General features: G+C 41.9%; 1 protein-coding gene across 3 annotated transcripts; it reads right to left on the bottom strand.

The window, feature by feature from the left end:
- Window positions 1-55,111: 55,111 nt before the first annotated feature.
- ADRA1A (adrenoceptor alpha 1A) lies at window positions 55,112-108,089 on the bottom strand. Of its 3 annotated transcripts, XM_058194689.1 has the most exons (5): window positions 107,931-108,089; window positions 107,751-107,837; window positions 102,451-104,150; window positions 90,463-90,529; window positions 59,732-59,885 (listed from the first exon to the last, which is right to left on the bottom strand). In XM_058194689.1, exons 3-5 carry the CDS (start codon window positions 103,337-103,339, stop codon window positions 59,870-59,872), a joined length of 972 nt encoding a protein of 323 aa, XP_058050672.1. In that variant the 5' UTR covers window positions 103,340-104,150; window positions 107,751-107,837; window positions 107,931-108,089; the 3' UTR covers window positions 59,732-59,869. The 3 variants fall into 3 exon arrangements, with proteins under 3 accessions (XP_058050670.1, XP_058050671.1, XP_058050672.1); XM_058194687.1 differs by lacking the exon at window positions 90,463-90,529 and having other exon boundaries at window positions 55,112-59,885; window positions 107,931-108,088; XM_058194688.1 differs by lacking the exon at window positions 90,463-90,529 and having other exon boundaries at window positions 55,112-59,885; window positions 107,751-107,842; window positions 107,931-108,086.
- Between the last annotated feature and the right edge of the window lie 36,090 nt (window positions 108,090-144,179).

Raw genomic sequence — 144,179 nt, 5'->3', positions numbered from 1 at the left:
TCCTTTCCTCTGTTGAATGAGATCTGCATCCCATTTTTGAGCCCTAGTTTAAGAATGACTGTTTAAAACTGGAATTCAAGCATTGTTTGTTGTTTACATAATTCAGTATGTCTGCTTATTCCTCTCCCTTTGTGTCAAGGATAACAATATGTGGCTCTTCAGATTTGTTTTTGGCCCAGTAATTCTGGCCATTCCACCCATCCATCAATCCTTCTATCTGTCCGTCCTCTATCCACCCATCTCTCCATTAGTTGGAGTCATGCACCAACTCAGGCAGCCAATGTTGGGAATTATAAAAAAAAAGCAGCAAAATATTATTTGCTTAAAATCAACCTTTATTTACAACATTTAGGGAATAGGATTCACATCTTAACACAGAAGATTCTTAAAGTGAATATAAAGATAAAACCAGACACTTTTCTTTTGGGTTTATTGGAAAAAGATTTGGATATTTTTTTTTGATGTTACATATGTTGATGGCAGCAAGATTATTTTATGCACAAAAATGGAAGGGCACTTTGATTCCCACAATGGACTAGTGGCAACAAAAGTTGATGGAGTTAGCAGAGATGGCTAAACTGACTGCTTTGATTAAAGAAAAAACCACAATTTTATTTTTACTTGGAAACTTGCTTCTGGACTTTGTGCTTGAGGTGGAAAAGTGAAATTTTGATTTTGGGTTTTACCAATTAGATAGATTTGTTGTTACCGAAGTGTCTAGTTTATACTACCATGTAAAAGTAAAAAGTTGATGTTTGATGCTATGCTGTCATTTGATGATGTTATGATCTTAAGGAGAAACTTCCTAACAGTAAGGACAATTAACCAGTGGAACAGCTTGCCATTAGAAATCATGAGCGTTCCATCACTGGGTGGTTTTAAGAAGAGACTGGACAGTGACTTGTCTGAGACTCTATTCTATTCTATTCTATTCTATTCTATTCTATTCTATTCTATTCTATTCTATTCTATTCTATTCTATTCTATTCTATTCTATTCTGGTTCGTTCATTCCGCTCCATTCCACCAAAGGGAGTCGGAAGTCAATGTCTTTTCTTTCTTTTCCCTCCTTTCCCTCCACTTTTCCTTTCCCTTCTTCTTCCCTTATTTTCCTATTATTTCCTTTTGTGTTTTTGATTCTTACATTATAAACTAATAAAATAAAATAAACATTTTAGGGGGGGAAAAACTTTTTGGAAGTATGTGGATAGAAACTGACCAGGCCAAATGCCAAGAGCACGTGTGTGTATTGCAGCAGTTCTGCTAGTTACTAATGGAAGACAACTTGAAAGAATTGGCTGCAACCTACACCTTGTGACTTCACTAGCTGAAAGAGTGCATTTTTCATTTGCGTTGGGTAGTACTTTACTTTGGAAACATTCTTCGCTTGCTTCCGTCACTATTTCTGGACTATAAGAAGTGCTTCACACAAGGTCAGATCACTGTCCATTCAAACTGATATTTGATAGCTAATATCTGCAGAAGTTCAAGAAAGGAGATCTCCCAGCTGTATCTAAGATGTCAGTGTTGTGGTGCGTCAGCAGCCTATGGAGCTGGCAACGGAGTCAGACAGTCATGAGGCAGAGGTAAGGCCAGGGCCACCGGGAATGAGGTGCGGACTCCAGAGCCTCCAGAGACTGATAGTAGTGAGGCAGAGGAACAGGAGGAGCCTGTTCTTAATGCACGCATGAGAAGAGCTGCCAGAAGGCAAGAGCAGCTCAAGCAAAAAGGACAACTTGGGAGTAGGGCCAAGAGATGATTGGCCCCTCCCATAAGGCTTAAAACAGACCGGCACCGGCGTTTGAGCTTTGCCGGAAAACAATGTTGATAGCTGCGTCTTCTGCTTGGTCTTCTGCTTCATCTATGTCTTGCCTTTATTTTTGTGACTTGTGAACATTTGCCAAGAAAGGCCTTTGGCAGTTTGCCTAATTGGACCAAGGTTTGCGAGAGAACTGAGGAATTTGTGTTGGGAGGCATTTGTTTTAATTTTAGTTGAACGACGCTGGGAATGATGTAATTCTCAGCTGTTCGAATAAAGTTTGTTCGTTTTTTTCATGGACTGAGTTTCTTACTACCTACTTGGGCCTGGGTCACAACAGTCAGGGATTGAACTAGGCACGTGGTCTACTTTTCCTAAACATGAAGAAACTGAAATTTTCTTCAGAAACTGAAGAAAATCTCTACTCGGTGACTTTTCTCAGGAACCTTCTGCCCCAAGATGTTTCAGAAGGAGAATAGTTGAACCTTCAAATTCTAAATCGAAGGTTGCAGCCAACTTTCACATTCCATCTGAAAACTAAGTGAACAAAGAACAAGGGCTTAACTATCGAGAAAGGATTGTGGATTGCAGTTATTTTTGCCTCCCTCTCCAATTTTATTTCTTCATTTACCGTCTTGCTTAACACGAGATGCCCTTGTTTTGTGACTTAGCTTTTATTAGTTATGATAGATTTTTAAATTGTTCAACAGAGAAGGTATTTATCAGAGGCCTTGTAATTCTCAAGATATTGGAAACTGAAGTCTATTTGTTTGTCATGTATAGTTCAATGCAACCATATTTTTAAACACTGATCTCCTACTCAAAGGGTACTTTAGAAGAGCCCTGAAGCTCCTGACTTTATCCTGAGCAATAGGTTTGTTTTGTTTTCCCTAGAAATACTTGTGTATGAGAAGTGTGCTGTTCCCATATATTGTAGGCTCTCTAAATAACCTCCCTGAGCTGAAAGGAATGTTAGTTATCCTAAGTATTTAGCTTCAGAAGAAGTAAATCTTAAACAGATGAGATGAAGGAGCAAGTATTAAGCTGCAGCATACAGTACTTACAAGTTATGAAGGACTTTGCACAAGGACAAAACAGTGTTTTTCTGAGAGAGTCAGTTTGTTGTAGAGGTGAAAGCATCGTGTTAGAAACTGGAAGGTCATATGAGTTCCAATCCTGCCTTGGATCTCAAGTCGGTAGAAGTCTTTGGGCCATTCCTTTCTTTTAGCCCTGGGAAGAAAGCAATAGCAGAGTACTTTGGAAAAGTGTTGCTAGGATAGGGTAGGGTAGGGTAGGGTAGGGTAGGGTAGGAACTGACTGACTGACTGACTTTATACTGGTCAGTGACCAGATAAAACTGAACACGAAGAATAGAATAGGAATAGGAATAGGAATAGGAATAGGAATAGGAATAGGAATAGGAATAGGAATAGAATAGAATAGAATAGAATAGAATAGAATAGAATAGAATTTTTTAATTGGCCAAATGTGATTGGACACATTGGAAATTTGTCTTGGTGCATACACTCTCAGTGTACATAAAAGAAAAGATATACAGTATTTAGCAATAATTTGGTCCACCGGGCTATGGATAGTTTAAAACCACACCATTATCCAGAAGCTTTGTTTCTTAAAAGTGCCTCCAAAACATCTCCCAAAACACCTGAGGGGCAGGATAAGAAGTAATGGGTGGAAACCCATTGGAGGGAGATCCAACCTAGAATTAAGGAGAAAAGTCTTGTCAGTGGGAATAATTAATCAGCGGATTAATAGTTTGCTTCCTCGAATTCTGGGTGCTCTTATCACTGGAGATTTTAAAAAATAAACTGGAGAGCCATCTGTCTGGAATGATACACGGTCTCTTGATTGAGCAGGTGATTGGACTAGAACCTTGATGGAGAACCAATGGCAGGTGTGCCAGAGGTGGCACGCAGCGCCCTCTCTGAGGGCACGCAAAGCGTCACCCCAGTTCAACTCTGCTGTGCATGCGTGTGCACCTCCCACTGGCCAGCTGGTCTTTAGGTCTCCGCCACGCATGGGTGGGGGCCGGGGTGCATGCGAGGGGGTGCATGCATGAGGGGGAGAGCAGGGCACATGCAGGGGGCCACACGTGGTGGGTGAGTGGGGGGCATGCACAGGGGCCACACGTGCATTGCATTTTGGGGGTTCGGGCAAGCGCACACTTTGGGCACTTGGTCCGGAAAAGGTTAGCCATCACTAGACTAGAAGATCTCCAAGGTCTGTTCCACCTCTGTTATTCCATAATTTCTTTTATAATATAATAATATAATATAACAACAGAAGGAAGGGACCTTGGAGGCCTTCTAGTCCAACCCCCTGCCCAGGCAGGAAACCCTACACCATCTCAGACAGATGGTTATCCAACATTTTCTTAAAATTTTCCAGTGTTGGAGCATTCACAACTTCTGCAGGCAAGTTGTTCCACTTATTAATTGTTCTAACTGTCAGGAAATTTCTCCTTAGTTCTAAGTTGCTTCTCTCCTTGATCAGTTTCCACCCATTGCTTCTTGTTCTACCCTCAGGTGCTTTGGAGAACAGCCCAACTCCCTCTTCTTTGTGGCAGCCCCTGAGATATTGGAACACTGCTATCATGTCTCCCCTAGTCCTTCTTTTTATTAAACTAGACATACCCAGTTCCTGCAACCGTTCTTCATATGTTTTAGCCTCCAGTCCCCTAATCATCTTTGTTGCTCTTCTCTGCACTCTTTCTAGAGTCTCAACATCTTTTTTACATCGTGGCGACCAAAACTGGATGCAATATTCCAAGTGTGGCCTTACCAAGGCATTATAAAGTGGTATTAACACTTCATGTGATCTTGATTCTATCTTTCTGTTTATGCAGCCCAGAACTGTGTTGGCTTTTTTAGCAGCTGCACACTGCTGGCTCATATCTAAATGGTTATCCACTAGGACTCCAAGATCCCTCTCACAGGTACTACTATTGAGCAAGGTACCACATATACGGTACCTATGCATTTTGTTTGTTTTTTTGCCTGTGCATTTTGTTGTTTTTGTTTTTTTACTTTTTCTTTTCTTGCCATGGAGATTTTTCACAGCTCCTCTGGTTTTCAGAGGAAACTCTTTAACGGTCTCTTCACTCCAGTTAGCAGCTGAACTTGTTTATTCTTATAAAGGTTTGAAATCAATTCCCTGGTGAGTTTTTTTTGGAAGAGATTTTGAACTTACTGCTGTATGTCTAAAGTGTAGTGTTGTGTGCACAGGTCACTCTTGGGAAGATATGACCCAGCATCCAAAGATAGAAACATCGTAAAGATGCACCAGGCGCATCTCTGTTTTTCATCTCGCTTGTTTAATTGCTGAATTCCTCTGTTACTCTGAGGTTGTGTTCTTTTGCTTAAAAAAAAAAGCTTGATTCGATAGTGGATGTAAAAAGCCTTTGTCTTTTCTCTTATATGATTAATTACCTCAGCTGTACAGTATATACTTATAGGACTGCTTCAACCAGTTTGATTCAACCAGCCCTGAGAAGCAGCATTGAGGAGTCACCGTCTCCACATGAAATGAAGGAAGGCACCGAATAAGAGACCTTCCACGGCTGCCCCATCTCTGTGGAATGGCACACTTCTTAATGAACACGGAACATCCAGTCTGGATGAAAAGATACTGTATATCTTTTCAGAAGGCTTTGAAGACCGTCCTATTCCTACAAGCTTTAAGCAAATAAGGGTATGACTCTGAGGTGACATAGAATCGGATTTATTTTTAACTAGATTTGATCTACATGTTTTAATGGATTCTTGGTGATTTTTTTGGGGGGGGGCTTTTAAAATTAGTTTATAATATAAATTGCAAAAATGCAAAAGAAAATAGTAAGAAAATAAGGGAGGGAGAAGAGAAAGGTGTAGGGCAAAGAGAAAAAAGAAAATACGTTGTCTTCCGACTCCCTTTGGTGCAGTAGAATAAGATAATAGCATGAACTTCTTACTTTTACATAGGAGTATAAACTAGGGATAAAAGAGGGACACGGTGGCTCAGGGGCTAAGACGTTGAGCTTGTCGATCGAAAGATTGATAGCTCAGCGGTTCGAATCCCTAGTGCTGCCGTGTAATGGGGTGAGCTCCCGTTACTTGTCCCAGCTTCTGCCAACCTAGCAGTTTCGAAACCACCTAAAAGTGCAAGTAGAAAAAATAGGAACCACCTTTGGTGGGAAGGTAACAGTGTTCCGTGCGTCTTTGGCATTTAGTCATGCCAGCCACATGACCATGGAGATGTCTTCATACAGCGCTAGCTCTTCAGCTTTGAAACGGAGATGAGCACTGCCCCCTAGAGTTGGGAACGACTAGCACATATGTGCGAGGGGAACCTTTACCTTTATAAACTAGCCATTTCTACAACAACAAACCTATCTAATTGGTAAAACCCAAAATCAAAGTTTCATTTTTTTCCACCTCAAGCACAAAGTTCAGAAGTAATTTCCCAGCAGAAACAACAGTAATTGTGGGTTTTTTGGGTTAATTTTGAATAAAGTGTTTTATTCAAAGCAGTCAGTTTAGCCATCTCTTCTAACTCCATCAACTTTTGCAGCCATTCATCCATTGTGGGAATCAAAGTGTCCTTCCATTTTTGTGCATAAAGTAATCTTGCTGTCCAAGTCTTTTTTCCATTAAACTTGATGATTGTTTTAATGTACATGGTTTTATTATTTATTATAAATTGTTTGCGTTTTGAAAGTGGATGGGATATAGACTGCTGTATAAACAGATAATGTAAATAAAACAAGAGATAAACAAAATGGATGTCTTTTCATTCAGTTTATAGCTTAGTGTATCTAACTTCATTAAGAAGAGGCCTCTAACTGTTGAGAGCATTTAGTTAAGTTCACTTAGCAGTGTCCATTTAAAAGTGTGCATTTAAAAACAGGATTCTTTCAACTAAAGGAGAAGAAGATGGAAGATAATATTAGTCCCTGTCCCAGTTTTGAAGTGAAGTCTGTTGTCTAACATAAGGGAATGGAAACTCCTATTTTGAGACAAACTGATTGGCTGCCCGCCTAGTTTATGAGTTTAGTTTAGAAATAAGGATAACTCCAGATGCTGCAGGGGTTCATCTTGTTACCCCCCCACCCAGTCTGCCAATCATCCATATAATGCTTAGTCTTCTTTATGAATGTTCGTGCTCTAAAAATACTGTTTGTTACTTTAGAACAGATTCTTGGAGGGCATTTCTTTCTTTGCAGAAAGCTAAACAGATCAGACTAACTGAATGTGATAACCCTGAATTTTTTTACATGGTGTTTTCTTTGTATTCTACCCGATTGCTAGACCAATTCTCGATTACAGCTCGCCTGTCTGGAACCCACACCTCATTTCAGACATTAATACAATTGAGCGTGTCCAGAAATATTTTACAAGAAGAGTTCTCCACTCCTCTGAGCACAACAAAATACCTTATGCCACCAGACTTGAAATCCTGGGTTTAGAAAATTTATAACTCCGCCGTCTTCGGCATGACCTGAGTATAACTCATAAAATCATCTGCTACAATGTCCTTCTTACTGAAGACTACTTCAGCTTCAACCACAATAATACATGAGCACAAAATAGTTAAAGTGAACCGCTCCAATCTTGATTGTAGAAAATATGACTTCAGTAACAGAGTTGTTAATACCTGGAATGTACTACCTCACTCTATGGTCTCTTCCCAAAATCCCCAAAGCTTTAACCAAAAACTATCTACTGTTGACCTCACCCCATTCCTAAGAGGTCTGTAAGGGGTGTGTATAAGAGCACCAGCGTGCCAACCGTTCCTGTCCTAATGTTCCCTTTGACTGTATCCAATTCGTATGGTTATTTCATGCTTATACTTACATATATTGTGTTTGACAAATAAATAAATAAAATAAATAAATTAAAGAAAGGACATCATTTGTACGAAGAAAAAAATAAAGTCCAAGCGAGGTCAGATCAAAGGCTGTGTTTCCATCAAAATCCAGATAATTTGCCATCCCAAAGGTGCTTTTACAATAGCAACTGGATTTTCTTTGTTTTTGCTTGAAGAGGTTTTGCTTCTCATTCAAGAAGCTTCTTCAGTTCTGTTCAATTCAGTTCTTCCAAGAACTGAAGAAGCTTCTCGGATGGGAAGCGAAACCTCTTCAAGCAAAAACAAAGCCCAGTTGCCTTTTGAAGAAGCACCTTTGAGACAACCATGACCGGAATGACTGAGAATCTCCATAGGCATTTGGATAATTTGCTGTTTGTAAGGAATGCCGTTCGTAATGAATGCGCCATAGATTTGGTGGTACTGCTAGGGAAGAAGGAAAAAAAAAGAGAAAACTTTCCATTTTAAAATCTTACTATCTCAAATAGTATGAATGGAAAATTGTACAGAGGAAGCAGTTAAATCAGATCTGGTTGCCATCCAGGGCACAATTTTTGATAGTCTTCTTAATCTAAGTAACATTTTAAATGATGATATTTGTATTGTGTTGACTCTGACCTTGCCATTTGCTAAAGGACAACCTTGATTTAAATTCAGGTCAGTTGGTCATTAGCCCTACAGAAAAATATTCATAACTCTAAGCATGAAAATAATTATCCATTGATCCCCATTGTCTGGAAGATCACTGGAAACGATCTTCCATTATTTAAGATATGAAAGACTTCTTGGAAGAGAGCATTGGTTTAGACATGGGACAATTTTAAAAAAATGCCATTTGTGACATGGGATTAGCAGTTAGGGGCATCCAAGTTTCAGCCAATTTTAAAAGAAAAAGAAAAGCCAATTCTTGGATATGAGAGCATCAATATCTTCTATGAAATCTTACATATTCTGTAACATGCTCTAAGGATCTGCCTCTCCTCCTTTCCCAAGAAAGTATAGGCTCTTGAAATGTGGCATTTCAAAAGGAACCTTTTGTTGAGAAGAAGTGATAGCAGGACAAGAGAAAGCAGACTCTAAATTCCCTCCCAAACTGCACAGTTAGAAATAGGGCTCTAGAATCCATCCCTCCAGTTCAAATATGGATTTTAGCCAATCCACAGGTGTGAAGATGCTTATTGTAACATCTGTCCTGAGAGCCAGATAAGGATCCGTTCCCGTGGTCTTCCTCTGCTTTCAACCAACTGACACAATCCACATGGCCTTCCCTCCTTGTTTCATTCCCAAAAGGTGAGAATATTGCAAGGTGCTTAGGTGCCAGGAAAAAGGTTATAAAATACAGCTTATCCCCATGCTCCTCCTCCCTCCATATGAATGGCAGATCAGGTATCTGACATGTGTATTGTGCTTTCTATTTTTGAGTAGGTATTGTTTACAAGTGAATCATGGCTGAGCTTGAAGGGACTTCTAGACTCACCCCCTGCTCAAGGCAGGAAACCATATACCAGTGATGGCTAACCGTTTTGGCACCAAGTGCCAAAAGTGCGCTTGCGTGCACACACATAATGCACATGTCACCCTCCCACTGCCCCACCCACCGCACATGGGTGCACAACTCCCTGCTTGCGCCCTGCCCCCGCTTGCACATATGACCACATGCACCCCCACGCCTGTGCCCTGCCCCCATGCATGCACCTCATCCCTGTCCCTGTGCCCCCCGCATGCGCATGCATCTCCCATGTGTGCCCACCCCCAGAGCATGCACGGCAGAGGCATGAAATCCAGCTGGCTGACAGGAGGTTCACGCGCATGCACGGCGGAGTTGAGCTGGGCAACAGTTCATGTGCCCAGAGAGAGGGCTCTGTGTGCTACCTGTGGCAAATGTGCCATAGGTTCGCCGTCACGGCCTTATATCGTCCTGGTCAAATGGCTGTCCAATCTCTTTTTAAAAATCTCCATTGATGGAGCACCACAACTCTGGGAAGCAATTTATTCCATTGACTAATTTCTCTTACTATCAGAAAATCTCTCCTTACATTTATACTCTCTCTCCTTAACAATCTTCCCATTACTTCTGCTATCCTGCCCTTTGGAAGTTAAACTGAGTTGAAGGTAGTGAGGACTTAATGGGAGACCAAATGGATGGTGACCAGACCTGGGATGGGCGGGTGGACACTATCCTGCAGTGGTAGAACTTTTCCCTAGTTGCCATTGAAACTATACAGAGGTGTGATTTAATCACTTGGGCAAGAGGAAGACTTTATTGTTTCAGATTTAATTAAGGCTAGCAAAAGGCTAGCAACCTCCAAACATTAGCAAAAGCAGCAAAAAACGAAAGGAATCATAGCAGGATAGCAGATTAGGTAGCTGGATACTGAAAAAAATAAACAGGGTTAGCCAATTGTTGATTTTTATTTACCAGCAATCAATTTATTGATTGTCTCTATAATGCAAATATAACTCTAGATGGCACACAAAATAATTAAAACAAAAATAAAATCAATCTATCTATCTATCCATCCATCTATCTATCTATCTATCATCTATCTATCTATCTATCTATCTATCTATCTATCTATCTATCTATCTATCTATCTATCCATCCATCCATCCATCCATCCATCCATCCATCATCCATCATCCATCATCTCTCCATCCATTCACCCACCTACCTACCTACCTACCTAATGTAGCTACAATATCTGTCTATCCGTCCATCCATCATCCATCCATCCATCCATCCATCCATCCATCCATCCATCCATCCATCCATCTATCTATCATCCATCCATCCATCCATCCATCCATCCATCCATCCATCCATCCATCCATCCATCCATCCATCCATCTATCTATCTATCTATCTATCTATCTATCTATCTATCTATCTATCATCTCTTTCTCTCTCTCCACCTCTCTCTCCCTCTCCCCCCCTCCTCTCTCTCCTCTGCTTACATACCACCTTGCCATACCCTATGTCATGGAACAAATAATAGCAGATATTTAATTATTTTTGACCCCATTCTTTGGTCACAAATAAAATACATAAAAAGTTCCAAAGCTGCTTACAGATTAATTAAAAAACAAGGCTTAAGATCTAAAAACCACCCCCACCCCAGCCCAGGGAAAAGGGATTAGGGACAGGTGGGGGGGAAAAAAAGATAAAAGATGTTGGAATCAGCTTACAGCTTGCTTAACCAGAGAAGGAAACCAGGCAGTGCTAAAGTGTGAATATTCTGAATGTGGATAAAAGGGAGAGATGAATGGAGAGGGAGTTTGTTTCTGACTCAACTGCATCTTGCATTTGTCTTTCAGAAGAGTTCTCAACTAGTTCTCCTGGTTCTCAACTGTCTTTCAACCCTATTTTATAGATCAACAGTAAAAAGAGCTGAACTGGCAAGGCAACTACTGAGGGATGGCAAACTTGTGCTGCATTTGCAACAACATGAAGCCAGGTTTTAGCATAGAAGCATTCATTCAGATAACAGCAATATTGATTTTTATCCAGGCAGGGATTGATCTTTTTAAACATTTCCACTCTGACTTAGAGGAAATGAGGAGCTTAAATAGGGTGAGATTTTTCTGCTAGAAACCCACTAACAATGTCCTGCTGGAGCAGGGTTGGACTAGATGACCTCTAGGTCCCTTCCAGCCCTGGATTATCCTCTGAAGCTGCATCTAGTGCCAAGTTTGTAGTCCTTCCTCTCCTTTTTCCCCCTCCCTCCCTCCCTCCCTCCCTCTTTCCTTCCTTCCTTCCTTCCTTCCTTCCTTCCTTCCTTCCTTCCTTCCTTCCTTCCTTCCTTCTCTCTCTCTCAAATGAACCCCCCCATTTTTTTTGCATACACCCCCCATTTTTTGCCTAGCAGGCTACAGCTTTTTTACCTTTTAAAAATGCTTTTAAAAGTAAAAAAAAAAAAAAAGGCTCTGACGATTGCGTGGCTCAGCTGGACGTGGGGGGTGGGATGTGGCAGGGATTTTTGCTACCGGTTCTCCAAACCACCTGCCACCATTGCTACCGGATCGGCTAATCCGGTCCAAACCGGGAGCATTTCACTCCTGGTTTAAGCTCTCCTGCTTCAGCAGGGATTGGACTAGAAGCCCTCTGTTCTGTCCCCTCCCGGCTCGGTGGGTGCAGACACAACAACCTCCAAACTCCCTAACAATTCTATTCTGACATCAATACAATTCAATTCTGACATTAATCCAATTGAACGCGTCCAGAAATATTTTACAAGAAGAGTTCTCGGCTCCTCTGAAAACAACAAAATACCTTATGCCACCAGACTTGAAATCTTGGGTTTAGAAAACTTAGAACTCCGCCGCCTTCGACAGGACCTGTGTTTAACTCATAGAATCATCTATTGCAATATCCTTCCTGTTAAAGACTACTTCAGCTTCAATCGCAATAATACAAGAGCAAACAATAGATTCAAACTTAATGTTAACCGCTTCAATCTTGATTGCAGAAAATATGACTTTTGTAACAGAGTTGATAACGCTTGGAACACACTACCTGACTCTGTGGTCTCTTCTCAAACTCCCAAAAGCTTTAACCAAAAACTGTCTACTATTGACCTCACCCAGTGGTGGGATTCAAATGATATAACAACTGGTTCTCTGCTCGAATTATTTCTTCCAACAACCAGTTCACCACACTGCTCAGAAAGGTAACAACCGGTTCTCCCGAAGTGGTGCGAACTGGCTGAATCCCACCACTGATTTCACCCCATTCATAAGTGGACTATAAGGGGCATGCATAAGAGCACAAAAGTGCCTACCGTTCCTGTCCTATTGTTTCCTTTCATTATATATACGCTTATTTGTTGTATAGTTGTTTCATGCTTATGTTTATATATACTGTTGTGACAAAATAAAATAATAAAAAAATCTGTTGTTCTTTAATTCTGTATCTTTAAGTAATCTTGCCTGAGACCCTTTGGGATGTGGAAAATTTCAAGCAATTCCTTTGCCACTGAAATGAAAGCAGAGTTAAAATAATGCAGAGGAAATGCCTGCGGTGAACTAGAAGAACAAGAAGCTTGGTCGATTTTGTATTTCTCTTGGGCTAAATGTTGAATAACAAGGGTTTAGCGAAATACAAAACGGTTCATATGCAAACTACACCTTGCATATTACAGCAAATTTCCATGTTTTTTAGAATGTGATGCTTATGAAATTTCTGGAACCCAATTAATGCTCCCTAGGGCATCCGTAACAAGATTTAGAACTAAATATTCCACAAATAATGTCTGAATAGAATAGAATAGAATTTATTGGCCAAGTGTGATTGGACACACAAGGAATTTGTTTTGGTGCATAGGCTCTCTGTGTACATAAAAGAAAAAAAAATACCTTCATCAAAGGTACAACATTTACAACACAAATGATGGTCATAGGTTGCAATTTAACTCTTAATGATAGCAACAAAAAGTTACAGTCATACAGTCATAAGTGGAAAGAGATTGGTGATGAAAACGATGAGAAGATTAATAGTAGTGTAGATTTAGTAAATAGTTTGACAGTGTTGGGGGAATTATTTATTTAGCAGAGTGATGGCCTTCGGGAAAAAACTGTTCTTGTGTCCAGTTGTTCTGGAGTGCAGTGCTCTATAGCATCATTTTGAGGGTAGGAGTTGAAACAGTTTATGTGCAGGATATGAGGGGTCTGTAAATTGCATAATGTAAATTTCATGCATTGCAATGCATGAAAGAACAGACACTGAAGCCTTTTACTTCTTTTTAGCTGCATGAGAATTTTGAGTTGTCAGTCAGGTAAATATGCTGTAGCACAGCAGTCCCCATCCTTTCCACTTTGGCAGCCCATCCTGGTACGCAGGGGGTGGGATTGTGAGTGGTATGCGCACGTGTGCGTGCACAGCTCCATTGGTGCAAGTGGTGGCCCTTCCAGCCAGGTGAACGGAGCTTTGTGCTTGAGCGGAAGGTGCTTGTGCTCACATGGGGAGCTCCATTTGTGCAAATGGAGCTTTGTGTGCAAGCACAAGGGCCCTCTGCTGAGATGCCTTCCACTCGCACGAGTGGTGCTGGTATGCACGGGCTTGCCCACTGCTTGTGCAAGTGAAGTTTCATGTGCATACACATGCACTTGCTGGTCACTCAGTTTGAAACAGGTCTGGGCCCAGTACTGGGCTGTGGCCCAGGGGTTGGGGATCCCTGCTGTAGCATAAGGTAAAGGTAAAGGTTCCCCTCGCACATATGTGCTAGTCGTTCCTAGCACGAAGCTGAAGCCTGAAGATGACGAATGAGACTTCGTCGAAACGTCGCCAAGACACTTTCAATTTTACTCGGGAGAAAACCTGAATAACCAAAGACCTACATACAAACACCCGCGAAAACCTCAGAAAACAAACATATATATATGTTTCAGACAGATCCACAAAAAGACGTTCTCTCACTGCTTTATGATTTGAATGAAATAGTATCCACCTAATCCAATTTGGCAATAGCTTTGGTTGCACTGTTACGTCATTTCAAAAGGGGCCCACCTCTCCCAGTCCTTGCATTTGAAGTTTAAATAAGTAAATCAATGAATTAAATGGAAGATGCAAAAAATGCCAACACTGAGAAGGGCAAAAGAAATTATGAAGAAGTGCCTTCCGTTCAACAGGCAGGCAAACCTATCATGATGTCAAATGGCTGCCAGGTTCTAGGCTTCTGTGCTATTAGAACAAGAGTTAATTGCCTTTATTATAGGTTTCGGTAAGAAACCCCAAGAAAGTGGCTACATATATATATACAGAGGTACACACCCACACCCACACCGAGTGTCACACTTAGAAAACACACAGAGATGAGAGAAAGAGAGAGAGAGAGAGAGAGAATGAGAAAATTAACTTAAAGGGAAGACATCCCCAAATTTCAGTTAACCTTCCACCTACCCAGTAGAAAGAATAGGAAGGAAAAAACTTATAAACACCGGTATACATCTTGCATAATGCCCACATTTTTCACCTTGTCCACCTAGGGTTGTCCTCTCCAACTGAAATCAGTCCTGGGCATTTTAAATCAGTGCGTGCAAGTGACAGAGATGCAAAGAAGTGTGAGTTTGTACCACATCATATACCAAAAAATGGGCAGATTTTGGACATTTTCCCCCCCTTCTCAAAATAACTTCATTTTTGTAAGGTCTTTAATTAATTAGAACAAAAAGAAAGAAAAAGAAAGGGAAAGCAACATAAACCCACACTGTATATGCAGTGGTGGGATTCAAATTTTTTTACTACCGGTTCTGTGAGTGTGGCTTAGTGGGCGTGGCATGGCTTGGTGGGCATGGCTTGGTGGGCATGGCTTGGTGGGCGTGGCAGGGAAAGGATACTGTAAAATCTCCATTCCCTCCCAATCAGCTGGGATTCGGTAGACAGAGAATAGATGGGGGCGGGGCCACTCAGAGGTGGTATTTACCTGTTCTCCAATTCTCAAAATTTCCACTACCAGTTCTCCAGAACCGGTCAGAATCTGCTGAATACCACCTCTGTGTATGTTGTGTCTCGCTCGCTTTCCCCGCAGCCGGGTCCCTCTTATCTCCTGCCGAACGCTGAGGAATGTCCTTGCATGCCTCCAGGCCCCAGCCCTGGCACCATGCCCAGACAGGCTGAGCAAGATGAAGGGTCTGATGTGCCTCCAGCCCCCAGCCCTGGCTCCATGCCCAGGCAAACGGAGCAACTAGACCCCTCCCCCTCCTACACAGCATGTGAGCCTGAGGAATGTGAATTACCAACAGCTGGAGCCTGGAGAGATCCTCGCTTTAGGAGAATTGATAGGCGACGTCAGCAAAAGGAAGGGAGGGGCAGGCCTGGATAAGTGCTGAGTCATGGAGCCACACCCCATGGCCTATATAAAGGATCTGCTTTCTGGCATTCTCTGAGTCAGGCAAAGTCTACCTTGGATTGCTGAAGTCACTTCCTGGTCTCCTGCCTGCCTTTGCTAGGACTTTGGCAGAGCTGCAGAGGCACGCCTGATACGGATTTCCCCGACCCGGCCATCAGCGGAGGAGTGGGACATGACAGTGTATATGTAAATATATATATTCATATGAATTTATTTATGGAACGTATTTAATTATAATCATACATACACCACATCGGTAAGCAACCTGTTCATAAATTGCAAGTGACATCAGGTATTCAATCCCTGAATAATTTGAGACAAAAATGTATATTTCTGATTTTGAAAGCCTCGTCTCTTAGCAATAAGAATGGCACAGAGGATCTGTTTTTGTTATCTTGCCATCCATTTCCGAGTAGCTTGCTTAAAAGGATATGAACACTCTTAAGTATCAAACCTTGTCTCAAATATGCAAATTAAAACTGTTTGTAAAACAAAAGATCCTAGTTACAAAAATAATTTCAATCTGTATATACTAAGCATCCTCTCTCTGTGTGTCACATACACACTAAATTCTTACTTTATAAAACCCCTTGGTAAGCCCACACCTGGAATACTGCAACCAATTTTGGTCACCATACTACAAAAAAGATGTTGAGACTTTGGCAGAAGTTCAGAGAAGAGCAACTAAGAGGATCAAAGGCCTGGAGACCAAACACCATATGAAGAACGGCTGAGGGATTTGGGTTTGGCTAGTCTAAAGAAAAGAAGAATTAGGGGTGACATGATAGCAATATTCCAGTATTTGAGGGGCTGCCACAAAGAAGAGGGGGTCAAATTATTCTCCAAAGCACCAGAGGGCAGGACAAGAAACAATGGTTGGAAATGAATCAAAGAGAGAAGCAACCTGGAATTAAGGAGAAACTTCCTAACGGCAATTAATCAGTGGAACAGCTTGCCTCCAGAAATCGTTGGAGGTTTTTAAGAAAAGACTGGACAGTCACTTATCTGAATTGGTACAGGTCCTTCTGCTTGAGAAGGGGGCTGGACTAGAAGCCCTCCAAGATCCCTTCGAGCTCTATTCTATTATAAGGAAATTCATACAAACTATGCAGATACGTTTTCCTTCTCCCTCTCCTTCCTTTACTAAATAGCATCTCCATGATTTTATTCTTTTTACACTTAATTGACCCAACTATTTGTCCCATGCGTTACAGCTAGTTCCTGCCTTACAATAGTTCATTTAGTGACCGTTAGAAGTTCCAACAGCACTGAAAAAAGTAATGTGACCGTTTTTCACATTTAACGGTTGTTGTAGCATCCCTTTGGTCACATGGTCAAAACTCAACTGACTCATATTTATGACGGTTGCAATGTCCCGGGGTCATGTGATCCTCTTTTGCGACTTTCTAACAAGCAAAAAAGGGACGCGGTGGCTCAAGGGGCTAGGACGTTGAGCTTGTTGATTGAAAGACTAATCTTATCGCATTCTTTGACAAAATGACAAAATTAGTAGACCAGAGGAATGCTGTTGATATAATTTACTTGGACTTCAGTAAAGCATTTGATAAAGTAGACCATAACCTACTACTAGATAAAGTAGAAAAATGTGGGTTAGACAGCACCACCACCAGATGGATTCGTAACTGGCTGACCAACCACACTCAACGTGTAGTCCTCAACGGAACTACATCCACATGGAGGGAAGTATGCAGTGGAGTACCCCAAGGCTCTGTTTTAGGCCCAGTACTCTTCAACATCTTCATCAATGACTTGGACGAGGGGATAGATGGGGAACTCATCAAATTTGCAGATGACACCAAGCTGGCAGGAATAGCCAACACTCCAGAAGATAGGCTCAAGTTACAGAAAGATCTTGACAGACTTGAACATTGGGCGCTATCTAACAAAATGAAATTCAACAGTGAAAAAAGTAAGGTTCTACATTTAGGCCAAAAAAAACAAAATGCACAGGTATCATATATGTAGTACCTTGCTCAATAGTAGTACCTGTGAGAGGGATCTTGGAGTCCTAGTGGATAACCATCTAGATATGAGCCAGCAGTGTGCAGCAGCTGTTAAAAAAGCCTACATAGTTCTGGGCTGCATAAACAGAGGGATAGAATCAAGATCACGTGAAGTGTTAGTACCACTTTATAATGCCTTGGTAAGGCCACACTTGGAATATTGCATCCAGTTTTGGTCGCCACGATGTAAAAAAGATGTTGAGACTCTAGAAAGAGTGCAGAGAAGAGCAACAAAGATGATTAGGGGATTGGAGGATAAAACATATGAAGAACGGTTGCAGGAACTGGGTATGTCTAGTTTAACAAAAGAAGGACTAGGGGAGACATGATAGCAGTGTTCCAATATCTCAGGGGCTGCCACAAAGAAGAGGGAGTTGGGCTGTTCTCCAAAGCACCTGAGGGTAGAACAAGAAGCAATGGGTGGAAACTGATCAAGGAAAGAAGCAACTTAGAACTAAGGAGAAATTTCCTGACAGTTAGAACAATTAATAAGTGGAACGACTTGCCTTCAGAAGTTGTGAATGCTCCAACACTGGAAATTTTTAAGAAAATGTTGGATAACCATCTGACTGAGATGGTGTAGGGTTTCCTGCCTGGGCAGGGGGTTGGACTAGAAGGCCTCCAAGGTCCCTTCCAACTCTGATGTTATGTTATGTTATGTTATGTTATGTTATGTTATGTTATGTTATGTTATGTTATGTTATGTTATGTTATGTTATGTTATGTTATGTTATGTTATGTTATGTTATGTTATGTTATGAAAGGTCGGCAGCTCAGCGGTTAGAATCCCGAGTGCTGCTGTGTAACGGGGAGAGCTCCCGTTACTTTTCCCAGCTTCTGCCAACCTAGCAGTTTCGAAAGCACGTAAAAATGCAAGTAGAAAAAATAGGGACCACCTGTTGTGTCTTGCCCGCCCTCAGAGCAGCCGGGGCCTTCTTATCTGCTCCCGAACACGGAGGAATGTATGTCTCCCAGCCCCAGTCCTGGCTCCATGCCCAGACAAACTGCAGAAGAAGGAGCATCTCCCTGCCCCAGCCCTGACTCCATGCCCAGGCAAACGGAGCAGCTAGACCCCTCCCCCTCCTCCACAGCAGGTGAGCCTGAGGAGGGTTTACTCCCAACAACAGCTGATTGGAGTGACCCTCGCATCAGAAGATTGGAAAGGCGGAGGCAACAGAAGGAAGGGAGGGGCAGGCCTTAATGAGTGCTGAGTCATGGAGCCACACCTCATGGCCTATATAAAGGATCTGCTTTCTGGCATTCTCTGAGTCAGGCAAAAGTCGAACTTATCTTGCTGAAGTCACTTACTGGTCTCCTGCCTGCTCTGAGGACTTTGCTAGGACTTTGGGCAGAGCTGCAGAGGCAAGCCTGATTCGGATTTCCCTGACCCGGCCGTCAGCGGAGGAGTGGGACACGACACCACCTTTGGTGGGAAGGTAACAGCGTTCCGTGCGCCTTCAGCGTAGAGTCATGCTAGCCACATGACCACGGAGACGTCTTCGGACAGCGCTGGCTCTTTGGCTTTGAAACGAAGATGAGCACCGCTCCCTAGAGTCGGCAACGACTAGCACCTATGTGCGAGGGGAACCTTTACCTTTAACAAGCAAAAGTCAATGGGGGAGCCAGATTCACTTAACAACCGTGTTACTAATTTAACAACTGCAGCGATTCAGTTAAAAACTGTGGCAAGAAAGATTGTAAAACGGGGCAAAACTCACTTAACCAATTAACTACTTAGCAACATAAATTTTGGTCTCAGGTGTAAGTCGTAAGTCGAGGGCTTCTGGTATAGAACAAGTGGAATGGCAATTGCCTGTTGAACCTATTGTCAAAAGTATCCTCACCTCCTAGAATAAAACGGCAGAAGATTCAAGAGGTATTTGATGATGGTGGCTGCATCTGTTGACAACTTTCTTAATAATGTCATATATTTCACATAGCTTTGATTCCTATTTCTGTTTTTATTCTACCTTGCAATTACTGGTTGGAAAGTTGTTTTTGTGCCGCTGGCCAAAAAAAAAAGGAACTATCAGCATGGAGACCCTAAACAAAAAAATACTGCAAAATGAAAAAGCTCTGTAAACTAACTCAACCATGGAAAGGAATCTATATTCTTTCAAGTCACGTTTTTGAATTTCTCCATCAATACTATAGACAATATCTTGTGTTTCTTCTCTTGAATTCATTTTGTATGTGCGTTTTTCTCCTTTAGTATCTTGTGTCATGTTGAGATTATGCAGTGTGGTTTTGGAATTAGAGATTATTGCTTTTATTATAAGGGCCGGGATAGCTCAGGCAATAGAGAAGCCTGTTATTAGAACACAAAGCCTGCAATTACTGCAGGTTCGAGCCCGGCCCAAGGTTGACTCAGCCTTCCACCCTTTATAAGGTAGGTAAAATGAGGACCCAGATTGTTGGGGGGGCAATAAATTGACTTTGTAAAAAATATACAAATAGAATGAGACTATTGCCTTATACATTGTAAGCCGCCCTGAGTCTTCGGAGAAGGGCGGGGTATAAATGTAAACAAAACAAAAAAATTGCTGAGTGTTGATCAGGAATAAATAACCTTAAAATAGTTCAGTGAAATCACACCAGTATGATAATTAAGTAGGACTGCTAAATGAATACATATTCAAGACACATGAATTTTTCCATAACATCACACTTCACACAGAATTAAAAACTAATATGGCTTGGAAAGGGAGACTGACTTGGCTCATCTATGCAAATGTATTTGAATTTATAGCTGAATAACTCTTTCCTCACATAAATTTGTAACTAGATTATTGCTCCATTGTATTTAGAGTTATATTACTAAAATAAACTTGATGGGAAGGTGTCAGTGAATTCTCTTTCCCTAAAATCGAAGATTTTCATTTTTAATGTGTTTAAATACAGAAAAAAAAGTATACTTATAAAATTTTAAGGTTTTAGCTGAATTCCTTATCTATTTTAGATAGATATATTTATTGTTTCCTGATTGCTTATTTGTACCCTATGACTATCATTAAGTATTGTACTTTGATTCTTGATGAACATATTTTTTCTTTTATGTATGCTGAGAGCGTATACACCAAGACAAATACCTTGTGTGTCCAATCACGCTTGGCCAATAAAAAAATCTATTCTATTCTGTTATCTATTTTAAGACTCCCTTGTTGGTTTTGTTGATAATTCAATTGCCTTGTTCTGCTCCATAATCAGCTTCATAGGGGGAAATTTATAGTTAAAAAGGCTATTAAAATAAGTAAAATACTGTAAATGCTGTTTGATCCTTCATACTTTCAAAGACATTAAATCTGTACAAAATGAAAAAAAGATCATAGGCAAGAAGAGGGAATGGTAGCAGAGATTTGAAATGGTTGACGACAGAGTTGAAGACAGAGCAAGCAAACCTCATATCCTATTAAATTCCACAAATGGCACAATATGTATGCATAATGACTTTGGAGATTTTCAGTCATCCAGGTCATGGTTGTCCCAAAAGTGCTTTTTTCAAGAGGCACCTGGATTTTTTCTTTGAAGATATTTCGCTTCTCATCCAAGAAGCTTCTTCAGCTCTGACTGGATGGTGGGGAATGGAGCTGAATTAGCTTCTTGGATGAGACGCGAAATGTCTTCAAAGAAAAAAACAAGAAAGTCCAGTTTCTTCTTGAAAAAAGCAACTTTGGGACATATATACAGAATACACATATTTATACCGCATTAAAATTAAATCTGCACTGGTCAAAAAGGAGTCTAAACTTAGTTCCACCTCTTTTCTTACAAAGAGAGCATGTTACTCCTGATTTCAAGCACACTTTGAACAGCAGGCATTAAGTGAAATGGGCACTTCAAATGTGGCATTTCAATATATTGAAATATTATCCCAAAAACATTGCCAAGAAAACTTCAGGGACATGTCACAGATAGTTATCAGGAATAATATGCAATGAAATGCTGCTACATTGGATCCAAAGGGCTGTTTGAATGAACTCCCCACTTGCACAGAACTGGACCTTACATGGGACTTCTCTGAAGAAGTTCTTTGTATTCCTATAGGAAAACAACAGATAGAGCTTGGGGAAGGAACCGTTAACAGATTAACAGAGTTGGAAGAGAGGTCATCTAGTCCAACTCCCACCCAAGTAGGAGATGCTACACCATTTCTGACAGATGGCAGTCATCTCTTCTTGAAAGCTTCCAGTGATAAAGCTCCCACAACTTCTGAACGCAACTTCTGTTCCATTGGTTGACTGTTCTCACGATCAGAAAATTTCTCCTTATTTCAAGGTTGAATCTCTCCTTGATCAGTTTCCATCCATTATTCCTTGTCTGGCCTTCAGGTGCTTTGGAGAATAGATTGACCACCCCCCCCACTCTTTGTGGCAGCCTCTCAAATATTGGAAGACTGCTATCATGTCTCTCCTGGTCCTTCTCTTCACTAGACTAGCCATGCCCAGTTCCTGCAACCGTTCTTGGTTTGTTTTAGCCTCCATTCCCCTAATCAACTTGGTTGTTCTTTTCTGCACTCTTTTTAGAGCCTCAACATCTTTTTAATAGTATGGTGACCAAACTGGACGCAGTAATCAGCCTGGAGGCCTTATGTGGTCTAACAGGTGGTCTAACTCCAACCCCTTTTGAATTCTGTTGATTCTTATCAAGCGCCAATTTACTGCTATTCTTAGTTTACTATATTCTTCCGTATAGGCATGAGCTTAAGTGGAACTTAACACGTGGTCCCAATTCTTCACACCTGACAAGTCCCAAAGCTATCTTCACTTTGTATAAAGAAACCTGCATGTGGATGGAAGCCGCCTAATCATGAGAAATCCTTCAAGATCTTAAGAAGTATTATTGCAGTTCTCAGTTCAAGGATACCTGACTTTTGAATCTTAATTCCATTGAATCATTCCTTTGAATCACTTCAAAGAGAAATGGATCCCCATTGGCAGCTTGCCTTTTAATAGGAATTTATCTTATGCTTCAGAGTAAACAACTGAGGCAATTTATTTAGCAGACTAGCTTCATTAATGCTTCCCAAGGCACTTTCAACGATAGCAAGAAGCAGAATGACAAATGCTTGGCACTTATGATAAAGCAGAGATCAATTTAGCTACCCATCTTAGAAACTAAGATCAGCTGGAAATATTAATGTTTTGGGCTGAATCGAAGGTATTCAATCTGTGGCTTGTCTATTGAACTTGGCCAACTGATTTTGCACTTTAGTCCAGAAACTAATCTATAAGAAGGATTGGCCTTCAGCAAACTGAAGCAGATCAAATGAGCTCTTATATAATGTGAAAATGTGATGAGTTGTTGGGTTCTTGCAAGTCCTTTTCTGGATGCACCACCCTCTGCGGTTCTTCTCTCTCTCTCTCTCTCTCTCTCTCTCTTTTGTGTGTGTGTGTGCGCGTGCCTTTAGGTGGGATATAAAACATTTCAGCAATGTGTCTGCTCATATGGAGATAGCTCTGAGGAATTCCTAATCCCTCCATTGTTACTCGCTTTATTGGGAAACCCAGAAGATATATATATATATATATTTATCTCATTTTAAAGAATTACCCTAGCAGAGAGCAAGGTGCTTATCTGTCACTTTCCAGGTTGCTACCATTCGTTTTATGCATCCTACCTAAGCTCAAAGTTTAGACTGCATGTTTGTTTATTTAGTGTATGGCATACAATGCTAGGGAAAAACTACAAATGCTAGACACAATGCAGTCCTGACAGCCTAAATTGCTAGTTCATTCTGTTCAGCACTTGGGTGTCTATCCTTGGTGCCCCGAGGGGTTGAACTAGCTTCCATCAACGGGCTAGCAGCGCTTGGGTTGCTGGCTCTTCTAGGTTCTTCCGCTGGTCTAACTTTAGCTCACCCTTAGCTCCTGTTGCCTTGCGTGTCCTGCCAGGCCCAGCATCAGATTCTGCTCTCCGCACACATGAACGCAGCTAGGTTTTTCCCCACTGAAATGGTACCTATTTATCTACTTGCAATATCGAACTGCTGAGTGGGCAGGACATGGGAAGCGAGCGGGTGGGAGCTCTCCCCATCTCAGAGAGCCGGGTTCAAACCGCCAGAGTGCAGACCATTTCTAGCTGGCTGTTCCAGTGTCATTAAGCAGATACACCACTGAGTTCCAGACTGTGTGTTACATCTTTTTTTTTTAAAAAAACTTTTATTAAAAAGGCTGTAATAAAGGGTTTGATTTTATTTTTGGACACATATATAAAGCAAACATATTTATGCTTTCTCTTTACAATATTACTATGCAATCAATGGGGACTTTGCCTTTTCTATATAGTTGGCTGGTGCAAGGAGAACCTTCCCCCTTTTGCCTTTGTCAACTAATTTTTAACAGGGTTTCATGATTCTTGCCTCCTTAAACATTTTTTTATAATGCTTTAAATTTTTAATTCTAAAATGTTAATTGCTTTTAATTTTTGTACACTGTTTTTAATTTTGATGCTTTATTGTACGTTGTCCACAGTTTCCCTCTGAGGGAGATGGGCGGTTCAGAAATGTGCTGAATAAAATAAAATAATAAAACCAAATAAAATAAGGTTGGGAACAATACTTTCCCCATCCTTTCTGACAGATATATTTACAAGGCTAATCATTCAAAAGTTAAATTAGTAAAATGCAGGTAACACAATCCTTTTAGCTTTTCTCCTTCCCTTCTGTTGCAGTGACATGAGAGAAATGTCCATGGAGGTTCTCAGTCATCCAGGTCATGGTTGTTCCAAAGGTGCTTTTTCAAGAGGCAACTGAACTTGCTTTGTTTTTTCCTTGAAGATGTTTCCCTTCTCATCCAAGAAACTTCTTCAGTTCAGTTTTTGGCTTCTTGGATGAGAAGCGCAAAGTCTTCATGCAAGAATACAGCTTCATTCTCATTCATTCATTCTTCATTCATTCGTTCATTCATTCTTCATTCTCGAATACAGCTTGTCTGTCTGGAACCCACACTGCATATCGGACATTAATACAATTGAGCACATCCAGAAATATTTCACAAGAAGAGTCCTCCACTCCTCTGCTCTCAACAAAATACCTTATGCCACCAGACTTGAAATTCTGGGTTTAGAAAATTTAGAACTACGCTGCCTTTGATATGACCTAAGCATAGTTCATAAAATCATCTGCTACAATGTCCTACCTGTCGATGACTACTTCAGCTTCAACCACAACAATACACGAGCACACAATAGATACAAAGTTAAAGTGAACCGATTGCAGAAAATATGACTTCAGTAACAGAGTTGTTAATGCCTGGAATGCACTACCAGACTCTGTGGTCTCATCTCAAAACCCCCAAAACTTTAACTTAAGACTGTCTACTGTTGACCTCACCCCATTCCTAAGAGATCTGTAAGGGGCGTGCATAAGAGCACCAGCGTGCCTACTGTCCCTGTCCTAATGTTCCTTTTAATTGTACTCACTTTATGTATTCAATTCATGCTTATAAATATTATCTAATATGTATTCAGCAAAATAAATAAATAAATAAAAATAAGAAAACAAAGTCCAGTTGCCTTTTGAAAAAGCACCATGGAGTGACAGGAGGGAATCTACTTTATACAGATGCAACTTTGTCATGGGTTTGGTGAATCTTCGACCTCAGTTTGCCTACTACATCTGATATAATTCAATTGATTAATTTGCTCAGCAGCACTGTTCTAAGTGGATAACACCCAGCTGTACTTCTCCACCCCAGGCCACCCCAATGAAGCTGTTGAAGTGCTGTCCCGGTGTGTGGAAGCCGTACGGGTCTGGATGGGGAGAAACAGGCTCAAGCTTAATCCCTCCAAGACGGAGTGGCTGCAGCTGACTGTTGGAGGCGAGTTATTGGCCCCAAAGGATAGGGTGCGCAACTTAGGTGTCCTCCTGGATGAACGGCTGTCGTTTGAAGATCATTTGACGGCCGTCTCCAGGGGGGCCTTCCACCAGGTTCGCCTGGTTCGGCAGTTGCGCCCCTTCCTTGATCGGGATGCCTTGTGCACGGTCACTCATGCGCTCGTTACCTCTCGCTTGGATTATTGTAATGCTCTCTACATGGGGCTCCCCTTGAAGTGCACTCGGAGGCTTCAGTTAGTCCAGAATGCAGCTGCGCGGGTGATAGAAGGAGCTCCGCGTAGCTCCCATATAACACCGCTCCTGCGCAGACTGCACTGGCTACCTGTGGCCTTTCGAGTGCACTTTAAGGTGTTGGTTACTACCTTTAAAGCGCTCCATGGCTTAGGGCCTGGGTACTTACGGGACCGCCTGCTGTTACCACATGCCTCCCACCGACCCGTACGCTCTCACAGAGAGGGACTTCTCAGGGTGCCGTCCGCCAAGCAATGTCGGCTGGCAGCCCCAGGAAGGTCCTTCTGTGGGGCTCCCACCCTCTGGAACGAACTTCCCCTGGGTTTACGCCAAATACCTGACCTTCGGACATTCCGTCGCGAACTGAAGACACATCTTTTATTCGCTGGGCTGGCTTAAATTGATTTTAACAAATTTTAAATTCTTAGAAATTAATTTTAAATGGGGTTTTTTAGCTTATTATATATTTTACTTCTCAGGCCAATTTTAAAATAAGTTTTTTAACTGCATTTTAAATTTGTATATTGTACCGTCTGTTTTATTCTTGCCTGTACACCGCCCTGAGTCCTTCGGGAGAAGGGCGGTATAGAAATCAAATAAATAAATAAATAAATAAATAAATAAATAAATAAATAAATAAATAAATAAATAAATAAGAAATGCTGTGCTAGGAACAAGCTTTTACCAGCAAGGATCATATACTTGTATATAAACTGACGAAGCTGGAAGCAGTAAAAAACATGTATGGGTCACAGGAGTGTGTACCTCTCTAGGGAGAACACATTGCAAACCAAGTATTTTAAGGGGAGAACCATAACTTTATCTCAGCTGCCCCTGTGTCAATGGATGCAACCAGCCAATTGCAGCCCAGTTCCCACTGCGTATAAAAATATCTCTAATCCCCCTGATTTGGCAAGAGATTTAAATGTTGCAAAATCTCATTCCAACGATTTATTTGTGTCTCTCATTCTACATATTATTCAGTTAGTTTTGGTGGTGAAGGTCAGCTCTGTGTACATAATGCAATGACAAGGAAATGTGATGTGGAAGCATTCAGTTTTCTTCTCGAGAAAGGACAACCACCACAACTGTTTTAAATAAAGGTGGCTAAATTCCCACAGGGTCAGATGTTGACTCCAGGGAAACATGATCAGGAAGGTCCAGAAATAAAACCAAGGAAAGTGGACTTTGTAGATGTTATTACAGGTCTCTATACCCAAAGACTTCTCCAGATAGGTGGAAGGACAAAAATGCCCACATTGTTCAGTTTAGATATCTGAATTTTGAGTTTCAGGGAGGGACAGAAATAAAGAGGTTCCCCCCCATCTTTTAAAGGACTCATTTTATCTCTTTACTGCCATCTAGATCTCAAAATCTCCTGATTTCGTTTTAACCGCGTTCCCCAAGCTCTTAATTTTTTTTATATTTTACCTTTTGTTGAAATTTTAGAATAGAATAGAATAACAAAGTTGGAAGGGACCTTGGAGGTCTTCTAGTCCAACCCCCTGCTCAGGCAGGAAACCCTATATCATTTCAGAGAAATGGTTAACCAATATCTTCTTAAAAACTTCCAGTGTTGGAGCATTCACAACTTCTGCAGGCAAGTTATTCCACTGAGTAATTATTCTGTCAGGAAATTTCTCCTTAGTTCTAAGTTGCTTCTCTCCTTGATTAGTTTCCATCCATTGCTTCTTGGCCTGCCCTCAGGTGCTTTGGAGAATAGCTTGACTCCCTCTTCTTTGGGGCAGCCCCTGAGATATTGGAACACTGTTATCATGTCACCCCAGTCCTTATTTTCATCAGACTAGACATATCCAGTTCCAGCAACCATTCTTTATATGTTTTAGCCTCCAATCCCCTAATCACCTGCGTTGCTCTTCTGCACTCTTTCTATAGTCTCAACAGCTTTTTTACATCGTGACAATCAAAACTGGATGCAGTATTCCAAGTGTGGCCTTCCAAGGCATTATAAAGTGGTATTAACACTTCACGTGATCTTGATTCTATCCTTCTATTTATGCAGCCCAGAACTGTGTTGGCTTTTTTGGCAGCTGCTGCACACTGCTGGCTCATATCTAAATGGTTATCTACTAGGACTCCAAGATCCCTCTCACAGGTACTACTATTGAGCAAGGTACCATATATACGGTATCTGTGCATTTTGTTTTTCTTGCCTAAATGTAGAACCTTACTTATTTCACCACTGAATTTCATTTTGTTAGATAGTGCCCAATGTTCAAGTCTGTCAAGATCCTTCTGTATCTTAAGCCTATCTTCCGGAATCTTGGCTATTCCTGCTAGCTTGGTGTCGTCTGCAAATTTGATGAGTTCCCCTATCATCCATCCATCCATCCATCCATCCATCCATCCATCCATCCATCCATCCATCCATCCACCCACCCACCCACCCACCCACCTACCCATCATCTATCTATCTATCTATCTATCTATCTATCTATCTATCTATCTATCTATCTATCTATCTATCTATCATCATGATATAGATATATTAAATTTTAAAGGACTCATTTTATCTCTTTACCACCACCTACTCTTAAAGTCTCTGGTTTTGTTTTAAGCTCTTATTTATTTATTTATTTATTTATTTATTCAAATTTTTATACCGCCCTATCTCCCGAAGGACTCAGGGCGGTTTATAGCCCAATAAAATACGAATATAATACAAGATAAAAACACTAATTAAAAAACTTATTTGAAAAGGCCAAAATTTAAAAATACAATTAAGACAATAAAACCCCCTAAAATTAAATTTAAAACTTAAAATCCTAGTCCAGTCCTGCACAAATAAATAGATGTGTTTTAAGCTCGCGGCGGAAGGTTCGAAGGTCAGGAAGTTGACGAAGTCCTGGGGGAAGTTCATTCCAGAGGGTGGGAGCCCCCACAGAGAAGGCCCTTCCCCTGGGTGTCGTCAGTCGGCACTGCCTGGCAGACGGCACTGCCTGGCAGACGGCACCCTAAGGAATCCCTCCCTGTGAGAGCGCACAGATCGGTGGGAGGCAATCGGTGGCAGCAGACGGTCCTGTAGGTAACCCAGCCCTAAGCCATTTCCCTACCCTGTCCATTTTTTGTATTTAGCGTTTGTTGTATACATCTTAAAAAATAATTGTACTAAAAGGAGATATGTTAGCAAAAAGTTTAGAAACTGCTGCTCTATTCCCTTTCCTTGGCACCTGATAGTTATGGGTGTCCAGAAGGCATGGGTAGAAAAAAAATCAAATTGGTGATCACAATGATATGAATGAAACTTTTTGGTTTTTATGTGTTGCATCTCAATCATACTGTTGGGGCTCCCATCTTGATTCACACACCCCCATATTCTGCAAATACTACTGACCCTCCCAATGGGACAGGAAAGGGTAATAGAGTGTTTGAGTCATAAAATCGTTGTGGGATTCTATGAACTGACTTGAATTTCAGAGAATGACAGTAAGAAGGTTCTGTATTCTACTATTACAGGGTTTGTGAGTTTAATGTTGCTTATGTAACTTTTATTTTCCCCAATGCTAAAGACGCTTGGCAGAAAAAAAGTTTTATATTTTAGAAGCAAAAAAATGTATTACTTTAAGACAGGGATTCATAAATTTCTGTCATGTATGATATATTAATTGCTAAACAAATAAGGCGCATGTTATCTTAGCTCTGAAAGGGAGCATTCGGTTTTCTTCTTAACCATAGATTTATGAGTCCTTGAGGTAAAAATATATCAGTCATGTTTGACTGTGTGAATCACATTACACCAGCCACATATCATTGGTTACATTTTTGTTTTACTAAAATGGAATAGAATTAATTTTTGATTCAGAGAATGATTGAAGAAAAAGTATGGTTTATTTTAGACCATAAGAGATTAGATTCAAGGGGAATGTATATATTTTGAAATCCACAAACAGCTGGGCTAATGGCTGAAGATCTTTACAACAGAGATGGGGTTTCTTTAAATATGGAACACGTAACTCTTCCTAATTGCTTTATTTTATTTTCAATTAATAGCTTGGCACTCTGTATCTGAAACTGCTTTCAGCTAAAGACTTGAGCGACAGATTCATGCAGCTAGATAGTACAATTAACTTGTAGAGTTAAAGATTCATAGCTTCTAATATGGGCTTTTGTTTTTGTTTCTTTGACAGCCCACAATTACTTAGATTGTGTTAGTTGGAATAGCTCTCATTTGGGTTGCTGTTGAGATTTTAAACTGTCTCCTGATAACTCACCCACCACATGCCAAATCTTTTTTTTTCTTCCTCCCCAGAATAAGTAACATAGATCATATAATCAACAGCAAGGAAGCTTCATTAAGAGCAAATAAAGTTAATCTAAAGATTGAACAACTTTTCCTGTGAATTCACTCTTCCTTTCTTGTAGTTAATGTCCTCTTTCTAAAACCGTAGGTAGATTCTTTCTAAATATCTGGAGATTTTCAGGCGATTGTGAACAATTAAAATATCTGTCTTTTTCTGCAGTTGTACTAAACATTCTTAACAAAAATTACGTTCCATTATACAAAAAGAAAGGAGACAGTCATTCTGACTCAAAATAGACAACTTTATACCATTTTATTTACAGTTAGATTTCTTTGAAATTCCGAAGATTTATTCACACAGGATTAAGCATATCAGATGTCAAAGTGCCTTAGAGATAAAAATAAAGTGCATAATACAAAGGCACAGCCAGCAACAACATCCAAGAAACCACCAAAACAATTATGGACACATTAAATCATTTCTGTTGTAGTTTATTAGTCAGGTCATTGGTGTTCCATATGCAAAATCTTTTGTTTTAAGTGTGTACCAATCTGATTTAGTTCAAGACATTTCAGATTCAGCAAATTATTAAGATAGCAACGAAACTGGAGTAATACTAGCATTTTGTACACTCAGGCATTATTTCTTTTGATGCAACTGATTGAAACGGGAATTGCACAAATAGATTTTTGTGTTGATTTGTTACAAAGATGGAACTAGGATTCCCATACCACCAAGTTAACAAAACAACAAAATACCTTATACCACCAGGCTTGAAATCCTGGGATTAGAAAATTTACAACTCCGTCGACTTTGACATGACCTGTGTTTAACACACAAAATCATCTATTGCAATATCCTTCCTGTAAATGACTACTTCACCTTCAATCGCAATATTACAAGAGCAAAAAATAAATTCAAGCTTAATGTCAGCCGCTTCAAACTTGATTGCAGAAAATATGACTTCTGCAACAGAGTTGTTAATGCTTGGAACTCATTACCTGACTCCATAGTGTTATGTATTCTTGTATGTACCTTTAAATATTTGGGCGGGAAATCAGCACGTTGCTGATTGGACGAAGCCGCCAGTAGAACTGTATAAAAGGAGAGGTTTTTTCCCCCAGCCTGTTGCTGGGTTCACCCTATATTAAAGAGCTGTTGTCACTACCCTGGTCTCCAGCCTCGTTACTTCCAGAACTTAACACATAGTCTCTACTCAAAATCCCAAAATCTTCAACCAAAAACTGTCTACTATTGACCTCACTCCATTCCTAAGAGGACTATAAGGGGCGTGCATAAGAGCACAAAAGTGCCTACCGTTCCTGTCCTATTGTTCCCTTTATTATATCAAATTAATATAGCTAATGCATATTCTTTATTTATATATATATATATATTTTCTTCATGATATGTTTTTTTTACTTATGACAATGTTTATGTATACTGTTATGACAAAATTAAATAAAAAAAAGTTATTTCTTATTGTAACAAAAAGGCTTTTTCTACCTTCTTACCACAATATTTCCTACGTAATTTTTTCTTTATTCCCTTCAGATGTTTAAACCTACCTTGGATGATAATTGAAATTGGAAGACCACTAAAAAGATCCAATCTAGAACTAAGATATTTCCTGACAATGAGAACAATTAATCAGTGGAACAGCTTGTCACTGGAAGTGGTGGGTGCTCCAACATTGGAGGTTTTCAAGATGAGAATGGATATTGGTACAGAGGCTACAAAGGCAGCGGTGAAATCCTCCACGGTTTGCCACCGGTTCGATGCCTGTGCATGTGTGGTGCGCACAGTGTGTGCCAAATTCGCACTGCACATGGAAAAAGGTGGCTTTAGAAAGTAAGTAGAATAGCAAGAAGGGGGAAACAGCTGTGCCGCGAAATTTAGATTCGCTAGGAAGCAGGATTTCCTGCTTTCTACCGAATATAAATCGCGCAGCACATCTGATAGTCAGAAATACTGGTTCGGACGAACTGGTAGCATTTTTTTACTACCGGTTTGTCTGAACCAGTATCTTTTATTACTACTGGTTTGCCTGAATCAGTGCAAACCGGTAGCATTTCACCCCTGTACAGAGGCTCCTGCTTGAGCAGAGGATTGGACTAGAAGACCTCGAAGGTCCCTTTGAGCTGTATCATTCTTGAAATTAAAAACAAGAATGTACAAATCAATGTTTCTTCGGCTTTGCTGAGCAGCGTGCTAAGTAAAGACCCTTGTCTAGTTCAATGCTTTTTCTTTGCAAGTTTCTTGGCCTTTATGCATATTTGGCAACACATAGAGACTTATATTCGCCCTTGAACCAGTTTTTCCCCCTATTTCCATGGGAACCTCACTGCTTCCCATGGAGATGTCTCATATTCAGTTTTGTATTCCAACTCATATTCGAGTAATATAGTGCTTATTCTGAATAAATACTTTTCTTCTAAACTATGGGCTCTCCGTTTATACTCTGCAAAGTTTGCACGCTGATTTCCAGAGCAAGGAAATCACATGTTTTGGCAAGACATAGAAAGAATGGATGCCTGCTTGTGTTCATTTTTAACAAAACGCAGCAGCATATCCAGGGCCATAGGTTTATTGACTTGGGATGAAAACCAGAGACATGCTCAGCAGTTGGTGATTGCTTGGAATCAACTGAGTTAGTCCCAAAAAAGCAAAAACTTGCTGGTTGGATTTGTGAACATAACACAGACGGCTCCTTGGCAAAGACTAATAGCCGTATCTAAATCTACCACTGGATCAATAACAGAACATTTTGACATTCAGCTCAAGATGCCACTGTTATGGAAAACTCTGAGCCAAATGAGCAAATTCCTTTGCATTTGCAGCCAGAAAACCTGGGTTTCACTTGCTGCAGCATTTGACAGATAACAACATGGATATTCTTGTTAGATGTATTTAAGAACGGGGTGGGGGTGGGGGGAGGAAAAAGACAAACCATTACCAAAGGATGCATCTTCTTCTCCAGATCAAGTATTAGTTGGAAGCAAGTATTTCCCTCTGCCATTTTGACACATGGTGAAACCTTTTCTTTTGTCTGTTGGTATAATAGTTCCACGCTAGATTTTTCTATATTGCATTGATAGGAAGTTGACTTTCTTCTTGAGGAGGGAGGGAAGGAGGGGGGAGAGGGAGATAGAGAAAGAGGGAGAGAAGGGGAGAGGGAGCGAGGGAGGGAGAGATGCAGAGGTGAAATGCTCCCGGTTCGGACCGGATCGCGCGAACCAGTAGCAATGGAGGTGGGTAGTTGGGAGAACCGGTAGCAAAAATCCCTGCCCCCCACCACGCCTCGCTGTTCCTCTTCTCTGTCCATGAAGTTCTCGGTGCTGATATAGCTGCAAATGGCCTTAAATGACTGCCGCAGCGCTTCAAAGGGCCGCACTACAGCTGATCAGCGCTGTAGGTGGCTTGTAGACCGGTGCCTCTATTTTTAAAGAAGGTAGACCGGTGCGCTCCAAAGTTTTGTATACTTTATTATTTTTATTATTTATTGTTATTGGCCATGCCCATTCAGTCACCTGACCACCAAGCCACGCCCACCAATTAAGCCACGCCCATAGAACCGGTAGGGAAAATTTTTTAGATTTCACCCCTGGAGAGATGGGATGGAAAAAGGAGGGAGAGAGAGAGGGGGAAAGGGAGCGAGGGAGGGAGAGATGCAGAGGTGAAATGCTCCCGGTTCGGACCGGATCGCGCGAACCAGTAGCAATGGAGGTGGGTAGTTGGGAGAACCGGTAGCAAAAATCCCTGCCCCCCACCACGCCTCGCTGTTCCTCTTCTCTGTCCATGAAGTTCTCGGTGCTGATATAGCTGCAAATGGCCTTAAATGACTGCCGCAGCGCTTCAAAGGGCCGCACTACAGCTGATCAGCGCTGTAGGTGGCTTGTAGACCGGTGCCTCTATTTTTAAAGAAGGTAGACCGGTGCGCTCCAAAGTTTTGTATACTTTATTATTTTTATTATTTATTGTTATTGGCCATGCCCATTCAGTCACCTGACCACCAAGCCATGCCCACCAATTAAGCCACGCCCATAGAACTGGTAGGGAAAATTTTTTAGATTTCACCCCTGGAGAGATGGGATGGAAAAAGGAGGGAGAGAGAGAGGAGGAAAGGGAGAGAGAGGGAGGGAGAGAGGGGAGGAGAGGGAAGGAGAGAAAAGGGTGAGGGAGAAGGGGAGAAGGGAGAGGGCGAGGAGGAGAGATGCAGAGGTGAAATGCTCCCGGTTCGGACCGGATCGCGCGAACCAGTAGCAATGGAGGTGGGTAGTTGGGAGAACCGGTAGCAAAAATCCCTGCCCCCCACCACGCCTCGCTGTTCCTCTTCTCTGTCCATGAAGTTCTCGGTGCTGATATAGCTGCAAATGGCCTTAAATGACTGCCGCAGCGCTTCAAAGGGCCGCACTACAGCTGATCAGCGCTGTAGGTGGCTTGTAGACCGGTGCCTCTATTTTTAAAGAAGGTAGACCGGTGCGCTCCAAAGTTTTGTATACTTTGTTTATTATTTTTATTATTTATTGTTATTGGCCATGCCCATTCAGTCACCTGACCACCAAGCCACGCCCACCAATTAAGCCACGCCCATAGAACCGGTAGGGAAAATTTTTTAGATTTCACCCCTGGAGAGATGGGATGGAAAAGGAGGAGAGGGGAGGAGAGGGAAGGAGAGGAAAGGGTGAGGGAGAAGGGAGGGAGAGAGGGGAGGAGAGGGAAGGAGAGAAAAGGGTGAGGGAGAAGGGGAGAAGGGGAAGGGGGAGAGAGGGGAAAAGAGGGAGAGAGGGCGGAAGGGAGACTGAGAGTGAGGGATGGAGAGATGCTTTTAAAAACCCAGAAAATACTCAGAACTATAAAAAACCACTGAGTTCTGAGTACCCTCATCAGCATGTAAAATAATTGTGTCTTGTTTTCACTTCCGTTTACATCCAGCCAGTGGTGGGATTCAGCCAGTTCGCACCACTTCCGTTGTTAACTTTCTGAGCAGTTTGGTGAACTGGTTGTTGGAAGAAATCATTAGAGCAGAGAACCGGTTGTTAAATGATTTGAATCCCACCACTGCATCCAGTGGAGTTTAATGGAACAACAATGCAACTCGAGATAAGTCAGCATCCTATAAGAATCTGGGAAAAGAAAAAAGAAAAAAAAAAGGGCCACAGTGTGGCTCAGGCTGTAAGAAGCCTGTTATTAAAACACAGCTGCCTGCAATTACTGCAGGTTCTAGTCCCACCAGGCCCAAGGTTGACTCAGCCTTCCATCCTTTATAAGGTAGGTAAAATGAGGACCCAGATTGTTGGGGGGGGGCAATAAGTTGACTTTGTAAATATACAAATAGCTATCTAGCTCTGCGCATGCGCAAGATGGCGCGGCGCGGAAGTTTCGGCTCCGGCGTTGAGAGGCCCCTCCGTTGCTGGCGATGCCTCGGCCGCCCGTTTAGCTGCTTGCTGCCCCCGGTCCGGTAGATCATATCTCTGGCAGCCATGGGAGAGGTCTTTGGGCTTTTTCGTGCACATGGCTGCTGAGAACGAGGCCGGATAGGCAAGCGGTGGACCTGGGCGGCCATGTTTTAGGCTCGGAGGTGGGGCGATGAGTCGGCGTTTTTCTTCGGCCGTTTCTCGGCCGATTCTTTTAGCCGGCTGGTCTCTAGTCTCTGGCTTGTTTCCTGGCCCGTCTTCTGGTTATGGATTCCGGACTTTTCGGGTTTCTGCCTCTGCAACTTGGGCCTATGGTCCCCTGGACGATCTGGATGATAGCGGAGGTACTACATCTACCCTTATTATTGCCATCTGCCTCGTTGCCTTGGCTTTTTGGCTCTTGGGCTTTCTCCCTGCTGCCGGACTGTGGACTTGGCAGCCTTCACATCCTCCAGCCTCTCGGAGAGGTTCAGCCTTTTGTATGGGCTTCGCCTCTTGGAGGGAGAGGTTTGGAGAGACCTGGCCTCCGGAATGGTTAGGATTTATTCCTGGCCATGTTTGGAGGTGGTTGTTGGAGGACTGCGGGGAGATGATGGAGGCATCCCGGATTTGTTCCCCTGTAACCAGTCTTTGACTGTGATAACATCACCCATGCCTCTCCTCGGCCTTTTGGGACTTCTATGGCCGTTTTTGGTCCTATTAGGACTTTTTGGGGGAGATAAGGGATTTGTTTGGGGACAGAGGAAGACGGAGGAAGATGTTGCCAGCGACCGGAGTGCCATCTCCCCTCACCCCCTGTTCCAGGATGTCTGGACTATGCACCGGACAGATTACCATCTAGACTGTCATTCGGTGCCAATTGGTGCTTCTATTCTTTGTCCGTCCTCATTCTGGACTAGTACCATCTGTTATCATATTGCCATTCAGAGAGGGAGCCTCTATACTGCCGATTTCTATCCTCAGCTGCTACGCATTATACTTCTTGTGAACTCTTGCGTCTGCGAGGTGCCCCCGCCTCGCAGGAATGGCCCTCTTCACTATCAAGGGCTGGCCTCCATGACGGGTCTTGGGACCCACAGAGGTGGCATGCGAAAAAGAAGAGCTTGTGGGGTTTTTTAGAGAGGGAATTTTTAAGGGGTGGGAGGATAAGGGCGGGTAATGGGGGTAACCCGTCGGGTGGGGGGCCAGTTCCTACACATGCTCGCGGCGGTTCTTCTTTATTAGGTTCGGAGGTTATGGGGGAGGAGTGTGTTCCTATTCGTGAGGGTGGCTCTATTGATACGGTAAGTGGGAGAGGCAGGTATGGTGGAAGCGAGGGGTCATATCGATTTCCGGGAGCGCGTGCTCGATGTTTGAAAGCGATCACGCGCTCCGACCCCTTGGACTTCTCCTGTTCCCCGGATGGTCAGGATCCTCAGAGCTTGGGCCTTCGGTTGATGTTGTGCAATGCTCGGTCCGTGGTGAATAAAGCCCCCCTCATTTGTGATCTTATACAGGGGGGCTCCGTGGACCTTATGGGCATTACGGAGACCTGGTTGGGCACAGAAGGGGGGTGCCCCTTGGGGAAATGTGCCCACCAGGTTTCCGAGCATTCCATCAACCGAGGGATCAAGGTAGGGGTGGGGGGTGGCGGTTGTTATAAAAGAAAGTCTGGAGCCGAGGGAGACCACTGTTCCTCAGATTGCCAGTTGTGAATCCCTCCTTGTGAAGTGGGGCCATAGGGGTCAGTTGGGCTTGTTAGTCATGTACCTGGCTCCTTGCTGCGTGACGACAGCCCTGCCCGAGTTGTTGGAGGCGGTTGCCGGGGTGGCGTTTGAGACCCCTAGACTTATGGTCATGGGGGACTTTAACCTGCCTTCGTCCGGCACATCATCAGCATCGGTTCGGGAGTTCATGGTCTCCATGACGGCCATGGACCTGACTCAAGTAGTGGATGGCCCCACCCACATTGGGGGAGGCACACTGGATTTGATTTTTATCTCTGGTCAGTGGATGAGTGATCTGGTTTTAGGAGATGTAGTCATTGAGCCGTTGTCATGGTCAGATCACTCTCTCCTTCATCTAGATTTTCAGACCGCATCCAACACTGCAGGGAGACGGGACCAATACGGTGGTTCCGTCCCAGGTGCCTGATGGACCCGGAGAGGTTCCTGATGGAGCTTGGGCCATTCCCTGAGGATCTTGCCCATGGCACGGCTGAAGAACTAGTTGCGGCTTGGGAACGAGCCGCGGCCGGGGCTTTAGACCGTGTCGTGCCTTTGCGGCCTCTGACCTGGCGTAGGTCTCAACCAGCTCCTTGGTTCTCTGAGGAGCTGAGGGAGATGAAACGCAGGAGAAGACGCCTAGAGAGTGTTTGGAGATCCAGCCGTGCGGAGGCTGATCGGACACTAGTTAGATCCTATAGTAGGACCTACCTAGTGGCACTGAGGGAAGCGAGACGTTGCTACGCCTCCTCCCTCATTGAGTCGGCAGATAACCGCCCAGCCGCCCTGTTTCGGGTGACTCGTTCCCTCCTTCACCAGGGGGAGTGGGACGACCCATTGCAGGGACGTGCTGAGGAGTTTAACGGTTATCTATACGATAAAATCGTTCAGCTTCGGGACGGTCTGGATCAAAATTGCGGCGATTCAGATGGGGCGTCTGAGGGTGGTCTTGTTGACATTGTTTGGGATGAATTTGACCCTGTGGCTCCCGAGGACATGGACAGGTTGTTGGGTAGATTGAATGCCACCACGTGTTTACTAGACGCGTGCCCCTCCTGGTTGGTACTGGCCACTCAGGAGGTGACATGAGGCTGGCTCCAGGCGATTACGAGCGCTTCTTTGTTGGAGGGAGTCTTTCCAGCCACCTTGAAAGAGGTGGTGGTGAGGCCCCTCCTCAAGAAGCCTTCCCTAGACCCGGCTGTTTTAGGTAATTATCGTCCGGTCTCCAACCTTCGCTTCGCAGTGAAGGTTGTAGAGAGTATGGTGGCACATCAGTTTCCCCTACACCTGGATGAAACTGTCTATCTAGACCTGTTCCAGTCTGGTTTCCGGCCCGGTTACAGCACGGAGACGGCTTTGGTCGCGTTGGTGGATGATCTCTGGAGGGCCAGGGATAGGGGTTGTTCCTCTGCCCTGGTCCTATTAGACCTCTCAGCGGCTTTTGATACCATCGACCATGGTATCCTGCTGCGCCGGTTGGAGGGATTGGGAGTGGGAGGCACCGTTTATCGGTGGTTCTCCTCCTATCTCTCCGATCGGTCGCAGACGGTGTTGACAGGGGGGCAGAGGTCGACCCCAAGGCGCCTCACTTGTGGGGTGCCGCAGGGGTCGATTCTCTCGCCCCTTCTGTTCAACATCTATATGAAGCCGTTGGGTGAGATCATCAGTGGCTTCGGTGTGAGGTACCAGCTGTACGCTGATGACACCCAGCTGTACTTTTCCACACCGGGCCACCCCAACGAAGCTATCGAAGTGCTGTCCCGGTGTCTGGAAGCCGTACGGGTCTGGATGGGGAGAAACAGGCTCAAGCTTAATCCTTCCAAGACAGAGTGGCTGTGGATGCCGGCATCCCGGTACAGTCAGCTGAGTCCGTGGCTGACTGTTGGGGGCGAGTCATTGGCCCCGATGGAGAGGGTGCGCAACTTGGGCGTCCTCCTGGATGAACGGCTGTCTTTTGAAGATCATTTGACGGCCGTCTCCAGGAGAGCTTTTTACCAGGTTCGCCTGGTGCGCCAGTTGCGCCTCTTTCTAGACCGGGATGCCCTATGCACGGTCACTCACGCCCTCGTGACGTCTCGTCTGGATTACTGCAATGCTCTCTACATGGGGCTCCCTTGAGGGGCATCCGAGGCTTCAGTTAGTTCAGAATGCGGCTGCGGGTGATAGAGGAGCCTCGTGGCTCCCATGTGACACCTCTCCTGCGCAGACTGCACTGGCTGCCTGTGGCCTTCCGGGTGCACTTCAAGGTCTTGGTAACCACCTTTAAAGCGCTCCATGGCATAGGGCCGGGTTATTTACGGGACCGCCTGCTGCACCGAATACCTCCCACCGACCGTGCGCTCTCACAGAGGGACTCCTCAGGGTGCCATCAGCTAGGCAGTGCCGTCTGGCGACACCCAGGGGAAGGGCCTTCTCTGTGGGGGCTCCCACCCTCTGGAACGAACTCCCCCCAGGACTTCGTCAACTTCCGGACCTCCGAACCTTCCGTCGCGAGCTTAAAACACATCTATTCATCTGTGCAGGACTGGATTAGATTTTAAATTTTATATTGGTTTTAATGGGTTTTATTATTTATATTGTTTTTAAAAATTGGGCCATGTAGAATAAGCTTTTTAACTGTTATTTTACTTTGTATTTATATGTACCTTTTTATTTGCCTGTGAACCGCCCTGAGTCCCTAGGGAGATAGGGCGGTATACAAATACGATAAATAAATAAATAAATAAATAAATAAATAAATAAATAAATAAATAAATAAATAAATAAATAAATAAATAGAATGAGACTATTGCCTTACACACTGTAAGCCGCCCTGAGTCTTCGGAGAAGGGCGGGATATAAATGTAAATAAAAAAAAATGGTTTTAAATTCCAATACAGAGGGCGGAGAAAGAAAGAACGAAGGGAATATTCCCTGTGGACATCTCCCTGTCTATGTCAAATTGGAAGTGGCATTAGTCGTCTTGTTTAGTCATTGATTTTACTGCAAAGTGCCAGGCAAAAAAAAGGGGAGATCATGTGGCAGACTAGTTGCGCTTATATCTTTGTGCACTTGGGACATTTTATTGCACTGTTTTTTCTCTGGCAACAGCTCTTTCTTCTCTTCCAACACAAAGCATTTGCAATGCAGCCTTGCAGGTGATTCCAAATGTAATTAAATCCCAGTGAATTAATTATATTTGGAAATCTCTGCCTATAGTCATCCCAATGCATGCAAAAATATTCAGCCAATGTCTAGGACTTTGCCTTTGTGTTCTTTTGCTAATAAATTACTTAAAACGTTTGTGCTGATGGGGACATTCCATTTATTTAATGTGTCTGGGCTAGAAGGGAGAAGGCTGTGTCTATGTTTGATGCACACCTAGCTGTAAAGACACTATAAATCCACCCACCCATCTATCAAATCCATTCATTCATCCATGCAATGGTAGGTGGTTTTGATTGCTTCAACAAGATTAGATGCATCTCATTGACGCAAGGAGATGACATGACTTGGCTCAACAAGGTACTTTCCATTATTCAAAGCCTTGACCACTTCCTGCAGAAGCCTCTCCCAGTACTGGATGATGCAAGCAAAACATGCAAATGAAGCAATGGAGACACGTAGTTCTCATTCCCCATTACTATCTAAACGCATTTTAATCACACATTTTGAGAAAAAATGCATTCAGAACAGAGGTGGGTTTCAGCAGGTTCTGACCAGTTCTGGAGAACCTGTAGCAGAAATTTTGAGTAGTTCGGAGAACCGGTAGTAAAAATTCTGAGTGGCCCCACTCCTATCTATTCTCTGCCTCCCAAGTCCCAGCTGATCAGGACAAAATGGGGAATTTGCAGTAATCTTCCCCTGGATTGGGGAGGGAATGGAGATTTTGCACTATCCTTCCCCTGCCATGCCCACCAAGCAACACCCACAGATCCGGTAGTAAAATTTTTTGAAACCCACCACTGATTCAGAAATATATATTGTTGGGAATAATAATAGGTTTAATAATATATATTGAAATGGGCTTTCATGAAAATATATTTTTAACCACTCTGCAAAAATAGCATGGAATGACTTTGGAACAAAGATAAAATTTAGCACGAGCCACCAATAGATTAATTTGTCTTTTTAGTTTTAGATCATCCTTTTTTTTTTTTTTAAAAAGGCAGTTAGAAATTAGTAATTTCCCTGTTGGTGCTTCATCTACCTTGGAATTTTAGTATTTATTGATAATAGAATAGAATAAAATAGAATTTTTTATTGGCCAAGTGTGATTGGACACACAAGGAATTTGCCTTGGTGCATATGCTCTCAGTGTACATAAAAGAAAAGATACCTTCATCAAGGTACAACACTTACAACACTTAATGATAGTAATAGGCTACAATTAAGCAACCAGGAAACAATCAATATCAGTATAAATTGTAAGGATACAAGCAACAGAGTTAAAATCATACAGTCATAAGTGCAAGGAGATGGGTGATGGGAATGATTAGAAGATTAATAGTAGTTTAGATTTAGTAAATAGTTTGACAGTGTTGAGGGAATTATTTGTTTAGCAGAGTGATGGTGTTCGGGAAAAAACTGTCCTTGTGTCTCGTTGTTCTGGTGTGCCGTGCTCTATAGCGTTGTTTTGAGGGTAGAAGTTGAAACAATTTATGTCCAGGATGTGAGGGGTCTGCAAATATTTTCACAGCCCTCTTTTTGACTCATGCAGTATACAGGTCCTCAATGGAAGGCAGGTTGGTAGCCATTGTTTTTTCTGCGGTTCTAATTATCCTCTGAAGTCCGTGTCTTTCTTGTTGGGTTGCAGAACCGAACCAGACAGTTATAGAGGTGCAGATGACAGACTCAATAATTCCTCTGTAGAACTTAAAAAAACTTTCAATTAATATAGCTGAACCCCTAAGTATAATCTTTAATAAAGCCTTCAAAACTAGTTCCCTTCCAAAACTCTGGTCTCTAGCCACAGTCATCCCTATCTTCAAAAAAGGAGATCCAAGCCTTGTTGAAAATTACAGACCTATCTCTCTATGTTGTGTCTCATGCAAAGTAATGGAATCCATCATAAACCAATCCATTACACTCCACCTCAAAACAAACAACCTTCTCTCTAATAAACAATTTGGTTTCAGAAAAAAATTGTCTTGTAACCTACAACTTCTCCACTGCAAAAACATATGGACTACCAACCTTGATCAAGGAAAAGCAATAGATGCAATCTACATAGACTTCTCCAAAGCTTTTGATTCAGTAGTACATGATAAACTACTCCTCAAACTAAAATCCTACGGCATTTTGGGACCTCTTCATAGCTGGATAAATGCCTTCCTGTCAAACAGACAACAAGTGGTCAAAATTGGCAACGCTATATCAAATCCTGTTCCTGTCAAAAGTGGCATTCCCCAAGGTAGTGTTCTTGGACCAACACTCTTCATACTATACATAAATGATCTCTGTGACCTCATCTCAAGTTACTGTGTACTCTTTGCTGACGATGTCAAACTATTTAATACCACTAATAATACTTCTACCCTTCAAGAAGACCTCGACTTAATTTCCAATTGGTCTAAAACTTGGCAACTCAAAATCTCAACCAGCAAATGATCAGTCTTACATATTGGAAAAAAGAATCCTATCAAGAAGTACAAACTTGATGGTCATTACCTTACTGACGACCCCCATCCTGTCAAAGATCTTGGAGTTCTCATATCAAATGACCTTAATGCCAAAGTCCACTGTAACTACATAGCAAAAAAGGCCCTAAGAGTTGTAAACCTAATTTTACGCAGCTTCTTTTCCAAAAACTCTACACTACTAACTAGAGCATACAAAACTTTTGTCAGACCTATTCTTGAATACAGCTCATCCACCTGGAACCAATACCACATCTCTGACATAAATACAATAGAACGAGTCCAGAAATATTTTACTAGAAGAGTTCTTCGAAAACAACAAAATACCTTATACCAACAGGCTTGAAATCCTGGGATTAGAAAACTTACAACTCCGTCGACTTCGACATGACCTGTGTTTAACACACAAAATCATCTATTGCAATATCCTTCCTATAAAAGACTACTTCAGCTTCAATCGCAATATTACAAGAGCAAAAAATAGATTCAAGCTAAATGTCAACCGCTTCAAACTTGATTGCAGAAAATATGACTTCTGTAACAGAGTTGTAAATGCTTGGAACTCATTACCTGACTCCATAGTCTCTACACAAAATCCCAAAATCTTCAACCAAAAACTGTCTACTATTGACCTCACCCCATTCCTAAAAGGACTATAAGGGGCGTGCATAAGAGTTTTCTCCCGAGAAAACCTCAGAAAACACACACACACACACACACACACACACACAAACATATATATATATATTCTTCAAGATATGTCGTTTTATTTATGACAATGTTTGTGTATACTGTTGTGACAAAAAGAAATAATAATTTAAAAAAAAACCTGGATCAGCAGCTCCTTGGGCAGTTTGAGCTTACTGAGTTGGCGCAGAAAGAACATTCTTTGTTGTCCTTTTTTGATGATGTTTTTGATGTTAGCTGTCCATTTGAGATCTTGTGATATGGTAGAACCTAGAAATTTGAAGGTTTCTACTGTTGATACTGTGTTGTCTAGTATTGTGAGAGGTGGGAGTAAGGGAGGGTTTCTCCTAAAGTCTACCACCATTTCTACAGTTTTGAGTATGTTTAGTTCCAGATTGTTCTGGTCGCACCATGAGGCTAGTCATTCAACCTCCCGTTTGTATGCAGATTCATCATTGTTTCAAATGAGACCGACCACTGTTATATCATTTGCGAACTTCAATAGTTTAACAGATGGATCATTAGAGATGCAGTCATTGGTATACAGAGAAAAGAGAAGTGGGGAGAGCACACAGCCTTGGGGGGGGGGCTGTGCTAATTGTGCAGGTACTGTACCTGATGTGACATGATCTGATGTGATAATGCAAGGAAATATCTCTGGACCTATATTACCTTTGAGGTAGGCTGCTTCAGGTATGGTATAATACTGTTGTTTGACAGTTTAAGCACCTTGGAATGAGCCTGCTCTTAAACCATTATTTTTAATTTCCTTCCTCCCTGGCTTGAGAGAAAAAATCAATTTGCCCTTTCAATCATTACAGGAAATTGCACTTCAGCCATGGTTGGTTGGAAATAACACAGAAATTCCCATTTCTGGTCTTGGCCTGTGTGTATCAGCTATCTTTAGAGGATTTGATCTAATCCTAGCTTCCCCAAAGAAAAAAAGAGGTATTTGTATGCCATGGGAAGAGAAGAGGGAAACAGCAAGGTAGGTCAGACTGAACCTAGGGATCCATCTCACCACAAGGCTTAGTACAGGGGTCTGCTTTGCTGGCTGAGGGACTCTGGGAGTTGAAGTCCACAAGTCTTAAAAGAGCCAAGTTTGCAGACCCCTGGCTTAGTACATTTAGTGGACCAATGGAAAAATACAGGTGATAGTGGATAAAAACGGCACGTGGCTTATATGACTGAAGTTCCTTGTTTAAGGCAGAATGAAGAACTGCTTTTCAGCCCAAGGACCATATGGGCTTTGGAGTGCATGCCAGAAACCAGAGTACAGAAGTTGCAAGAGAGTAAATTAGGACAGGATAGGATAAGGGTGAATCTATTGTTGATTTACTCTTCAACTGAAATTAAATTGATTAGAGTGGAGAAGATTGTTGTTGTTGTTAGTTGCAAAGTCGTGTCCGACCCATCGCGACCCTATGGACAATGTTCCTCCAGGCCTTCCTGTCCTCTACCACCCTCTGGAGTCCATTTAAACTCATGCCTACTGCTTCAGTGACTCCATCCAGCCACCTTGTTCTCTGTCATCCCCTTCTTCTTTTGCCCTCAATCGTTCCCAGCATTAGGCTCTTCTCCAGTGAGTTCTTCCTTCTCATTAGGTGGCCAAAATATTTGAGTTTCATCTTCAGGTTCTGGCCTTCTAAAGAGCAGTCAGGGTTGATCTCCTCTAGGACTGACTGGTTTGATTGCCTTGCAGTCCAAGGGACTTGCAGGAGTCTTCTCCAGCACCATAGTTCAAATGCCTCAGTTCTTTGGTGCTCAGCCTTCCTTATGGTCCAACTTTCACAGCCATACATTGCTGTGGGACATCATAGCCTTGACTATGTGCACTTTTGTAGGCAGGGTGATGTCGCTGCTTTTTAGTATGCTGTCTAGATTTGCCATAGCTTTCCTTCCCAGGAGCAAGCGTCTTTTAATTTCTTGGCTGTGGAGAAGATTACTGTTCCCCTATTTCATAATTGATGAATTTGATCATATTGCAAGTTATAATGATCTGTAAGGACTCCAGGAAATGTTCAAGGCTTCCAGAAGACTCTCTTGAAACCATATCCCTGAAAAGAAAAACTGCAAAAAATTATAAGCAGTGCTCTGAAATTAGAGATGACCTTCCTTAAGGATAGATTGTTAAGTTGAATTTATAGAGTGTTTATCCTAAAGATACTCAATTCACAAAACTTGGTGTTTGGAGAGTTCCAAAGGGCAGGATTATTCTTCTGTTTATTCGCTTAAAGTGCTGATTGGGTCACAAAAGTTTATCAGAAATCACAAATGGAAGCCATGTTGTCCTTCTCTAAGAATGTCTTGTTGGTTCTTATGAAAACATTTGGGCAGGAAATGGAGATGAACTTTATTCCCTTTGGCTCTAATGCAGAAGTTACAGATATGGATTCTTAACATAGCTTATTAGAGGAATGGTATGTCGTCCCATATTTCCTTAAAAAACATGTTCAAGTATAAAGGCATCCATTTCGGAGGAAGAAAAGAACTTTGGGGTACAGTGAGAGCAATGCATTGGAAACAAATTCTCGGAATGTGGCATTCTTGCACTTATTTATGTGGCCTGTTTCATTGTACAATCTTTCTGACTTCCTGTGCTTTCATTAATTCCAAAAGAAAACTTCACTGGAGAATTCCTCTAGAACAGGGGTGTCAAACTCAAGGCCTGAGGGCCAGATCTGGCCCATGGTGTGCTTAGATCTGGCCTGTGGGTCCACCCTGGAAACAGCACAGGACCAGCCCATGGTGCCTCTGCCAGTGAAAAAGGAACTCATAGGGGCTGCATGAGCTCACTAGGGCTGCGGTCCTTCCAAGCTCCGTTTTCACTGGCAGAGGATTGCAGGAGGCCATCACAGCTGAAAACAGAGCTTGAGAGCCTGTTTTTGCTGGCAGAGTGCTCAGGCCACCACAGGTGCACCTGGCATGAGTGACATCGAGCTGGCCACACCCTCTCTGTCCAACCCCCTCCACCCCCTCAAGGTCAAACACAAGCCTGGTGTGGTCCTCAATCAACATCTTCATCAATGACTTGGACGAGAGGATAGATGGGGAACTCATCAAATTTGCAGATGACACCAAGCTGGCAGGAATAACCAACACTCCAGAAGATAGACTCAAGTTACAGAAAGATCTTGACAGACTTGAACATTGGGCACTATCTAACAAAATGAAATTCAACAGTGAAAAAAGTAAGGTGCTACATTTAGGCCAAAAAAAAAACACCAAAATGCACAGGTACCGTATATGTGGTAGCTTGCTCAATAGTAGTAACTGTGAGAGGGATCTTGGAGTCCTAGTGGACAACCATTTAGATATGAGCCAGCAGTGTGCAGCAGCTGCCAAAAAAGCCAACACAGTTCTAGGCTGCATAAACAGAGGGATAGAATCAAGATCACGTGAAGTGTTAATACCACTTTATAATGCCTTGGTAAGGCCACATCGAATATTGCATTCAGTTTTAGTTGTCACAATATAAAAAAGATGTTGAGACTCTAGAAAGAGTGCAGAGAAGAGCAACAAAGATGATTAGGGGACTGGAGGCTAAAACATATGAAGAACCGTTGCAGGAACTCGGTATGTCTAGTTTAATGAAAAGAAGGACTAGGGGAGACATGATAGCAGTGTTCCAATATCTCAGAGGTTGCCACAAAGAAGAGGGAGTCAAACTATTCTCCAAAGCACCTGAGGGTAGAACAAGAAGCAATGGGTGGAAACTGATCAAGGAAAGAAGCAACTTAGAACTAAGGAGAAATTTCCTGACAGTCAGAACAATTAATGAGTGGAACAACTTACCTGCAGAAGTTGTGAATGCTCCAACACTGGAATTTTTAAGAAGATGTTGGATAACCATTTGTCTGAAGTGGTGTAGGGTTTCCTGCCTGGGCAGGGGGTTGGACTAGAAGACCTCCAAGGTCCCTTCCAACTCTGTTGTTATTATTATTATTAAATTGAGTTTGACACCTAGGAAGTTTTTCCAGGCTGGAAAAGTATGGATAGGCAAGAGGTAGAGAAAGATTTAGAGCAAGAAACCACTATTCCATTTCCAACAATGAAGTCAATTCAAAAGCTCCAGACATCAAAAGTTAAAATTAGTTCTCAGGCATCCTGAAAAAAAAATATCTGAGAAATTGGAGGCAGATTTTAGCCCATTAATTGACATGCTTCTTGGAAGAAATGAACCATAATATCATGAAAGTGATCACAATCATCTTTCTAAGGCTTTACAAAGCCTTATTAAGACCACTCTCGGAATACGGCATCCAGGTCTGATCACCACAATATAAAAAAAATGTTGAGTCTCTGGAAAGAGTGCAGAGAAGAGCAATAAAAATGATTAGGAGCCTATAATATATGACGATTGGTTGCAGGAATTGGGTATGACTAGTCTAGTGAAAAGAAGGAATAGGAAATGACATGATAGCAGTGTTCCAACATTTATGGGGCTCTTTCCAAAGATGGGGTCAAAGGCAAGATGAGAAACAATGGAAGGAAACTAACCAAGGAGAGAAGCAACCTAGAATAATAATAATAATAATAATAATAATAATAATAATAATAATAATAATAATAATAATAATAATAATAATAATAATAATAATAATATAATTTTTATACCGCCCTTCTCCGGAAGGACTCAGGGCGGTGAACAGGCAGATAAAATAATACAATACATTTCAATAAAAACACTATTTAACAAACTTATTCCAAAAGCCTAAATTTAAAATACAATACAAAATATAAAATAAACCCCAATAAAATCCATGTTTAAAAACCCTATTAAGCCAGTCCTGCTCGGAAGAATAGATATGTTTTAAGCTCGCGGCGAAAGGTCCGGAGGTCAGGAAGTTGTCGAAGTCCTAGGGGAAGCTCATTCCAGAGGGTAGGTGCCCCCACAGAGAAGGCTCTCCCCCTGGGGGTCGCCAGCCTACACTGTTTGGCTGACGGCACCCTGAGGATGAAGAAGAATGAAGAAGAAATTTCCTAACGGTGAGAGCAATCAACCAATGGAATAACTTGCCTTCAGAAGTTGTGGGTGTCCATCACTGGAGGCTTTCAAAAAGAGACTGGACAATCATTTATCTGAAATAAGGCCCCTCTATCTCTAAGACCCCTTTCAACTCTATTATTCCATGTTCAATCGATTTGTAAAGTTTCTCTTCCTTACTGAATTATCTAGGAAGGTAGGTCTCTTTTCTCCCATTTTAGCCTTTTAATCATCATTATCATCTGCTTGATGGTTCCTGTTTATCATGAGAATAAAGCTTTCTTTGCCTTGAACTTAACTCCTGAAGACTATATGAATGCATCTGTGTAGATATCTTGGCGGTATTGTGCAAGGGATTTTGGCATTGCTTCTTTCTGGGATCTCTTCTCGTTGTAAATAATTACCCCTTCCCCATTTTACTTCTGGTAAATTGAAAACTTACAGAGCTGTTTCTTATTCTTCAATCAGATAGTAACTTTAAAGAACAGGACGGGAGAAGGCTCTTTAATTTTAAAGACAACCCAGCAATTTGGACTTCTTTTTTCTTACCCTCACAAAATCCCCGAAATAGCTCTGTGTAAACATTGATCCAGATGTCTATCAATTTGATTAGCATACTTTGTTCACTGCACAAAGCCAAGGAACACAGCCATTTACAGGCTGTTCCTCCCTACTGAGAGACTGAAACAAGGAGCATGTTTTGCAGGTATGAATGCAAATGGTTAATTGCCAAAGCTTGCCATTAGATGCCTCCTGCTGGACTAGCTTGAGGACAGATCCTCCTGGAGAAAATCTATGTTGAAGATCTATGGCTATGATCTGCCTTATGGCTAAGAGTTCACATTAACTTGCAGGCATATATTCATCAACCAAAATAGCTTGAGAAGCAGATGTCTATATGTGGTTTGCTTAACTGGTTGTGGGGATTGTTGCCTCCCAAAGGAATGTTTTCAACTTTTTCCTTATTCCAGGGGTCTGCAAACTTGCAAAGCAAAGCTGGCTGAGGAACTCTGGGAGTTGAAGTCCACAAGTCTTAAAAGAGCCAAGTTTGCAGACCCCTGCCTTATTCTGCTTGATAGCAGCTTTAAAATTCTGAGAGCAGAAGACACCATTTACCTAAACCTGGAAACCTGAGGATCTCTGCATGCAAAGCATTCTTTTATATTGATTTACCATCATATACCTATCTCTTTGCAGAGAGCTAACTTAACAGCTTGCCTATAGCCAAGTTTTTCTGGGAACATGGTGGAATAGTTATTGCTGTCCAAAGTGAATCTAAAAATCAATCAACTGCTGAGGTCATTAGGCATCAATTTTATCACTGTCTCTTCTGAATTCCCAGCATTTATCCTATATTTATTGCAGAAATTCAACTTAAGCGTGGTTTTTTAAATTTCAGTCCAAAATTTGGGTAGTGTAGGATTAAAAAAAGGTGGCAGCGGGGGTGGGGGGAAAACTTTGCTGGCTGGGGAATTTTGGTAGTCGAAGTCCACCAAGGCTTCAAGTTGCCATGGTTGGAGACCCCTGATCTAATGGTTAAGATTCTGGGGTGGCGACTGGAATGTTGACAGTTCAATACCTAAGGATCGCAGTTCAATACCTAAGGATCACAGAATGGGTTGAGCTCCCCCTATTTTCCCAGCTCCTGCCAACCTAGCAGTTCATAAGCATGTAAATGCAAGTAGATAAATAGGTATCACTTCAGTGAGACGGTAACAGCATTCCATGTACTTTGCCCTATGCCATGCTGGTCACATGACCAAGGAAGCATCTTCCGATAATACTGGCTCCCTCAACTAGAAAACGGAGATGACACTACCTCCAAGAGTTGGACATGACTGGACAGGGGAAACCTTTACCTTTAGACTAAAAAAAACTAATTTGATTTCATTTAAAGTAGCAACTTATATTCAGCTTCACAGTGCTTTACAGCCCTCTCTAAGCGGTTTACAGAATCAACACTTAATAGATAGAATCTGGGTCCTCATTTTACCCACCTCAGAAGGATGGAAGGCTGGTCTTCAAGTTGCCGGCTTCCGGGTGGCGCCATCTTTCTCGCTGGGTGCCAATTTATGGCACTCCGCATTGAATACCGTAAAAGCCAGATTTAACAACTGATCCCGGCTTCATTTCTCTCTCTGGTTGAAAGAGAGAGACAGAGCAAGGGGGAGGAATTGGGTAGATTCCCCTAGGGGCTTTGTTTTTGTAATACAAAGTCCTGAACGGTGAATCCCCTTATTTACCCCTCCCCCACCTCCAGTATTCTCTGCGCTCCTGAAAAAGCAGGAAAAGAGGAAGATGTCCACTTCTGCTAGCAATTGATTTTTTTTGTGGATACGAAAAGCAGGCGGAACAAATGTGAGGAGCAATTATTGGTTTGCAAGTATTTTTGATTTTCTGACTTCCTCCCCCCCTTCAGTTTCGTTTTAGAGAAACTGAAAGCAGAGCGATACATCAAAGGGAGCTTTGCTGTTGAATCGAAACTGAATGGAGATTTTATCTTATTGTGTTTGACTGTGGACTGTTGGATTATATTACGCTGTTTAAGTACGTTACAAGGGATTCTCAGCAGGAATTTTGTTATGGAGGTTCTTTCAGAAGAATGGGTTCGGACGTTATACAGGACTACACAGAAAGAATGTATTTAATTATTCAAAATACAAATTGATAAAAAATGGGGACGTTTTGGATGAGAGTTTGGAGCAAATTAACCAGTGCAATTATTCGGAAAATGGAATGGAGGATATACAAATAAAAGTGGATAAATATGAAGATTTGATCGTGAAGAAACAAGGTGATCTAAAGAAGTTTTCTTTAAATAGTTTGGATGAGCTGCCTGAATTTGTGCTACAGGAGATTGTCCCTCAAATGGAAAAGACTCACAAGCTTAATGTTTCCCAAGAGTTCTCTATTGGACTGATGGAATATCGGCAGTAATTTTTGGATTTCTGGACATAAGGAATTACTAGGAAATATTGTGATTGACTTTTAAAAGGAGCAACGAAGGAAAGACAGAGATTAATGCACCAAAAAATGGCAAGAGACAATAGTATTATTTTTGAAACAAGGTTTTTAAAATATTAATAGACAAAAATATTTGTGTCCCGAAGAATTATATGGTTATATGGTTATAGAAGCTATAAGGAGATATTCTCTGAATTGGATTGGATTTTTACGTTTTAGCTGGTTTTAAATATTTTAGGATTAATTTGTTCTACTGATTTATATATTTTATTATTGTTTATTGTTAATTTTTTGAAGGATTTGGTTATGTAAGGAGGAAGTCAGAGCTAGAGAGGGAGAATTGGTATAATAGTTTTGGGGAAAAAAATTTTTTTTTAGCATATGTTTGTTTTATTTTTAACTATACCTTGTGTTTGTTCCGGGAAGCCAGGGGGGGAGGGGGAGGGGGTTTGTGAAGGGAAAGGGGTTGGGGGGAAAGGGGGAAAAAATTTTTTGTAAAACTTTTTGAATAAAAAAAAAAAAAAAAAAAAAGAAGGATGGAAGGCTGAGTCAACCTTGAGCCGGTGAGAATCGAACTGTCAAACTGCAGGCAGCTGGCAGTTAGCAGAAGTAGCCTGTAGTACTGCATTCACTGCGCCACCATGGCTTTTGAATGAAAACCTAATTGTAAATGAAAACCTAATTACAATTGAGGTAGATTAATTAAATTCCTATGATTAATTAAAGTCCTATGAGTGGTGGCATCAGGAGCAGATCCGGTAAAATCTGGATAAGAGACTATCAAGGAATCTTGGAACTGTAGGCTAGATTGAGAGGGAAAAAATACACTGGTAGAAGGCAACAGTAAAACTTTTCCATGGTACTGTTAAGAAACCTATACAAACACATCCTTATAGTCACCAGGAGTTAAACTTGAAGGTGTCTGTATTGTAATATGATGATGTCTGATCTATTTTATAATTTTTCTCAACTCATGTTACAGTTGAGCTGCAGGTGGAGAGTCTCGGGGGTGGCCTTAAGTGAAGATATCGGTATCCAATGTAGGGTTTTTACCTAGTGCTTGTCTGCTGAACAGAGTAGGCTGATTGCTACAAGTTCTTGGATTTATCTGCAATTTCTTGGCTGTGACAAGAGAGCTGCAATCTCTACTCCTGGGGCTGCCTCTCCCAGAAAGACATATCAAACTGCCACATACTGAACCTCCAAGTTATATATTATCTTTTCATCCAGAACTACTCTCTCCTACTTAGATTTATTTATTTTTAATCCAGAGCCTCCGTGTTTCAGCTTGAGATTTATTTATTTATTTGGCCTATTATGCTACAATGATATTATATAATTTATTTAGAAACTGACGTTTTAATCACCTAGAAACAGTTTTTGCAAACAACATTAGGAACTTGTTTTTCTCATCCACAATCTTGGCAACTTTTAAAGATTTTCTGCACTAAACTGTGTGGATAAGATAACTTTGCAGTTGTATCATTCAGGTGGATTGCATAAACGCATATTAACTTTCATAGGTTGTTCAAACAGGTGAATATGCTGAGATCCAGTGTAGGGCATTGGCTTTGTGTCATGTTTTCTTTTCTTCTCAATACTCACCTGATCAGTGGAAAAAGGAGTTGTTTTTGGTGAGATAGGCAGCTATGCAAATCTGATTACTGAATAAATACAGTCAGAATTTTTATTGTTAAACAAGGCAGCTGCACCCAATTTTGTGGCCTTTTTTTTGCTGTGGTTGTTAAGTGAATCACTGCAGTTGTTAAATGAATCAGACAGTTGTTAAGCAAATCAGGCATCCCCCATTGACTTGTGACCATGTGAACAGTGACTATGTGACCACAAGATGTTGCAGTCATTATAAACACATGCCAATTGCCAAGCACCAGGATTTTGATCATGTGACCATGTGCTGCAACAGTTCTTAATAGATAGAATAGAATTTTTTTTTTTATTGGCCAAGTGTGATTGGACACACAAGGAATTTGTCTTGGTGCATATGCTCTCAGTGTACATAAAATAAAAGATACGTTCATCAAGGTACAACATTTACAACACAATTGATGGTCAATATATCAATATAAATCATAAGGATTGCCAGCAACAAGTTATAATCATACAGTCATAAATGGAAAGAGATTGGTGATGGGAACTATGAGAAGATTAATAGTAGTGCAGATTCAGTAAATAGTTTGACAGTGTTGATGGAATTATTTGTTTAGCAGAGTGATGGCCTTCGGGAAAAAACTGTTCTTGTGTCTAGTTGTTCTGGTGTGCAGTGCTCTATAGCGTCGTTTTGAGGGTAGTAGTTGAAACAGTTTATGTCCAGGATGCGAGGGGTCTGTAAATATTTTCACGGCCCTCTTCTTGATTCGTGCAGTATACAGGTCCTCAATGGAAGGCAGGTTGGTAGCAATTATTTTTTCTGCAGTTCTAATTATCCTCTGAAGTCTGTGTCTTTCTTGTTGGGTTGCAGAACCAAACCAGACAGTTATAGAGGTGCAAATGACAGACTCAATAATTCCTCTGTAGAACTGGATCAGCAGCTCCTTGGGCAGTTTGAGCTTACTGAGTTGGCGCAGAAAGAACATTCTTTGTTGTCCTTTTTTAATGATGTTTTTGATGTTAACTGTCCATTTTAGATCTTGCGATATGATAGAACCTAGAAATTTGAAGGTTTCTACTGTTGATACTGTGTTGCCTAGTATTGTGAGAGGTGGAAGTATGGAAGGGTTTCTCCTAAAGTCTACCACCATTTCTACGGTTTTGAGTGTGTTCAGTTCCAGATTGGTTTTTTTTTTCAGTGCTGTTGTAACTTTGAACAATCATTAAACAAATGGTTGTAAAATTCTTGCATGCACAAGCAACTGCTTTGATCTGAAAATGCATTGTTAAAATTCCCAGCTCCACTTTGTCCTGGGCCTACCTTGAAAAGAAATTAATTCATACTTTATTTTTGATTTTTTTAGAAATAATCCCTCTCAGAAGAAACAAATTCTAGTGGCAAATGGCAATTTTGATCTTCCACCCCACCCTCATCCCAGTGACGTTACTCTTGCAGGTTTGTTTAATTTAATTTCAATATTTAATTGTATGAACCTTAGACCGTTGGAAATGGATACTCCATATGTGTAGCTGGCTTTGAACCTCTCTGCCTTTCAGTCCCTAATGAAAAAACAGTTTGTGTAAGGTCAAACAAGATCAGCATGATAGTGTTTCTGAACACTAAAAATATTGTAGAGATGCTAAATAAAGCCAGAGGGCTGCAAGAGATTCCATGGTATAAAAATAAATAAGCTGATTTATACATGGGAAAGGCACAGGAAACAGACTCTTACTGGGTCGGCCACTGGATTATGCTGGCAGGCAGTATAGGATTTTCAGGATTTCTGATAGAAAAGTTTCCAGACCAATCTGGAGATATCAAAGGTGGAATTTTAACCCCCTTTTCATGCAAAGTTTCAGGCATGCATTAAGCTAGTACCTGCCTCTCTGTTTTGCTACAGTTATGCTGCCAAAAAAAAAAAAGGTCTTCCTAAGTGAACTATTTTCTTCTTTTTGAGGATTCCCAAAGTTTTGAGATTTTTTTGGGTAGGTGATTTCCTTTGATTTGGTAATGTATTCTTCCAGATGTGGTGGAGCTACAGCTAACAGTAGTCTTCAACAGTAGTCACAAAGAATTGTCATCCAATAACTTTTGGAGATACGGGTTTTTCACCCCTGATTTAATCTGATATGAACCAAGGGAATCACATATGTTAGGGCTACAATATCTACGTTGCAAAAATCTGGATGACCACTAGACCAGGGGTCTCCAACCTTGTCAACTATAAGACTTGTGGACTTCAACTCCCAGAATCCCTCAGCCAGCAAAGCTGGCTGAGGAATTCTGGGAGTTGAAGTCCATAAGTCTTACAGTTGACAAAGTTGGAGACCCCTGCACTAGACAGCTATACAGAGATATTGAAAAATCAAATTAGACCATCATTATCTAGACTTTTTTCAACATAGATGTGGTAGCAAGATATAGCTTCTCATTGTTCTCTGGTTATTTGATCTTCAGATCCCACTGAACCCTATCAGAACAACTAATGGTAAAGAATTATTACAAGGTATCTATTAAGTAAAGTAATGTACATTCCATCTTCAGATGATGGTGCATGAAATAAGTATATACTGCACCAAATCCATGGCCCACTTAGCATAGCATTAGCTCCACCAGTCCGTGTTTTCTTTCCAATCTTATATATGAGGTTTAAAGCAAGGAATTTCTCCACGGAAAAATGTACTCTATCATTACATCATGACTCCTCCAAAATAAATAGTTCTTAGACACGCACCGAAGTTTCTCACAATTTTTTTTTTACTGTGCCCACAACATAGTAGTTTCCATCATGAAAATGCCAACCAGAAAAACAATAATACAATTGTTTAGCCTGTATTGCAGCCTTTTGAGTAGAGAGCCATTTCTATTTCCAATGCACTGTTACATACACAGTCACAGGACATTTTAAAAACAAGAATGGTAGACTCTGTTTCCCAATTTAGATTCTGGACGGAAATCAGCATTTTAGATTATCTGTTAAGATGCTGGGCTTGTCGGCTGGACAGCTGGCAGCCTAGGTTTGAGACCTGAGTGCCACATGATGGGGTGAGTTCCTATCGTCCACCTCAACTCCTGCCAACCAAGCTGTTCCAAAGAATGCAAATGCAAGTACATAAATAGGTACCACTTTGGTGGGAAGGTAACAATGCTCCATGACATCACACTGGCCACATCACCACAGAAATGTCTTTGGGCAGCGCAGGCTCAATGTCCTTGAAATGGAAATGAGCATCAGTCCCTATAAACGGCAGTGATTAGCGGAGTAAAAGCTGCAGTGACTTCTTTTTTACTAAATGTTTGCAAACAGAGGTCAGGTAAATAGGCTACAGCCATACCTACAGTCAACATTTTGCTTTTCTGTCTTATAAAGTCTAGAAGCATTTCCACTCCACCTGCTAACAAATTATCACTGCAGGCAAGCAAGAAAGATGTGTAAGAAGAGTCTATACTAAATCTTTCCAGCATGAAAATAGTAGCACCAGGTAATTCTGTAATGACCTGAGTGGGAAAATAAAATAAAACAAAATGGAAAAATCTAGGATTTTAAGCAGTTTTTAATCCACATTCTAAGTATTTTCTGCTTGGTTTGCAGGACATCAGTATAAAACAGAAGAACCGTGCAGGAAAATTAAATGAAAAAAATAAATAAATTTAAAAAAGGAATGTAACATTCCATGGATAAACTTCCCATGTGAACGTTACCACTCAGTCAATTCCAGTTTGGTCCTGGGAAATTTCTACAATAGCTACTTCCTGAGAGACACTTAAGACATGAACTTCCTTTCTATTTGATACTTCTGTATGAAAAAGATGTCTCCTTTTTAAAAATCGTACCATTTCAACTCCTCTAGAGAGTTGGTGTATAACCTAGAGCAGAACTGGAGCATGAGGCTGTAGCAGAAAGGACAGCAGGCTAATTCCTATTACTGTTGTGACTATTTTGGGTAATTCAGTCCAATGTAATCTTTGACACTGTAGAAACAGAAAACTGCTGAGAAATGAGAACATTCTTTGACTTCCTTGGATCTTGAATTAACATTAATCGATAATAAATTGATGTCACCAAAATAATAATAATAATCATTTAGCAATCCCAAATAATAGGGCAAACAGGCTCAGTCTCGCATGTACACAGATAACACACATGGAATAATTCATCTATGCTTTATTTTTCCTTGAATAATCCTGGCAGTGTGAATGGCTTCATTAAAAATAGTTTGGCTGGATTCAGATGAATTTAGATTGCATTTCCCAATCCCGTGTCACTTGTTATACTGTCCTAAAGTTCTAAGAATCCAGAAATAGCCTAATCAAGGAGAGAAGCAACCTAGAAACTTTCTAACAATAGGAACAATTAAGTAGTGGAATTGCTTGCCTTTAGAAGTTGTGGATGCTCCATCACTGGAAGTTTTTAACAAGAGACTGGACAGCCACTTGTCTGGAATGGTAGGGGGTCTCCTGCTTGAGTCGGGGGTTGGACTAGAAGACCTCCAAAGTCCTTTCCAACTCTGTTATTCCGATCTATATATTATTGTTTTAGACTGCTGATAAGAATTGCCATGTTATTTTTGGTTTGTTCCCATTAAAACTTGTGGCTCCCAAGTTAATAATGGTTAAAATAAATCCCCTCTTTTTATGAATTTATGTGAATAGGCTAAAGTGATCAGATTTCAGCGATGCCAAAGCGGGACACCATTGACGGGGGGGAGGGAGGAGGGTGGGCTGCGCATGCGCGCTGAGTCTCGCCACCTGGCTGAAGGAGGAGGAGTGGCTGCTGCTCTTCCAGGCAGGCTCGACTCTCCTCTCGGCTCTTCCAGGCAGGCTCGGCTCTCCTCGGCTCTCCTCTGGGCTCTTCCAGGCAGCGGGCGATCTCGCACCCCCTTCTCCGCCACTCCCCCTTCTCCGCCTCCTCCTCCTCCTCTTGCGTTGCCGCCTCCCATTTTCAGAATGGGAGTGAAAAAAAAATCGGGACTTTTTTGAAATGCTGCGGGACGCGGGACAAATTATTAAAAAGTGGGACTGTCCCACCAAAAGCGGGACGTCTGGTCACTATAGAGTAGGCTCATAATTTCTCTAAACTATGGCTAGGTTTAAGCAACACCTTAAGCTGAAGCCAAGACACCACTGCATGGCTTAATGTAGTTTCTGAATGTAGTTTGTTACTAAATTTGCCTCGATCCAATCCACTCTGTTTTAGTTTCTAATGGTCCCATTACCTGTTCACTCATTACTTGATTTTCCAGGAGACAGCGTGTGAAATATAAATAGTTCAGCCTGCCAAGACTTCCACATAAATTGAGTATTTCTCATTAATCTGAGTGTTGAGGAATATTCTATAAAACTCTTTATGAATGAGGATAATTTTCCAATGCTGAAACTAATAGCAGACCATGAGGTTTTATTGTACTGGGGTCCATTCATAAATTGAAAACATTCAGAATTTTGCATTGCCATCATTTCCTGGTTGGTTTAGAACTATAAACCAAATTCAAATAATCTGGATTAACGAGAAAGTACTGCATTCATTTTTTAATAGTATACGCATGAGATAAATATCTCATAGAAAATGAGTAACTGACAGATGAATGACTTCATCCAATTTGTAGAGGATTGATTTATGCTTTGGTAATCTCAAGGAAAGCAATTTAATTTATGGTAGCTAAAGTCAATTGAAAGAAAGCTCTGTGCCCTAGCTATACTACAAATATTAACAAATTTAATAGCAATCCTCTTTTCCCAAAGTTACTCTATTGAGTCTAAGGTAGAAAAAGACAATTTTGAACACTCAAAATGCATTATAGTTCTCAGCATTCATGATGGGAAGGCATAAATTAAATTGAAACTCAGCAGAATAGCTAAGCCTGTTGGGGAAAGACGGCTACATTCAAACTTTAAAAAGTAAAAATTGGAGTCATGGCTTAGATATAAGCTCCCATTGCATCAATTGAGCTTTTACGGTACTCACAATTTCACAGGACCACAATCATTCCATTAATAAAAAAGTGAGGGTCAAATTAAGAACCTTCATGTCACATCCCCCACCCCCTCAAATTTCTCTATTAGCTTACACTGCAGCCTTGTCAAATTTATCTTCACAATGCAGAGTTATTCCACAATAATAATAAAAAAAGAGCTGACAACTAAAGAAAAGCACTTGCAATGAAAGCTGGAACATATATTAATGTTTCTCTATTGTAGGATATATTACAAGAATGTTTTTATGCCACTGATCATTACAAAAAGAAAGATTAGATAACTTGAATTGAAATAACAGGATACAACAAAACCTTCAAAAGAATAAGAAATCAAATCTGAATAATTTGAAGGTGTCCAGCCCCACAGGGACCCCCACCCCGGCTCTACTTCCCATAGAATCCAATGGGACAGCATGGATGGAAGTCTTCCCATGGTTTCCATCTTTACAGAGGTTGACCTGATCTGAACTTTATTTGCCTTCCTGTTGTGACTCATTGAAAATGCAGACTTTTTTGTGATCAACCCACCCGCGCAGAAAACCATGAAAACCGCACTGTAAAACTGCAGAACTCCCATCAAAATGATGGAAGGTCTTTACACATCTTCTCCATTGTCACTGATGGAGACAGTATGTATTTTAATGGTGGGTATTTGCTGGTCCTTTGGGTTTTCTCCTGAAGTGTTCGCACAGCAGCACTCTCTCAGGAAACCTTTGCTCTTCACTTTGGCCGTAGAACAGCTGGACCTCTCTTTTAGAGCATTGCTCTTGGTTGACATGCTCTGCATGGCTGAAAAAAGTTTCCATTCACACACGCCATCCGATTTGGAAATCTTATAGAAGTGTTCTCCAGAGCCAACTGGTATTCGGACAATATCTTTGGGAGTTTCAGGAACATGGTTGCTTGGGTGATTGAGGGTGAAGCTCAGGGAATATTTGTTGGACGAATACCTCCTGCGGAGACACTGGGCTTTTAGGATATTTTGGAATGCTTTTTTAAACTCTTGACTTGAACAAGGGTAAATGATGGGGTTGATGCAGCTGTTTAGATACCCAAGCCAAAAGGCAATTTTAAAAATGGTGTCGGAGGGCTTGCTGTCAGGAAAGAAAGAACCTGAAATGGAAACAAAAGCAAACACAAATTTTAATGAATTTATTAAACTTCAGAGGATTAATGGGTAGGAAATCAAAGAAAGTGACTACTTTTTTTTAAACAAAGTTTTTAATTATGAATCATCGTAATTGAGGTAATCTCTGGGCAAGAAAATGTATATGGAGTCCTTGGTGCTCTCTGCGCTTGGTTGTTTGGTTGCAAACAGTTCATTACCTGACTATGTAACATCATCAGTGTACGCTGTGTCTTATCTAGTTGTGTAGTATACAGTGATGATGTTATTTAGTTGGTTAATAAAAGATCTGCCAGAAAATAACCAAGCTCAGATACCACCAAGGACTTCTCTTGTATTGGAATTGAAAAACTATTTCAGAACATAATGTAAAAAAAAAGTTTAGCTAAATGTTTTAAGTCCCCGTTTATTTTGCCAGGAGAGGTTGAAATACTGAAATCCATAGACTTCTGAAAGGGTTAATTCGGTCTGAGTTTTATTCTGTTTTATTCTTTTTATTTGTTTAGCTGCAGTACCAATTTTTCATCGAGTGGCCCTTGCATAGATGCAAAACGTACATAACCTTATTTAATGAGATTACCTCGGATCAAAGAAGTAGGTGTAGATAACCATTATGCCTTTGTTGCACATAATTAATTCAAGTGAAGTAGAAACCATCCTCATTGCAAACTTAGGCTGCAGAGCTGGAATCATACTCATTGTACACTACAAGTACCGATATTACAAAGCAAACATCATTCTACTTCAGATAGTCGAAACATTCTATAGAAGTCTTAGGTAACAAAACTAAAAAGAGTTACTTGCTAATAAGCACTTGGATATATGGGAATAATTTATGAGCAAACCTACATGATATTGTGTGGTAGAGACAACCCTTATTTCAGAGGATTATTTCCCTTTAAAATCCACCCAGCGTGCTGCCCTCCCTGTGCAATGAATCAACACATCTATCAGCAGAACAACCAAGAGACTTGGAAGGAAAACATGAATAGGAGTTCAAAAGAAGCTGAATTGGCTGGAGGTAATTTTAGATCAAGTACATGGTACAGGACCTGCTTATCTTCTTCCTACCCATTACAGGCAGGTTGTGCTTCTGAGCTCCTGCCCAACTGCATGAATCACCTGCAACATCTGATCTGTGAAATGGGGATGACAGTGATGGAAGTTCAGGCTTTGTGGGTGATCCATTGGGTTGCTGATGGAAGGGAGAACATGAAGCAGTGTGGCACTATCAATCAACCTGGCTAAGGTTGCTTACGTTAAGACACTGGTGTGAAGAGAAACATGGCCACTAATCCCCATATCTTAACTTGTCCTGCGATAAATATTTGGTACCAACCAGAATTTTGTTACTGAAGCTATTCAGATGAAACAAATAGCCTCGTAGACTGGAAGAAAAGATGTTAAAATGGCCTTCTGGATCATTCAGACGAGATGCGTTCTACGTCATGGACTTAGAATAACATTTATCAAACATTATTATATTATATATTATATTAAGGGGCCTCTGGTGGCTCAGACTGCTAAGACAGTCTGTTATTAACACAGCTGCTTGCAATTACTGCAGGTTCAAGCCCCACCAGGCCCAAGGTTGACTCAGCCTTCCATCCTTTATAAGGTAGGTAAAATGAGGACCCAGATTGTTGGGGGCAATAAGATGTATATAATATACAAATGGATGAAGACTATTGCTTAATATAGTGTAAGCCGCCCTGAGTCTTCGGAGAAGGGCGGGATATAAATGCAAATAAAAAAAAATTATATTACAAGCACAGCAATATACTTGCAGAGCACAGCAGCAGAAGAGGCCAGATAGATCTAGCATGGTAATGATTTTGTTCAACAATGATCTTTAATGGCTCTTCGTATCTCAAATACACAGGACTGGTATTGAAATCAGTAGCTGAATTATTAGACTTTTTATTAGTTTAAAGCGAATAAAAAGGGAGATGGAGAAAACAGAATGACCAGGGTTTAGATAGGTCAGATGGTCTGAGGTTGTTAAAGGTGGAAAGTACCTTCACAGGATGCAGAAACTGAGATATCTACTTACAGTGGCTTCTTCAAGAAAAGTAGTTAATGCTTATAATAATTAAACTCAATACAAAGTTAAGAGGCCTTCTGTAATGCAGTTTTTAAAAGGGTTTCCCCCCCCCCATGCAGGTTAATTGACTATTCAGTTTCAACATTAATGGTAAAATTCAGCATTGTACAATGACATTCCCAAAGTCTCTTTGCTTCAAGTTTAAATTCGGCATATAGGACACTTTAGAGAGCGGCTAATGGAATTTAATAATCATTTCTAATTGCAATCCCCCTTTTAAAAGACTCTAAGGAACATCTGCAGTTACTCAAACCTATTTTTCCTTTTTCCATTCTGGTGCTGTACAGACCTGATTTCTTAATCAGTTTCTTTCTATGAAAACTCATGGAAATTGGTTGCTGGTAGCTTGCCAAAATAAACAGAAAAATGGTGAATTAATTTCATCTAGGTCTTAAAATGCTGGATTGCTTTTCTGTATTAAACAGGCCAAGAGGTACTATTTCAAGAACTTGGTAAGTGACAATGGAATTTAAGGAGTTGCTACTCAGCAGCGTCTGGAAAAGCTCAGGTGGCTGAATTAGGGATTTAAAGAGTAAAATTATCATTCTTAATAGGGTCCAGAAACAGATGGGAAATCAATGAAGATAGTTTGGAGAACTGATCCCCTGCTTCTCTTGGAGTCATCAATTGGATGTTACATTTTGCATCAGTGTAAGATTCTGTTTTGTTTTGTTTTGCCAAATCCCACAATTTATTTAGTTATGTGTCTGTCCCAGGTTTCTTACCCAGCTTTATGCAAAAGCCTTCAGGCAATCTCTTTAATAACTCTATTAAAACAAGACTGGAACAAGAAAAATACTTTTGTAAAATAGCAGAATCTCAACAGGGATGGTTCACCATGACCATTCATGGTTTAATAATATGCTTAAACTGGTCAAAATCCTAGTAGCTGCATTTAGGCTTAGTTTTAACCTTGGCAGGTTTTTTTTGTTTGGTGGCTTAGCCCAAAGTGTTCAGTTATTTCATGATTTAATGTTTGTGAAGGCAGAAAAATGTGTTAATTCAGTAACCAAGTTAAGTATACTGCCTCAATCCAGCAATTTGTCACGAAGCATGGTTTATGCATGAGGAAGACTAATTCCAAAACACATTCTTGTCAAGCGCCGAGAAAATCAGGAGATTCAGGTAGTTCAAATGAATTTAAAGATTTAGTGCAACCTTAAGCTCTCTATAAAAACCTGACCTACTAACGGTCAAGAGAAATGAGTGGAAATGAAGGCATTCGAGGTGGGCTAGAAATAGATCTCTTGTGACCGTGCAAGGACTCATGACTTACGATGCATTTGACCCCTCCCTCGGGCTGAGCCTGGTCACCTCCTACAATTATAGGTTTACATGAAATTTTGTACTCAGTGTCATATGTGACAAGTATGTGTGAGTATATCCTAGAAAGAGAAACCAGATATTCAGTATTAGAAACTAGAAATGCGATAGAACCATGGATTGGCACCGGGCCATGGCATGCCAGAAACTAGGTGATGCGAACAAGTGAAGTCACATCTGTGGGATGCAGGCAGCATGCAAAACACACACACACCCATTCTGCAGAAAAACCTCTTTCCATGGAGCTGGTCCCTGGTGCCCAGAAAGTTGGTGGCTGCCGCACTAGAAAATAGTTTTATATTTAACCATGAACGTCGCATGAACTCATCAAGGTTGACACCAAGATATGTTAGATGTTTATTAGCCATGCGATCTGGGAATTTTTTGAGCCTGAATGGTACGAGCAAAACTTGGATCTTCAGCCAAGCAAAGTATTTTTCCCACCCCCTCCCCACTTTTAAAATACTGTTATCTTACTTTCTGACTGAGTTTTTGCATTGAGTGCTCAAGGGCAGCTTCTAACTTCAGCACTGAAAGAAGAAGAAGGCATTCTCTTGTTGAAGTAATTATAACGTGGAAAGCAAAATGGCACAGAGCCAAGGCCGTCTTTCAGATTCTCTAGCAGGGATGGGTGGGTGGGTGGGTAGGGAAGATAGCTAGAGGTAAAGCAACTTCGATCAGAAAAAAAACATGGTTTCAGCTTGTTCTTAATGCATAATTAGCAAGCTGCCATCCCCTCCCTTAATAACAGTGCCATTCTACCGCCATGTAAGCAAAGGCGAAGCTGACAGGTATATCAAACATTTTGATTACATCTTTGAAAAAGAGAAGGAGATCACATTGGATGATTTGCATCTGATAAAACAAGGTTATTGCAGCCTTCTCCAAAGTGGCGTCTTTTATATGCTCTGGACTAAAACTCCCACCATCCTTGAATGTCTCCAGGGAGGCAGGGACAAGTACCGTAGAATAGAATAGGATACTTTTATTTGGCCAGGTGGGATTAGACACACAAGGAATTTGTCTCCGGTGCAGTGTGCATACAAAACAACAAAGTAAATGTAATCGTAATGGTGAGACCAGTAATAGCAGTAGAAAAGATGAGAAGGATAATAGTAATACAGCCATACTACATGGGTAGATAAACAGTATGTCTTATGTCTAAGTACATTAATATATGGTATTTTGGTATGGTATTTTTCGGCGTTATAAGACACACCTTTTTACCGCCAAAAAGAGGGTGAAAATCTGAGTGCGTCTTATATGCTGAATGTAGCCCTGCCCACCTGCCAGCCCCCACCCTTTGAACATTTTCCAGCAGTTCCAGGCAGCGGGGATCTTGGCCGGGGCATAGCCTGTCCTGAAGAGGAACAAACCTCTTTGGGACACTTTGGGGGGAGGATCTGTCTGGCGGCTTCGGTGAAGAAGGCAGGCCCCACGATTCACAGCCAGTTACTCCTTTCTCTGCCCAGCGGGCAGCTCAGGCCAGGCAATGGTTGCGATGACTTCACTCCCCACCAACATGAGGAGCCACTGCTGCCACTACCGCCTAAGCCCTCTCTATGCCCAGGAACAGAGCCAAGCCGAGCGGGAGCCGTGAAACATCCCTCCTTTCCAGCCACTGCTGCCCATTGGCCCAATTCCCCAAGGCAAATTTCAGAGCCGCGTTTCAGGCGGTGGCCAGTTCCCCTGCAATGTGCAGCGGGGAAGCGGGAACCCTTTTGAATTCAAGGAGGGGATTGCAGCGCTGCCGCCTGAAAGTGCTCCTTCCCGTTGCACATTGCAGAGCTGCGCATCCTCCTCCTCCTTCTCAGCAGACTCAGCTCTTTCCTCCTGGCCAGATCTGCCGCCTAAAATGCGAAGCACTTTTTTTTGCCTCTGCACACCCCACTTTTGGAATCAGGAAGGGGATTGTGACACTTTCCTTTAGAATCAGGAAATCATGCCAAGTTCCTCTTCTGCCCCCATGAAAATCATCCCCCACCCCACTCATTCCAGTTAAATGCAGGTAGAGTTATAGGATTTGTTTTAAACAGATAACTGTGCTGCTTGTTATCAAAATCAAGTGGAAGTCTGGACATGGCTGATTCTGATGCTGACAGGCAGAGGCAAAATCCTTTTTTTCCTCCCCAAAATTAACGTGCGTCTTATACACCAAAAAATATGGTAAGTACAATTTTTTTCGAAGAATAAGACACACTTTTCCTTCCCTAAAAGTGGGTGGAAATGTCTGTGTGTCTTTTTTTTTTAATTGAAAAAGTTTTACAAAACTTTCCCCCCCATTTCCCCTCTCCCCCCAGCCCCCCTCCCTTCACAACCCCCCCGACTTCCCAGAACAAACACAAAGTGTAGTTAAAAATAAAACAAACATATGCTACAAATCTTTCCCTCCTAACTCAATTATACTCCTACAATTCTCATCAATTCCTAACCTCCCCAAAACAATCAAAAATAATACATCCTAATCATTCAAAGGCAGTCTGATAACTCTTAGTCTGATATCTGTTTTGAATATAGTCAATCCATTTTTTCCATTCATTTAAGTATCTTTCTTGTGTATTGTCTTTCAAAAAGGCTGAAATTTTTGCCATCTCAGCCAAATTGGCAACTTTCAATATCAATTCTCCTATTGTAGGTACTTCTTTTTTCTTCCAATACTGTCCTATCAGTAATCTTGCTGCTGTTATTAGATTTAAAATCAGTTTAGTCTCAATTACTGTACAGTCCGTAATAATTCCTAGCAGAAAAAATTGCGGCAGGAACTTTATCTTCTTTTTCAAAACATTTTGTAGAATCCACCAAATTTTTATCCAAAAAGCCTTAATATTCTTACAAGTCCACCAAATATGAAAATATGTAGCGTCATCACAATTACATCTCCAACATTTTGCTTGCATATCTGGATACATACACGATAATGATTTAAATGCCATCTATAAAACATTTTATAAAAATTTTCCCTTAAATTCTGTGCCTGCGTAAATTTGACATTTCTAACCCAATTTTTCCCCCAAGTTTCCAATAATATTGGCTCCTGAAAATTTTGTGCCCACTTTATCATACAGTCCTTTACCAAATCTCTTTCAGAATCTATTTCAAGTAACACATTATACAATCTCTTTATATGCTCCTGAGATTGATTTCTAATTTGCTTTACCAAATTTTCCTCATTCTGGACTATACCAATTTTCTGATCTTCCTTCCATCTAGCACGTAATTGCCCGTATTGGAACCAAGTATAATTTTTCCCTTCTTCTTTTAATACGTGCAAGGATTTTAGTTGCAAACTACCACTTTCAGTATACAAAAGATCTTTATATGTAATCATTTCCTGATTCTGTTCTAAATTTATATTCTCTATTGTATGTCTAAGACTTGCCCACATGGGAACCTTATAATTTAATTTATAAAAATATTTCTTCCAGACACGCAAGAGAGCAATTCTTAACACATGGTTTTTAAAAGCCTTATCCACTTTTTTGAAATGTCTGTGTGTCTTATACAGCAAATGTTGCCAAAGCCCCACCCACCTGCTGGCCCCCACCCTTTGGCTGTTTTCAACGTCCACATACTCCATTTTAGACCTGTTCCAGGATGCGGGAATCACCACAGAACATCGTCACCGATCGCCACCTCCGCATATTGTGTTTGCGGCCTTTGCGTGTTGTATTTGCGGCCTCTGCACATTGTGTTTGCAGCCTCCTCATGCCCCGTTTTTGGCCACCACACATTGGATTTTTGGCCACTTCCAAGGGATTGCTGCCACCTCCTGCTGCCTTGAAGCAGCCAATAACACGATGCGCGGAGGCCAAAAACGTGATGCACGGAGGCCAAAAATGAGGCATGCAGAGGCCAAAAACGCAATGCACGGAGGCCAAAAACGTGACACGCAGAGGCCAAAAATGCAATGTGTAGAGGCGGCAATGGGTTGTGGCGACCCCTGCAGCCTGGAACAGCTGATTGGCAGTATTCTGGGAGGCCGATCCAACCACCAATCAGCTGCTCATGTTGAATCAGGCTGCGATAACATGCTGAAGCTGATCAGGCTGTGTGCTGTTTGCTGCAAGGATGCTAACCAGAATTTTTTTTCTGCGTCTTATACTCCAGAGCATCTTATACTCCGAAAAATACGATATCAATAGTGACATATGTAATATAATATCATATGTGACATAAAACATCAATGCCATGACTTGCGTACCTGTGTCATATATGCATGTGCAGGATTATGGCAATTATGAAGTCAGCACACATATGTGTCATTTTATTTATTAGATTTATATGACATTCATCTCATCTAGAGGCAACATTTGATATCATTCGGGTTTGTTCCAGAAGCCATTATCACCATCTTCAAGAAGAGAGTGTGATTATTGTAACCTAGAGATTACAAACATCAGAGAAAGATGGAATATGCTTATTTCAGATGCTTAAATATTATAACTGGATTATATTTGAGAAGGTTCGTCCAATCAATACTTTCCTTTTTAACAATCTGTTTAGTTGCTATACCAGCTACACTTCGGACAATTCTTCTGTTTCTGTCTTGACCGTTTCCCGATACATTTTTATTAACTTGCCAGATGGTTTCTCTTATTCCAAACTATAAATTTAGATTATAATCTCTTAGTTAGAAGTCCCGTGTGAACAATCAGACCAAAGACATCTGATTTAAATCAATTCAGAACATTAACTCAATTTCATTTGGACATTACAATTGAATAGATTTATATTTCCAAATCATTTTGGGAACAATTATTTCTATACACATAGACTCTCATCCAGATTGTCTAACTCAATGTAAAAATATTTGATTCAACATTTTGAATCAGCTTCATTTTCAGATTGAATCCCAGAATTGTGTATTTACATAACTCTAGTGCACTGGTCATCAACCTTTCGGATCTAAGGGACCACTAAATTCATAATTTTAAATTCCACAGACTGTTAATATGAATGTTTTAAAAAGATAAATAGTATTTAGTGCAATATAAAAATGCAAATAATTTTTCTGCGGACCACCAAAATTTTCTTGTGGACCACCAGTTGGTGATCACTGCTCTAGTGTATCCTTCAACAGGTATTACTTAATATTATTAGTCATTGAATTACACTAAACTAGAATATGGCTATATGCTAATATTAAGTTGTCATTTTTTCAGCACTGTATACTCTAATTGCTAGATAAATTTTGCAAATAAGTCTAAGAAAGGAAGTTACAGTTGAGGAATTTTGGAAAAAATGGGGTACAGAAAGTTGTTGGAAGGAAACTCAGTCGGTTGTCTTCTTAAAAATGGGTCTTTTATGATTAGTAATGCTTACCACAGTAGCCATTTTGTGAATCAGTGAATCATTTTGTCCTAGGGCAGGGGTGTCAAACTCAATTTCATTTGAGGGCCGCATCAGAGTTGTGTTTGATTTCGGGGGGCCTGGGTGGGCGTATGCCAGGGTGGGCATGGCCAACTAGATGTGACTCTTGTTGGGGGTGCCTGTGGTGGCCTGAACACTCTGCCAATGAAAATGGGCTTCCAAGCTTTGTTTTTGGCTGCGTCGAAACCCTCCCCCAGAGAAAATGGAGCTCGGGAGGGCGGCCCTCCCGAGCTCCATTTTTGCTGGCAGGGGCACTGTGGGCCAATCCTTTGCGGTTTCCAGGGTGGCCCCATGGGCCAGATCTAAGCACCCTGCAGGCTGGATCCAGCCCCCGGGCCTTGAGTTTGACATCCCTGTAGGGGATAATTTTTGAAATGCCTCTGATATGTTCAAAAAGACTTGGCATCCCCACTTTCAATAGTTAGATTAATGTTCTTGTCTCAAAAGTGCTTTTCCAAAAGGCAACTAGATTTTCTCTGGTGTTCCTTGAAGACATTTCACTTCTCATCCAAGAAGCTTCTTTGGTTCTGGTAGGATGGTGGAGGAGATGGGAGGCTTAGTCAGAACCAAGCCTTCCATCTCTCCCACCATTCTCCAAGAACTGAGCAACTTTCTTGGATGAGAAGTGAAATGTCTTCAAGGAAAAAGAAAGGAAAAAAAAATGTTCAGTTGCCTTTTGAAAAAGCACCTTTGAGACCGTCATGACCTGGATGACAGAATCTCCATAGACATCAGTGTTCTTATTTCTAGCAGAAACCTACAAAACGAAATTTAACTTTTCACTAAACAGATGGAGGGAAGGCTCCAAACTACAGATGGTTCCACAAAAACAAATGAACAACGCCTCACACACGGAAAGCAAGAAGGTAGTTTCACTCAATAACAAATGCTTATCTTGCTGGATTACTTAAAAGGAGTAATGAAAATCAATAGATCATCAAAGACTAAAGTGACCAGATTTCAGCGATGGCAAAGCGGGACACCATTGACTGGGGGGGGGGAGGGCTGCGCATGCGCGCTGAGTCTTGCCACCTGCCTGAAGGAGGAGGAGCAGCTGCTGCTTCTCCGCTCTTCCAGGCAGGCTCGGCTCTCCTAGGCAGGCTCGGCTCTCCTCGGCTCTCCTCTCAGCTCTTCTCTTTCTCTCGGGTGAAGTCAAGCGGCGTCTCTCCTCCCTCTCGTGCCCCCTTCTCCGCCACTCCCCCTTCTCCGCCTCCTCCTCTTGCGTTGCCGCCTCCCATTTTCAGAATAGGAGTGAAAAAAAAATCGGGACTTTTTGGAATTGACGTGGGACGAGGGACAAATTATTAAAAAGCGGGACTGTCCCGCCAAAAGCAGGACGTCTGGTCACTATATTAATTGCCTCTGCCCCCACAAGCTGTAGTTTAGGAGTGAAATAATCCCCAGAAAGTTTATAATTTGATTTCTGTGGATTGTGTAATCTGGCCCTTACACTCAAAAAGGGGGAGCGATGAACTAATTCTGTCCTTCAGCATGCAGAAAATCCTTGGTCAGAAAAGGCAGATGAATGTGAATTTTAAAATCACACAATGTAAAATAAACGACACCAATCAGAGGGAGCCTCTGTGGCTCAGACAGCTAATGCAATTTGTTATTAACAGCAGCTGCCTGCAATTACTGCAGGTTCAAGTCCCACCAGGCCCAAGGTTGACTCAGCCTTCCATCCTTTATAAGGTAGGTAAAAGGAGGACCCAGATTGTTGGGGGCAATAAGTTGATTTTGTATATAACTATACAAATAGAATGAAGACTATTGCTAACATAGTATAAGCCGCCCTGAGTCTTGGGAGAAGGGCGGGATATAAATGCAAATAAAAAATTTTTTGGGGTGTATCCTAATGGGATTTCTATGAGTTGGCACAATCTGCTTTGAAGAAACACAATCTCATGTTCATTTTTCCTCTTGGTGGACCAACAGATGGCCTGACTTCTTTAATACAATGACACCTCGTCAGATATTTTGTCTTCCAGGAACTGAGGCCCTTTATCCCTATTGTAATGAGCCAATCTGCAGGCATTCTGACCTCTGAAAAATTATACTCTTCAAACAGTTGGATCTGGCCCAAGGGATCAGTTGGTGATCAGGTGTCAACTTCAAAGCAGTAATTAGGCATTAAAAAGTCAATGCTTCCTGACTTCACAAAGTGAAATGAATACAAGTTGTAATAACCTTTACTAACCTTATGGCTACCAGATATATTCGGTTTCCACAATCTCTGAATAAGAATGCTCGTTGGCTAAGATCATAAAAAAATCAGGACAGTTAAATTTAACCTATGTGAAATACATTATGCTGGAGAAAGTTTTATAAAGATGCTTGGTGACACCCTGTTCTATTATGTCCAGCTTCATTTTCCATTTCATACTTTACTGTTAGAACTATGGGATGAAACAACCTTTCCCAGAAAATTTATTAAATAATGCCTGGGGAAGCTAAGTCAGAAAAACAGAATAACAAAGTTGGAAGGGACCTTGAAGTTCTTCTAATCCAACCTCAGGCAGGAAACCCTATACCATTTCAGACAAATGGTTATCCAATCTTTTTTAAAAACTTCCAGTGTTGGAGTATCCAGAACTTCTGAAGGGAAGTCATTCCACTGATTAATTGTTCTGCCAGGAAATTCCTCCTTCTTTCTAGATTGCTTCTCTCCTTGATTGCTTCTCTCCTTGAATCTCCTTGATTCTCTCCACCCTTTGCTTCTTATCCTGCCTTCAGGTGCTTTGGAGAATAGCTTGACCTCCTCTTCTTTGTGACAATCTCTCAGATATTGGAAGACTGCTATCATGTCACCCCTAGTCCTTCTTTTCATTAAAAGTCTTTCTAGATTTCAAGCAATCTCTTTCACATTCCTACTTGTAGAGATCGGGCCATGGAGCTGACCTTGGAGAAATTATGGAGAAATGGTTACAAAACAGAAGCTTGCTTTAAATGCAGGAAACAGAGAAGGTACTAGAAAGAAGCTCAGATTGTGTCATCCCAATACCCTAACCCTAACCCTTCCCTAGTATATAAAATGGAGGGGAGGGTAAGGCACAGCCAAGCTTTCAAGATTGCATTGTAATTTAATAATATAACATTGTATATAATCTGTTCCCTAACAAGTCCTAACTTGAAAGGTTCATATAATCCATTGCCTGAGTTGGTGAAAGTTGTTAGCTAGGTGGCAAATCCAGTATTATCTGGAAGGCCATAAACTCCCCCATTCTTGTTACATCTTTCAACAAGTGACCATGTTTGTTATAAAACAGCTGGAGTAATTTCCATGTTATTTTGTTTTCTAAGTGGGAAAAAAATATGTCAACACTTCTCTTTATACTGAAATATATTCACTAAACTGACTTAAACACAAAATCCTACGGGAACGAAGACTTGGCAAGGATTCCGCAATAAACAGCCCTTTCTTGTTTTTGCCACATTGTAATCTAGTAAGAAGAGAGATGGCTGATATAAATGGTGTTCAAAGGTTTTAATATCCCAGTGAATTCTGGGGACAGCTGTTTGGTCTATAAAAAGCTCAGCCAGGCCCTAAGCCTCTAGTTTGTCTTAACTACTCAGGGTAGCTGACTTCGAATATTTGCCTCTTTTACAGATGTTGTTATTTTTTACAGATTCAGGGAATCCGTTTTCAATATAGGAAATACAGTTACTGTAATGGGTTTCAGCGATAATGCAGAATTTATTTCGGGCTTTTTATTGCAGTCTTGCTATCAAATATTGTCAGATGTTTTCTCCTAATGTTGCTATCATATATTGGCAAACTGTCAATTTTACTTTGTTTGGTTGTTGTCATTGACTGCATATTCCTTTGTATTAATTTCCCATCAATTTATAAAGCCCAGATGAAAGTTTGCACAGATTCTTAAATGTCCTTTAAAAAAAAAGTCCACCATTAATGAAAGAGTTATATATGTAAGTAATATGGTTTATTTTAACCATGCCTGGAGTTTATAGATTAAAGATTTCAAAATAAGTTGGCCAAATTTGTTTGGCTGTAGATTTTGCACTTATGGCCAAGCCCAGATAGATTTGCCTATTATTGCTTTCAGTTCTTTATCTGTGTGATAGAAATGATTTATTCTTCATGAACCGAATTCACCAAGGAAAAACATTTTTTCTCTTGCTTATGATCTAATGAAACTAAGATTCCTTAATGGATAGCTACCCTAAAAACATTGGCTAACTACTTAAAAGCAGAATAGTTAGCGAGTTGTCTCACTTATGGGATTTTGTATTTATCGCTTGTTGGTAATATGGAATATGTTGCTATAGTTTGATCTGAGTAATTTTAGTTTAAGGCTTATGACCCTACATACTTTGCTTAAATTACTGATTACTGGCGTTTAATTTTAACTCACCCAGAATTACCCTGTAGTAAGATGGATGGCCAATAAAATTTACAATTAAACAAACAAACAAATAAATAGCTATGTTGAATTGACCATATTTGTATGTGGGGGAATAGCAAGCAAAAGGATTGTGTTCATTGCCTTATTGTAATTCTGAATCCATTGGTCTTATTTGTGTAGACTGGTTGCAGATCAATATACATCATTCTCTGCACTGAGAATCCATTACATTAAATCAACTGAATGGGATTACTTTCATTGCTATTTTTTTTATTGTACAGGAGGTTTTAATGGTTATTGCATAACTGTATAATTCTTTGATTCTTTCTCTTTCTTCATGATAAGACTTCAATAGAATTACATAGTGTTTCATTTTGAGTGAGTGACTGCAACTCTAGTGTTGCAGACTTTTCTTATGACTGCAGAGAGCAGCAGCAATCAAAATCCTGCTGATTGAAATAGTTCTAGTTGAAACATGACTAATGGGACCGAAGCTAACAAAAATAGTCATGACTAAAACGATACATCAATCCTTCGCAGCGTTTGTGTTTGGTGTGAATCAAAGGTTAAGATAACTAGAAAGACGATGTTGATGGAAAAACAATAGAAGAAATGGAGAGCTAGTTGGGGCTGATACTAAAAAACAAAGAAAGCTTTTAACACATCAGTATTAATTCTCTATAGCAACAAATATTTTCCTCCTTCAACTGTCTTGCACCCGAGGTAAACAAGAGGCAACACGGAAAATGATTTATTATATCATTCAGAGTTAGATGTGGGAGAAAATTTCCCCAGTAATTCAACTTCGCTGCAACTTTTGGCAAACTTTAAGTGGAATCCTGAGATAATGCCAAGTTTGTTAAAAATAGTGATGGCACATTTCCCAATCTTTGGGTATGATAGTGAAAGGAAGTTTCAAATGCTTGCGTAACAGTATAAGGCCTTGTACTGTTCATTGAATATTGAATTTTGAGGTGCCCATTTTTGGAGGTGCAGTGGAAAAGTAGAATTAATGAACATGTAAAGAATTCTACCTCCCATTTGTAATCTGGCTTTTCTTGAATATGTCTCCCATTCTTTTTTGAATGATCTAGTGTCTTGAGAAAAATTCCTTTCCTTTCCTTTCCTTTCCTTTCCTTTCCTTTCCTTTCCTTTCCTTTCCTTTCCTTTCCTTTCCTTTCCTTTTCCTTTCCTTTCCAAAATTTTATAAAATAGTGCAATGATTTTCTGAATTCTGATTCTAGATTTTTTCACTGGTTTGAATGTATTAATAAATACTATACATTCAATGGGATTGCTTTCATTGCTATTTTTTTTATTGTATAGGAGGTTTATTAATAAATTACATTTTGTATTACAAATGTATTAATAAATACATTAAATAAATAAATACAAATAAATACAGCAAGTAGATTTTTATATTAATTGGCCTTGGTTTATACCTATCATACATCATTTTCCAAAGGTGATAATTGATATCCATGTCCAATGGTGAAGGATGCCATGAGTTGTAGTTTAATCATATCTTGATGATCACTACAGTCTAACTGCTTTTTAATATGTTTAACTCAAGGCTTATTTCATACAAGCAGTAAGCCTATTCTTACCATTGGGTTTGATCTGCCAATTTGATGGCAGGAATTCTGCTTAATTTGGTTTAGTTCTCTTCATTTTTGTGAACCTGTATTTTAGATTACATTTCTCCAAAACCACTAGCAACAATCTATATTTTTTTGCAAATATTTTCCCCAATGCAGTAATTTTGTCCATATTTTCATGAAAGAGGGAATATCTGAGCTGATATCAACAATGTGGCATTAAGCTACTTTGAAAAATAGTGACTATAAGATAACAATGAAAAGTTTTTCTCCATTATTTTTAGGAGTACTAGTTGTTTTGTCATTGTGGTAACCCCTTTCTCCTTTGCCAATGATATACGGTAGGTCTTCTTTTCTTCCTTTTTTCTAATCCTCTGATTTTTAACAGGAAGGAAGAAATAAGAAGACTACAAAGTTATTAGTACAATTTTTTAACCTCAAAGACTTTGTCCATCCTTCATGGGGTGTTTTAATGAGTGTTCCCTGATTGTCTACTACTTGTCTGATGAATTGCTATTAGCATTTTTTTTGCTTCTGATGTCGGTTTTGTTGATTGCTGGAAGGAAAGCGAGAGGGGGGAGAAACAAAGATGGGGAAAATTGCACTTGAATTAAGGTATCTAATTTTATATTTTGAACCAACCTACATGGAAATTTAGCATTCTTCTGAAATTTGCACATCAGTGGATTTTGCAGCGAAGTCTGTGAACATCTGTATGAAGTATCCTTATAAAATGTGCACATTCATTACAGTAATAATGTGCTTTGGGAAGATGATTTGCAAAAACAATGTATGGAAGTACAAATGGATGTATTTGAGAATGCATAGAGGAAATAATCCAGCATACGTGGGAAGCAATCACAAAAGTCAAAATGGCAATAGCAATAACTATAGTACTTAGATTTACTGTATATACCACCCTATAAAAGGGGGTGAGAACGTTCAAGGGCTAGAATGTTGAATGTTGTCGATCAAAAGGTCGGCAGCTCAGCGGTTTGAATCCCTAGTGCTGCCGGTAACTCCTGTTAGCTCCCGTTACTTGTCCCAGCTTCTGCCAACCTAGCAGTTTTGAAAGCATGTAAAAATGCAAGTAGAAAAAATAGGTAACACCTTTGGTGGGAAGGTAATAGTGTTCCGTGCGCCTTTGGCGTTGAGTCATGCCGGCCACATGACCACGGAGACGTCTTCGGACAGCGCTGTCTCTTCGGCTTTGAAACAGAGATGAGCACCGCCCCCTAGACTCAGGAACGACTAGCACGAATGTGCAAGGGGAACCTTTACCTTTACCACCCCATAGTGCTTTACAGGATTCTCTGGATGGTTTGCAATGTCAGTATATTGCCCCAAACAAACTGGGTCCTCATTTTACCGATCTTGGAAGGAGGAGTAAAACCTTGAGCCCCATCAGAATTGAACTCCAAGCTGTGGGCAGAGTTTGTGGCTCATTTGCGTTTGTGCAGTTGAATCCCTTTTCTTGTTTTGTTTTGTTTTACATTCAAAACATTTTAAAATTGATCGCACAGTTGCGACCTCTATCCTGATTTTCTTGAGCCCCACTGGTCACCCCAACTCTTAGAAGAAAGGAAACAGTAGTCATGGTGTGTAGTGTGTAGAGCATCTTCAGATTCAGCAGCAACAATATTTTCAGGAGTGTTATCTTTGCTATTTTTAAGCAAAAATGAGGATAGACATGGATGCCTCTCTGATGCACAACACATCAATTTCCATGGTTTATTCTCAACAGGGCTGAAAACATCCAGCCTTGTTCAGCTAGTTGATATCTTTGTCATAATACTTTAAGGAGTTTTTATTGTTCCCCCAGGAGCAATTATATTAATAAACAAGTGCATCCTTGGATGCTGAAAAGCTGGCTGCCTTGAGCCACAGGGTCAAAAAAATATTTATCATGACATGTTTTCTGATCCATTTTATCTGGAAAACATAGGTTTGCTCCCAAATCCTTCTGCAGACAAAACATATTTCTTTCATATAATAATTTTTTAAAAATTCCAGTTAATGTTATGCTTTGAGTACATTGCAATCCCATTTTCAAAGCTAATTTCTTAATAAGAAAATCTTACATACAAGTAATTATTTTTTTGTGTGTGGATGCACAGGGCTTCTGCTACTCCTACTTTAACATCACAAGCCCTTCATTAAGCCAGGAATTGTCATGTTAACTAACATTGCTAATTTGAAATAGAATACAGATAGTCATTGTTTAAGGAAGGTAATTGGGGCCAGAATTCCTGTTGCTAAGTAATGCTGTTGTAAAGCACAATGAAAAGTAAATGTAAAATGTAATGAAAATAAATAAATAAATAAATAAATAACATTTATTTTACACAATGAAACCTTGATCCAACCTTGATCAAGGAAAAGCAATAGATGCAATCTACATAGACTTCTGCAAAGCTTTTGATTCAGTAGTACATGATAAACTTCTCCTGAAACTAAAATCCTACAGCATTTCGGGACCTCTTCACAAATGGATAAATGCCTTCCTGTCAAACAGACAACAAGTGGTCAAAATTGGCAGCACTCTATCAAATCCTGTTCCTGTCAAAAGTGGTGTTCCCCAAGGTAGTGTTCTTGGACCAACGCTCTTCATACTATACATAAATGATCTCTGTGACCTTATCTTCGTGGGAACGGGGAACGGCCTTTTTCGGGGCCTGGGACCGGGAGATGTCTATTTTCTCACCTTCGGGTCCCAGACCCGGCCGGGGGAACATCAGGAGCAGCGAACGGGGGTAAGGCCGGACGAGCTGGTGGCCTGTGACGATCGAGCAGGCTTGGCGTTCTTCAGGCTCTTGCTGGGGCGGCTGCTGGGGCGGCTGTAGCTTGGCTTCCGAACTTCCGGGTTTTCGGCGGCGGCGGCGGCGGCAGCAGCTTCCTCAGGGGGCTGGGAGCTTCTTACCATCAGAGAGCCTTTGAGTATTAACGCTGGAGCCTTTTTACCACCAGCGGTTTTTACCATCAGTGCTGGTGAGGTCTGGGATGAGTGGCAGGTATCAGCATTTCCTTGGGCCCTTGTGCTGGGGCGCTGGCCGTGGCGGTCGCTGTGTGACTTCCAGGTTTCGGTGGCGGTGGCGGCGGCCTCCTCAAGGGACAGCGTTTTTCATCCATTAACGCTGGAGAGGCAGAAGGTCGGACGTATGAGAGGCAGAGGGCCCGAAGAGTCATCTGGAGGGCCCAATCCCTTGAAAGGGAGCTGGAGCTGGTGGTGATATTGGCCCTCATTCGGACCCTCAGCAGTTTGGCCTAGGATGGCCCATGGTGGCGGCGTCGGCGACGGCTGGGAATCCTGGCTGTCGGCGCCGCGATGGCCTTATCATCTGATGGGCTTGTCCTGGATGGTCGTGGCCCTCACTAAGACTAAGGCTAAGACTATGACTAAGACCAAGATTAAGACTGTGATTAAGACCACATATCATCTTTTAAACATCAATGGTTGGCTAGACTGGCTCAGAGGAGAGTGGCTGATTCGATCTGGTGTCATCTGGACCTGGGACGAGTGGTGGCCGCTTGGGTTTGGAGGTAGAGTAGCGGCCCCATGGAGCCCTAGATGTCCACGGTCCATCCTGCCAGCCTGAGAGCCCGTTCTGCTGTGGTGACACCTTGACCGGCTTCGATGGGCTGCTTACCGTACTCTTTGTTATGCGAAGATTTTCAACTGCGGACCTTCTTGCCCTGCGAGATTCCCCTCTCTCGCAGGTTTGGCCCTCCACACTATCGAGGGCCCACCTTGAGGACGGGTTTTGGAACCCCGAGAGTTGGCATGCTAAATCTAGGAGACTTAGGGGATTTTTAGCCAATTGTTTTAATAGATTTTTTAAGGGGAGTTTTAATGGGGATTTTAAGGGTTGGGAGGGGAGGGGGAGGGTTGAGATGGGTGGGGGGGAAAACCCACCGGGGAGGGGGGGAGGGTATGTCCAGTCCCAGTGCGTGCTCACGGTTTTATTTCATCGGGTCCGAAGTCAGGGGGGGAGGGGGATGCTCAGAGCGTAGAGTGTTATTCCATCTGTACGGTAAGTGGGAGAGTATATGGCGGAGGCAAGGGGTTGTATCGTTCCCTGGGAGGACGTGCTCGATGTTTAAAGGCGATCACGTGCTCCGGCCCCTCAGTCCTTACTCGTTCCCCGGATGGCCAAGATCCTCAGAGCTTGGGTCTTCGGCTGATGCTGTCCAATGCCCGGTCCATGGTAAATAAGGCTCCCTTGATTTATGATCTTATACAGAGGGAGTCCGCGGACTTTACAGGCATTACGGAGACCTGGTTGGGCACAGAGGGAGGTATTCCCCTGGTTGAACTGTGCCCTCCGGGTTTCCGTGCATTTCATCAGCCGAGGGCCCAAGGTAGGGGGGGGGGCGGTTGTGATTAAAGAAAGTCTAGAGCCGAGGGAGTCCACTGTGCCTCAGATATCTGGTTGTGAATCCCTCCTTGTGAAGTGGGGCCATAGGAATCAGATGGGTCTGTTGATTGCGTACCTGGCTCCTTGCTGCATGACTACAGCCCTGCCTGAGCTGCTGGAGGTGCTTGCCGGGGTGGCAGTTGAGACTCCCAGACTTTTGGTCATGGGGGATTTCAACTTGCCATCGGCCGGCTTGTCATCGACGGTAGCTCAGGAGTTCCAGGCTTCCATGACGGCCATGGACCTGATTCAAGTAATTGATGGCCCTACACATATGGGAGGAGGCACACTAGATTTGATTTTTATCTCTGGACAGTGGATTAATGATCTGGTATTAGGAGATTTAGTAATGGAACCGGTGTCATGGTCGGATCATTTTCTCCTTCGCCTGGACTTTTGGACCGCCGCTCACCACCGCAGGGAGACGGAGCCAATGCGTTGGTTCCGTCCCAGGCGCCTGATGGACCCTGAGAGGTTCCGGACGGAGCTTGGGCCGTTTCCTGAGGATCTTGCCCACGGCACGACTGAAGAACTAGTTGCGGCCTGGGAGCGGGCCGCGGCTGGGGCTTTGGACCGTGTCGTGCCTTTGCGGCCTCTGACCCGGTGTAGATCTCACTTGGCTCCCTGGTTCTCTGAGGAGCTGAGGGAGATGAAACGCCGGAGAAGATGCCTAGAGAGTTCCTGGAGGTCTAGCCGTTCCGAGGCTGATCGGACACTAGTGAGTTCTTTTACTAAGACCTACCTAGTGGCAATGAGGGAGGCGAAACGTTCCTACGTTTCCACCCTCATTGCATCGGCAGATAACCGCCCGGCCGCCCTGTTTTGGGTGACTCGCTCCCTCCTTCAACAGGGGGGGCGGGATGACCCCCTACAGGGACGTGCCGAGGAGTTTAACGGTTATCTATACGATAAAATCGTTCAGCTTCGGGATAGTTTAGACCAAAATTGCGATGATCCAAGTGGGATGGCAGAGGCACGTCTTGTTGAGGTTATTTGGGATGAGTTTGAGACTGTGGCTCTCGAGGACGTGGACAGGTTACTGGGGAGGCTACATGTGACCACATGTTTACTGGACCCGTGTCCTTCCTGGCTAGTGCTGGCTACTCAGGAAGTGACACGAGGCTGGCTCCAGGGAATTATAAATGCTTCATTGTTGGAAGGGGTTTTCCCCGCTGCCTTGAAAGAGGCGGTAGTGAGACCCCTCCTCAAGAAGCCTTCCCTGGACCCAGCTATTTTGGGTAATTATCGTCCAGTCTCCAACCTTCGCTTTGTGGCGAAGGTTGTAGAGAGTGTGGTTGCATGGCAGCTTCCCCGGTACCTGGATGAAGCTGTCTATCTAGACCCGTTCCAGTCTGGCTTCCGGGCCGGTCACAGTACGGAGACAGCTTTGGTCGCATTGGTGGATGACCTCTGGAGGGCCAGGGATAGGGGTTGTTCCTCTGCCCTGGTCCTATTAGATCTCTCAGCGGCTTTTGATACCATCGACCATGGTATCTTGCTGCACCGGTTGGAGGGGTTGGGAGTGGGAGGCACCGTTTATCGGTGGTTCTCCTCCTATCTCTCCGACCGGTCGCAGACGGTGTTGACAGGGGGGCAGAGGTCGACCGCGAGGCACCTTACTTGTGGGGTGCCTCAGGGGTCGATTCTCTCGCCCCTCCTGTTCAACATCTATATGAAGCCGCTGGGTGAGGTCATCAGTGGTTTCGGGGTGAGTTATCATCTGTACGCTGATGATACTCAGCTGTACTTTTCCACCCCGGACCACCCCAATGAAGCTGTCGAAGTGCTGTCCTGGTGTCTGGAAGCCGTACGGGTCTGGATGGGGAGAAACAGACTCAAGCTCAATCCCTCCAAGACGGAGTGGCTGTGGATGCCGGCACCCCGGTACAGTCAGCTGCAGCCGCAGCTGGCTGTGTGGGGCGAGTTATTGGCCCCAACGGAGAGGGTGCGCAACTTGGGTGTCCTCTTGGATGGGCGGCTGTCGTTTGACGATCATTTGGCGGCCGTCTCCAGGAGGCCCTTCCACCAAGTATGCTTGGTGCGCCAGTTACGCTCCTTCCTTGACCGGGATGCCTTATGCACGGTCACTCATGCCCTTGTCACTTCCCGCTTGGACTATTGCAATGCTCTCTACATGGGGCTGCCCTTGAAGTGCACCCGGAGGCTGCAGCTAGTCCAGAATGCAGCTGCGCGGGTAATAGTGGGAGCGACTCGTTGCTCCCATGTAACACCAATCCTGCGCAGTTTGCACTGGCTTCCTGTGGTCTTTCGGGTGCGCTTTAAGATTTTGGTTACCACCTTTAAAGCGCTCCATGGCTTAGGACCCGGGTACTTACGGGACCGCCTGCTGTTACCTTTTGCCTCCCACCGACCCGTACGCTCACACAGAGAGGGCCTTCTCAGGGTGCCGTCCGCCAAGCAATGTCGGTTGGCGGCCCCCAGGGGAAGGGCCTTCTCTGTTGGAGCTCCTACGCTCTGGAATGAACTTCCCCCTGGTTTACGTCAAGTGCCTGATCTTCGGACCTTTCGGCGTGAGCTGAAAACGCACCTATTTATTCAAGCGGGACTGGATTGAAATTTAATTGGGGTATTTATGTCTTAAGATTTTAAACTGTTTTAAAATTTCGGCCACATTATAATATTTCTTTTTAACTTCTTTTTAATGTTTATATATTGAATTTTTACTTGGCTGTACACCGCCCTGAGTCCTTCGGGAGAAGGGCGGTATAAAAATCGAAATAAATAAATAAATAAATAAATAAATAAATAAATAAATAAATAAATAAATAAATAAATAAATCTCAAGTTATTGTGTTCTCTTCACTGACGATGTCAAACTATTTAATACCACTAACAATACTTCTACCCTTCAAGAAGACCTTGACTTTGTTTCCGATTGGTCTAAAACTTGGCAACTCCAAATCTCAATCAGCAAATGCTCAGTCTTACATATTGGAAAAAAGAACCCTATCAACAAGTACAAACTTGATGGTCATTACCTTACTGATAACCCCCACCCTGTCAAAGATCTTGGAGTTTTCATATCAAATGACCTAAATGCCAAAGCCCACTGCAGCTACATAGCAAAAAAGGCTCTAAGAGTTGTAAACTTAATTTTACGCAGCTTCTTTTCCAAAAACTCTACAATACTAACTAGAGCATACAAAACATTTGCCAGACCTATTCTTGAATACAGCTCATCCATCTGGAACCCATACCACATCTCTGACATTAATACAATCGAACGCGTCCAGAAATATTTTACTAGAAGAGTTCTTCGCTCCTCCGAAAACAACAAAATACCTTATACCACCAGGCTTGAAATCCTGGGATTAGAAAACTTAGAACTCCGCCGACTTCAACGTGACCTGTGTTTAACACACAAAATCATCTATTGCAATATCCTTCCTATAAAAGATTACTTCAGCTTCAATCGCAATAATACAAGAGCAAACAATAGATTCAAACTTAAAGTCAACCGCTTCAAACTTGATTGCAGAAAATATGACTTCTGTAACAGAGTTGTTAATGCTTGGAACTCGTTACCTGACTCCATAGTCTCTACTCAAAATCCCAAAATCTTCAACCAAAAACTGTCTACTATTGACCTCATCCCATTCCTTAGAGGACAATAAGGGGCGTGCATGAGAGCACAAAAGTGCCTACCGTTCCTGTCCTATTGTTCCCTTCATTATATCAAATTAACATAGCTATTGCATACTTTTACTTATATATATATATATATTTCTTTTATGACGTGTTGTTTTTTATTTATGTTGATGTTTGTGTATACTGTTGTGACAAAATGAAATTTAAAAAAATGTCATGTGACCGCATTGCTTAGGGACAGTGATCCTTGACATTGTTTAACAGTGGCTCATGTATCATTAAGCAAGTCCTGTGTGGCTCACAGGGCAGAGCAACAGGCAGGTAAGGCAGGGTGTGCAATTGAAAACTGGAAGGAAGGTTTGCCAATGGCCATCATGTGACCAGGGGATATGGCAACCATCTTAAGTGCGAGCTGGTTGCCAAGTGCTCAGATCATGGTCACGTGGCTTCAAGGGTGCTATTATGGCCACAACTCCAAGGACCAGTCGTAAGTCTCCTTTTCCAGCACCGTCGTAACTTCAAACGAATGGTTGTAAGCAGTGGTGGGATTCAGCCAGTTCGCACCACTTCAGAAGAACCAGTTGTTACTTTCTGAGCAGTTTGGTGAACTGGTTGTTAACAGAAATCATTAGGACAGAGAACCGGTTGTTAAATTATTTGAATCCCACCACTGGTTGTAAGCAACGACTACCTGTAAAGTAACTCACTTTGATTATGTTGACGAGCTAGTAAGAACCTTAATTCAAGATGGCAACTTTAATTCAATTCTTATTATTCTTAATTCAGTTCTTATTATTTATTTATTTATTATTTATTTATTTATTATTTAAATTTTTATACCGCCCTTCTCCCGAAGGACTCAGGGCGGTTTACAGGCAGATAAAATAAACAGTACTATTACAAAATAAATACTATTAAAATACCACTAAAAATTATGATGATATTTAGTGGCATGGTTGCCTGCTTCTCTTCTTTAAAAGCCCCAGCCCACCCCCTCTACCATTTATCTGATTGCAATGATCTGTTAAGTATCAGCTCTTCAAAAATGAAACAATTAGAGTGATATTTTTCTCTCTCACATGTTTAACCTCTCACAAAGGAAGCAGATAAAAACATATGTAGTGTCTTGTGGATCAAACCCTTCCTCCAGCAGTCTATTCTCATTGAGGCCAATTAACATAGAAGCCCACTTTTCCAGCTGTTGACCTTCAGAGGCAATCAAAGCTAACATCCATTGTTTCCCCCAGCTTTTTCTAAACAAAGAAAATTGCATAGGACACTCCCCTCCCAAAAAAGTCTGATCTATCAAAAAGAGTGCAATTCTTGTAAAACCATCCCGCTATTTTCAAACAATGATCCTAGAGACCATTCTGAAATTGCTTGAGTTTGTAAGGCCCAGATGAAAACTTTTTTGAAAGTTTGTTAATTACTCTCGCACTCTTTCTTTTTCTTTCTTTTTTAAAAAAGATTCTTTTTGAACACCGTGCCAACCTAACAAGTAACTGTGTAACTGAGATCACATAAACATCCCAAAGACTGGTGGCCATGCGAGCCCAATATGGACACCCACCGTTGCAAGACATCCTATCTCCAAACAAACAGCCATTTTTAGCACTAACACAATTTATTCCCATGCCTATTTGAAACCTGAGAATCAGGCTACATATCTGAAAGCAAAATAATGACATTGTGCCAAGATCTTCTGTGGGTTACTGTAAGTAGTTGTCACTGAATGCCGGATTAAAAGAACCATGTCTGAACTGCATATGCTGATTTAACTTCATGCACAACTGGTCTGCCCTGTGACTTTGTCCTTTGGCTGGTTCCACAAGGCATCATGCAAGAAAAATGAAGACTAACTAATGCCAGCTGCTCTATTATGGAGTTAAAAGAAGTGGTGGGATTCAAATAATTTAACAACCAGTTTGCCCAGGGTGAGGTTGGCTGTTGTGGGAGCTGTGGTACGATCCCGTGACAGCCAACCTGATCCAGGATGAACCGGTTGTTCAATTACACCCCTCCCCCTGCTATTAAAGTGGATGCTGGGCGATGTGCTGCAATGGAAAAACAGGCAACAGAGTGGCTGGCACAAGGGAAAAGGGAAGGATCAGGGAGAAGAAAGAGGGAAAGCAGCCTTCTTCTTCCCTCATGCCAGCCGCTCCATTGCCTATTTCTCCATTGTAGCGGAGTGCAGCACCCAGGATCCACTTTGATAGGGGTGGGTGGGTAATTTAACAACTGGTTCGCATGAACTGGTGCGAACCGGCTGAATCCCACCACTGGTTAAAAGGGATATATGAATGAAGACAAACATACGTGTCCCAGGATAATGTTGGAAGATCCAATCTGGGTCGGTCACCAGGACCAGAGGTTTAGTCTTCTGAGTTTTCAGACTTGTGCTGGAGCCCATCCTCAGGGAACTTCTCTCTAACCTGCTAGAGAGAAGTTCCCTGAGGAAGGGCTCCAGAAAAAGTCTGAAAACTTGGAAGACTAAACCTCTGGTCCCGGTGACTAACTCAGTTTGGATCCTGCAGGGATATTTGAGATCAAGAGGAGGATTTGTGGAAGATTTCTGCTTGGATTTGGAATCTCCCAGAGCTCTTTAAAAGCCTTTCCTCACAGCTGTACCTATATGTCCCACTGAGCTATTCCAGATCCCACTGAGCTATCCCAAATCTGTATTTGCTTGAAATTTGCTGATCCTTATCCTTTCTTTAATACTTCTGCTTCAAACTCCTGAAGTTTTTTTTTATTACCCTCCAAGGTAATGGTTAAGAGGCCTGGAGAATTTTGTACACTCCAAGTCTTTCCTTAGGTGGTATTAGAATAATGAAGAAATGATGTTTTAACATTAGTACAAATGAAGATGATCCATCCCAGCTATGAGTTTTGGACAAGATAAAGGCAATGTTGTGCAATGGTGAAGAATATACAAAGCCAGGACATGCTTGTACCATGATTAGATACCAGTAGGAAAAGGTGCTGAATCAACTTTGGGTAAACAGTCCAGGTTCACCTATCCTTATATCCTTCAGTTATATCTGAAAGCCATCTGATTAATTGAATTATGGTGATATTTTTTTCTCTCACATGTTTAACCTCTCACAAAGGAAGCAGATGAAAACATATGTAGTGCCTTGTGGATCAGACCCTTCCCCCAGCAGTCTATTCTCATTGAGGCCAATTAACATAGAAGCCCACTTTTCCAGCTGATGACCTTCAGAGGCAATCAAAGCTAACATCCATTGTTTCCCCCGTGACTTGATCCCAACCCTATTTTGAAGTCAGAAAAACTGGTAGCCAACACCACAGCAATCAAAAGCTATGGCAAATCTAGACAGCGTACTAAAAAGCAGAGACATCACCCTGCCAACAAAAGTGTGTATAGTCAAGGCTATGGTTTTCCCAGTTGCAATGTATGGCTGTGAAGGTTGGACCATAAAAAAGGCTGAACGCCAAAGAATCGAGGCCTTTGAACTCTGGTGCTGGAGAAGACTCCTGCGAGTCCCTTGGACTGCAAGGCGAACAAACAAGTCAGTCCTAGAGGAGATCAACCCTGACTGCTCTTTAGAAGGCCAGATCCTGAAGATGAAACTGAAATACTTTGGCCATCTAATGAGAAGAAGGACTCACCTAATGCTGGGAAAGATTGAGGACAAAAGAAGAAAGGGACGACAGAGAACGAGGTGGCTGGCTGGAGTCATTGAAGCAGCAGGCATGAGTTTAAATGGACTCCAGAGGATGGTAGAGGACAGGAAGGCCTGGAGGAATGTTGTCCATGGGGTCGCGATGGGTTGGACACGACTTCGTAACTAACAACAACAACAATCAGGTTGCACAAGTTGATTGTCTCCATACTTGGAAAAATTTGGGGGGAAGGGAGAAAATATATTGGGCTAGTGAAGATAGGTGAGATCATTTGATTTGGACTTATATTGACAAGAGCTTATATTAACATTTATAACTCTCTTTTATGAGCAGGATGAGTTTCAACAACTTGAGGAATGCAATGGGGTTGGCTAGAAATTTAGAAAGAAAAAAGCTGCAAAATTTTGTGTGTTGTGTTTTGTCTTCTCTGATGATTTGGGTGTTGTAATTAAAGTAGCACAATCTCTTCACTGTGGGCTAAAACATATGAAGAACAGTTGCAGGAACTGGGTATGGCTAGTCCAGAGAAAAGAAGGTCTAGGAGTGACATGATAGCAGTGTTCCAGCATTTGAGGGGCTGCCACAAATAGGGGATCAATTTATTTTCCAAAGCACCAGAAGGCAAGACAAGAAAGAATGGATGGAACCTAATCAAGGAGAGAAGCAACCTGGAATTAAGGAGAAACGTGAGGACAATTAACCAGTGGAATGACTTTGCCTTCAGAAGTTGTGGCTGCTTCATCACTGGAGGTTTTTAAGAAGAGTCTGAACAGTCAGTTGCCAATTGTCTGAAATGGTATAGGGTGTCCTTCTTGAGCGGGGGGTTGAACTAGAAGACCTACAAGGTCCCTTCCACCTCTATTTTGATTTTTTGATTTATTTATTTTATTTGTCACAACAGTATATATAATCATAAGCATGAAATTACAATATATAAGCATAAATATAATCATAAGTATGTAGTAACTATATGAATTTGGATACAATCAAAGGGAACATTAGGACAGGAACGGTAGGCACGCTGGTGCTCTTATGCATGCCCCTTACAGACCTCTTAGGAATGGGTGAGGTCAATAGTAGATAGTTTTTGGTTAAAGCTTTGGGGATTTTGGGAAGAGGCCACAGAGTCTGGTAGTGCATTCCAGGCATTAACAACTTTGTTTCTGAAATCATATTTTCTGCAATCAAGATTGGAGCAGTTCACATTAAGCTTAAATCTATTGTGTGCTCGTGTATTGTTGTGATTGAAGCTGTGCCACACTCCTTCCCCCTTTGTAATAAGATAAGCAAATCACAGTGCTAAGAGAGAATAATGAAGGTCTACTGGGGTAAAAAGGGTAACATTGGAGTGAAGATGGAGAATAGATCATTATATCCAGTGGTGGGATTCAGCCAGTTCGCACCACTTCGGGAGAACCGGTTGTTAACTCTCTGAGCAGTTTGGTGAACTGGTTGTTGGAAGAAATCATTAGGGCAGAGAACTGGTTGTTAAATTATTTGAGTCCCACCACTGATTATATCCTAAAAATGATAATCTGTGGGTGGTTGGCAAGACCAATGAATGGACATATTCTGGCTGCAAGGTATATTGCAGCCAGAATTATATTGCGCTCCTTCTTTTATAGAAACAAAGGCAAATCACACAATTATTAATAATTTGCAATAATTTGCAGAAATCCATTATTCTATATTCCTTCAGTTCTGATGCAAGCTGTATAGAATGTATCTTGCCATTTCCCCTCCCTTAAGCCACGTTCACTGGCTGCTTCGCTAATTTCTTCGCCTAAATCCTCTCTTAGCTCACTGCTTACTAAAAATTGTCTGCCCTAATAGAGTTTAGATAAATGATGCAATTAGTCGAACCAGCAAGATGTTCATGGTTTAAAATGAACAATTGCACAGTCATATTCACGAAGCTGGCTAGCTCCTTAGTAGTTGTCTTATATCCTTTGATGAAACAACTGCTGTAATAGATTCCTGGCTTCTTAAAATAGCATTGTTTATGTGGTAGTTGCAGCAAGAAATGGGAACTTTCATGTGTGAATCAGGCACCATAGATAGAACATTCCGATCACATAGCAACACTTCCCATTAGTCTCGAGTCTTTTCAATCTCTCTAAAGAACAAGATTTGCATCATAAGATGTTCTCTTGCTTCCACACAATTGCCAGAGATCAATGTGATGGAAACATGAGAGTAGGCCTCTCGGCTAGCTCAGCCATAGTTGTGTCAGACGCCGTGAGAAGAAACAAGCCAACTTGGTTTTCTTTCTGATAATGACTTTGTTTATTGGGTCTGCTATAAACCAGGTCTCAGTAAAAGTCAAGGTCTCTCTGTATAAAGTCAGTGCTGAGAGCTTCTGCCTCTCAGCCCCTTTTTAAACATTCGACACTGCTCATGCCCCGCCCTATGGCTGAACTGCTCCATTGATTGGATGCCCGGCTGCTGTCTCCCTCCTCGTCTGACAGCCTCAGTTGCCATGTCATCTGCTAAATCCTGGAACTAAAGCAGCTCATCCTAATGCCCAGTCCCCATCTCCCTCTATCCCGGCCAACAGTGTGCAGATTTCTTTCCCATGCTTGCCAAATGCAGATCCCTGCAGCCCTCAAACAAGTCCTTGATATGTCATCCCTTTGGATCTTTGATTAGGGGATCCCATGATCCGTATCCCAGTAGCGTCATGTGTCAAGCCGGAGCCTTTTTGGTGGCTACTTATAGGATTTGCAATTCTGTAGCAGAAAGTCAAGCAGTTTCCATTTTCTTCTATTAATAACACTTTTCTACGTAGCTTTTCAAATCTGTAGGCACATTCAAATATTTTTCTATCAGCCTTTCTGACTTCCTGCATCTCACTTCAGACCTGGGGGGGGCCTCATTTGTGATTTTTTTTCAGATCAAGGGCAAGGCACCAAAAGGTAAAAGCAAACAAAACTGAGCACCATATTCTCTACTACCTTGCAAAGGAGCTCAGAACAACTGCAAAATGGTATATTTTTAAACATTCAGAGCAGGGGGCGCAATGGCTCAGTGGTTAAAGTCACTGAGCTTGTCAGCTGGAAAGCTGATAGCCTGCAACAGAGGAAGCTCCCGTTACTTGCCCCAGCTTCTGTCCACCTAGCAGTTTGAAAACATGCAAATGTGAATAGATAAATAGGTACCACCTAGGTGGAAAGGTAACAGCATTCCATGATTTATTTTATTTATTTTATTTATTAAATTTTTATATGATCTTAGCATATAGTCATGCTGGCTACTATGACCATGGAAGTATCTTCAGACAATGATGGTTTCCTTGATTAAGAAATGGAGATGAGCACCACCCAAAAATATTGGATACAACTGGAAATTAGCAGCTTTTAATCCATTTCCCCCCAAATGCCTAGTTCCCCCCCCCTCTCGTAGCTATATTATGAGAAGATCTAAAAGAGAAATAATGGTACATTATAGACAATGCATTTGTTTACATACTGCATTTTGGTTCAATTTGTTAAAATCTCGACTTCAGGAAATATTAACAAAGCTGGAAGGCTATTGTGCTATGTCCTAAAATTGTAATGTTATTTCTTTTTTCCATCCTTTTCTGGTCCTTTATGGTCCACCGTACCCAGCAATAGTCAAGATGCTGATAGCATTCAAGTTTATGATGTATCCGAAGTTGGCAAGAATAGCAAAAAGAAAGAGTGCAATTGAATGATCACCCCACCTATCAATAGCATTTAAACATAATGTACCATCTGGAAAATGCGAATTTTTGCCTAGAATAGTATATAGCAAATGGTCTTTGTTTTTGGTCTGGAGGTTAAAAAGACCCAGACAGCACACATTGGTTGCAATGGCTCTCAGAAACAAAACAAAATAAAACCCAAAGCATTAGATGACTATGAATTTTTTCGAGATTTATGGTATCCCATTTCACCCCTTTCCCCCACAAACTGAAAGCAAGATATCTTCGCTCTTGTGGAGCAGTTCCTCTATTTTTATTTCATTTCAATTTATTTTTGCAAATGAACCTTGTCATAAAACTTCATGAAAATGGATGGAAGAATGATTAGAATCCAGATGCTGCCAAGCATGTCTGCAGAAGTAAAGGATTTCACAGACAGCATCTTGAGAAGCACGATGAAGCTACATACCAAGATCTCCCTGTCATGACTTCCTCCCATGAAATCTTGGGAAACTCTGAAAGTTGGCAGAAAAATCCTAAGTGGGATAAAGGGAAGAGAATTCAATTTCTTAAGTCCTGGTCTAGATAGAAGATGTGAGAGAATTCAAGTTCTTTAGAAGCACTGGATGATGCTGGCAAAGACAAAGGTTTCTGGGCCGTTAAAGGCACACAATATTTATACTTTGGAATCTTTTGCCTTGCTGTTGAATCCGGTGGAAGAATGCAATTATCAGGAGAGTACAATTCATTTTGAATCTTGATTGATTCAAAGAGCCAAGCTACTTCAAGTTTACAATTTGTGCCCTTGAATCAAAGATTTGAAGTCATAATAAAAGCACTGGGGTTTGTGCTCAGCAGCCCATCAGATCTCTGAACTGATTCAAGCCACCTGATTCAATTTAGCATGCTAAATGACCTTGATGATGGAATTGGAAGGGGTGATTCAATCAGGTTACCTTTAAATTTGAATCTTTGCATAGTCCTTTTAATGAATGTACCCAATGGGATTGATCCAAAACCTTCACAGGAGAATCCTTACAGAGGATTGTGATTGCTACTGTTCTGTGATTGTTAAGCAGTTGGACTAGGATGCAGGATATTCAGGGTCAAATCTAACTTCAGGTGACTTTGAGCCAATTACTTCTCCTTGGCTCTGTCTTCCCCAAAATACTGCTGCATGAAGAGGAAAAAAAGGACATTATCCTGTGCATATTATTTTCATCTCCTTGGGGAAAGGTAGGTTGAAAGCTACTGGATATAAATCAATGAACAGATGAACCAGAACAGGTGAACCTGAAATACATTAGTATTTCTATTTTCAAAGGTGAGAGAATGGTCTGAAGCATCCACAGATGGAGGACATTCCATCCCAAATATGGTTTAGTGCTTGGAGTGATAAAAGGGATCATTTTCTCTCATTCAAGGTAGCGAAAGTAATGAATTCAAGTTGAATGCAACAGCTATTTCGGAAGTTTGAAATTCATCCATTATTTACGGAGCTGTTGAACAAAAGGCAACACAGAGGGGAAATTACATTGATGTGGTAAGCAGTGAGAAGAAAGTGTCTTGGTAGGAATATCTGTGAATGTGGGTATCTTCATTTGAATGTTCTACCACTAAACTTGTCAGAGCTTTAACGATCAGCTTAATGTCTTATTATTTTATAAATTAGTCTACCGTGCTGGGAAATGTGGAAGGAAAGGGAAGAAGGGAATGATCAGCAGCAGGGTAGATAGAGTAAGTTACAAAGGCATTGGATGCACCATTGGAAAACCAGAAAAAGTAGGTTGGAGACAGTTTGTCATGTCAATATCTATGTAATTGCTAAGTTGGCAGTGACATGATGGTACATAATCTGGGATGCCTTATGCACGGTCACTCACGCCCTCGTGACATCTCGTCTGGATTACTGCAATGCTCTCTACATGGGGCTCCCCTTGAAGCTCCCCGGAGGCTTCAGTTAGTTCAGAATGCGGCTGCGCGGGTGATAGAGGGAGCCCCTTGTGGCTCCTGTGTGACACCTATCCTGCGCAGACTGCACTGGCTACCTGTGGCCTTCCGGGTGCGCTTCAAGGTGTTGGTAACCATCTTTAAAGCGCTCCATGGCATAGGGCCGGGTTACTTACGGGACCGCCTACTGCTACCGAATACCTCTCACCGACCCGTGCGCTCTCACAGAGAGGGACTCCTCAGGGTGCCGTCAGCTAAGCAATGCCGTCTGGCGACACCCAGGGGAAGGGCCTTCTCTGTGGGGGCTCCCACCCTCTGGAACGAACTCCCCCCAGGACTTTGTCAACTTCCGGACCTCCGAACCTTCCGTCGCGAGCTTAAAACACACTTATTCATCTGCGCAGGACTGGATTAGATTTTAAATTTATATTGGTTTTTAATGGGTTTTATTATTTATATTGTTTTTTAATAATTCGGCTATGTAGAATAAGTTTTTTAATTGTATTTTAATCTGTATTTATATGTATTTTTTACTCGCCTGTGAACCGCCCTGAGTCCCTAGGGAGATAGGGCGGTATATAAATGTGATAAAATAAATAAATAAATAAATAAAATAAATCCTAACCATTGGGCAAAGCTGATTTTCCATTGCTTGCATTTCTATCCCCCTGTTCTGCCCCTCCTCATGCTTCATTTCCATTCATAACTCAGAAGGCAATTCACATCTCAATGACGCCAGAGGTTAAAAAATGAATATGCTAATTATTCATTTGCGGAAGCCAGAACAAATATAATAGGAGCAATGGAACCGAGTCATCTATGTATTTAGCTTTGGCCAACCTTAGTCTTCTTAAATAGAAAGTGAAATGTTGAATAAACACCTACTAAGAAGCCAGGAAGGAACAAATATACTTTCTGTGCCTAAGTATGGTCAATTCCTGGGTGAAAAAAGTTCCAATCATAACAATGTGGTATATTATATGCTGGTATAATATACTGGTATATATACTGGTATATTATATACAATGTATTTGAGACGGCGTAATGAGATATCCTGATCTACTGAGACAAAAGGCAGTTTAAAAGGGGGGAAACAAATAGGACCCAGCCTACTAAGAGCATGCCATGAAAAATCTGAGCATTGTCCCCAATTTATGCATTTTCCCAAAGACAAACATTCCCTAACCCTGGTATACATTCTCACCCAAAATTGGTCAGAAACTGTCTTTTTTTTTATAAAAAAAAATTGTAACTGATTAGGGAAAATGCTTTAAGACATGGGAACTGTCGATATTCCCTATATTTATTAATTAATTTAATTTTAACAGTAAATACAATTAAAACCAATAGTGGAATAAATCATATAAGAAACTGGCTACTGAATTAACCAATTTTCTGAGTTGCACAATACTCCCCATCATAACCATTTCATGCTAAGCCACAAAAAATTAACCAAGATTAACATGTCCAACTCTGTTGTTATGTTATGTTATATGAACTGTTAGCTATGTAACTGCCAGGTGCAAGGAATCAGAATCACATGTTAAGTTCTATTTCAAAAGATTTATTGCTCAAGCCTATACAGAAGAATCTAGTCAATTACATTCTTTAGCCAACACTAAATTGTCGCTAAATAAGAGTCAGCAGAATTCAAGGGAGGCTGGACTTGGATCGCTTGTGGCAACATCATGATGCCAGACCAATTCCTCTCTTGACTCCACCCCCAGGTTCTGCCTGTCCTCCTCCTACAATAACTGACTTGGATTTTTATTTATTTGTTTATATTTCATATTTTTTAACCATCCATCATCTTGAGATAGAGCTAAGTCTTGGCTCTATCCAATTACTGGCCCAATACTTTCAAATTTTGGAAGGAGACACTCCGCGCACCCCTCCCCCCCCGGTATTCTACTCCAAAGCTGATGGGGCTCTCAGTTAAATAATAATCTTGCACACCACTTGCACAGAGAGATCTTAGAAAGTCGGTCAATAGATTCCCAAGTTGGGATCTGGAGGAATGCAGTTCATTTTTATCTCCCTCGTAAATAACTCTGAATTTTACTTACTGGATCTCCTTACAGGAATCTTGCCAAGGGCCAGACATGAGAAGAAAATCAAACAACAAGATTCTAAAGTAATGTGGATCATGCAAAGATAGAAATTCTGTAGGCAACTGTCCTTATAAGGCAGGGATGGTGAACCTTTGAGGCACAAAGTGCCCAAACTGGAAGGCGCGTACGCACGCATGCACACGCATGCACACGCACACATATGCCAGAGCACCGGAAACCCGACGACCAGCTAGCCGGTGTACATGCGTGCCTTGAAAACCTGAAGACTAGCTGGCCGGTGCGCATGCGCATCTCGGAAACCCGACGACCAGCTGGCTGAGCTGGGGTGACAGCACGTGTGGCCACAGAGAGGGCTCTGTATGCCACCTGTGGCACGTGTGCCATTGTTTCGCCATCACGGTTATAAGGGCTCCTAGTTATGAGGGTTTGCATTTCAAAATGACAAGCATTTTTTTAATTTTTTTTTATTTGTTTATATTTCATATTTTTTAACCATCCATCATCTTGAGATAGAGCTAAGTCTTGGCTCTATCCAATTACTGGCCCAATACTTTCAAATTTTGGAAGGAGACACTCCGCGCACCCCTCCCCCCCCGGTATTCTACTCCAAAGCTGATGGGGCTCTCAGTTAAATAATAATCTTGCACACCACTTGCACAGAGAGATCTTAGAAAGTCGGTCAATAGATTCCCAAGTTGGGATCTGGAGGAATGCAGTTCATTTTTATCTCCCTCGTAAATAACTCTGAATTTTACTTACTGGATCTCCTTACAGGAATCTTGCCAAGGGCCAGACATGAGAAGAAAATCAAACAACAAGATTCTAAAGTAATGTGGATCATGCAAAGATAGAAATTCTGTAGGCAACTGTCCTTATAAGGCAGGGATGGTGAACCTTTGAGGCACAAAGTGCCCAAACTGGAAGGCGCGTACGCACGCATGCACACGCATGCACACGCACACATATGCCAGAGCACCGGAAACCCGACGACCAGCTAGCCGGTGTACATGCGTGCCTTGAAAACCTGAAGACTAGCTGGCCGGTGCGCATGCGCATCTCGGAAACCCGACGACCAGCTGGCTGAGCTGGGGTGACAGCACGTGTGGCCACAGAGAGGGCTCTGTATGCCACCTGTGGCACGTGTGCCATTGTTTCGCCATCACGGTTATAAGGGCTCCTAGTTATGAGGGTTTGCATTTCAAAATGACAAGCATTTTTTTATTTTTTTTTATTTGCATTTATATCCCGCCCTTCTCTGAAGACTCAGGGCGCCTTACACTATGTCAAGCAATAGTCTTCATCCATTTGTATATTATATACAAAGTCAACTTTTATTGCCCCCAACAATCTGGGTCCTCATTTTACCTACCTTATAAAGGATGGAAGGCTGAGTCAACCTTGGGCCTGGTGGGGCTTGAACCTGCAGTAATTGCAGGCAGCTATGTTAATAACAGACTGTCTTAGCAGTCTGAGCCACAGAGGCCCATTTCACTTAAGAACTTGTCCAGCAAGAAATTTACTCAGGTGCCCTATTCACAGAGGGGGAAGGAGAACACTGTGTCTCTAATCTTTTTTTTTTTTTTTGCATATGCTTATGATTTCTTGGCAACCACATTCCAATATTATGACAGCTAGGGCCCACAGAATTAGCCCTGTGATGACTTCCCTTTGTTGAAACTTAGCTATGTTACCCTCAGGATATTTGCCAGACTTCACTGATTGCTCTGAAGGGAGAGTGAAATTTGATTATGGCTCTCGAATTGCATGGTTTAAATGGAGTCTCTCGGGAAGCTTCCTAGAATTTGAAAGAAAAAAAAAATCAAAATAAAGGCTAGCTTTCGTACCAAAAGAAAAGAGAGTCCCGTGTCAAGATTAAGTTACAGAAATATCTGGATAACCTTCTACTTATTTTAATCAACAGCAATAGCACTTCAATTTATATGCTGCTTTAAAGTCCTCTTTAAGCATTTTACAGAGTCAGCCTATGGCCCCCAACAATCTGGGTCCTCATTTTAGCAACCTTGGAAGGATGGAAAGATGGTGAGTCAATCTTGAGCCAGTGAGATTCGAACTGCCAAATTGCAGTCAGCTGGCAGTCAGCAGAAATAGCCTGCAGTACTGCACTGCGCCACCGTGGTTCATCAACCTTTCAAGTTAGTTAACCTGATTGACTGGAAAGAAAGTACAGACATTCTTTGACTTATGACCAAAATTGGGAGCATTGTGATGTGAGTCACACCTCATTTTACAACCTTTATGCCATGCTTGTTAAGCAAATCATCGCAGGGGATAAGTGAATCACACGGTTGTTAAGCAAATCCAGCGTTTCCCATTAACCTTGCTTGTCAGAAGCCAGCTGCGAAGGTCACCAACGATGATCACATGATTCCAGGATGTTGCAACCTTCATAAATATATGTTGGTTGCCAATTGCTTGAACTGAGGTGGTGCAGCGGTTAGAGTGCAGTACTGCAGGCTACTTTTGCTGACTGCTGGCTGTCAGCAATTTGGAAGTTCGAATCTCACCAGGCTCAAGGTTGACTCAGCTTTCCATCCTTCCAAGGTGGGTAACAATGAGGACCCAGACTGCTGGGTGCAAGAGGCTGACTCTGTAAACCTCTTAGAGAGGGCTGTAAAGCGGTATATAAATCTAAGTGCTATTGCTATTTTGATTGTGTGATCATGGTTATGCTATGAATGGTGTGTGCAAGGACCTGCTGTAAGTAACTTTTTTTCAGTGCTTTTGCACTGTTAAGTTTGCTAACAAATGGTTGTAAGTGAAGGGCTATCTATCTGTACATAGAAACATGTCAATAAAAGAGAATATTTGCAGCTCAGGGTTGACATGAGGGGTCCTTGGTGCTCTCTGAGCTTGACTGTTTCCTTGCAGAGGTTTCATTACCCAAACTAGGTTGTCAGCTTTGGAAGTCATACTAGGTCAGCGGCTTCCGCGCTGCCACTTTCCCATGTGTGGGAAAGTAGGAGGGGGGATTTGGTAGAAGGGGCCATTAGACATAATAACATTCTTCCTGCTGGTCAAGGTCAGGCCGAGCCTGCATCCGGAGAAGGAGTGGCCGGAGTGATGTCTCGAGACGGGACGGTTGGCGATTGGAGCATGTGACCGGCAGAGGGGTCATAAGGGTGGAGATTTTGGGGTTTGTACTACTGAGGGAGGAACCCAGGGGTGAAATCTAAAAATTTTCCCTACCGGTTCTGTGGGCATGGCTTAATTGGTGGGTGTGGCTTGGTGGTCAGGTGACTGAATGGGCATGGTCAATAATAATAAATAATAAAAATAATAAAGTATATCAAACTTGGGAGGCACCGGTCTACCTTCTTTAAAAATAGAAGCCCCGGTCTACCAATTGCCTTTTACTGACAGGCCCCGGTCTACCTTCTTTAAAAATACTACAGCGCTGATCAGCTGTAGTACGGCCCTTTGAAGTGCCGCGGCAGTCATTTAAGGGTGTTTGCAGCTATATCACCATCGAGTGCTTCAGGGACAGAGAAGAAGAACAGCGAGGCGTGGGCAGTTAGGGGGAGCCAGGGATTTTTGTTACCAGTTCTCCGAACTACCTGCCCCATCACTACTGGATCGCGCAATCCGGTCCGAACCGGGAGCATTTCACCCCTGGAGGAACCGGAACCCCCAGTTTTGGTTTTCCTCCAACTGTGCCAGTTTACCTATGCTAGTAAAAGAACTTTGAAAGATGTTGGCTTCGGAGTCTTTTCTGCAGGAGGGGTTTTCTGGAACTCTGACATAGGTAACATCACCAGTGGTAGTATGGGAGTGGGCTTTGCTCTCAGTTTATATTATATTTGGCTTGCTCTATCAGTTGGTGGAAGTGGTTTCAATGTGGTGGGGTGGGGTTTTTTTTGTTTGTTTTTGGGTTGGGTTGTTTACTTGGCAGTTCTTTGATTGGGGTGTTGTTTACTTCTTGATTAAACATCTCTAACATAGGAACTCCTAAGGAACTCCAAGGCTGGATATAGCAATGGTTTGCTTCAACACAATTTGTTTAATAAACAAACTATGGGGTAAGTTCATATGTGATGCCAAATTCAAAACCAGAATGTGAAAGCAAATTTAGTCAACATCTCTAAGACTTCAGCCAGTTAGAAAAGTCATCAATAAATCATTAACAGCGGATTCCTATCAATTTAGTAACTATAAATAATGCAATTACTTTTTAGAAGTAAATGTATATGAGGGCTGCTAAAGCAACAATTGTAAATTTACTAGCAAGCACATCTTATTAAACAGAAAAACATAAGTCACCTTGTCGTGAGATGGACATCAAATAAATTTAATAAATAAATAAAAATAACGTAAATAAAGCTGCTTTAAAGAACAAACTTTCCATGTTACTATGTTTTTTATTTTCAGAATAACAGGTTCACTGGCAGAATTTCTTAATCATTAATTTTTATTTGTTATTTGCCTTTTATGATGGATAAACAATCATTTTAAAAGAAGAAAAAATAAATAAACCTAGCACTCAATTGTTTCTAATACACATACTAATCATAATATTTAGTTGGACCAGCTGTTCACACAATTCCAAATTGTGATTACTAAACTGCCATTCTTTGGGTTTAATAATTTTACTGTTTGATGATGTGTACATAAAGGAAGATTTTAAAGATAAGTTAATTGATTTTGTAGGAAGAAAAAATATAATAAGATTCCTTTGTTGAACTGAATTACAGGCTTTTCAAAGGTGTTTAAGTAAAACCTTGACATAAATACTACTGGTGAACAGATAATCTACAGAACGGCATTTCCTGAGGTTGCTGAACAATTAGAATAGAATAGAATAGAATAGAATAGAATTTTTATTGGCCAAGTGTGATTGGACACACAAGGAATTTATCTTGGTGCAGATGCTCTCAGTGTACATAAAAGAAAAGATACCTTCATCAAGGTACAACATTTATAACACAATTGATGATTAAATATTAATTAAAAAAATAATAATCCTGAAAATTCATTTTGTCCCTTGAAAAGAATGAATGGAATTAATAATTGAAGGACATATCTGAAGTTAAATAATATTTTAATTATTAAGATAGTGAACTTTGCTGAACACAAGCCCTTGAAATAAATGAAGGACAGATGAAAGAGGATTTAGCATTTTTAACCAAAGCCTGCTTTCTTCCCCCAAACTGAGTTTGCTATTCAAAAGTAATAAAACAATAAAATGGATTACAAAACTTATTGTTTGCATTAAATGAAATCCCGCCACTCCAATTAAACCTTTTTCCTAAAAGTATTCCGCTCAGTTCTTACTGCCCACTCTCTCATATTTCAGCCCCAAACTAGGTATTTAATAAAGTTAAGCAGAAGTAGATTAACCTCTCTTTTAAATTAATTGAATCAGGCTGCATCTTGATGAATTTTGTTAAAGCACTCTTGGCATTTGTACTCCCCAGAATTAGATGCCAGCATTTCAAAACTGCTTAATCCATCCACGCCTCTGGGCACGCTTGGCCACACTTTTTAGGGTTTAACATACTGACAATTTTAAAGCTCTACCGAGTATGAACTAGAACTAATTCAATATCCAGAATTTGTAAAAGATGTTTCATTCAAAGTATCTCCAAAATAGGAAGAAGAATTCTATGCAGTTCTTGGCTATTTTTTATTTTTTGCTTTGTGCAACTCCATATTTTATAGGTCTGGATTATAATTGTTGTAGCAGAATTTGTTTAAAAGAGGGGAAAAAAATAATCCTCATAGTTTTGAATAGGAAAAAATAAAACGCAAATGTTAGCTCAAAGGTGCTTTTTTGTTCAAAAGGCAATTGGATTATTTTTTTTCTTTGAGGAAGAAGAAGAAAACGAAAAAGAAGAAAAATCTTCTTCTTCCTCAAAGAAAAAAAATAGTTCAGTTGCCTTTTGAAGAAGAAAGCACCTTTGAGACAACTGTGACCTGGATGACTGAGAATCTCCACGGGCAACACGAGTGATAATTATACAAATCAGAAATAGTTGATACGATTTGTTCAACACACTTATTTTGGCTCCAAGCTAAAAAGCATTGCTAGGATTGTCCATCACAGTTGTGGGTGTGTGACTTGCTAAATTCCTGTAACAGTTTCCATCCACAATAGTCTGCCGCGTTCTTGAGAAACGTCAGCTCATATATCTTACAATACGCACACACAATATATATGGAAACACACAGTTTCATAATTCCAAGTGGAACTCCAGTAAGAAGGAACTTCAAATAATCACCAAGTAAACCATCTGCAATTAACAGCTACCAAATGACACGACCACAATCTATTGGTTTTATAATGAAATTTGTTCCCCAGAGTGACTTGGCTATTATTAAAACTGACTTTCATATCAATTTAAAAAAATCTACTAAACATTACAAAGAAAAGGTGCCTTTTTTAAACAAAGAAATTCTGGGCATTGACATAGACTTGCATACATAAATTATTTCTTTGAGATCTATGAATCCACTCGAGGATTCCACTCAATCAGAAATTCTAACTAGAAAAGTGGCTACTAAATCAACAGATCTATGAGCTGAGAAGCTATTTCCACCTCTGTTACTTTAACATGGCTAATTGCTATTTTTCACTGCTGTTAATATTCTTATTATTGTTTTGCTGTCTCACCTCCACACATTTTGGCAATAATCAAGCAGTTGAAGACAAAATGGCCTAAAAGCACCATTTTTTAGAATTATGCTTCTTTTTCTTGAACCCAATGTTATGCGTTTCCAGAAGAATCCCTTCTTACATTCAGCTTTTTTCTTCAACTGCTTAGTATTTAAATCAGCAAACATTTATTTGTTAGTGGACTCTAATCTAAGCTGTACCCAAGCACTATGATTGCCATCCAAATGTTTAAGTCAGGGGTCTCCACACTTGGCAACTTTAAAAACTTGTGGACTTCAATTCCCAGAATTCTTCACCCAGCAGGAACGGCTGAGGAATTCTGGGAGTTGAAGTCCACAAGTCTTAAAGTTGCCAAATTTGAAGTCTCCTAGCCTAAATTATAGAAGGCACTTAAGCTGTCTGAAGGAGATCAAGCAGGATACCTCAACATTATCATATCCAGCATTTAAAACAAATATCAAAATTCCTTCTAAGCTGGGAATGACATCGATTGAAAGCAGGACTTGAACTGTTTCCAGATGCATTTTGCCTGTGTAATTGCTCACTTTTATTTCTGAAACACACACATTAAGACCTTTCACTGGTATCTTACTCATTTTTAATGTCTTTTTTTTTTTACAACTCAACATATATAAGAGAAGAATTGAAGATGTCTCCGCTTAGCTAGAGTTGTATTGGATCGGGTTGTCCATGATCTTTTTTTTTACAATTTTCTCCAGCAACAAATGCTAAAATAATTTTGATAAACCCTCATAAATAAATTTCATACATTTGATAGAATAGATAAACTTTTTGAAAATCACAGAAAAGATAAATTCTTACAAATAATAGTAAGACAAGTTCAATGCAATCCAAAGCTCTATCTTGACAGTAAATCTTTTGAAGATTGGGTCTGTGTATGTTTACTCAAATGTTACCTGGACTTCGTGAAAGGTGAACCCCAAATAGATGTGGGGATAGTTGTGTGTAGATAGATAGATGTTTGCGTGACCTGCAGAAGGCTAGAAGTCAAAAACTCTTGCCATTTACTTAGCCATCAAAACAGCTGATTTGTTGATCGTTGCCTATAAACTAAGTTGCTGAAAATAATAATAAATGTTTGAGGAGAAGCAAGGGGAGGAGTTTGGGGTGAAAGGAATTGTGAGCTTAGCTCTAGTCCGGGGAGCACGAATTCCTAGCCTGATTATGTTCCCAGAGGCATTCTGTTATTAAGACCATATGTATCCTTACAGGTTCTGAATGGTTCGGCTCAATATCCTAGTTTTAAAGAGTAAATCCCACAAATATGAAGATTTCACGGAATGATGCCCAGTGAGCCACGTTGGTTTGATAATCTCCTGTTTTCATTATGACTCCAACACGATGCAATATCTGAATTTCTTATCAAAAACCAGAATCATCGAGATCCCTATGACCAGTGCCCAAACCCCATCTTCTTTTAGCCCAGGGGTGTCCAAAATTGGCAACTTTAAGACGTGTGGACTTCAACTCCCAGAATTCTGGGAGTTGAAGTCTACAAGTCTTAGAGTTGCCAAGTTTGGACACCCCTGTTATAGCCAGTGCCAGTAATCACCTAGCTGCTTAACTCTGTATATGTACATCCTCAACAGTAGAGAAAAAGGGCACAGGAGTACAAAAATAACATCGTTCATACATTATAAATTACCTATATATGACTCAGCTCAGAATGGATGTAAATTCCTCATTAACGTCAGATGAAGAACTCATCTAGAATCTCAGATATTCAATCCACATCACACAACCCCCACATTCTCATCGGCCGATGTATTTATATTTTACTTACCAATTGGCATGATTAAAAAGAAAGGAAGCCAACACAGGATGAAACATCCCACAACTATTCCCAAGCTTTTGGCTGCTTTCTTCTCCCGAGAGAACTTTAGAAGCCTTACGGAAAAATTGGACTTGTGCTTGGTGGTAGGGGTAGCTCCTGCAGCTTCAGTGTTGTTCTTGCGGTGGATACGGAGGGTCACTTCTTCTGAACGGGACCTCTCAGTCTTCAGGCCACATGACAATCCTTTGCTTTCCCTTCTGGCTACCACGTATACCCGGCAATACATCACCAGGATGATGACCAGGGGGAGATAGAAGGACCCAAGAGCAGAAAACAAGACATAACTTGGGTCAGTGTTGATCTGGCAGATTTTTTCATCTTCTGGAGCTGGTTGTCTCCAGCCAAAGAGAGGACCGATGGATATCACAAGTGATAATGCCCACACACACAGCAGAGCCAAGAGACCTCTTTTTTCGGTCACTATGGCTGGGTATCTCAGTGGGTAGCTCACTCCAATATATCGGTCTATAGAGATGACACAGAGGCTCATGATGGAAGCTGTGCAGCACAGAACATCAACAGCTGCCCAGAGGTTGCAGAAGATCCTCCCAAAAGCCCAGTAGTCCAGGATGTCAAAAATAGCAGAAAAGGGGAGAACAGTAGAAGTCAAGAGGAGATCAGCCACAGCCAAGTTGATAATGTAGTAATGGGTTACGCTCTGCAGATGCTTGTGACAGGCTACTGAAAGGATAACCACAATGTTGCCCAGGACCCCAAAAACAATCAGACCTCCAAAGATGACTCCTAATAATATGGCCTTGGAAATATTTACTTGCTCCACAGTCTGGGTGCAATTGAAGCACTCGGGGGCAGAGATGTTCTCAGAGGTCAGTCCCATTATCAAAACTGGTTAATGTTCATCCAGTGTGTTTGTGATCCTCTCTGCCCTTTCTCTGAAAGAGCCAAGAGCAAATATTTGGTAGTGTTGGGAGAAGCTTTATTTCCACATTGTAGATAGAAACTAATTGGAAATACTAGTCTGGCTTCTTTATAAATGCAGAGGAGAGAGCAAAACCTTAGACTAATGACCATATTTGAAAATCCACATTTCTTCTTATGCATTTGCTCTGAAGAAAAAACATAGGCATTCCTTGTCCCATAAATAATTCCAAAGCAATTATAATGGTTTTCTTTAGAACAGTCTCTTTGAAGTTTACCATACCTTGCTGGACGTTTGATGTTGAAACCATATTAAAGACTGAACTAAAGACTCCTTTCTTAGTTGCTGTTTAGTTTTTAAAATAATACCCATTGAGCCATGGTTTTTGTGACTAAGCAAGGAAAATTGCAGCGGAGAAAGGCCATCTACTTCCAGACTGTTTAAAAAGTTCTTCACGGAACGATGCAGCACAAATAACAGCAGAGTATTCTTCCCTCTTTCTTATGTCTTCTTCGTATTTGACTTTGAAAAATCTTCCCAGGTGAAAAAAGATTGCTGTCTGTCACTCTGGCTGACACTTCTCAATGTCTAGTCTTTTCATCCATGACTAACTTTATGATTCCAAGTTGCCGAAGAAGCTGTAATGATTGTATAGCTGTGACACCTTGACCTTGCATATAATCCTTTTAACAAGCAATGGTTATGGACCTGCTAGGAACTCGGAGGAGATGGTCATCTGTGCTCTTCTGCTTGACAGGTGAGCTCTTTCCTAAAGAAGTCAGAAGGAGAAAACACATTTCAAACACCAGGCTTCTCATTGGGCAAATATCCCGACAGCAATATTTCCCCAAAACTAGGAATCAAACTTGTCTGAGTTTTTATCATCGCATACGGATTGCTGTTGACACTGCTTGCTTATCAATTGATGCTCCTCAGCCTGATTGCTGCTTATGTTTTTTCATCAAATCACACCTTTGAATACTGGCTAATAAAAATGTTGATCTCTGACAAATTGGCCATTGATTACCCTGCAGCCTCCCCCCCCAGGAAAAAAAAGTCAACATTGGGCCTTTTAGAACAAGCAGTTCTATGCGTGCCTTCTTTCAGTGAGTTAACTGCAAGCAAAACAGTCTGCAGCTTTATGTTAAGAAGAAATTATGGACATCTCCATGTTAGTTTGCAAAATAAGATAACCGATATTCCAGTGGTTTCTCTTCCACTTCCTGCTCTACGCTACAAATGAGCCTTATGTTAACTGAAAGGATAACGGAAAAAGCTCCGTTTGCGATCGGAGATGCATGGCTGAAGTTGCGATGCTTACTATGGATGGAATTCTCCTTGCAGCCCGGTTTTTATTTGGCCTGATCAAAACAGGTTGATAGGTATCAGGGAATGATCTGTTCGAAATATCTGAATTTAGCTCTGGGCTCAGTAAGAAATACCTTCAGCGTAGATGATATCTATTGTAATACGCATGGGGATCTCTAATTAAAAGGAACAAATAACAATGACTATAAAGACCAATTGCTTATCTAAAACTTCTAAAGGTGAAGAGGAAACACTATTGGACTGTATTTGGCAAAAGAAATCTTCTCATATTTTAAGATTAGAATGCTGGGCATTCATGGAATGGAATGGAACGGAACAGAACAGAACAGCATTTTTTGAGCAAATGCATGTTTTCAAGCAAGCAATAGCATGTTGTTCTTGATGTCCCAATTAGGCTTGTACATTAGACCAGGGGTCTCCAAACTTGGCAACTTTAAGACTTCTGGGAGCTCCCAGAATTCCTCAGCCAGCAAAGCTGGAATTCTGGGAGTTGAAGTCCACAAGCCTTAAAGTTGCCAAGGTTGGAGACCCCTGCATTAGACCACAATAGGAAATGTATCTTTGGTGAAATCAAAGCATTATTCTCTACAGAGGACAGATCAATATCTCCACAGACTCAGTTTGGGTGCTCCAAATAAGCAAGCCAGTTAGCTGCATAATTTACTCATTTAGTTTCCACAGATTTTAAAATTCCCCTCCTTTCCCACCATGCTAAGCCCAAGTAATCATCCCATTGTGTAACATCTCTTCTCTTCACAGGTTCTCAGAGTTTTTCCTTTATCTTGGGTTTGGCTAATCTTCCTATGGGATTCCAGATTTTGTTGGATTCCAAGTTCCATTAATGCTAGTCAGAATGGCTAAAGGTATTGGGAATTAAGGGCTCCTGGAAGTCACTAGGTTCTTTCTCTACCTTTTAATTTAGAGGTGGGCAACCATGTTGTGGCTGATGGGAGGAAATAATGTTTTTCTCATTAGATTAAATTCGTTACGTTATAGATTATTATATTATTCTTTGGCTGTCGAATGCTTCTGGAGTCTGAAATTGATGCCATACGAGACACCAGGACTGATATTTTGAAACTCTGGTTTGTGGGTTGTGATTTTCTTAATAGGGGTGTTAAGCTTATTATGGATCTCTTTTTATTTCCCAGAAAAAAAAAAAAAAGAACACAGTTGGAAATTATACCAAGGTAATCGGTTGGTTTGCTGCCAAATTTCAGTGCAGAAATCTGGGGAAATTCTAGAGGCTACAAAAAGTTTAGGGTCCACCGATCGCCCATTGACAAGAAGTTGTCAACCCAAATTTGTTAGGCAGGGCCTCTGTGGCTCAGACTGGTAAGACAGTCTGTTATTAACAGCAGCTGCTTGCAATTACTGCAGGTTCAAGCCCCACCAGGCCCAAGGTTGACTCAGCCTTCCATCCTTTATAAGGTAGGTAAAATGAAGACCCAGATTGTTGGGGGCAATAAGTTGACTTTGTATATAATATACAAATGGATGAAGACTATTGCTTGACATAGTGTAAGCTGCCCTGAATCTTCGGAGAAGGGCGGGATATAAATGCAAATAAAATAAATAAATAAAAAATAAAATAAGAGAACAAAAACGATTGGCAGTGCAAAGCAGACCAAAACAAAACAAAAGGCATAGGACCATTCTAGACCCCTGGATTATTAGCATGGCATTGGCATCCAGAACAACAGCGAAGTGTCCTTCCAGCTACATCTGGACAGTCCCAAGAACGACACCTAGGACACAAAACATGTTTTGTGTTCCTGAGCTACGATTTCGCCAAAGGGCTGTTCCCAATTAAGAATAGCAAAGAAAATAACATCACACAACTCTTATAGGAACTCTTCTCTATAAGATTAATAATAGCAGGGGGGGAAAAATGAAATCATGCATGAGTTTGACCATATCTGCCATAAGTAGGGTACAAATACACATGCATACACACAAGTCACAGCGCTGCTGCTTTAGAAATGATATTTTAAACTTAGATTTTGTTCCTTTAGGGCTGGGGGGGATTTCTTTCCTACGGCATGGGTCAAATTAACAGCAAAGTGCAGAACATTGTGTTATTGCCAGTTGTTGCTGACTTGAAGGATCATTGCTCTTTGGATACTAATGGGTTTTGCATACAAATAATATACAGAACAGATCTGTTGGGCGCCTTGCATTTTCTGGCCTTTTGGACCCACTGTTTACAACTGTTATCCATGTTTGTGGGTAGAAGCTTGGTCAACTAAGGACAACAATCTATCTTTCTGATAAGCTAAACTCCATGTAGTGAAAAAAGCACCCTCCTTGTCTTTAATAGGAGACACTCCTCTTGCAAATAGAAACTTTGCTGGGTAACCCCAGGATAACAAATGATAATTAAACTAATAATTAATAGAAGATCATTTGATTTTTAAACGTATTTTTTTAAAAAAAACAAAAATCTTCATCCAGTCATTTTTCTTTTCTTTTTATAAAAAACGTATCCCTTCTTTAAAAAGCTGACGATGCTTCTATTGCAATGGAGAAAATAGGTGAAAATCCAGACATACCTTTACTGGGGGAACAATTCATAGCCAATTGGTAACTGAAAAAATAAATGTGGCCCCAACACCACCAAAAACAGGGCTTGGGGGAGTGCGACCCAGTATAAAATGTTAGGAACCGATGGATATTAGTAAGCAGGCATGCAAATAGAAACATCACAACATATTTCTAGTCAATTTTCCCTTCATTACGTCTTCTCTGTTGATTGTGGTGGACTTGGGGAATGAAATAAATACGAGAAATCCAGAAAACGTAGGATGGAGGCATATCCCAAACAGGGAATAAAAAAAAAATGTTGTCAACCTTGTCAACATTACTTGGAGGGAGGGAGGGAAGGAGGGAGGGAGGGAGGAAGGAAGGAAGGAAGGAAGGAAGGAAGGAAGGAAGAAAAAGAAGGAGAGAGGAAAGGAAGGAAAGGAGGAAAATAGGCAGGTATATCATCTTTAGCTAAGGACTTCTTTTACATAGATATCAAAGATCTCCCTGTACTTACCTCCTTCAAGCTCCTGAAACCCTCCTGTTGCAGGGTGGTTGAAAGGGGACGAATCCAAGGCAGTCATCCGAATGGCACAGTGGGACACTTCGCTTGCAAATAACAATAATGAAATAAATAAATCGAAAATAAATCAGCATCCCCCCCCCCGCTTCCCCCTAGTACATTTTGATGACTCACAATTACATGAATTCCCTCTGTCCCAGTGGCTAAGGGTGGCTGAGTGCTGGTTTTATGATACCTCCCTCTTCCTCGGTGAATAATGCTCCCCTGCTCGACTGTCAAGGAGAAGCAGTAACTTTACTGTGCTGTAGGAGCCGATGCAGGCAGCTCTAAGGTCCCTGTTGTGATTTACCGTAATCTCTGGCTGGTTACCGTATTTCATCACCAGAAAGGGCACTTCTGACAGTTGTCAACATTTTTTTCGGTTGACTCCTCTTTCTTTTCTTTCCCTCCCTCTCTCTCCCTCTCTCCCTCTCTCTCTCCCTCCCTCCCTCCCTCTTTCTGTATGAGTCTGAGTCTGCTTGTCAGCTGTGAGCAAATACTGGTTACTCAATCTGCTTTAGAGAAGGGGGGGGGGAAAGGAACTAAGTGGCAAAGGAATACTACAGCAAGCTAGTGAGAAGCTAGTTAACATTTACACACCACCTATGGTATTTACGCTGGGTGTTTGCACGTTCTGAATTACAGATAAATGCAGTTTGGTAAGGGTGAGGTGGTGGGGGGGAGAAGAAAGGAGCAACAAGATTGTGAAGAAAAAGATGTACATCGTATATATGGGTGGGTGTGTATTTGTAGAATGTCAATTGCCATTGTTCAACATCTATATGAAGCCGCTGGGTGAGATCATCAGTGGTTTTGGGGTGAGGTACCAGCTGTACACAGATGATACTCAGCTGAACGTCTCCACCCCTAACCACCCCAACGAAGCTGTTGAAGTGTTGTCCCGGTGTCTGGAGGCCATGCGGGTACGGATGGGGAGAAACAGGCTTAAGCTCAACCCCTCCAAGACGGAGTGGCTGTGGATGCTGGCATCCCGGTACAGTCAGCTGCAGCCGCTGCTGACTGTTGGAGGCGAGTCATTGGCCCCAATGGAGAGGGTGTGTAACTTAGGCGTCCTCCTGGATGGACGGTTGTCTTTTGAAGAACACCTGACGACCGTCTCCAGGAGAGCTTTCTATCAGGTACGCCTGATCCGCCAGTTGCGCCCCTTTCTAGACCGGGATTCCTTGTCACTTCTCGCATGGACTACTGTAATGCTCTCTACATGGGGCTCCCCTTGAAGAGCACCCAGAGGCTCCAGTTGGTCCAGAATGCGGCTGCGCGGGTGATATAACACCTCTCCTGCGCAAGCTTCACTGGCTGCTTGTGGTCTTCTAGGTGCACTTCAAGGTACTGGTTACGACCTTTAAAGCGCTCCATGGCTTAGGACCAGGATATTTACGGGACCACCTGCTGCTACCATTTGCCTCCCATCGATCTGTGCGCTCCCATAGAGAGGGCCTCCTCAGGGTGCCATCAGCCAAACAATGCCGACTGGCGGTCCCCAGGGGGAGAGCCTTCTCTGTGGGGGCACCTACCCTCTGGAATGAGCTTCCCCCAGGACTTCGACAACTTCCTGACCTCTGGACCTTTCGCCCCGAGCTGAAGACGTATTTATTCTTCCGTGCAGGACTGGCATAACAGGGAAATCTATTATTAATTTTATGGGGTTTTTAATAGCTTTTTAAAGTATATTTTAACAAATGGGCCAAATTGAATAGGTTTTTTAAAATTGTTTTTTAACTTTATATTGTATTTACTTATTGTGGTTTTATCTGGCTGTAAACCGCCCTGAGTCCTTCGGGAGAAGGGCGGTATAGAAATTAAATTATTATTATTATTATTATTATTATTATTATTATTATTATTATTATTATTATTATTATTATTATTGTTGTTGTTGTTGTTGTTGTTGTTGTTGTTGTTGTTATTATTATTATTATTATTATTATTATTATTATTATTATTATTATTATTATTATTGACTTTGACAGATTCATACCAAGAGGGGACCCAATTGTTCTTGCTGAAAAAGCATGTTTTATTTTAGAAGAGAATATATGTAGCTCAGGGTTGAACTATGGTGTCCTTGGTGGTCTCAGAGAATGCTTGTTTGCTTGCAGGTGATTTATGATTGACTAGGGAACACCACTGGAGCACTGGTAATGTTAACTACTCAGGTGTTGAAATGTTGGCAAGCCAAGCAACCAAGCTCAGAAAGCACCAAGGACACCGCATGCTTTCTTTCGACAAAGAACCAAGGTTGTTTGGAACCTTCTTCCATCTCCTTCCTATCAGAACCTTCTGCCCAAGCCTTGTGTACAGAATGAGGTCTCCTTGGGCTTATGAGAGGGCATCCCAGGGAAGGTTGGAGGCACCTGTTTTGTAATAACTTGTCAAAGAAGGGGGTAAACCAGGTTGCAGGAATTGAGTTGGCACACTGTTCCCTTCAAGGTGCATGCCGACACATTTGATAAGGGATCAGCACCTTCTCCAGAGCGCGAAGCCGAGCAAAGCACCATGGTCATTTCAGCTTGCTTTGGGATGGGTAAAGGTAAAGGTAAAGGTTCCCCTCGCACATACGTGCTAGTCATTCCCAACTTTAGGGGGTGGTGCTCATCTCCGTTTCAAAGCCGAAGAGCCAGCGCTGTCCAAAGACATCTCCGTGGTCATATCGCTGGCATGACTCAATGCCAAAGATGCACGGAACGCCGTTACCTTCCCACCAAAGGCAATCCCTATTTTTCTTCTTGCGTTTTTTCTGTGCTTTCAAACTGCTAGGTTGGCAGAAGCTGAGACAAGTAACGGGAGCTCACCCCATTACGCGGCAGCACTAGGGATTCGAACCACTGAACTGCCGACCTTTCGATCAACAAGCTCAGCATCTTACCCACTAAGCCACTGCGTCCCTTTGGGATGTGTAGGACAACATTATTAATGGGACAGTTTTTAGGGAGAGCTTTACCTGAATCTTATAGATTAACAGAGTTGGAAGGGACCTTGAACCTTCATCAAAATGAAACACACCTTTGAAAATTTGCACCATCCCACGAATAGGCATCTGACTTTCTCTAGCCAGATCTTTAGTTGTTTTGTCCAGACATCTCTTTTTGCAAAAAGGCAGGCTTTTTTATGGCTTCCTTTAATGTGATTGTTACATTTTTGATTAGCTGTTGGGTGATTATTTAAAGAGATACATATGCTGCTCTCTTTCAAATACTTTTGAAGCAGTTTGGCACGGAAGATCACAAAACATTTTGAAATCGGCACTAGGAAAAAAAATCTAAAATGATATGATTGCATTGCAAAGTTGGAAACCTACAGAAGTGTTAAATAGAGAAAGCGTAAAGTTTCCTCCGCAAATCACTTGTTCTTCACATTTTTCTTTTTCTCAGTGTGTCAAAATAAAAACTCCAAGGACAACCCTTTCTTCCTCTCTGTGGCAGTTTTTGATTTATTGTCTTTATCTGGCCACCTATATAACTTTCCCCCATTACATTGTTCAGGCAGGGAAGACCCCCCGTGAGTCAAATAATTTTGACTGGCAGGGTGCAGGAAGATGGCCTTCTCTGCTGCTGTCCCTGCAGTGAGGAACATCTTGCCCTCTGAGCTGAGAAAATCCCCCCAATATGTTGGCCTTCCTCACAGCCAGCATAGATCTATTTCAAGCTATTTAGTTCTCATCAGCTAGCCATACCCTACTGGGATTCGAACCTGGGCTTGCTTGCATATTAGGCAGATATATTAACCTCTAAGCCACAGGTTCTCCTTGCTTTGTTAGCTTTACCAGGGGAAAGATTAAACGGTTTTTTTTTCTATCGAAGCAACCTGGTCTACCCAAATATGGGAGGGATACTGCTTCCTTTTCGAATCCCAGAAGGGTATGGCTAGCTGATGAGAACTAAATAGCTTGTAATAGATCTATACTAGTCTTCCTTTATTAAAGTAAATATAAATTTAACACAAAATAGTTTGTTGTGAAAGCGACTGCCTGTGAGGGCCTGTGAGGGCTCCTGAATTAGGGCTGAAAGGCGAAAGGGAAGCAGTATGCTCCCTCCCATATTTGGGTAGACCAGGTTGCTTCGATAGGAAAAAAAAACACTTTATGTGTGTGTGTGTGTGTGTACATGTCTGTCTGTCTGTCTGTCTGTCTGTCTGTCTATCTATCTATCTATCTATCTATCTATCTATCTATCTATCTATCTATCTGTCGTGTCCCACTCCTCCGCTGACGGCCGGGTCAGGGAAATCCGAATCAGGCTTGCCTCTGCAGCTCTGCCCAAAGTCCTAGCAAAGTCCTCAGAGCAGGCAGGAGACCAGTAAGTGACTTCAGCAAGATAAGTTCGACTTTGCCTGACTCAGAGACTGCCAGAAAGCAGATCCTTTATATAGGCCATGGGGTGTGGCTCCATGACTCAGCACTCATTAAGGCCTGCCCCTCCCTTCCTTCTGTTGCCTCCGCCTATCCAGCCTTCTGATGCGAGGGTCACACCAATCAGCAGCTGTTGGGAATAAACCCTCCTCAGGTTCACATGCTGTGGAGGAGGGGGAGGGGTCTAGCTGCTCCGTTTGCCTGGGCATGGAGCCAGGGCTGGGGCCGGGAGATGCTCCTTCTTCTGCAGTTTGTGTGGGCATGGAGCCAGGACTTGGGCCGGGAGGCATACATTCCTCAGTGTTCGGGAGCAGGTAAGAAGGCCCCGGCTGCTCTGAGGGCGGGCAAGACACAACACTATCTATCTATCTATCTATCTATCTATCTATCTATCTATCTATCTATCTATCTATCTATCTATCTATCTATCTATCTATCTATCTATCTATCTATCTTTTAAATCTATTTTTAATGCTTAATTTTATGGATTAAGTTGTACAACCCCCAGCATCCCTCGCAAAGGGAAATTGGCAATACGAAGTATGATATACATACATATATACATACATACATACATACATACATACATACATACAGGCACACACAGTGTGTGTGTGTGTGTGTGTGTGAATGTGTGTGTGTGTATATTGTGTTGTAAATGTTGTACCTTGACGAACGTATCTTTTCTTTTATGTACACTGAGAGCTGATGCACCAGAGACAAATTCCTTGTGTGTCCAATCACACTTGGCCAATAAAATTCTATTCTATTCTATACCTATATCTACCTGACTACCTACCTTTCTATCTACACACATACACAATACATTCAATCAATTAAATGAACTGTTCCATCAAATCCCAAGCTGAAGCCCCTATAAAAATGTTATTATTCACACCCAAAGCAGAGGTCCATTAACACTGGGGCCTCAGTGCCTGGTGGAAGAAAAAAACAGATCCCAGGGCCATCTGTATCCCTAGGAGAAGGTAGTTCCATAAGGTAGATGCTACATTTCTTAGGACCCGTCAGAAGGCAGTTCTTCACTGAGAATAAAGGTAAAGGTAAAGGTAAAGGTTCCCCTCGCACATATGTGCTAGTCGTTCCCGACTCTAGGGGGCAGTGCTCATCTCCGTTTCAAAGCTGAAGAGCCTGCACTGTCCGAAGACGTCTCCATGGTCATGTGGCAGGCAGGACTCAACCTCAAAGGCGCACGGAATGCTGTTACCTTCCCACCAAAGGTGGTCCCTATTTTTTCTACTTGCATTTTTTACGTGCTTTCGAACTGCTAGGTTGGCAGAAGCTGGGACAAGTCACGGGAGCTCTCCCCGTTACACGGCACTAGGGATTCGAACCGCTGAACTGCCAACCGTTCGATCAACAAGCTCAGCGTCTTAGCCACTAAGCCACCGCGTCCCTGAGAATACCTGGGGATAAATCCTTTAAATATAGAGGCTAAATATAGAGACTAAAATTCCATAACTGGTCACTGTGGACAAAATACATTCAGTGTGTGTATCAAAGAATTCCAGGAAAGAATACACAATGTAAACATTTATTTATATAAAATGAAAAGTTTTTAAACATTTTGACATTGAAAGGAATCTTGCTCTGAATCGTTTTCTTTTTTGTTTAAAAGCAGCATGGTAGCAGCTGGTGTTCCCCAGAAGTGGCAGTGCTCCCCGTATCTTCCATATGATTCTGTCAATTGTGCCCACTCAATATTTCCTGCTGTGGCTTGAAAAAAAAGAAAAAAGAGAAAGAGAAAAAAAAACTCTGTCTGGTCATTCAGTAGAGATATTTAAGTATTTCTCCTGTTTTAATGACTCTGATTGTAAGAGGGGCAGAATGCTTCAAGACAGAGGTCTCCAACCTTGGCAACTTTAAGACTTGAGGACTTCAACTCCCAGAGTTCTGGGAGTTGAAGTCCACAAGTCTTAAAATTGCCATGGTTGGAGACTTCTGATATTGTTTTGTCTGCGCCCCCCGAGCCGGGGCCCCTGCCAGAAAGTGACTCGGAAAGTGAGGGGGAAGGGCCATCAGGACTTAGCTCTGGAGCACCGGCTTCCCTGGCTCAGCTCCAGGAGCCAGAGGCAGGCCAGGTGGAGGAGATAACGAGGCCTCCGTCCCCTGACTCTTTGCCCCCCCAGGCCATGCCTTCAGACCTAGCTGATGGCAATCAGGCCTGGCTGGACCCTAGGTTTCGTAGGCAGGAGAGGCAGGAACAACAGAAGCAAGGGTGGGGCAGGCCTAGGAAGTGCTGAGTCATGGAGCCACACCCCACAGGATATAAAAGCAGCAAGAGCTGCTATGCCTCTTCGTGGCAAGCAAATCAACTGCTTAACTAGAGCTGAAGTACTGTTTGTTCCTGGTTGACTCATCGGCATCAAGCGAGATAACAGAGACACTTGGCAGACGCTCGCTAATTTGCTGCCAGAAGCTGATAGTTGCCGGCTAATTAAGTCATCGCTCGGACTGAGGCGAGGGAGACAGAACAGATATAGGCTGTGATACAGCTGAGTCAAAAAATGAACCACAATGACTTTTTCGATCAAACTCTGCAGGATAGGAGAGACATGAAGTGTTAAATCATGCCCCAACTTTTGTGCAGTTTGCAAGCATGCTTCATTTTGTGATGGTGGATTTGTTCTTCAAAATAGCCTTAAAAATAGCCTATGCTACCTGGAGGAATTCTGGGAGTTGAAGTCTACAAGTCTTAGACTTGCCAAGGTTGGAGACCCCTGCTTCCAGAGGCTTAAAGATAAAGCAGTCATTATAGATTTTTTTTTTTAAAAAAGAGAAAACTATATCTAAGTGAATTCCATTTATTTTTTATGCTTACCATTAATTGCATTCATTTGGACTCAGAGGGAATTCCTACCGCATTTAAGGGAGCCTTTTTTTCATTGTACAACCGAAACCATAGCTAAGAGGGAGGGGAACCAAGTACCATTGGCCTCCAGCTCAAATCCCCCTAATCTCTAGGAATGACACAAGTGGTCCTCAATTTACGACCACAATTGAACCCAGAATTTATGCTGTTAAGTAAGGAATTTATTAAGTGAGTTTTGACCCATTTTTACGATTTTTCTTGCCATATTTGTTAAGTGAGTCACTGCAGTTGTTAAATTAGTAACACGGTTGTTAAGTGAATTTGGCCTTCCCCATTGCTTGTCTCCGACACAAAAGGTCACAAAAGAGAGTCACCTGACCCTGTGACCATGCAACCGTCATAAATATGAATCAGTTATCAAGCATCACATGACCAGGGGATGCTGCAACGGTCACAGGTGTTGAAAAATGGTCATAAGTCCCTTTTTTCAGACTCATTGTAACTTTGAACAGTCACTAAATGAACTGTTGTAGGTCAAGGACTACCTGTATACCAGTGATGGGTTTCAAATTTTTTTACTACCGTTTCTGTGGGTGTGACTTGGTGGGTGTGGTATGTCTTGGTGGGCATGTCGTGGTGGGCATGTCTTGGTGGGCATGGCAGGGGAAGGATACTGTAAAATCTCCATTCCCACCCCACTCCAGGGGAAGGATACTGTAAAATCTCCATTCCCACCCCACTCCAGGGGAAAATCCCCATTTCCTCCCGATCAGCTGGGACTTGGGAGGCCGAGAATAGATGGGGGTGGGGCCAGTCAGAATTTTTACTACCGGTTCTCCGAACTACTCAAAGTTTCCGCTACCGGTTCTACAGAACTGGTCAGAACCTGCCGAAACCCACTTCTGCTGTATACCCATGTAAGGTTCACTTATTAATGTGTTTAAGCTCATAAATGCCAAACAAGAGACTTAAACAGAGGCTTGAGTAAAATAGCATTTAATCTTGATCAAGTTCAAATGGTCAGTCATTCCAAACACATAGAATACATACATGTGAGGAAGAACTACGAACTCATGAGAGAAAGCAATGTCCTCTTATACCAAAAGAGGTCTTTGAAGTATCTGTAGGAATGTCATAAACCATCAACTCTGGCATCCGCGTATCCTGGAATCTAGTTTGTGTATCCCCTGAAATAGGATAGTGCCAGTGGTGGGATTCAGCCAGTTCTCACCACTTCGGGAGAACCGGTTGTTAACTTTCTGAGCAGTTTGGTGAACTGGTTGTTAGAAGAAATCATTAGGGCAGAGAACCGGTTGTTAAATTACTTGAATCCCACCACTGGATAGTGCCTCTTAATGGGGCATCATTTAGCTTCCTTTGTTTTCACATTTGGCTGTTTCTCAGGCAGAATGGGGAGAGATCAAATGAGGGTCTCTGATCAAATGATGGGATATATAGTTTGACAATTGCCAGATACTTTCGGGATGAGATCCCAATAACAATCCAGGAATTTACTCAATGTGACCTCAATAACAATCCAGAACGCCAGCATGTCTGTCTTATAGCTTCAAAGGCATAATATATATGTCAGTGTCACAGGAAACATATTTACAGCATGCAGGTATACAAAGACATCATATCTCATACATAACAATTAGCAAGTTTCTACTAATTCTAGTATTTCAGTACATCTCTTCCCTTACACCCAAAACATGACTCTTTTATTTTATTTTCAAGTGCTGGAGGAAGGTTAGGGATAGAAACTTAAATCAACTTTTCATGTCTTAAAACATCTGAACTCACCAGAACATTGGAATCATAAACTGCACTTGCTCATTTTTGGAGTGTAGCTCTTGATCTGTTGGACTAAGCTTAGTGCTTATAGCAATAGCAATAGCACTTAGACATATATACCGCTTCACAGTGCTTTACAGCCCTCTCTAAGTGGTTCAACATATTGCCCCTGAAAATCTGGGTCCTCATTTTACCAACTTCGGAAGGATGGAAGGCTAAGTCAACCTTGAGCTGGTGAGGATCGAACTGCAGGCAGCCGACAGTCAGCAGAAGTAGCCTGAAGTACTGCATTGTAACCACTGCGCCATCATGGCTCTAAGACAAAGAACCTGGGGATCCCTGCTAAGATATACAAAACTGATTTAATGTTGCTTATGCGAATTATGCATATAGAATTCACCTTTATGGAAAAAGTCAATCTAAGGAAATATTTCTCTTTCTCTTAAATATTCTAATTTTCAATGTTCTGCTATTTTGCTCTCTGAGTTATTCTGTTTCTGATCATTGCCACATTTACATGCCACCTGAATTTTATCAACTGGTGTTTTTTTTTAAATCAATTATTTCAAACCAACTAATGAAATACTGAAAACTGTTATCTAAGAAATTTATTTTTAGGATGCGTGTAAATTCATTTTGACTTTTCCCCCCTTTCTTCCTCCCTCCCCATTCTCAAAACGTTAAATGCCAATAGTAATAAGTATAATATAAGGGACACTGAGCTTGTTGATTGAAAGGTCAGCAGTTCAGCAGTTCGAATCCCTAGTGCTGCGTAACGGGGTGAGCTCCTGTGACTTATCCCAGCTTCTGCCAACCTAGCAGTTCGAAAGCACATAAAAAATGCAAGTAGAAAAATAGGGACAACCTTTGGTGGGAAGGTAATAGCATTCCGTGCGCCTTTGGCGTTGAGTCATTTTATTATTTTTATTTATTTTATTTATTTAATTAAACTTTTATACCGCCCTTCTCCCAAAGGACTCAGGGCGGTGTACAGCCTGCATTAAAACAATTTATATACACACTAAAATAACAATTAAAAAACTTATTCCAAAAAGGCCGAAATTAAAACCGTCCAATTGACCATATAAAATACCCAATAAAATACAATTAAAATTTAAGATTTAAGAATTTAAAAAATTTAGCATTTAAAAATCAGGCCAGTCCCGCTTGAATAAATAAATAAGTTTTCAGTTCCCGGCGAAAGGTCCGAAGGTCAGGTAATTGGCGTAAACTGGGGGGAAGTTCGTTCCAGGAAGTAGGTGCTTCCACAGAGAAGGCCCTTCCCCTGGGGCCGCCAGCCGACACTGCTTGGCGGACGGCACCCTGAGAAGACCCTCTCTGTGAGAGCGCACGGGTCGGTGGGAGGCATGTGGTAACAGCAGGCGGTCCCGTAAGTACCCGGGCCCTAAGCCATGGAGCACTTTGAAGGTGGTGACCAAAACCTTGAAGTGCACCCGGAAGACCACAGGTAGCCAGTGCAGACTGCGCAGGAGTGGTGTTACCCGGGAGCAACGTGGTGCTCCCTCAATCACCCGCGCAGCTGCATTCTGGACTAGCTGAAGTCTCCGAGTGCACTTCAGGGGTAGCCCCATGTAGAGAGCATTGCAATAATCCAGGCGAGAAGTGACGAGAGCATGAGTGACCGTGCATAAGGCATCCCGGTCAAGAAAGGGGCGCAACTGGCGGACCAGGCGAACCTGGTAAAAAGCTCTCCTGGAGACGGCCGCCAAATGGTCTTCGAACGACAGCCGTCCATCCAGGAGAACGCCCAAGTTGCGCACCCTTTCCGTTGGGGCCAGTGACTCGCCCCCAACAGTCAGCTGCGGTTGCAGCTGACTGTACCGAGATGCCGGCATCCACAGCCACTCCGTCTTGGATGGATTGAGTCTGAGTCTGTTTCTCCCCATCCAGACCTGTACGGCCTCCAGACAATGGGACAGCACTTCGACAGCTTCGCTGGGGTGGCCTGGGGTGGAAAAGTACAGCTGAGTATCATCAGCGTACAGATGATAACTCACCCCAAAGCCACTGACGACCTCGGCCAACGGCTTCATATAGATGTTGAACAGGAGAGGCGAGAGAATCGACCCCTGCGGCACCCCACAAGTGAGGTGCCTCGCGGCCGATCTCTGCCCCCCTGTCAACACTGTCTGCGACCCGTCGGAGAGGTAGGAGGAGAACCACCGATAAACGGTGCCTCCCACTCCCAGCCCCTCCAACCGGCGCAGCAGGATACCATGGTATCAAAAGCCGACGAGAGATCTAACAGGACCAAGGCAGAGGAACAACCCATATCCCTGGCCCTCCAGAGGTCATCCACCAACGCGACCAAAGCTGTCTCCGTGCTATGCCCGGGCCGGAAGCCGGACTGGAACGGGTCTAGATAGACAGCTTCCTCCAGGTACTGAGGAAACTGCCACGCCACCACACTCTCTACAACCTTCGCCTGGCGAAGGTTGGAGACTGGACGGTAATTACCCAAAATAGCTGGGTCCAGGGAAGGCTTCTTGAGGAGGGGTCTCACCACCGCCTCTTTCAAGGCGGCGGGAAAGGTCCCCTCCATCAAAGAAGCATTTATAATCCCCCGGAGCCAGCCTCGTGTCACCTCCTGAGTGGCCAGCACCAGCCAGGAGGGGCACGGGTCCAGTAAACATGTAGTGGCGTGCAGCCTCCCCAGCAACCTGTCCACGTCCTCGAGAGCCACAGAATCAAACTCATCCCAAACAACATCAACAAGACGCGCCTCAGTCATCTCATCCGGATCATCGCAATCTTGGTCCAAGCTATCCCGTAGCTGAGCGATTTTATCGTATAGATAACCGCTAAACTCCTCGGCACGTCCCTGTAAGGGGTCATCCCGCTCCCCCTGGTGAAGGAGGGAACGGGTTACCCGGAACAGGGCGGCCGGGCGGTTATCTGCCGACGCAATGAGGGAGGAAGTGTAGGAATGCTTTGCCACCACTAGTTCTTCGGCCGTGCCGTGGGCAAGATCCTCAGGAAACGGCCCAAGCTCCGTCTGGAACCTCTCAGGGTCCATCAGGCGCCTGGGACGGAACCAACACATTGGTTCCGTCTCCCTGCGGTGGTGAGTAGCGGTCTGAAAGTCTAGGCGGAGGAGAAAATGATCTGACCATGACACCGGTATCGTCACTAAATCTCTTACTACCAGATCATTAAACCACTGTCCAGAGATATAAATCAGGTCCAGCGCGGATCCCCCTGTGTGGGTAGGGCCATCAGTTATTTGAATCAGGTCCAAGGCCATCATGGAAGCCTGGAACTCCTGAACCACTGTCGACAACAAGCCGGCAGATGGCAAGTTGAAATCACCCATGACCAACAGTCTGGGGATCTCAACAGCCACCCCGGCAAGTACCTCCAGCAGCTCAGGCAGGGCTGTAGTCACGTAGCAAGGAGCCAGGTGCGATCAACAGACCCATCTGATTCTTATGGCCCCACTTCACAAGAAGGGATTCACAGCCGGCTATCTGAGGAACAGTGGTCTCTCTCGGCTCCAGACCCTCTTTCATAACAACCGCCACCCCTCCACCCCTACCCTGGGCCCTCGGTTGATGGAATGCTCGGAAACCTGGAGGGCACAGTTCAACTAGGGGCACACCCCCTTCTGTGCCCAACCAGGTCTCCGTAATGCCCATAAAGTCCGTGGATTTCCCCTGAATAAGGTCACAAATCAGGGGGGCTTTATTAACCACGGACCGGGCATTACACAACATCAACCGGAGGCCCGGGCTCTGAGGATCCTGGCCTTCCGGGGAACGGGGAAAGACTGGGGGGCCAGAGCACGTGATCGCTTTCAAACAGCGAGCACGTGCTCCCAGAAAACGATACGGCCCCTTGCTTCCGCCATATCTGCCCCTCCCACTTACCGTACAGATGGAATCAACTTCCACCTCTGGAACGTACCCCTCACCCCCCTCCCTTGGACCTGATGGAAAAACGCCGGGAACAGTTTCCGGGACTGGACCTGCCCTCCCCGACGGGTTCTTCCCCCCACCCGTCACTTCCCTCCCCCCCTTTAAAAAACCCTTATTAAAAAACCTATATACAAAGCCCCATAAATTCTTCTTCCTCGTCTTCGGACAGCACTGGCTCTTCGGCTTTGAAATGGAGATGAGCACCGCCCCCTAGAGTCAGGAACGACTAGCACATATGTGCGAGGGAAACCTTTACCTTTACCTTTAATAAATATAATAGCAGGAGCAGGAAAAGGAGAAAAAGAAGAAAAAGGAGAAGATGAAGCGGAAACAACAATTTTATAATTTTAGAAAGCAGATTTTTAGAGCATAAGATTATCTAGTGGTCAGTCATCATGACGGAGATAGGTCAGGGATTTGTCTTTAAGATATTATTTTGTTTTGTCTATTAAAAACAAGTTTTGGAAGCTTGTAATCAATTGCCTTTTCATACCGTGTCCCCCTTTGGGCACGTTATTCTTTCTCTTCCCCTTCCCCCCAATATACAGGGAACTTGGCTTTAAATAAATAAATAAAAAAGATCAGCTGGAGTGAAATTTAAATGGGCTGTTGGTGATTATAAATGTGAGGGGTCAGCGGTGGGTTTCCAATATTCTTACCACCGGTTCGCTGTGTGTGCAAATGCTCGCTTCCTGCGCGTCTTCCGCGCGTACATTTGACCTTGAAAAATGTGCCTAAATAGGACATCATAGAGCCACCACCAGTTTGGCCAAACCGGTACAAACTAGTTGAATACCACCTCTGTTAGGGGTGCCTTCCGGGATGGGTTGGAGTGAAGCAGTGAGGTGCACCTTCCCTCACCTTGCGCACTGCATCAGATGGTGTTGTCTTGGAAGAGTCTTGCAATTTAGCCGGAGAAAGGCTTAAATCGGAAAGGCTGGAGAGAAACAGTTCAATAAGTCGATTATATGGTAACAGATGAACCAGCCTGATGAAATGGAACAGCCTGTGCTGCCAAAAATGCCTTCACAAGTTTCAGGGGACATGGGTCATTAATAATAGAGAAGCTAAAACACAGATTGCTAAACTGTTAATTCTACTCCTTCTCCTTCTCCCCCTCCCCCTCCCCTCCTCCCCCTCCCCCTCCTCTCTCTCCTTCTCCCTTCCTCTCTACCCTCTTCCCTCCCCTCCTCGTCCCTCTCCCTCTCCCTCCCCTCTTCTCTCTCCCTCTCCACCCTCTTCCTCCCTCTCTCTCTCCTCCCTCCCTCTCCTTTCCTCTCCCTTCCTCTCCACTCCTTCCTGCGCTCCTCCTCCCTCCCCTCCTCTCCCTTCCCTTCTCTCTACCCTCCTCCTCCCTCCTCCTCTCCTCCTCTCCCAACCTTCCCCTCCTCCTCCCTCCTCTCCTTCTCCTTCCTCTCTCCCTCCTCCTCTCCCTCCCCGTCTCCCTCTCCTCCCTCTTTCTCTGTCTCCTCTCCTCCTCTCCCTCCATCCCCTCCTTCCTCTCTCCCTCTCCTTCGTCTCCCTCCTTCCTCCCTCCTCCTCCCGCCCTCCTCTTCCTCTCCTCTCCCTCCTCCTCCTCCTCTCTCCCTCTCATCCTCTCCTCCTCCCTCCTCCTCCTCCCTCCTCCTCTCCCTCCCTCCTCTTCCTCTCCCTCCTCCTCTTCCTCTCCTCTCCTCCTCTCCTCCTCCCTCCTCCTCCCTCCTCCCTCCTCCTCCTCTCCCTCCCTCCTCCTCCTCTCCTCTCCTCCTCTCCCTCTCTCCCCTCCTCTCCCCCCCCCGCCATCTCCATTATTGAACAAAGCAGGGTAAAGTCATATCAATTGAGAATGGAAGAATAGGCGACGATCCAACCCTCTAACCAGGTCAGGAATTTGAGCCTCTCATTTTCTTCTGGGTGATCTGGATTTTCTAAAAAAGGGAAAACAGCGATACTAATCAGAATTTAATAGTAAAGCATGTTTAATTAGATCAGTGGATGATTTAGTGACTAATTAGATTGTTTCCCCTTCTCCTGGTAGTTTAACATGCTCAATTTCACTCACTTGGTCACCTCTGAGTGTTGAGAAATGCTGTCATTACCATCTATGTTCTTGGTCTAAGAATAGACAAATAGACTTTGTCGAATTTGTCTAATTCACTGTGTAGTACAACTTCTCACGTTTGAAATAGTAAATAAAATTGTAATGATTTTCATGCATAGGTTCACACATGCACATACCCATCCATCCAGTTTTAGCCAACATTAAGCAGAATTACAATATCTTGGTATTTCAGCATCCAGTAATTTTGGATTGTATTTATTTAATAGTTAAGCAATGCTATTTTAGCTTTTTCTAAGCTTCTTGTATTTTCTTTGCATCCTAGTCTTTCTACCGTCTTAGTTCTCCTCCTTTATTTTGTATTTTGCACCCCCCCCTTTTTTTTAAAGAAAAATCCTCCATGCTCTGTAATCTTTCTCATGGAAGTAGATTCAATCTTGGTTTCTGACTTGAATAATTGTAATTCAGTGCTTTGTGTAAACTCAGAAAATTCAGCAAGTGTATGAAATGAAGTTCATATATCCCACCAACCAATTTGTTCCTTCCTGCAAAGACACCACGCTCCTTTCTTGTGCTAAAAGTACTTATATGCCATTTGATGTAGCTGGAAGGTTGCTGACCTTGTCATCGTTATGAATCTACATGGTTCTGTTGGAAGGAAAATCTGTCTGGTTCAGTTCCAAGCTGGGAGAAAGACACTGGAAACAACCTGGAGGATGATTGGAAAGAAAGTTTATTGATGAACAGAACCACACACAAAGACAGGGAGCAGTTCTGGGTCAGCTGAGTGAGAGGAAGGGTTGTTATATGGTTCTGTGTTTTTGAAGTGTGAGATTTGTGCAATATGGGCTTTATATTTCTAAAAGGCAATTCCTACTGTGGCTAAGGGCTTTCATCCTATGTTGGATCGTGGGTGAGGGGCTTGTTATAATCCTACCATTCTTCTTTTGTTAGCTGTCAAACTTTGCTGTAAGGGGTTCAAAATATCCTGTCTTGAATGAGCTTCTGCTGGCAGTATTTGCTTTGCTTATGAATGGAGCCATCTAGACAGTTGGCTTCCTCTTTCAATAAGCTCTTTATCTCCTTAAGTGCTGGCATCTGCTGTGGGCTATTAAGAAAGACTGAGAGCTGCTTTCTTCCTCTAAACCCATGTGATCTGGCTCCGTTCAAAATGCTGATTTGGGCCTATGAAGCCCTATGTGACTCAGTTCCCATGGTGCCTGCTGCCCAGATTTAGTTCTTCTGATACCTATTCCCAAAGTAGTGTCAAAAAATAAAATAAAATAACTCAAGACAGCAATTGTAGCAACTTGACAATCCCCGTCCATCAAGGTTGTACACATTTGCAAAGGGCATAGCGTCAGCCACATTGCTGCAATTGGCATGTTTGATTTCCCACCACCCAGTCAGAGCTGAAGAAGCTTCTTGGATGAGAAGCAAAACATCTTCAAAGAAAAACAAGGAAGTCCAGTTGCCTCCTGAAAAAGCACCTTTGGGACAGCCTTCCTTGTTGATACCAGTCCCAAGAGGAGGGAAACGAAGATGTCTGGTGGCATTCCATTTCAGCAATGGCCCATCTTGCACCCTTTCAAAATGAAGATCATATTGCTCCAAATGACTTTGTGGAAATGGGGCATCCTTATGTGCTGACATTTTTAAGGTTACTTTTTGGGGTTCTTTTAGGGGACTTTCTTTGTCATGGGCATTTATTGGTTTTTATATGGTCTGCTTTGCAAGCTGCTCAATGTCCCTGGAGAAGGTGGTAGATAAATCTGCATCTAAATATTTATTTATTTATTTATTTATTTTTGTCACAACAATATACACAAGCATCACACAAAATGGTTATATAGTATATAAACATATATATGAGGAAATATGAGGAAGTATAAGCATATATGTATAAGAATAAAAAAACAACAACCAATAGGACAGGAACGGTAGGCACGTTTGTGCTCTTATGCACGCCCCTTATAGTCCTCTTAGGAATGGGGTGAGGTCAATAGTAGGAAGTTTTTGGTTAAAGCTTTTGGGATTATGAGAAGAGACCACAGAGTCAGGTAAAGTATTCCAAGCACTGATGATTCTGTTACAGAAGTCGTATTTTCTGCAATCTAGATTGAAGCGGTTAACATTAAGTTTAAATCTATTGGTTGCTCTTGTGTTATTGCAATTAAAGCTGAAGTAATCTTTAACAGGAAGGACATTACAATAGATGATTCTATGAATTAAACTTAGATCTTGTCAAAGGCAACGGAGTTCTAAGTTTTCTAAGCCTAGGATTTCAAGTCTGGTGGGATAAGGTATTTTGTTGTTTTCAGAGGAGTGGAGAGTTATTTGAATTGGATGCACCGCATGAATACGTGACTCAGAAAATGACTCATTTTCCATTTTCAACTGTATCGGTGCCATTTGCTGTGTGCCTCAGGGAAGGAGGTACATTGCATCGATGCTGTTTTGTTCTACAAAACTGTGACATCCTTGCCTTCCAAAAGCACTCTTAAGTTTGAATTGTGGAACCTTAGCTCTGCCAGCTCACACCTTGTGACCTTGAAACTCTCCCTTTGGCACCCATGTTCATATATAAAATGAAGGGAAATTCACAGCCATTCCAAATGCCAAACTGTAGGAGGAATGGCTAAAGCAAGGTTGGAAGTAATTATGGTTAGCAACTCATGGAGGAGAGGGAGGGAGGGAGAGAGAAATTTTGTTCCCCTTTGTTGAATGTTCCTCTGATCAGCCTTCTAACTTACTAAATTTCTTTCTCTGAATTCACTTTTAGAAGTAATTATAGGAAATTGAAAAACTGCAATATACTATGTTAGAAATTAAATTCATCAGTAAGTCAGCAGCGGGAAGAGAGGGAAAAAAGCAAAGGTAAAGAATTAATGAGTTATTATGTTTTATAATCAATTACTAGAGTGCTGAATGTAGTCTTTGCAACCCGGAACATTTATAATGTAGCTTAGTTTTAATTTTCTCAAGAATTCAACTGCGTGACAAGAAAGCCAAGAACATGGATGAAGGATGGCTGGATCTTGGATTGAATCCAAGCTAATTAAATTAAGTTTACTTCATGGAAATCACTTTGTCCAGTTAGCCAATATTTAAATCTCAGCAATTGTAGTGATAACTGATTTCATATAACTCAGTGGTAACAGATTTCACTTAACTTAGTCCATATCTAATTTACACTCCTAAGAATATTTTAATAATGGATACAGTCAAAAATAGCACTGACATTTTAGAGCCCTGAATAGCTGAGGTCAAATCACCAAAGAAATCACCTATTTTACACCATCTTTTTACTTTTCAATCAGTGGAACATCTTGCCTTCAGAAGTTGTGGGTGCTTCATCACTAGAGGTTTTAAAGAAGAGACTGTACAGCCACTTGTCTGGAATAGTATAGGGTCTCTTGCTTGAACAAGGATTTGGACTAAATCCAAAGCAAACAAAGGCCAGACAAGGAATAATGGTTGGAAACTGATCAAGAAGAGATTCGACCTAGAAATGAGGAGGAACTTTCTGACAATGAGAACAATCAACCAATGGCACAGAAGTTGCCTTCAGAGGTTTTGGGAGCTTCCTCACTTGACACTTTCAAAAAAAGATTGGACTGCCAGAAATGATGTAGAGTCTACTGCTTGAGCGGGGAGTTGAACTAGATGTCAGAAATGGTGTAGAGTCTCCTGCTCGAGCAGGGAGTTGAATTAGATATCAGAAATGATGTAGATTCTCCTGCTTGAGCAGGGAGTTGAACTAGATGACCTCTAAGGTCCCTTCCATCTCTATTCTATTCTAATGAATCCTCTCCTCTCTTCTCAAGATAGATATTGTACATTTCTCTACTTTACTGAATTTATGGCCCCAATATCCTTATGAGGACATATCTAGCATCTATATTTCCCTCCTGGACTGTATTTCAGGAAGGTGGAGAGGCTGGTCATAAGTAAGGAGTTTTTAAAGAAGCTGCTAGCTGGTTGTCATCCTGGCTCCTCCACCACTTGGAAGGATATGAAAGTGTATTTCACCTCTAAAAAAGACCAAAAAGAGTATACTTAACTTTTCCCTGAATATGTTTTCCAATATATCAATATATTATATTGATATATTGACCATCAATTGTATTGTAAATGTACCTTGATGAACGTATCTTTTCTTTTATGTACACTGAGAGCATATGCACCAAGACAAATTCCTTGTGTGTCCAATCACACTTGGCCAATAAAAATTCTATTCTATTCTATTCTATTCTATTCTATTCTATTCTATTCTATTCTATTCTATTCTATTCTATTCTATTCTATTCAGAGAAACAGTCCTGGGGATAGCAAAATTCTGGGAATGTGGCCTGAATTCTTCGGCCAATTCAAGGAAGGTAAGATAAGGGAGAGGGAAGAATTTCAAAACATTCCTTCCATCATGTTTAGCCGAATGTATCCATTGCTATCAGTTTCCCAGGACTGACAACAATGAAAGAAACAAATGCAAGGTTTTTGTGTTCTCCATTTTTCATTTTCCATGAAAGATGGTTGAAAGAGTTGAGCAAATTCTCTCCTGAATACTGAAAATGCCGTCAAAGAATCCAGAGAAATAAAGAGTAGTTGAGAGAAGGTTTTTATTTTAGTTTCAGCAAATGTTTTGCACAACAATTTCCCAGAAGAATCAAAAGTCCAGCCAATATTTTTGTTTGTTTCTTTCGAAATAAATGCAACAAGTAATGATGTTCCAGGTTATAGGTGGAGGGGTGATATTGGAGATTTATGGCCTTACTGTTTGGTTTATGCAACATTTTCTATCTGAGCTGCTATGAAGCTCTCGAGAGAATAATTTGCAGTTGCTCATAGAATTGCTATTTCACAACCTCTGGAGTGTATTGAGATTGACACCTGTCAGAGCTCCATTATGACAATTTCCACTGCTGTTAAAAAGTTACCATTAGCAACCTGCATAATAATTCCAAAAAGGGACATGTTAACCTTTCTGATGTTCAGAAGTTTAACCTTTTACTGCATTTTCCTTATGAATTCAGTTCTTTTGTGTTTTTTATGAATATTTTTTATTTTTTAGCAAAAAAAGCCAACAAGACATAACAAACACTAACATAAAACATATACTCTTCTTTACATCAGCTTCGTTTCGGTATTCCTCTATTATTTACATTTCCCCCCCTCTCGTTTCCTTTAATTATACTTATCTTCTTTGTCCCATTATCCCTTATTTCTGAATATATTCCATCATACTTATCCTTATAACAATTCACTGTCTTTCACGCACTACCCTTTTTTGTATGTGTGTATATAACCTTTTCACCTTTTTCATCATTTACCATTTCTAATTTCTATCCAATTATACAATTTACTCCACACTATATAATAAGTTCTTTTGTTTTAATTTCATTGAAATAAAAACGTCTTGCTTCAAAACTGGGAATTTTCCCAGAGCTGTTTGTAATACAGTATACAGTATTTGCAATCTAAATTGGATTTAAAAATTCTTTCAAAGCAGTGATGGATTGCTATTGGTTTGTTCTGGTTTAGGCGAACTGGTCGCGGCAGCGACAGGAGGTTCTTCCACCTGCCCGGATGCTTCTGTGCATGCGCAGAAGCAGCGCGCGTGAGCACACCCACACTCACGAGTGAACCGGTAGCGACGGGTTTCAAAACCCGCCCCTATTTCAAAGGAAAAAGATAATTTGGAAGAAAATCTTGTGCAAGATTTGTTATGAGCTGTGTGAATGCTCCTACAATCCTTTCCAGAGGCATCTACAACCTCTCTAGCCTTCCCACTTTTTCATTACATCTAAAGAAAGAAGACTTCCAGAAAAGTTCTTTCCAAGGAACTTTCTTGTCTATGATGCCTCTGTCAATGTGAAGATTCCTACTCTTGGCCAAAGTTTGGACAATTTCTACTGCCCTGTGAGAAATAAGAGAGACAGCATGGACACAATTTTTCTGCCCATACAATTGATGGGCCGTTTATGACCCTGCCCATACAATTGATGGGCCGTTAAAGACCGTTTATGCTGAGCTGTAGTTCTTCTTGCTTTTTCCTCTTGCCCCTTTTAAAAAAGGCAGACCAACCATCAGCTAACAAGTTGGAAGAGCAGGAAGGTCAAAAATAGTGAAAATAGCAGTAGCAGTTGGACTCGTATATCGCTTCATAGTGCTTTACAGCCCTCTCTAAGTGACTCTCTCTAAGAGTCAGCATATTGCTCCCAACAATCTGGGTCCTCAATTTACTGACTTCAGAAGGATGGAAGGCTGAGTCAATTTTGAGCCGATCACGACTGGCTGTGGGCAGAGTTGCCTGCAATACTGCTTTTCCAACCACTGTGCCACTACAGTGTGTGCACAGTGTGAGCACTCCTTCTCACTATATAATGCTCACCTTGTAATGTTTTTCATACATCATACACAAAAGCTGCAAACATGCTCTTTGTTTATTTTATTTTTTTAAAAGGACAAAATGGGTGCCCTCAAGGGCTTCAGATTCTCATTTTGCATTTTAATTGCCCCCCCCCTCAATTTAGATATATTTCTGTACGTGGAAATGGATTATAGTCTGCCCACTTTGGATTGCTATGGGATGCTGCCAGTTTGGTTAATAGGGGCTGCCCAGTGGTTGATAGTTGGGATGGGGAGGAAAGTTTTTACTTAGAGATGCAGAAAACAAAGATACTCTCTTTTCCTTGCCATCTCTTTTTTGCTGTTTGTCTGTTAGATAAAGTTAGAACCAAGAGAGACAGAATCACAGGGACCTTGGAGGTCTTCGAAACTGCCTGCCCAAGACAGGAGACCTTATACAATTCTGGAAAATTGGACCTCCAATCTTTTTTTGAAAGCTGTTTTCTCAACACATTTATTTGCTGTGTACCAGAGGCACTGCCAGTCGGGTGCTGACTAAAAAACTAGGAGACTGTGAGTTCTAGTATCACCTTAGTCATAAAAGATGACTGAATGATTTTGGGTCAGTCACTTTCTCGCAGCCCAACCCAACTCACAAGGTTGCTGTTGTGGGGAAAATAGGAGAAGGAAGGAGTATTATATACGTTTGCCCCCTTCAGTTGTTGGTAAAAAAACAATGAAATGGGGTAAAAAGGGTAAACTTAGTAAGAAAGGCACTTAATTCTAACTTCAAGGCTTTGAGTGTTGGCTTCTAAATGTTGAGGTGATGATGACCTTATCTGAGCAAGAGATAATCTTGGGAATCTCCTGAACCAGGGGTCTCCAACCTTGGCAACTTTAAGCCATCTGGACTTCAATTCCCAGAATTCCTCAGTCAGCTTTACTGGCTGAGGAACTGTGGGAGTTAAAGTCCACAAGTCTTAAAGCTGCCAAGGTTGGAGACCCCTGTTCTGGACCATAATGGCTTGATAAAAGCTTTAGGTGAAGGATGCAAATGTTACATCATGGTGAAGCACTTCTTGTTTTTATTTTTTATTTTTTGATTATTGGGATTCATTACACACCAATCAATTTCTCTATTCTCATATATCTTGGTCAAAAAAGTTAACATATATGCAGATTTCCTGCACCAGATTCTGATTTGCTTGTATGCAACTGTGGGTAGACATACCATGGATGATTCCTGCAGAGAGATCTCTACAGGGTGGTTCTCATTGTAGATTATGTGGGAGGAAAGTCATTGTCAGTCTGTGGTAGTAAAAATACAATCAGCTCAGAAAAGCTTGTGCCCTTTAATAAAATCTGCTAGTTGGAAAAGATGCTACCAGACTCCTGATTTGTTGTCCTAGGTTTGCATATTAGGTTGTGCTAGTAGTTCTCTTGAACAAAGTGAGATTTACATCTGAATAAAAATGCTCCTTTTACGGTTTATAGGTAATACTGCGCACTACTGAATAATGTATGCGTGATTATGACAAAAGTCGGTCTTAAGTAGTGTTTGCCTTTTTTAGGACATTGATATTTAGCTCATATTTTATTTTATTTTTATTTATTTATTTATTCAATTTTTATACCGCCCTTCTCCCGAAGGACTCAGGGCGGTGTACAGCCAGGATAAAAACAGACAGTACAAAATATACAACTTAAAATACTGATTAAAAAACTTATTATAAAATGGCCATATATAACTAAAAACCCCATTAAAATTAATAATAAATTTAAAACCAATAAATAAAATTTAGATAAAATTTAGGCCAGCCCCGCGCAAATAAATAGATGAGTTTTCAATTCGCGGCGGAAGGTCCGAAGGTCAGGTATTTGGCGTAAACCCGGGGGAAGTTCATTCCAGAGGGTGGGAGCCCCCATAGAGAAAGATCTTCCCCTGGGGGCCGCCAGCCGACATTGCTTGGTGGACGGCACCCTGAGAAGTCCCTCTCTGTGAGAGCGCACGGGTCGGTGGGAGGCATAAGGTAACAGCAGGCGGTCCCATAACTACTCAGGCCCTAAGCCATGGAGCGTTTTAAAGGTTGTAACCAAAACCTTAAGGTGCACCCGAAAGGCCACAGGCAGCCAGTGCAGTCTGCGCAGGAGCGGTGTTACACGGGAGCTACGCGGAGCTCCCTCTATCACCCGCGCAGCTGCATTCTGGACCAACTGCAGTCTCCGGGTGCACCTCAAGGGGAGCCCCATGTAGAGAGCATTACAATAATCCAAGCGAGAGGTAACGAGCGCATGAGTGACTGTGCACAAGGCATCCCGATCAAGGAAGGGGCGCAACTGCCGAACCAGGCGAACCTGGTGGAAGGCCCTCCTGGAGACGGCCGTCAAATGATCTTCAAACGACAGCCGTTCATCCAGGAGAACACCTAAGTTGCGCACCCTATCCTTTGGGGCCAGTAACTCGCCTCCAACAGTCAGCTGCGGTTGCAGCTGACTGAATCGGGGTGCCGGCATCCACAGCCACTCCGTCTTGGAGGGATTAAGCTTGAGCCTGTTTCTCCCCATCCAGACCCGTACGGCTTCCAAACACCGGGACAGCACTTCAACAGCTTCATTTGGGTGGCCCGGGGTGGAAAAGTACAGCTGAGTATCATCAGCGTACAGCTGATATCTCACCCCAAAGCCACTGATGATCTCACCCAACGGCTTCATGTAGATGTTGAACAGAAGGGGCGAGAGAATTGACCCCTGCGGCACCCCACAAGTGAGGCACCTCGCGGCCGACCTCTGCCCCCCCATCAACACCGTCTGCGACCGATTGGAGAGATAGGAGGAAAACCACCGATACACGGTGCCTCCCACTCCCAATCCCCCCAACCGGCGCAGCAAGATACCATGGTCGATGGTATCAAAAGCCGCTGAGAGATCTAGCAAGACCAGGGCAGAGGAATACCCCCTGTCCCTGTCCCTCCAGAGATCATCCACCAACGTGACCAAAGCTGTCTCCGTGCTGTATCCGGGTCGGAAGCCGGACTGGAACGGGTCTAGATAGACGGATTCATCCAGGTATTGGGGTAGCTGCCGCACCACAGCACTCTCTACAACCTTCGCAACAAAGCGAAGGTTGGAGACTGCACGATAATTACCCAAAATAGCTGGGTCCAGGGAGGGCTTCTTGAGGAGGGGTCTCACCACCGCCTCTTTCAAGGCGGCAGGGAAAACCCCTTCCAACAAAGAAGCGTTGATAATCCTCTGGAGCCAGCCTCGTGTCACCTCCTGAGTGGCCAGCACCAGCCAGGAAGGACACGGGTCCAGTAAACATGTGGTGGCGTGGAGCCTCCCCAACAACCTGTCCACGTCCTTGGGAGCCACAGGGTCAAACTCATCCCAAACAGACTCAACAAGACGTGCCTCCTCTCCCTCGCTTGGATCATCCCAATTTCAGTCCAGACCATCCCGGAGCTGAGCGATTTAATCGTATAGATAACCACTAAACTCCTCGGCACGTCCCTGCAGAGGGTCATCCTGCACCTCCTGATGAAGGAGGGAGCGGGTCACCCGAAACAGGGCAGCCGGGCGGTTATCTGCCGACGCAATGAGGGTGGAGGCGTAAGAACGCCTCACTTCCCTCATTGCCACTAGCTAGGTCCTAGAATAGGACCTAACTAGTGTCCGATCAGCTTCGGAACGGCTGGACCTCCAAGTACTCTCTAGGCGTCTTCTCCGGCGTTTCATCTCCCTCAGCCCCTCGGAGAACCAAGGGGCCGGACGAGATCTGCGCCGGGTCAGAGGCCGCAAAGGCACGATATCTGCAGGGTTAGTTGGTTGTGGTGGAAAAATGGCCACAGTTGGCCAAGATTGATGCTTTGTGGATTTGTCCTGAAACAGGCTTGCTGAAGTGTTTTTTTTTTTTAAGGGTATGTGTGAATATATCTGGCTAAAAAAATCTGCCAAGTTCCCTCAGGAAATTACTTAGTCCTTCCACAGAGATAAATGATATTGTCAACAGTTAACTGACAAACCAAACAGTATATTGATTACGGTAATTAATAGTAAGTGAAATCTGCTTGACTCCAAATGTTTTCAGAGAGACCTTCACATAGTTTTTTTGGCAAGAATATGGAAGTAGTTTGCTTTTAAATGTCTCCTGGATGCTTACTTTAACTTTGTCTTACCTCCCTTGGATTATCTCGTGGTTTGTCATCTGGCTATTAATCAGGTCCTGCCCTAATTGACTTTTTAGAACCAGTGAACTTCAGCTGGCTATTGCCTTTTACAAGGGAATTAAGGCATAGAAATTAAGAAATTGAGGGATTGTACTTTGAAGGTACAGGAATATGGTAGACATTGGGTCTTCTCTTCTTGGAGTGTTGGACAGAACCTCAAAAAGATTTGGGGTCCGGAATGTCTGAACTACAGGCAGCCCTCGCCTGATGGTTGTAACTGAGTCCAAAAATTCTGTTGCTAAGCGAGACAGTTGTGTGAATTTTGCTGCATTTTAAAAACTTTCCTTAACCATGGTATGTCTAGTTTAATGAAAAAGAAGGGCTAGGGGGTGACATGATAGCAGTCTTCCAATATTTGAGGGGCTGCCACAAAGAAAAGGGAGTCAAGCTATTCTCCAAAGCAACCTGCAGGCAGGACAAAAAGCAACGGGTGGAAACTAATCAAGGAGAGAAGCAACCTAGAACTAAGAAGAAATTTCCTGACAGTGAGAACAATTAACCAGTGGAACAACTTGCCTGCAGAAGTTGTGAATGTTCCAACACTGGAGCTTTTTAGGAAGAGATTAGACAGCCATTTGTCTGAAACTGTAGAGGATCTCCTTCTTGTGTAGGGGGTTGGACTAGAAGATCTTCAATTTTCCTTCCAACTCAGTTATTCTGTTACATTTGTGAATCCTCATAACTGTATGACAGGGATGTCAAACTGGCAGCCCACAGGCCAGATGCGAGGCCACACCCAACTCCCACTTTCATGAAGGGAAGAAAATGTTGCGATATGTCACGTGACAGCAATGTGACGCTGTGAGTTTGACGTCCGTGCTGTATGAGAATGTTGAATGAATGGATGAACGAATGAATATGAGGGTTTTTTTAAAAAAAATCTGTAGAAATTTAGGATTGTCCAGTGAAAACAGCTCTGATTTGGTTAGTATGTTGATTGATTCATATTCAAGGTTAGAAACTACATTGAATACGAAAGAGAATATTTGAAGATATATATTACGTTGTGTTGCTAGTTCTCTTGAACAAAGCGAGATTTACATCTGAATAAAAATGCTCCTTTTACGGTTTATAGGTAATACTGCGCACTACTGAATAACATATGCATGATTATGACAAAAGTCGGTCTTAAGTAGTGTTCGCCTTTTCCAGGACATTGATATTTAGCTCATAAAGTCTGCAAGGAGAATTAATTAACCATAGTACATCACGAATCAAGATTTTAAATGTATCCCCAGCACCTTCTCTAAATAGAGATGAATCAGAGAGATATTTTACGAGCATACCGGAAACGAATGGGGTAGTTAAGACAATAAATACAATAATGGGCTCTGGTTGAATGCTTTTTTTTTTATTTAGTTCCACGTTGATCATGAAAGACAACTTTGGCATATTTCCTGACATGATTATTATAATTAAGATCATATGTACTCTAACTTTGCATTGAAAAATGCAAAAGTGAGCTTAGATATTCAAAACAGTTTTATTCTGCAACCATATATACAGTATTTATCCTGTGATGTTTTGATTGTTTAATGTTTTCATGATCTACAATATCCTTATGTTTTCTGAGTCTGAAAGCTATGAAGCAAGTGTCAATGGAGATTCTGGGGATGGAGATGGGGAAAAACAGGCTCCAGCTCAACCCGTCCAAGACTGAGTGGCTGTGGATGCCGGCATCCCGGTACAATCAGCTAATTCCATCACTGACTGTGGGGGGCGAGTTGTTGGCCCCCACGGGGAAGGTCCACAATTTAGGCGTCCTTCTGGATGCATGGCTGTCATTAGAAGACCATATGACAGCCGTCGCCAGAGGGGCTTTTTATCAGGTGCGCCTGATACGCCAGTTGCATCCCTTCTTGGACCGGGATTCCCTGTGCACGGTCACTCATTCCCTCGTTACTTCCCACCTGGACTACTGCAATATTCTCTACATGGGGCTCCCCTTGAAGGGTACCCGGAGGCTCCAACTGGTCCAGAATGCGGCCGCACGGGTGATAGCGAAAGCTACTCGTGGCTCCCATATGACACCCATCCTGCGCAGGCTGCACTGGCTTCCGGTTGCCTTCCGGGTTCAATTCAAGGTGTTAGTGACTGTTTTTAAAGCCCTCCATGGCTTAGGACCAGGATACTTACGGGACTGCCTGCTGCTACCTCTGGCCTCCCATCGACCAGTGCTTTCTGACAGAGGGGGTCTCCTCAGGGTGCCGTCGGCCAGACAATGTCAGCTGGAGAACCCCAGGGGAAGGGCCTTCTCTGTGGGGGCTCCAGCCCTCTGGAACGACCTACCTCCAGGGATGGGCCAGCTTCCTGATCTCTGGACCTTCCGGCGTGAGCTGAAGACTCTGTTATTTCATCGCGAAGGACTGCCCTAATAGTTTTAAATAGTTTTTAAAGGGGTTTTTGGATTTTTAGAATTATCGGCCAATTTAAATTAGTCTTTTATAGCTGGTTTTAATTTTTGTATTGTTGTTTTATTTGGCTGTAAACCGCCCTGAGTCCTTCGGGAGAAGGGTGGTATAAAAATCTAAATAATAAATAAATAAATAAATCCAGGTCATGGTTGTCCCAAAGGTGCTTTTTCAAAAGGCAACTGGACTTTGTTTTTCCTTGAAGATGTTTAACTTCTCATTCAAGAAGCTTCTTCAGTTCTGACTGAATAGTGGACGATGGAAGGATTTATATATTTTTGCAGTCATCTGGTCATTAGCACTCTTTCTGAGAGTCGTTGAGGCCACTTGGGGGAGTCATTGAGGCTGCAATGGGAGGGATATGGCATCACCTATTCCCTGTTTGCCACACAATCCTTTCAGCAGTTCCAAAAAGGTTCAACACCCATTTGCACTGTTCAGGTGACCCTGAGGGCACAGATAAACCTCCAAGTGGCCTCAACGACTCTCAGAAAGAATGCTAACGACCAGATGACTGCAAGGAATATAAATCCTTCCGTCCTCCACCATTCAGTCAGAACTAAAGAAGCTTTTTGAATGAGAAGCGAAATGTCTTCAAGGAAAAAATAAAGTCCAATGCCTTTTGAAAAAGCACCTTTGGGACAACTATGAAACAAATATTCCCTACCCCTTTAAGTTAGATTATAGTGTTACTAAAGTTTGTTTAGAGGCCCAAGTAACATGCTTTTTCATTTCTGTCGTCTCAGAAATGCTCACATAATTTTTATCAACTGGGAAGGCCATCTTTTAAAACCTAAAAGGGAACGAAAATGTCCAAAATTAGTTTTGAAAAATAAGCTGGTTTTACATGAACAATATCTAGTCTCTCTCTGTGTGTATATGAGCCATATCCCCACGGCTCATCTAGTTCTCTGGATCCAGCATTTGATCTGTTCAATGCCATCTCTTGGTAGCATTTCTTCCTTTATATTCATTGAAAATATTCTATGAATTTGATACATTCTATAAGCAAAGTTTGGGAGACGTGAAAAATAGAAAACCATAATTTATCAAGATTGCCAGATAAACAAGAGGGATAGAACATTACCGCACTGTTCAGATTGAAATCAATTGGTTTTCATGATTATCTTCAGTGGATTGATCAGATGAAGGGAAAACAGGAATATATAGAACAGAGCAGGGCTGGGCCATAAGAATATGTAGCAAATCTCCCAATTTTTCTATGAATCTCCACTCTCAGAAATATTCTTGACCCGACCAATTCAAATAGAGACACTGTGCATGCTGTTTCTTCTTTCCCCTCACTATATCCTTAAGCAGAGATGTTGAATGTTGAATTTGCTGGATGCAGGCAAACTAACCATTTCTTACTTGTACTTTTTTTCAGCAGCATCAAAAGAATTATTAAAAAAAATAGATAGTAGGAATCATTTCTGTTCTCTAAGTTGAGTTGGCAGGTGTCTCTGGGCCATCTTGGTCCTGAATAATGTATCTAGTTCAGTGGTGAAATCTAATTTTTTTTACTACCGGTTCTGTGGGCGTGGCTTGGTGGGCGTGGCAGGAGAAGGATATTGCAAAATCTCCATTCCCACCCCGCTCTGGGGCCAGGGGTAGAATTTGCCAGTTCTCTGAACTACTCAAATTTTCCGCTACCGGTTCTCCAGAACCTGTCAGAACCTGCTGGATTTCACCCCTGATTTAGTTCCATAATTGCATTAAGGATGTTCAAGATTTTTTTTTCCCCATGAAAGCCCTAGTTTTTTTATTTAATTTTTTTGCAAACCTCAGTGCTTTCAGTTTGAGGTTAATTCTTATTTTTAATGTTGCCACGGAAGCAAAGTTTGTTGTTGTTTTTTTACTTGCAAATTCGAACGTTGCCATCCAGTGTTGATGAGCAGCATAGAGGGATCTTCTTGCCATTCTTGTACCTGTTCAACTCCCAGCTGGGTCTGTGTAGTTTAGTTTGGACTGCCCATTTTGGTCTCTAAATTGTTTCCCTCCTAAATCATAGCTCATTTTTCATGTAAAGTTATGTTCTTGCCGCATTTGAACTAGTAAGGACCAAGTTCCTTTTAACTCCTTTTCAAATCTCTGAGTCAGCAATATTATGGTATATAACATTTTAAAAGAGGAACAAGAAAAAAGTTTTATGAGCCTAGACAATTTATTGGATTCGGTCAAGAGATAACATTTTCCATTACTTACTGACTATATATGTTGCTTAAATCTTTCTGAAGTGGTGAAGTCTATAAGATCTGTGACCCAGTCCTTGAAATGCTTGAGAAGAGGGCAATCTCCTCCTGCCTTGGCATAAAAGAGATAACCTTGTGTCAATCAAATAAAGAGGGCATTCAATTGATAGATACGGATTAACAGAGTTGGAAGGGACCTTGTAAGTCATCTAGTCCAACCCCCGCCCAAGCAGGAGACCCTACACCATTTTTGATAGATGGCAGTTCAGTCTCTTCTTGAAAGCTTCCAGAGATGAAGCTCCCACAACTTCCAAAGGCAACTTCTGTTCCATGGGTTGATTGCTCTAACTGTCAGAAAATTTCTCCTTATTTCCAGGTTGAATCTCTCCTTGTTCAGTTTCCATCCATTATTCATTGTCTGGCGTTCAGCTGCCGTGAAAAATAGCTTGACTCCTCTCCTCTCTGTGGCAGCCCCTCAGATATTGGAAGACTGCTATCATGTCTCCCCTGGTCCTTCTCTTCACTAGGCTAGCCATGCCCAATCTAACTCCCAGAGCTCACTGTAACATCATTGCAAAAAAGGCATTAAGAGTTGTAAATCTTATTTTGTGAAGTTTTTTCTCTGGTAACACTATACTTCAAACTATGTCATATAAAACCTTTGCAAGACCTCTACTTAAATACTGCTCACCTACCTGGAACCCTCACTGTATTTCAGACATCAATACATTAGAGAGGGTCCAGAGATATTTTACTAGAAGAGTTCTTAAATCTTCTGCTTGAAATAAAATTCCTATACCACAAGGCTTGAAATTTTAGGTCTAGATAACCCCAAACTACATTGTCTATGTTCCGACCTATGCTTAGTTCATAAGATTATTTACCAAAATGTTCTACCTGTAGATGAGTACTTTAATTTCAACCATAATAACACAAGGGCTATCAATAGATTTAAACTCAATGTAATTCGCTCTAAGCTTAATTGTAGGAAATATGACTATTGCAATAGAGTAGTAAATGTTTGGAACACTCTAACTGATCCTGTTGTTAGTCTCTCTAATCCCCATACTGTTTACCTTAAACTGTCTACCGTGGACCTTTTGTGTTTCTTAAGAGGTCCCTAAAGGGGCGTGCATAAGCGCACCAGCGTGCCTACTGTCCCTGTCCTACTGTTCCCAATTATAAGTTATCATTCTATGTGTTATGGTTATGTTTCTTTTTTTGCCAATTCCTGCAACCGTTCATCGTATGTTTTAGCCTCCAGTCCCCTAATCCTCTTGGTTGCTCTTCTCTGCACTCTTTCTAGAGTCTCAACATCTTTTTTATAGTATGGTGACCAAAACTGAATACCGTATTCTAGGTGTGGTCTTATTAATGCTTTATAGAGTGGTATTAGCACCTTTCGTAATCTTTTTTTTTATTATTGAAAAAGTTTAAAAAAAAACAAAGACATTTTCACCCCTTTTTTCCCCCCTCCCTCCCAAAAAAACCCCCTCCCCCCTCCCTCCCCCCCGCTTCCCGGGTCAATCACAAGGTATTGTTATACATAAACCAAACATAGAATAAAATTTTCCCTTCCAATCCAATTAACCTCATCCAAAGCTTTTCATCTCCCAACCCCCTCCCCATTAAATAAAATAACTTTCTAATTATTCAAAGGCAATCTCAGCTTTCTTAAAAGACAATACACAGGAAAGATATTTAATTGAATGGAAAAAATGGATTGATTATATACAAAACAGCTATCAGATTAAGCACCTTTCGTAATCTTGATCGTATCCCTCTTTTAATGCAATTTAGGATTGCATTGGCTTTTTTGGCTGCCGCCAGACTCTGTTGGCTCATATTTAATTGGTTTCATGTTATATTAAGAATGTGTTTATTTTTGCTACCAGTTCATTTGATGACCAGTCATTCAGCAGGAATCCAGGGGAAATGTTACAGATACAGCCCTAAGACAGGTGTGTCCAACCCATGACCCATGGACTGCATTCAGCCCTGGACAGCTAATAAATGTGGGCCAACCATATTGTAAACTTTTAATATTATTATTTGATTTATATGCATTAACTAGACAACTAGGTTGTCTAAGACTTACAAGCACAGTTGGCCCCAAAATTTCTGTCGTTAAGTGAAACAAATGTTAAGTGTTGCCCCATTTTATGACCTTCCTTACCACAGTTGTTAAGTGAATCACTGCAGTTAGTAACTTGGCTGTTAAGTGAATCCGGCTTCCCCATTGAGTTTGCTTGTCAGAAGGTTGTCAAAGACGATCACATGACCTTGGGACACACCAAAGGTCATAAGGAGGAGATGTCGGTTGCCAAGCATCTGAATTTTGGTCCCATGGTCATGGGGATGCTGCAACGGTCGTAAGTGTGAAACATGGTCATGTCACTTTTTTCAGTGCCATTGTAACGATAAAAAGTCACTAAATGAACGGTTGTAAGTTGAGGACTATCTGTATATGCAGCCCAAGACTATTTCTCTTCATTCAATGCGGCCCAAGCAAAGGAAATTATTGGACACCCATGACCTAAGGTATATAGCATTAATGGTCCCTGAGATACCCTGATCCCAGCTTATTTGAAGTAAGGGTGCCTGATCTGGCTTTCTAAATGTGGTTGAATGATGCTTACCATTAATATCCATGCAAAATGGGGGCTCCTGTTCCTCCTACGGCAAGCATCATTGATTCCGCGTGCGATTCAAGGTGTTGGTGATCACCTTTAAAGCGCTCCATGGCATAGGACCAGGTTACTTACGGGACCGCCTACTGCCGCCAATAGCCTCCCATCGACCTGTGTGCTCCCACAGGGAGGGTCTCCTCGGGCTGCCATCAGCTAAACAATGTCGGCTGGCGGCCCCCAGGGGAAGAGCCTTCTCTGTTGGGGCACCTACCCTATGGAACGAACTGCCTCTGGGGCTATGCCTTCTTCCCGACCTCCGGGCCTTTAAGCGCGAGCTCAAGACTTTTTTGTTTCAACGAGCAGGGTTGGCCTAAGAGTAATTTTTAATTGAGTGGTTTTATTTCTTGTTACTTTAATATTCGGCCTTATGGTTTCAGATTTTTAAATTTCAAATATTGTGTTTTAATTTTTGTATATGTCTTTTACTTGGCTGTAAACCGCCCTGAGTCTTCGGACAAGGGCGGTATAGAAATGTAAATAATAAATAAATAAATAAAAATAATTTAGGATTTTTGAAGGGCAGCATTTAATAGGGCCCAGAAATGGATTCGGTCCATAATGGTATAGGGATTAAACTTGCAAATTCTACATCATCATCATCATCATCATCATCATCATCATCATCATCATCATCATCATCATCATTAATTTTTATTCATTACACATGAAACTCAGTCAACTGAACATTCAAAAAGGCATCACAAATACCATTGACTGGTGTTAACGGTTGATATGGGTTGCTGCCAGCATCCTAGGTATCAACCAAGTACCTTCTTAAGATGTATGATGTTCCAAGTAGTGCAGTTTTTTGCAGTTCTGCTGGTGTTATTGCAGGAAGCTGCAACTTGTTGATGTACCTTATAAAATTCTTGGACATGGTACCAAATGCCCCAATGACAATGGGTATTATTATTATTATTATTTTATTTACACAAAATGACAGTATACACAGCAAATGAGATAGCTATGCTGGATTTCGTATCACAGATCACTAGTCAAACACTTCCCAAGCGTTTAGGACTGTGTGATGTATCGGCAAATTATGCGAGCAGATCCCAGTAAGGTGGCCTTCTGCAGCTGACCAATGATGATCTTGTCAGCGCCAATTGCTTTAAAGTGCTTGCCTAGGTCTTTAGGCACAGCCCCCAGTGTGCCGAGTACCACTGGAACCACCTGCACTGGTTTTTGCCAGAGTCTCTGCAATTCGATTCTCAAATCTTGATATCTGGTGACTTTTTCAAGTTGTTTCTCATCAATTCTGTTGTCACCAGGTATAGCAATGTCGACTATCCACACTTTTTTCTTTTCCAAAATCGTTATATCCGGGGTATTGTTTTCCAAAACTTTATCAATCTGTATTCGGAAATCCCACAGTAGTTTTGCATGCTCCTTTTCAATCACATTTTCAGGCTTATGATCCCACCAGTTCTTTGCTACAGGCAGATGGTAGTTGTGACACAAGTTCCAGTGGACCATCTGAACGACTGTGTTGTGATGTTGTTTGTAGTTGGCCTGAGCTATTGTCTTACAACAGCTCAGTATTTTATTTATTTATTTATTTATTTATTCAAATTTATATACCGCCCTATCTCCCGAAGGACTCAGGGCGGTTCACAGGCAAATAAAACAGCATATATATACAAATTAAGAAAACCATTAAGAAAACATATTCAAAAAGCCTGATTATTAAAATAATATAGATATTAAAACCAATTAAAACCCCTATAAAATTTAAAAATTTAAAATTAGAAAATTTAAAAAACTAGTCCAGTCCCGCGCAGATAAATAGGTGTGTTTTAAGCTCGCGACGGAAGGTTCGGAGGTCTGGAAGCTGGCGGAGTCCTGGGGGGAGTTCGTTCCAGAGGGTGGGAGCCCCCACAGAGAAGGCCCTTCCCCTGGGCGTCGCCAGACGGCACTGTCTAGCTGACGGCACCCTGAGGAGTCCCTCTCTGTGAGAGCGCACGGGCCGGTGAGAGGTATCCGGTAGCAGTAGACGGTCCCGTAAGTAGCCCGGCCCTATGCCATGGAGCGCTTTAAAGGTGGTTACCTTTAAAGGTAAGTATGTGATCAATGATTTCATCTGCTTCTTTGCAGATTATTATTATTATTATTATTATTGTTGTTGTTGTTGTTGTTATTGCAAATCAAAACTTATGAGGACAAATAATTCTTATTTTTCCAACTTTTTGACATTTCTATTGTTGTTATTCCTAATGCTTCAAAATGACATGGACAAATGTGCAAGTTAATGTCTCAATCTTGCTTTTTATTTGTTAAGTCAAGACCTGATATCTTGCAATGTTTCCAAATGATGACAATGGTTCCTTCCTCTTCCCTTTCTTCCTCTACAGCTGTTTCCAAGACTGCCTCATCTCTGGCCATTAGACCAAGCCTTAGTCTCTATTTTGAACCCCTTCTGAAAATCAGAGGAATAAGATGAAGAAACAGGATTTATTGCAGTAATCCATATTTATTACCCACAATGTGGATAGCCACTATGCTTCTTGCCTTTAAGAAGATAGAGAAGATAATTTTTTTTGGTCATATCTGTAGGACTCATTGTTTAAATTGGTCCTTTTTTTGTACTTTTCATTCCTTTAATTTTTTTTGTTTTTTATGATAAATACTACAACTTACTTACTGTAAGTAGCCGTAAGTAAGTTGTATTACTTACTGTAAGTATGTTGTATTATTTACAATGACTGTTGTCAGTCAAGGACTATTTGTATAAGTATGTTTGAATTATTGTATTTGACAGGTTTTAGTGTCTTGAAGGACCTTGGGTATAGATTTCCACTGATGTCTCATCCTCTCAATCTGCCATTCAAAGCATCGACATGACTGTGTCTAATAAGCTTTGATCATTCCATTGATTGATCATACTTAAATTATTTTCTCTACAGATGAAATGTTAGAATTTTTGGCTCAGTCATTAACTCACTTGGGTGATTCATGTTAGCTTTTTTTCCTGATGTGTTGGAATAGTGTTTCTATTACAGCATTGTAGTAAGACTTCCTCAAAGATGATTCAGATGATCAATAACCAGTATGATCAATGATTAATAACCACAGTGATTTGGTTATTTTTCAGGGATCCATACAAATTAATGCAGTTTAAATACATGAACGAATGAACAAACAAACTGTTACCTACTCCTTTGATTCTTCTTCTTCTTCTTCTTCTTCTTCTTCTTCTTCTTCTTCTTCTTCTTCTTCTTCTTCTTCTTCTTCTTCTTCTTCTTCTTCTTCTTCTTCTTCTTCTTCTCCTCCTCCTCCTCCTCCTCCTCCTCCTCCTCCTCCTCCTCCTCCTCCTCCTCCTCCTCCTCCTTTCTCCACTGTAAAAAAAAACCTTATCCAGTTCTAAACTGAAATAAAGAAAAATGAACGATCCCATCTGTAGGTTCATAACTGAATTGGTATAATATCCTCTCTTCTATCCATCATTCTAATCCAATAATAGCTTTGTGGAAAATATGGATGGTTAAGGGATATTATGGCATTTCAGCCAAGCAGAGGCCTGGTGTGTGTGCTTAAATGGGACATTTCATTCA

The sequence above is a fragment of the Ahaetulla prasina genome, chromosome 9 (genome assembly GCF_028640845.1).
Source record: "Ahaetulla prasina isolate Xishuangbanna chromosome 9, ASM2864084v1, whole genome shotgun sequence".
Classification (NCBI taxonomy): Eukaryota; Metazoa; Chordata; class Lepidosauria; order Squamata; family Colubridae; genus Ahaetulla; species Ahaetulla prasina.
This window is presented reverse-complemented; position numbering and strand designations above follow the sequence as displayed.

Coding starts and splice junctions, on each gene's coding strand:
- ADRA1A (XM_058194687.1), bottom strand. CDS start 103,339: ATGGGACTGACCTCTGAGAACATCTCTGCCCCCGAGTGCTTCAATTGC. Junction 59,886..102,450: donor CTTTTTAATCATGCCAATTG/GTAAGTAAAATA, acceptor TTTCCATTTCAG/GTTCTTTCTTTCCTGACAGC.